This window comes from Perissodus microlepis, chromosome 11 (genome assembly GCF_051167445.1).
Source record: "Perissodus microlepis isolate ML-2025 ecotype Zambia chromosome 11, ASM5116744v1, whole genome shotgun sequence".
Lineage (NCBI taxonomy): Eukaryota > Metazoa > Chordata > Actinopteri > Cichliformes > Cichlidae > Perissodus > Perissodus microlepis.
In genome coordinates this window covers 6262267-6373061 of record NC_140471.1, presented here as the reverse complement: position 1 = coordinate 6373061, position 110795 = coordinate 6262267, and the positions used below count along the sequence as shown (strand labels likewise).

The 110795-nt window shown below is 40.0% G+C and overlaps 4 protein-coding genes and 1 long non-coding RNA gene across 6 annotated transcripts; 2 read left to right on the top strand and 3 right to left on the bottom strand.

Moving 5' to 3' along the window:
* Window positions 1-5478: 5478 nt before the first annotated feature.
* On the top strand, window positions 5479-19956 carry LOC146377131 (acidic amino acid decarboxylase GADL1-like). The gene is made up of 15 exons (XM_084944374.1): window positions 5479-5586; window positions 9454-9675; window positions 9767-9893; window positions 10980-11070; window positions 11173-11282; window positions 11878-11993; window positions 12352-12431; window positions 12611-12665; window positions 12752-12868; window positions 12963-13027; window positions 13133-13214; window positions 14424-14623; window positions 15402-15453; window positions 19259-19348; window positions 19457-19956. Exons 1-15 carry the CDS (start codon window positions 5479-5481, stop codon window positions 19628-19630), a joined length of 1689 nt encoding a protein of 562 aa, XP_084800500.1. The 3' UTR covers window positions 19631-19956.
* Window positions 19957-22100: 2144 nt separating this feature from the next.
* LOC146377130 (acidic amino acid decarboxylase GADL1-like) lies at window positions 22101-29443 on the bottom strand. The gene is made up of 15 exons (XM_084944751.1): window positions 29394-29443; window positions 27781-27959; window positions 26498-26624; window positions 25680-25770; window positions 25452-25561; window positions 25213-25328; window positions 24542-24621; window positions 24374-24428; window positions 24164-24280; window positions 24005-24069; window positions 23584-23665; window positions 23137-23336; window positions 22832-22883; window positions 22640-22729; window positions 22101-22439 (listed from the first exon to the last, which is right to left on the bottom strand). The coding sequence occupies exons 1-15, from the start codon at window positions 29410-29412 to the stop codon at window positions 22266-22268; spliced, it is 1557 nt and encodes a 518-aa protein (XP_084800877.1). The 5' UTR covers window positions 29413-29443; the 3' UTR covers window positions 22101-22265.
* An 8521-nt stretch (window positions 29444-37964) lies between these two features.
* Window positions 37965-48699, bottom strand: LOC146377128 (uncharacterized). Its single transcript, XR_014801676.1, has 2 exons — window positions 48222-48699; window positions 37965-39079 (listed from the first exon to the last, which is right to left on the bottom strand). It is a non-coding gene; the product is annotated as an uncharacterized LOC146377128 (long non-coding RNA).
* On the top strand, window positions 38813-44330 carry LOC146377129 (voltage-gated potassium channel regulatory subunit KCNG4-like). Its single transcript, XM_084944343.1, has 2 exons — window positions 38813-39541; window positions 42199-44330. The coding sequence occupies exons 1-2, from the start codon at window positions 38813-38815 to the stop codon at window positions 43075-43077; spliced, it is 1608 nt and encodes a 535-aa protein (XP_084800469.1). The 3' UTR covers window positions 43078-44330.
* A 728-nt stretch (window positions 48700-49427) lies between the features above and the next one.
* Window positions 49428-93115, bottom strand: tgfbr2b (transforming growth factor beta receptor 2b). Of its 2 annotated transcripts, XM_084942923.1 has the most exons (11): window positions 92830-93115; window positions 81969-82107; window positions 81658-81848; window positions 81014-81040; window positions 61935-62251; window positions 61610-61858; window positions 61403-61516; window positions 60599-60736; window positions 58586-58727; window positions 52029-52156; window positions 49428-50558 (listed from the first exon to the last, which is right to left on the bottom strand). In XM_084942923.1, the coding sequence occupies exons 1-11, from the start codon at window positions 92912-92914 to the stop codon at window positions 50298-50300; spliced, it is 1791 nt and encodes a 596-aa protein (XP_084799049.1). In that variant the 5' UTR covers window positions 92915-93115; the 3' UTR covers window positions 49428-50297. The 2 variants fall into 2 exon arrangements, with proteins under 2 accessions (XP_084799049.1, XP_084799050.1); XM_084942924.1 differs by lacking the exon at window positions 81014-81040.
* Between the last annotated feature and the right edge of the window lie 17680 nt (window positions 93116-110795).

Genomic DNA, 110795 nt, shown 5'->3' with positions numbered 1-110795 from the left:
AAGTATAAAACCATACTGTATGGGACTGAACTTCTTTCTCCACATTTATTTGTGGATTCTATTTGCCTTTATTTTGTTTATTCAAATTCTGTTGCCCAAATGAGCAAAAATCCAAGAGAGAGATTAACAATATTTCCTCCTTGTTTTAGGCATAGAGGACTGTGACTGACTGTGCTTAGTATGTTGATAATTCCAATGGTTTTAAAATACAGCCCAAAACCATGGCAGAACCTCCACCATGTTTCACAGATGGCTGTAGACACACACTCACTGTCTCTTTGCCATACATATCAACATTGATTTGAACCAAAACAATCCTATTTGGATTCATTACTCCATCAGATCTGTTGCCACTGTTTTTCAGTCCAGTTCTTGTATAGTTTGGTGCATCTCAGCCTTTTTTCCTTCGTTTCCCAGCCATTGAAGAATGGCTTCATGACAGCCACAGAAACCATTTTTCATTGTGCTACCTGCAAAAACAAACGTTACAAATGAATGAATGAATAACCAGTCACAGTGGTATTATATTATTCTGCGGGAGAGGCTCAATATTCAGTTCTGTTCACATTTCTCCTTCAGTCTTGTCTCCACTCTGAAACAAGCCATTTGTCTTGGTGGAGCAGTGAGCCAACAGATCTACAATAGCTGTTTCTCTACCAGGAAACATCTTCACTGGCCTATAAAACAAAGCTGGATCCCTGCAGCAGTTTGGGGAATCTGAGACCATTAAATCCGTGTGTCTTGGATACAAGTTGACAGATAAAGAGATTGTTTTAAAACCAATCCTTACAAAAAGAAAAGCAGAGCAATAGTCCTGAGATGAAAGAGCTGTGCTGCTTTAAGAAGACCTCAAGCTTGATAATTTATCTACTGAGGCAAAGGGAATCTTCCTGAACAAAAAGGCATCTTCGGACCCTGTAATGAGTTTCACCATCACATTTAACAGAGTCAGCTATCTCAAGAAGAATTACGGAAGAGAGAATAAAGACTTAACCCTGAGAGCAGCATGTCTCCCTGTGACAGTCTAGCCATTGTTTCAAGGTTCCTCCACAAATTAACCCTGAGCAGATCTGAGCATTTGTGTTTTATTGTATCTTTTATATTCAGGTATCTGAAATGTAAATTAGTGATAATTCTATTAGTTTTTCACAATGTGGCGACTTTATTTCATTTGGAGAACTGTGAAAGGCTGGCACAACATTTGAGAGGTGAGGGTTCATTTCAGTTTTATTTAAACTAATCTTACTTTAAGACAGCTGATCATAGTATTTGTGTTGAACAGTTATCAACATATTTGCTCAGTCTGGTTCTCAACAGCGTTGCTTTTCTCAAAAGAGAGATTTCCTGTAGATTTTCTGATCCCTGCCTGCTGAGGCCATCCATTAGACCATGAAACATTTCCCCTCTGAGATTGAGAGATACTGGCTAGGTATAGTTGGGCTCACCTCAGTGCATGGCTTGGGCTCCAGAACCAGTACTGGACTTGAAGAAAGCATCAAGCAGATGCTTTGTGAGCATGGGCTGTTACGATGCATTTGTCCTCTGCACAACTGCAATGGGAGCTTAGTCTGCATTGACAACAATAAGTCCTGCCCTTTGCCACTGATTGTGCAGAATTTCCAGGTGAAGCCAGTAGGTGGAAGGCCTCCACCTGAGAGTAGAATCGATCTTTTATAATAAAGTCTCTCACAGAAATTACTTCCCTTTTTTTTTTTTATCAGTTTCACATGCAAATAGTGCACATGCAAATAAGCCGTAGAAGAGATGAGCTAGAAATGTTAATATTGACTTGTACCTTGTATGAGTTTATTCTACTGTGAAGGATTTGTGAGATTAAAATTGTGCTTTGCAGAATTTAAAATGGAGCCTTCTGCAGAATTCAATACAATGCATTAACATGAATGAAATGTACCAGAGAAATGAGGTCGAAAATTCTAGCCCAGTGATTGTAAAGGCCGTGTGGACTGAGAGTGCAACGCAGTGTGTCTTCAATGTGTATAATGTCCTCCATAATGTTTGGGACAAAGACACAAGCTTTGTAGTTTGGCCTCTGTACACCACCACAGTGGATTGTAAATCAAACAATCAATATGCGAGTGCAGACTTGCAGCTTTAATTCAAGGGGTTGACAAAAATGTTTTACATGCAATGATTTAAGAATTACAGCCACATTTCTACACCGTCTCTCAGTTCCAGAGGTTTAAAATTAGTGACAGTTTCATGGCCAGATGAGCACTGCTCTCTTGTTGTTTAATGACAAATGAAGTGGACATTTTATCTGATGTTGATTTAAAGTTACATTTATATTTTATAGCTTTTCACTGTAATTTGATCGTAATTTTAAAGGTGAAACCTAGAAGAGATGTTTGTGTGTATGAGAGAGGCTGTAATTAGACTGAAAGACTCAAATAAACCTATCAGAGAGAAAACTTTAGAAGTGGCCAAATTCACAATCTGGTACATTCTTTAAAAGAATGAATGCACTGACCAGCTCAGCAGAACCAAAGGGCCCAAAAGACCACAGAAGACAATTAATGTGGATGTTGAATGAATTTCATACCATCTAACCAAGTCAAGAACACTCTTGAGGAAGCAGGTATATCACTGCAATAGCCTATAATCAAGAGGTGTCTTTGTCAATGTTAATACAGAGGGTTTATAACAAGGTGCAAACCCTGGTTACACCAAGCCTGGGAGGGTCAGTTTAGACTTTGCCAGAAAAAAAGAGCTGCACAGGTGTGTAAAAAAAGAAATCTTTGAACCAAAATTAACCTGTACCAGAATGATGGGAAGAGAAGGAGTTCATGATCCAAAGCATGCACATCATCTGTCTAACCTGGTGGAGGAAGCATTATAGCATGGGCACCTGTGTCTGCATGTGGCTGCTGATAGAAGTAACAGGAGGAATTGTGAAGCATCAGCCAAATGCTGCAAAACTGATCAGACTGGTCTTTACCAGTTTATACCAATTTATATTAGTCTTTACCATTGATGCTGAACTTCTCAAAATTGAGGACTGCAATTCTTCATGCTAAAGTTTTTGTAAAACCTATTGAATTAAAGCTGGAAGTCTGCACTTCAATCGCATGCTGATTGTTTGATTAATAGTTAATTGTGGTGGTGAACAGGGGGCAAGACTACAAAACTCATGTCTTTGTCTGAAACATTATGGAGGGTAGGGAACGTTTTGTGATCTGGAATATAATGCATGTGGAAAAATACCAAAGATACATCAGGTTCATAAACTTATAGGCAAGAGTAGGCTTTAACCCTCAGCATTTGTTCATTAAATTGTGTCTTGCTTCCACTATCTTTAAGTTTTGCATTTCACTATAACCATAAGATAGCCAGGTCCTAAAATATGATCTAGTGTAGGAACACTGTGAATAGTCTCTCATATGAAACGAGCGATCACATGCTTAAATGAGCATGCCATTATTCATTGTACTAATCCCACATTACATGTTTTAACAGCTATTAGGGTAATTAATGAAGTGATGGAGAGTGACCTTTACAACTAATGAGCCATATTCATTCATTTGCCACATTTGGGCGCTGTGCAGTTGCACTCTGCAGAATCTGTTCAAAACCTTACTATCGAAACACAGGAAGCAGTTTGTGGTGAGCTGCTTCCCTCCTTTCTAGTTCAGTTTCAGGCGCTAAAGATGTACAGTTAAGTGAAGGTGTGATCAGGGTTTTATGGTTTCAGTTGCATGATATCACAAACTATTGACAAACTGGCAGAAACTTGACTCAGAATAAACATGAATATAAAACAGAGGAAATACTTTTTGTCTATGGTGATGTGCTGTTTCTTATTAAACTGGGATGCAAGATTAATTATGGTGAACATGAATCATTAACTAAATTATTCACCATGTAAAATGGTATTATTTTGTTTTCTTTGAAACATGACATGAACAGGTGGTTTAAAAAGTTAATTTTTATTAATGATCTATCCTAATTTCTTTATTTTGAGCGTGGATAAGTCACGTGAACTCAGTAAACTTCACTGAAGTAAGAGCTCTACTAAATTTGAATTGCACTTTATACACTGCTCCAAAAAATGAATAGAAAGCTTTCTAATCAGAGTTCAGCATCAGGTCAGTTAAACCTGTGGGATATTGATGGGGTCAGTGAAGTAGCAGAGGGGGCTGTTAATCAGTTTTAGCTGCTTTGGTGTTAATTAAATTAACAACAGGTCCACTAGAGGGGCAACAACGAGACAACCCTTAAAATAGGAATGCTTTCTGCATTTGGCTAGGGTCAGTGTCACTACTGGCAGCATGAGGCGATACCTGGATCCTACAGAGCTCGCCCAGGCAGTCCAATTCCTGAATAAATAAGTGCCATTGCCAGTGATAGAAGTCATTATGAATGGACTTTATAAATGAAAGTTAGCAGAGCTTGTTTAAGGTATTTACATTATCAGTTAAGAGACAATGAGCTTAGTTTTTGTTAGATTTGCTGCTGTGGGCTCATTGGGCTCATTGTTGTGTTACATGACCCAGTTCTGGGCAAGCTTTATCTGCCAGACAGATGGCCTCACATTTGACTTTGATATACAGAGGAGCTCATGACTGTGGGTGCTCAGGTCACGTGACTGCAAAACAAGCCAAAATCAGCACTCCACTAGCTGCGGAAGTGCTGATAACATTAAAAGAATTAAGTATAACCAAAACTATACTCCTCAGTATGGGACAAAAGATAAATATATATTTCAATATGAGTAAGAAACATAAATTAAGAAAAATAAACTACCTGTTTGTCTTTTACTAATTAAATATTAAAATGATTGCTCATGGGAGGTTTTAGAGTGTGGGGGTGGGGGGTATTGATATGCTTTACAGGGTTAATACAGTGTAGCTATATAGTGCAGTACCACATTTAGCCACTTGACGGGGATCTAAATCTGATTTGTGCCTTTAGGATTCTCCAGACAAGATCATTCCTGAAAAACTTTCATGGCAAGAGTAAAGCTGTACCATAAAACAGCAATTAAAAAATACACAGGTACAAAAAGAGCTTTAAGGATAAAATCCAAAATAAATAAATAAAATAAAAATAAGTAATAATACATGATGTATTGGAATGTATCTGAAATGTAGCCACGACACATGAGCAGAATTAAGATTTGTAGAGCATTTATGGAAAGACAAACCTAAAATAATTTTTTGGTTTAGCTGCCATTTAGATTTAACAGTAGGTTTGTACTTCTTACCTCTAATAAGGATTTTTGTTTTTCTTTTTTAGCATCCAGATCTAAATGTTAAAACAGAAGATCTGTAAGACCAAGTGCAGATTAGAAATTTGATTTAAAAGAAGAACTCTGTTTATTTAGCATATGGCTATATTGATGGTTTGTTGGTGACCTTGTGCTTATTAAAAGATACTGCTACAAAATTTAGATGCTGTTTCCTCCAAAATGTTATCACATCTGTATTTAAATTAAGATCAGGAAACAGCTGTACCAATCAGATGATCAGAGGCCGACTGATACAGTGCGAGTGTGTCACTCTCCTGAACAGACCCACTGACATAGAGAAAGACCTAACTGTCTCCAACTGTGGGGTGGAGCCAGTGCAGGTGAGGTGTAGACAAGGAGGTGGGTGAAAAATAAGCTGCAAAACTAACCTGAGTGACAAACCAGCGAAAGACAGTGTTTCCTGATGCTATTGCGACGACTCTCGTTCAGTTACATTTATCTTGGATCCTTTTTTTTAAAAAAAAAATGTTTGTTATAATTTCATGCTGTGAAATTTTATTTCACTCTGAAGAGCCTAAAATTGTTGCCACTATCAGGAAAAAATCTATCAGCATATCAAGATCCTAACAACACCTCTGTTCACTGTTGTCTTGCCTCTCAGCATCCAGATAAATAAGAAGTCATTTAAAATCATATTAGCGTGCATGATAGGTGAACTGTTGACTCTCACTGTAGCAGTCGGCCTCTCTGATCATCTGATTGGTGCTTTTTTTCATTGTTTCCGTGATCTTAATTTAAATCTAGATGTGACCACATTTTGGAGGAAGCAGCATCTAAATTTTGCAACAACTTTCATTATTTCATAATCTTTTAACATGCACCAAGTAACTGGCAAATCACCATTTTAGCCACATTCTAAATAAACAGAGTTTTAGAAACTAGCAGATGTCTTTCTTTAAATCAAGTTTCTAATCTACAGTTCTTCTGTTTTCACATTTCAATCTGTGTGGTAAAAAAAAGAGAAATTTCCATATGATATGATGTTTTTAGGGAAAATGTGTGTTTGTGTATGAGTGTCATTTTGTAAAGTAAGGTAATGGTCAGATACTCTGCTAGGCCTCAATCTAAGATGTGTAAATATGGAAGCCTCCTTTCTGTCCAGCGCATGATGCCTGGGCGCTGTACAGTGATGGTCCCACCCACTCACAGCAGCTGGAAAAAATGCAAATGTTGCTTATGCAATAAAAAGACACTGAAAAAAGAGAATTCATGGATGGGCAGCTTTGCTTAAATCCTCCAGTTTCGAAAGAATGGGACTCATGAGGTGACATAATTTAGCAGGAAGTGCAAAGTCAATTCTAATGAATCAGGAGTGATTCCTGTAAAACTGAGTGGATTAATAACGCTTCTGATAAGAATCTTTTGATTGCTTTGTGTAGAACGCATGTTCTCCTTTTTGACAGACAAATGTTTTACTGCTCTGTCAAAACACCCTAAGAAACCATAACATTTGAGATAGCATGTGACAATCAGCATATTCCTGTAAACAACAATGCACAATCTGTCACATAATTTATGGTTAAGAAGTAAATTATGGACATGGTTTAAACAACTGATTTGCATGTTAGTTACACTTTCATTACATAACACTGTGTTTTGTGCTGACATTTGAAGGAATTGCTTTTAACTGTCCTGGATTTTGCGCAGTAGATTTTTCCACAACATGACAATCTCCATATACATTCTGTTCTTCGAGAGGTGAGTCATGTAACCCGAGGCTGCTGAGAAGACAATTACAAAACAGAAATTTGACTCCAGTGCACAAACTGTACAAACTGACTCAGCGCAAGTCTCAATATTACTTCAACACTCCAACTGCTGTATTCATCCGATAGAGCTGAACGTGTAAACAATTAAAAAAAAGAAGTAAAAATAAACTAAAAATACAGTAGAGTAAATCCTTCCATGACTACATTATGCTTAAATATGCTAAATGCATGTCAAAAATCTCCTATCTCCGTTTAAGTTCTCAGTCATCCAGTTGAGTCATAAGAGCTTGAAAAGAAGGAAGAGGCTTCTCCAGTGCTAGAACAGCTGGAGTAGAGTCGCTGCTCTATACTCTGCTTTATCAACGTGGACTACTAAAGCAGTGGGTACTAGCCCACTTTTAGAAACAGTGGCCGACTCCAGTGGATGCTGGTCAGGTGCTCCAACAGGAAAATGCCCCTAACCTCGGGACTGTGGAGCATGAATAACAAAAATGAAAGCATAAAATGGCTAGAAATGTTAGGACACGTTCTGCGGATGTTGCAGGTTTCGCAAGCTTCCTCGAGCACTTGGAGAAAACGAATTGGTGGAATTTTCCTCTCTGAATACAGACCTGTGGAGTCTTAATGGAAACTTACCGGAAGTAATCATCAGACATGGTGCAACCTGTGGGCGCAGCGTCAGTAGGTGGCAGTGAATGATATAAATACGAGGCACGATGCGGTAATTGCACAGCATCACAGTACACCTGTATGAGAACAACATGGAAGGACACCACAAAGGTAAGACTTTAGGAAGTTATTCTTTATTTAGATTGAGAGCTAAATTTCACAACCAGGAAGAGTGTTAAATCACCAAGCACTCTAATAATAATGATGATGATGATGATAATAGCAATGCTTGCAATGTTATAAAATGAACTATTGGTTGCCTACAGTGTTGAATTTTTGCAATGGTGCAAGTGAATCCTAACTGTCCAACTGTGATTTTGTACAGAAATTACTGTATGAAACTCATAGCAGGGTTAATGGGTTGTGGTAGCTTTGTGTTAGTGGTGAGAATCCAGCTATTTGGTTCAAATAGGTGTGCAAAAGGCAATCATGCTTAACTAATGTCTTCCTTAATGAAATTTCATGTCAAATATCATGTTGCTACAGGCAGCTTCTTCAATGTGCTCTGTAGTGTTGGACTCTTTGAGTACTCTGAGGCCAGCTATTACAGTTCTGGGTCTTTGTTGGCATTACAGATTGTAAAATTAAAGTATCAAGCCAGTGCTTTCTGCTCTCTGCTTTCTGTCTCTGATAGTTAACCCTTTAACGCCTGAACTATGAAATAAGTGCCAGGAAAGTTACTTTTTTTGATACTGGACTGTTTATTCTGACAAATGAGAGAAAAAAAGAAAATATATGAGTTTTAATTTGTGTCATATCCACTATAGTTAAGCGATATTCTGCCAATTACTAATCTCACTTTGAGGTGCGATAATGTTCTGATCTGTTTTGGCTTTTAGTTTCCTCTTTGCCGTGTTCCAGAGAGGCTGCTTTGATTCGTCTCCTACTGATGTCAGGGAAACAGGGTTGTTGGGAAACAGGGTTGTTGGGAAACAGGGTTGTTGGGAAACAGGGTTGTTGGGTGACTGTTTAGGGTGTGTTTGAAAGCGGTCAGTCTCAGCACCAGCTGACGTTGGTGACTGTTTTCTGGGACCCTTTTTGGGCTTTGGAGGGCTTTGGAATGGGGTGTGGTTTAAGAACTGGATTTAAAACTTGACTAAAAAATGTGAACACTTAACTCTGGCTGACCGGCAATTGTTGGTGTTTTTCTGTGTTTGAGTAAAGTCTGTCGGCAGAGTTTCTGTTGGGTGTTTACCCCAACAGCCATAGCTGTGATGACTGGGTGGACCCCATCCTTCACTACCCTGCAGAGCAATGGGCATTGAACTCTAACTGGAATTTAGAAATGTAAAAATAAAAATGTTCTCTTAACTGGATTTAGAGCTTTTATAACCTTTCCCTTAGTGTATTCACCATGTTGATGTTATAATTATGCTACTATGGTTATACCAAGGTGTCATACTGTTTTAATGTGGGCTGATACCTGACTCCTCTTTTCTGTGTTTGAAAGATAAAACACTCTTATCCAAATTTCTCTCAGTACTATAACTAAGTCAGTGTTGAAGGTAAAGTGCAGAAGGGAAATCAGCTTTAAGAGAGAAAAAATCTAACAGCAAAGCAGATTACAGAAGAAGGTCTGTGTCAACTGAACGAGGAAGTATTCCACACTAAGAATTAAAAAAATGGGAAATTGGAAGAAAAAGATGAATTGCTAGATCATTCGTTAAGCACTTTCTTTTACTTCAGCCAGCTTTGAGGAAAGCTTTGGAGAGCCTTCTTTATCTTTATCTTCTGTCATGTTTGTACTTAATTTGCATCGGCTGAGCTTTTCAAAATGTATCTAGTTCTTGAGAAAGCCACTGATGTCAGAACTCATATGATTTAATTTGTCTTTATTCAGAGGAGAAAACCAGTGATGTCCTAAGCCCGGCAGATCCATGTCATCCGGTGAAATGTTCTCCAGTCATCATTGACAATATTCCTCTGAATGGACCCACTCTGAATGTACTCGCATCAGAGAACTTCATTCACCAGTCCATGTCCATCATTGTGGAAAATGCAATAAAAAAGGCCACAGATGTCAGAGAAAAGGTAAACAATGAATGTATGGATATGTAACTATACGACAGCAAATTCTGCTCTGTTTGACTTCGACAGTGACATGTTTGTTCCTGCTGATCAGGTTTGTGAGTGGCGCTCTCCCGAGCAGCTGAAAGAGCTGCTGGACCTGGAGCTGAGAGATGGGGGAGAGTCAGAGTCTGAGATCCTGCAGCGCTTCAAAGATGCCATCAGATACAGCGTCAAGACTAGTGAGTGTTTGAAATTTAATGAACTGAGATCCGAACACAGAGACACCACTTTAGGAAAGTGGCTTCCTGAGCTATTCTGGTGTTTCTGTAGCAGTGATGTGGAGGGACATTTAATGAACCCAGGCTACCAGATGTAGATACCAAATACCCTGCAGACAATCATCAGAATTATGGGTAGATCAGGAGATAATGGCCCCTGGGCATAAACAGGCACAAACAACACGTTCCAAAGCGTAATATTTGATGCTAGGTGACAAATCGTCAACATATTACACCTCTGGGCACCCAACACGTCCCTAAATGACAAGATCGGAAAAATAAGGAAACGTGAGTGCTGTTTGAAATCAATCTAAACATGTTCGTTCATTTTACTTAAATTTAAACTTTGGAAAACACTATTTAATGTCATTAAAGTGCTGGTTAAAGTTAGGGAGAAGGTTATGGGTAGGGATAAGGATAGAGTTAGGGCTGGAATACATGGCTGGAACGTGTATTACTGGGGGACCATAATTCTACTGATGTCATCCATAACCCTGCGCGTAGCATAAGAACGCGGAAGTTCACCTTTCACGGTCCTCAGGAAAGCCGCGGGACGTGACAAGTCGTCGGGATGTTACGCCTCAGGCATAAGAAGCTATATGTCGCTTAGTGGTCCCTCATGCCTTTAATGTAATTTAGCACCTCTTTAACTGTTGACACCTCTTTTCTTTTATATTTCTGACATCAGTCTACTGGAGTTTTTAATGTCTCTGTAGCTGTTTTGTGTTGGCCGAGGTTTCGTATTTCACTGGATTTTTTTGTAGTTTCTTTGCTCGTCTTTGTTGTAATTTTGCTTTTTCTTTAGTCTCTTTACAACTCATTTTTTTTTGTAATTTTGTTATTTTTTTTAACTCCCTTTGTGTCTCTTTATACTGTTATTCCATTTTTGAGTCAACTTAAAAAAGATGCAGAGTTGTGTTGAGCTCTTGAAGATGTAAATTCTGAATGAAGAAATGACACTTTGTATTTTACTTACTTACTTCAGGATGTTTGATTAGCCCTCATCTGATTCTTACCTGGCCTGATTCAGCTTTTAATATTTTTTAGCTCATCCTCGTTTCTTCAACCAACTGTATGCTGGGATGGAGCCCTACTCTATGGTGGCAAGCTTCATTATTGAGGCTCTCAAGCCCAGTCTGTGAGTACTGCACTTATTTACAGCTAAATAGTTTGTAGAGAAATCTTACAGGATCATTCAATATTCAGTACTGTTGTAAGATTTGGTTTGGTTTTTAATCAGGTACACATACGAGGTGGCTCCAGTCTTCACGCTGGCGGAGGAGGCTGTGTTGAAGAAGATGATGGAGCTGATTGGCTGGAAGGATGGCGGAGATGGAATCTTCAATGCAGGTATAATCGCCGACAGATAATAACAGCAGGTATACCAGAGTTGGAGAAAGAACGTCAACATATCAAGTCATGCAGCTGATAAAAAAAATGAGTCTATGACATCACCTCTTCTTTTAACAACACCTTGCACATTTTTTAGAAGATAGCCAATTATTGTAGTGATGAAAACCAAATGCTTATACTATACTGGCTGATACAGGAATTTAACTGCTCAACAGCTTAAAAGCTGCATGATAATGCATCCAGTGAGGGTGACAGGTTCGTATTACAGAAAAGCCAGTTTAGCAACTTCTTGTAATGAGTCAATCAGTTGTGTTATATTACGATTCTTTGAGAAATAAGGATAATCTTGGTGGTAGTATATGTCTCTGATTACGCTGCCTCTACAATTGTTAAGGTTGCCCATGCCGTGTACACAAAAGCTTCCACACCGTCACAGATTATGTGTTTTGAACTGTGTGCGCCACATTTCAGTAAAATAAAGGCTTTGAGTTGTGCATCATTGCACTTTGTCACAACCTTTTTGGACACACAGTAGAATGTTAATATCTTTTTCTTAAGAAAAATAAACATCTCCTATGTTTTTTCCTTCCAGGCGGTTCAATGTCCAATACGTATGCTGTGAACTTAGCCAGGTACCGTTGCTGCCCTGACATAAAGGAGAACGGCCTCTCTGCAGCTCCACGCTTGGTCATGTTCACGTCACAGGAGGTACGTTTTCTAAAAAGTCATTACAAAAAAAATTCTTTGACCGTTTTTTTTTTTTTTGGCCACATTTTCTTACTTCCTAAAAGTAAATCTTAAATATAACTTATCTCAGAAGAAGCTCTTCTCTGTCTTTTGTCTAACCCTCTTAATAAGCAAAACATTCTTTTCTGGCCTCTTTAACACAAATGAATGTTGGCATGAATGTTTTACTTGCTTGATTAAGCAGACAAATCTTGCATCTCTTGAGGGGATGCTCGCCTTGCAAATCTACCAGATTCTTTGAACAACGGGTCGCGCGGTGAAATTAGATCTGCTTTGTACGACCGTAATTGTTGCATAATTCTTCCTTTATCTCTTTCAGTGTCATTACTCCATTTCCAAAGCAGCAGCTTTGCTGGGGATTGGCACAAAGAATGTTTACGCGATACCATCTGATGAGAGGTAAAGAGCCACTCGCACACTCCCGTCTGTTTACACCTACAGAGGGACCTGGCATTGCACAGTCCAGAGTTGGTGTGGGAATACCTCATTGTGTTTCAGTGAAAATGACGCTTAGTCTGCTGGGGTAAAAATGAGTTAGTAAGCTGACTGAATGATGAGTTGCTGTGTATGTTTTTCAGAGGGAAGATGATTCCTTCTGCTCTGGAGGAGCAAATACTGTCTGCCAAAAGTGAGGTGAGCGAGCAGTCGCTGGCTGTTGTGATGGGTTTTAATTAAAGTTACAGAATTATTGAACAAAATGTTCCTGTGAATGTGTTCAGGGTGCAGTTCCCTTCATGGTAAACGCCACCGCAGGAACCACAGTGCTCGGAGCGTTTGATCCCATCGATGTAATTGCCGACATCTGTGAGAAGCACAACCTGTGGCTACATGTGGATGTGAGCCCTATGATTAATTAATCAATTTATTTATTTCCTGTAACCATGTCTGACAATCAGCTCTTCTTATTATAATATTCTCTTTTTTCCTCAGGCATGTTGGGGAGGAGCAGCTTTGGTGTCCAGCAAGCATAAACACCTGTTAAAGGGCATCCACAGGTAAACAGGCAGCTGTACGGATGAAGGCATCATTGCCTCTTAGTAAAGTGAAATGCTGATTGTTTCCTGTTGTAACCTCTCCTCCTGCTTTGTGCTTTTGATCAGAGCCGACTCTGTTGCCTGGAACCCTCATAAGATGCTGATGGCATGTCTGCAGTGCTCGGCTTTCATGGTCAGAGACAAAACGGTAAGCATGTATAATCCTCATTAACAGACTCCTCATCTGTGGTCCAGAAACAGCACATGTGACTGTGACTTCTTACATTTTCAGCCTCTTTACGGCTCCATATAGTCAGGCTAAATCTTTGACAGGAAAAAAGTTATAAATTATAGCAAGCTTGTCACTACTTGTGTGTTAGCTACACAAGTTAGAAAGAAAACTTTAAACTACATAAAAGTTATAGTCAAACACAAAAGGTCAGTTGAATGTTAGGTTTGGCTCCCACTCACTTCTCTCAAGGCCTGCAAATTCACACCAAATTCACACCATCGTTAATCTCTCACTGGGCTCTTGTGCTCTTTCTGTTAACAGAAATTCAAACTGGAAATGTAGAGTTTACCATTCTAGACAATAACTGTACTCTTTATGTGTCCGGACCCATCTTCATTTTTACATAAGCCATACACCCTATATACATACATACGTATATATTGGTTGTTGTTGTTGTTGTTTTTTTAACTGAGTTATGTTTGGACATTGCTTCATATGTAATTATATCTATGTGACAAATACCTTAATGAATACTTTAAGGTTAACATAAAGGTGAGGCCTGTTTTATGTCGGTCCATCAGTGGTTGTTGAAATTCTTGCTGAAAAGTTTAGTGTTACAGTCCAGCTCACACAACTCAGCAGACATGACTGGAATATGAATGTACATCAGAGAAATATGACCAGCCACATGTGCTTAATTAACAAGTTGAGGCTAGGACAGATCACCAGTCTATCTGTCTATATAAACAGTGGAGCATTAGACAGCTATGTGCTTCAGCACAGTCATTCAGCAGAGCTTTGGGCCTGGGGTGGACCTGCCAGTACAGTTCACTGCAGACTAGTTCTCTTGTAGTTCCACATTTTGGATTTATATATAATGCTAAATGCTCGCATAAAGGCCTAGTTGCATTATGGTGTCAACATGTGTAGGCTTACACTTTTTCCAAACTGATTAAGAATCACTGAAGGAAAACAACTTTAAACAGAGTAAAAGGTAACATTCAGTACAGTCCGAAATACCCATCATTATCTAGCCTTGTGCAGACTACAAGTCCTGGTTTCCTGTGTTTCTTGTGCTGACATAAATAAAAAAAAGGTCTCCGACTGATATACCAGAGTCTATTACCTCCTGTTAAAATATAAAATCACTCTATATAACTCATCTGTGTCCTTGTGCTTCCTCAGAGTCTACTGCAGCGCTGCCACTCTGCACGGGCCTCTTATCTCTTCCAGCAGGACAAGTTCTACGATGTCAGCTACGACACGGGGGACAAGTCGGTGCAGTGCAGCAGGAAGCCAGATGCTTTCAAAATCTGGCTCATGTGGAAGGCTTTGGGAAGCAGAGAGCTGGAGCAGAGGGTGGACAGAGCCCTCGCTATGGCAAGGTCAGTCTGAGGAACCATGGGCTGCAGATAAATATCACAGTGACCGCATGGCAATATATACTAAGTCAGCTCATCACAGAAATAGGAACCAAAAATTTATGTAGTGGTATTTATTTATGTAGTATTGCTCATTCATGGAATACAGGCTTTGCAGCATAAATTACAGAAGAACAGACCCAGCAGTGCTTCATGCACAGAGACTGAGGACTGCAGTGAACTAACTGCTCTAACTTTAACTGACAATATGAAACTATGTGCACGACTGTGGGGACTAAGCTGGTGCACAGTGCACTCTAGTGGCCAATTTCTGTGAATGACCTCAGTAATAAGCAAAAATGCGGAATGCCATTATTATCATTTATGTTTAATTTCAATAAAATAAAAATAATAAAAATGCAAAATACACAGTAACATTATAATAAATTACCTAATTAATGAAAAATATTACTCTTTTTTAAAATGATTGGCTGGCACACTATACAACCCCTAGGCTATATAGTGCATTCTCAATGCATTTTACAGATATATTTGCTTTAATAAATCAAAAAATATCTAGTTAATTATCGATATGAAAGACTAATGATTGAATTAAAAAAACAGTTACTTTATTATTAACCCCAATTCTGAAAATATTGTGATAAATGCAAAAACTTTCCCTATGACAGCTGGGACAGGCTCCACTCCTAAGACTAAGTGTTATTATGGCTTGTATGTTTAGCGGTGGAAATGATGATATAAATCTGTGCTGTGATCTGAAGCTAAATTTTCTTCATCACAGATATCTGGCAGAAGAGATCAAGAAAAGAGAAGGATTCCGTCTGCTGATGGAAGTAAGTTAATTCACACTAAACCACTAAATTTTATGTCATTACGAACTATGAAAAGAAGCATTTCATTCATGTTTTTATTTAGTGGTGTCCCAGAAACGATGTGGGCTTCATAGATAATTGGCAAACCTTCTGGAGGAAACCTGGTCTTGTTAGGAGAGACGGCATCCATCCCACTTTGGATGGAGCAGCTCTCATTTCTAGAAATATGGACAAATTTATTAAACCCCCCAAAATATGACTATCCAGAGTTGGGACCAGGAAGCAGAGTTGCAGTCTTACACGCCTCTCTGCAGCTTCTCTCCTCCTGCTACCCCCCCAAAAACCCATCTCCATAGAGACTGTGTCAGCTTCCAAAAAGACAAAAAACAAACTAAAAACCAGCAACAAACAACTTAAACATAAACAATTACAAAGAAAGAACAATACAGTATCCACATCTGAACCAAAGAGTAAAACAGTGAAATGTGGATTATTAAATATTAGGTCTCTCTCCTCCAAGTCTCTGTTAGTACATGACTTAATAATTGATCAACAAATTGATTTACTCTGCCTTACAGAAACCTGGTTGCAGCAGGATGATTATGTTAGTTTAAATGAATCAACACCCCCGAGTCATTCTAACTACCAGAAACCTCGAAGCACAGGCCGAGGGGGCGGTGTGGCAGCAATTTTTCACACCAGCCTATTAATTAATGAAAGACCAAGACAGACTTTTAATTCATTTGAAAGCCTGATGCTTAACATTGTCCACCCCAGCTGTGAAACTCAGAAACCAGTCTTACTTGTTATCATCTATCGTCCACCTGGGCCTTACACAGAGTTTCTGTCTGATTTCTCAGACTTTATATCTAATTTAGTTCTGAGCTCAAATAAAATAATTATTGTGGGTGATTTTAACATCCATGTAGATGCTAAAAATGACAGCCTCAACATGGCATTTAGTCTGTTATTAGACTCAATTGGCTTCTCTCAAAATGTAAAAGAACCCACCCACCACTTTAATCACACTCTAGATCTTGTTTTAACATATGGCATAGAAACTGAACATTTAACAGTGTTTCCTGAAAACCCTCTCCTGTCTGATCATTTCCTGATAACATTTACATTTACAATAATTGATTACACAGCGGTGGAGAGTAGATTTTATCAAAGTAGATGTCTTTCTGAAAGCGCTGTAACTAAGTTTAAGAATATAATCCACCCACTGTTATCATCTTCAATGCCCTGTACCAACACAGAGCAGAGCAGCTATCTGAACGCTACCCCAACAGAGGTTGATTATCTTGTTAATAATTTCACCTCCTCACTACGTACGACTCTGGATACTGTAGCTCCAGTGAAAACTAAGGTCTCTAATCAGAAGTACCTGACTCCGTGGTATAATTCTCAAACACGTACCCTAAAGCAGATGACTCGTAATCTGGAGAGGAAATGGCGTGTCACAAATTTAGAGGATCATCATTTAGCCTGGAGAAATAGTTTGCTGCTTTATAAGAAAGCCCTCCGCAAAGCCAGAACATCTTACTATTCATCACTGATTGAAGAAAATAAGAACAACCCCAGGTTTCTCTTCAGCACTGTAGCCAGGCTGACAAAAAGTCAGAGCTCTGTTGAGCCAACCATCCCTTTAACGTTAACTAGTAATGACTTCATGAACTTCTTCACAAATAAAATTTTTATCATTAGAGAAAAAATTACCAGTAATCATCCCACAGATGTAATATTATCTACAGCTACTCTTAGTACCATTGATGTTAAGTTAGACTCTTTTTCTCCAATTGATCTTTCTGAGTTAACTTCAATAATTACTTCCTCCAAACCATCAACGTGTCTTTTAGACCCCATTCCTACAAAACTGCTCAAAGAAGTCCTGCCATTAATTAATTCTTCGATCTTAAATATGATCAACCTATCTCTAATAATCGGCTATGTACCACAGGCCTTCAAGCTGGCTGTGGTTAAACCTTTACTCAAAAAGCCATCTCTAGACCCAGCAGTCTTAGCTAATTATAGGCCAATCTCCAACCTTCCTTTCATATCAAAAATCCTTGAAAGAGTAGTTGTCAAACAGCTAACAGATCATCTGCAGAGGAATGGTTTATTTGAAGAGTTTCAGTCAGGTTTCAGAGCTCATCACAGCACAGAAACAGCTTTAGTGAAGGTTACAAATGATCTTCTTATGGCCTCTGACAGTGGACTCATCTCTGTGCTTGTCCTGCTAGACCTCAGTGCAGCGTTCGATACTGTTGACCATAATATCCTATTAGAGCGATTAGAACATGCTGTAGGTATTACAGGTACTGCACTGCAGTGGTTTGTATCATATCTATCTAATAGACTCCAATTTGTGCATGTAAATGGAGAGTCCTCTTCACACACTGAGGTTAATTATGGAGTTCCACAGGGTTCAGTGCTAGGACCAATTCTGTTTACATTATACATGCTTCCCTTAGGCAGCATCATTAGAAGACATAGCATACATTTTCACTGCTATGCAGATGACACCCAGCTCTATCTGTCCATGAAGCCAGATAACACACACCAATTAGTTAAACTGCAGGAATGTCTTAAAGACATAAAGACCTGGATGGCCGCTAACTTTCTGCTTCTTAATTCAGATAAAACTGAGGTTATTGTACTCGGCCCTGAAAATCTTAGAAATATGGTATCTAACCAGATTCATACTCTGGATGGCATTACCTTGGCCTCCAGTAACGCTGTGAGGAACCTTGGAGTCATTTTTGACCAGGACATGTCCTTCAACGCACATATTAAACAAATATGTAAGACTGCTTTCTTCCATTTGCGCAACATCTCTAAAATTAGAAATATCCTGTCTCAGAGTGACGCTGAAAAACTAGTTCATGCATTTATTACTTCCAGGCTGGACTACTGTAATTCATTATTATCAGGATGTCCAAAAAACTCACTGAAAAGCCTTCAGCTAATCCAAAATGCTGCAGCAAGAGTCCTGACAGGGACTAGAAGGAGAGAGCATATTTCTCCTGTTTTGGCTTCCCTTCATTGGCTTCCTGTTAAATCCAGAATTGAATTCAAAATCCTGCTCCTCACATACGAGGTCTTAAATAATCAGGCCCCATCTTATCTTAATGACCTTGTAGTACCATATCACCCTATTAGAGCACTTCGCTCTCGCTCTGCAGGCCTACTTGTTGTTCCTAGAGTATTTAAAAGTAGAATGGGAGGCAGAGCCTTCAGTTTTCAGGCCCCTCTTCTGTGGAACCAGCTTCCAGTTTGGATTCGGGAGACAGAAACTATCTCTACTTTTAAGATTAGGCTTAAAACTTTCCTTTTTGCTAAAGCATATAGTTAGGGCTGGACCAGGTGACCCTGAATCCTCCCTTAGTTATGCTGCAATAGACGTAGGCTGCCGGGGGATTCCCATGATGCATTTAGTTTTTCCTTTCCAGTCACCTTTCTCACTCACTATGTATTAATAGACCTCTCTGCATTGAATCATATCTGTTATTAACCTCTGTCTCTCTTCCACAGCATGTCTTTTATCCTGTCTTCCTTCTCTCACCCCAACCGGTCGCAGCAGATGGCCGCCCCTCCCTGAGCCTGGTTCTGCCGGAGGTTTCTTCCTGTTAAAAGGGAGTTTTTCCTTCCCACTGTCGCCAAAGTGCTTGCTCATAGGGGGTCATATGATTGTTGGGTTTTTCTCTGTATCTATGAAGCGCCTTGAGGCGACTTTTGTTGTGATTTGGCGCTATATAAATAAAATTGAATTGAATTGAATTATTTATAGAAGTGCATACATCTCAATTTTGTATTTTCTCTACAGCCTGAATATGCAAATATTTGCTTCTGGTACATTCCACCCAGCTTGCAAACCCTTCCAGATGGCCCTGAGCTCTGGGAAAAGCTCCACAAAGTAAGTCGTTAACCACCTAAAAGTGACATTTTAAAATTTGACGATGACCAAATCCTCCGCAGTGTGTTTTGCGCCAGTCATTGCAGTGTTTCCTCCCTCCTCCTGCAGGTGGCACCTGTGATCAAAGAGCGCATGATGAAGAAGGGCAGCATGATGGTGGGCTACCAGCCCCACGGAGAAAAGGCCAACTTCTTCAGGATGATCATCATCAGTCCTCAGGTCAGCAGGCAGGACATGGACTTTGTCCTGGATGAGATCAACAATCTGGGAAAGGACTTGTGATGACTCTCCAGCTTTGCACATCAGGGGCAGGCTTGTTGAGAACAGGGCCGGTTTTACCACCACCATTATGCAGCCCCCTCCACCTTTCAGTTTTCACTTCCTTTTGTTGTTTACAATAAATGTATTTAATCTATTTAAATGTAAGTAAGGCAGGGAAGTGATGTAACGACAGGGGAAGAGATGTATGTTTGTTTACCTGCTACCTGATTTCCTCTTGATTTATTTTTATGCCACAGTTTTTATATGTGAGAGTGACATGCTGTTTGTCTTTTTATTAAAGTCCTAAAACTGATTTCACTCATCAATTTGTGAATGGCTCATTAATCCGCTAGCTTTCACTAAGAGTGCTCACATAATCCAACAAAGATGTGTTAATGTTTTACCAGAACACAGCAGCTGGTCAGCAGAGGCCCCACACAATGACTTAACAGCCACAGCATGCATTCATGTTTATCTCGCTAAGTGAGCATATCTTTGTAGACGCCAGTGACCTAAAATCCTTTGTGACTCTGCAGAAGTTCATAATGGAAGCAGCAGCTGGCAGCAGGGTGTTTAAGTCAACATCAGAGAAATACCCCAGCGAACTTGAAATAAAATATCTTAGCTGGCTTCTTTTCATAAATAAATGAATCTTTATGCAGGGCCCAGAATGAAAGAAAGACAAAAGCAAACAGAGATAGCAGACAAAATATATCTACATCTAGCTATCTGTCTATCTATCTATCTCTCTCTACACACACACACACACACACACACACACACACACACATATATATGTATTGTATGTAGAATTTATGACATGCTGGTGGTGGTGTGTGAAAAATATCCACAAACAAATGCAACCAAAGCCACAAAAACTACAGATAATAGAATAATTATTAAAATAAAACTTCAGTCTCTGTGGTAATGTGCCACTAACAACTGGTCAAGTATCACATCCATGCCTTTTCCAGACTCTTACAGTAAATGCATCACACACAGTGATGTAACCAGATTCTTACTCTGGATGGCATTACCTTGGCCTCCAGTAACACTGCGAGGAACATTGGAGTCATTTTTGACCAGGATATGCTCTTCAATGCACAAATTAAACAAATATGTAGGACTACTTTCTTCCATTTGTGCAACATCTCTAAAGTTAGAAATATTCTGTCTCAGAGTGACGCTGAAAAGCTAGTTCATGCATTTATTACTTCCAGGCTGGACGACTGTAATTCATTATTATCAGGATGTCCTCAAAACTCCCTGAAGCCTTCAGTTGATCCAAAATGCTGCAGCAAGAGTCCTGACAGGGACTAGAATAGAGAGCATATTTCTCCTATACTGGCTTCCCTTCATTGGCTTCCTGTTAAATCCAGAATTGAATTCAAAATCCTGCTCCTCACATACAAGGTCTTGAATAATCAGGCCGCATCTTATCTTGATGGCCTTATAGTACCATATCACCCCATTAGAACACTTCGCTCTCGCACTGCAGGCTTACTTGTTTCCCCCGTCCCCCCTAGAGTATTTAAAAGTAGAATGGGAGGCAGAGCCTTCAGTTTTCAGGCCCCTCTCCTGTGGAACCAGCTTCCAGTTTGAATTCAGGAGACAGACACTATCTCTACTTTAAAGATTAGGCTTAACACTTTCCTTTTTGCTAAAGCATATAGTTAGGGCTGGATCAGGTGACCCTGAATCCTCCCTTAGTTATGCTGCAATAGGTGTGAGCTGCTTGGGGATTCCCATGATGCACTGAGTGTTTCTTCTTCAGTCGCCTTTCTCACTCACTATGACCTCTCTGCAATGAATTACACTTGTTATTAATCTCTGGCTCTCTTCCACAGCATGTCTTTTAGTCTGTCTTCCTTTTTTTCTAACTTAACCCTAACCGGTCGCAGCAGATGGCCCCGCCCCTCCCTGAGCCTGGTTGTCCTGGAGGTTTCTTCCTGTTAAAAGGGAGTTTTTCCTTCCCACTGTTGCCAAAGTGCTTGTTCATAGGGGGTCATAATTATTGTTTTTTTCTCTGTATGCATTATTGTAGGGTCTACCTTACAATATAAAGCACCTTGAGGCAACTGCTGTTGCGATTTGGTGCTATATAAATAAAATTGAATTGAATTAAATTCACATTGACTTTTCACCTTCTAAGAAATATCAGTGTTTCCTCATTTTATCCTACTAAATATTTGTGTGAATAATTACTACATAGGTTGATCTTGTTTTATGACCAAAGCTGCACTTTGTGGGTTTACAGTGACTCTGATGTTTCATGCTAAATTTGAAGAAATTTCCCTCAAAGTATCTTTGACACCATGTCATGTTCACAAGAATGGGATGGAAAACGTGAAGACCGGTTTGGCTGTTACTGGCCTGCATAACAATGCATAACTTAATTATTCAGGGAGAGAAAACACATGGGCATTACTGAAAGACAAATATATATTTAGAAAAAACAAAACAAAACACAAATGTTATACAGCGTGTGGAATTCTGACATTTATTTTAGTTGTCTGGTTGGTATTTACAGATGAAATATTTACAGATAATCAGACATCTTTGTTATTAAGTTACATCACTCGTCTGATAGTGCTGTGAAAATTCCTGACAGATCCATCTGTGCCATAGGAAGGCTCTTTGCATACCTGATCATTAATCACAAGTCCTTTCCCAGATTATGGATCTCATCCAGGACAAAGTCCAGGTCCTGCCTGCTGACCTGAGGACTGATCACAACCATCCTGAAGAAGTTGGCTTTTTCTCCAAGAGGCTGGTAGCCTGTCATCATGCTGCCTGTCTTCATCATTCGCTGTTTCACCACTGGGGCCACCTAGAGGAGCAGGGTAGAAACTGCAGTGACTTTTTACTCCATATTAATGTACCAAAAGCCGGCAGCAGTGTGTGAGAGGGTCACACTTTTCTTGTTTATCACAATAGAATTCATGCATTTGCCAAACTAAAACTGAATAATCTCTTCATGTCAGCATTAGAATACATTAAAATAACCCTCTGCAGTGATAAACTCCTTACAGTGTGGAGCTTTTTCCAGAGCTCAGGACTCTCGGGAAGGTTCCTCAGGCTTGGCGGAAGGTACCAGAAGCAAACGTTTGCAAATTCAGGCTGCAGAGAAAAACAGTTTAAATAATACTGCCTTAAAGATGGAAATGAAGGTTAGCTTTAGGGGTTTAGTTTCAAATCATGAATGAATATGCAAGGACGTACTTCCAGCACAAGACGGAATCCTTCTCTTTTCTTGATCTCCTCTGCAAGATACCTACAATTGCATCATGTCAGGTTTCAGTGTTCAGTTTAAAAAAGAGACAGAAACCAAAATGTCTTCTTGACTGATCTGAAATTTTAATATTACAATGAAACGTGGTTGCACTGCCTAACCTGACTTCTACATTAAGGAAACTGGGAAAACTGTACTTGTTATCAGCAGTCATGGCTGTGAGACAGTAAACATTAAAGTTAAATATAACTTTACTGTGAAGGACAACTGATAATTTCTATTTGCCCACACTGACCTTGCCATGGCGAGGGCTCTGTCCACCCTCTGCTCCAGCTCTCTGCTTCCCAAAGCCTTCCACATGAGCCAGAACTTGAAGGCGTCTGGCTTCCTGCTGCACTGCACTGACTTGTCCCCTGTGTCATAGCTGACATCGTAGAACTTGTCCTGCTGGAAGAGATAGGAGGCCCGAGCAGAGTGGCAGCGCTGCAGGAGACTCTGAGGGAGCAGAGTGAGGAAGACTTAACATGATAAAAGAAATTTCATCTCTTGCGATTATACTGAAATGATAACACAGGATAGAGGATGTGAAGGGCATCTGTCCCAGCTGAACACCTGACTCAATTCTGTTGATGTGGCACATCATTGTGGACCATTGTGACATTGCTGTCACTCTTGCTGGTTTTACTGGTGGTATTCGTTTTTTCATTCAGCAAATATGACTTATCAGACTTATCAGACTCACCGTTTTGTCTCTGACCAGGAAAGCAGAGCACTGCAGAGAGGCCATCAGCATCTTGTGAGGGTTCCAAGCAACAGAGTCAACTCTTTATCAAACAAATGAAAGATGACAGAGCGAGGTTACATTCCACCTCAGTAGGCTGCAGTTCTACAAGTTTACGTTCTTCTTTGAAGCCCAAATTTACCAGTAACAGAAAAGTTGGTTTGCAGATGTATAGATAGTATGTCTTGATCTTTTGATAAAGAATGAAAATCACAAGATAAAATTATAGGGACTACAATAAAAATCTGCACGATTAAATGTCAATGCTTACTTGTAGAAATTAAAATGTATTTCTACATACAGAGAGTTGCAGTTGTGTGTCACGCTGAAAAAAATCAGCTACTACATTGTATGTTTAGGGGGATTTGTACGTAGTGTTTACCTGTGGATGCCCTTTAACAAGTGTTTATGCTTCTTAGACATGATAGCTGCTCCTCCCCAACATGCCTGAGCACAGACAGACAGAAGAGGAAAGTACTGATGAGCAACGCTGAGCGACAGGAGGGATTAAATGAACGACTTGATTAAATAATGAGCTCACATCCACATGTAGCCACAAGTTGTGCTCCTCACAGATGTCAGCAATTTCGTCGATGGGATCGAAGGCTCCGAGCACCGTGGTTCCTGCGGTGGCGTTTACCATGAAGGGAACTGCACCCTGTGCACACAGAATGAGATATTATCCTTTGGCTCATTTCCCATTTCAAGACTCTTTGTATGGTAGCTCAGAAAAATAAGATGGTTGACTAACCTCACTTTTTGCCAACTTTATTTTCTCCTCAAGGGCTGAGGGAATCATCCTTCCTCTGAAAAAGACACGAGACAACCTCAATTCAGTCACTCTACTCTGTCTCTCTGCATCCATAGATTATCAGGAATTTTAAAGAAAAAAGGAAAGTGCGTGAAACAGACAGTGCACCTCTCATCAGTTGAGACAGTATAAACATTCTTCGTGCCGATCCCCATTAAAGCTGCTCCTTTGGAAATGGAGTAATGACACTGAAAGAGATTAAGCAAGAGTTTGTCAGTAAATATGCATGCCTGTGCTGGTTGCCGGCTTCCACAACCACACCAAATACTTCCAGATAACTCATGGGTTTTATTTTAATGTTTCCTAATGAATCACTCTTTAATCTTGAATCAAGCAAGGAAACCGTTTGCTTCAGTTAATATTTGTATGAAACAGGCTACAGTATCACTGCTTTCCAGCATTAAACTTGTGCATTCATCTCAGTTCATTTGTATTTCTAAAGGACCAAATCAAAATAGTTGCTTCAAGGTGCTTTACATGTACATTCTAAGGTAAAGTCCCTACAATATTTCAGAGAAAACCCCAACAATCATATGACCCCCTATGAGCAAGGCAAAGAAAAACTCCCTTTTAACAGGAAGAAACCTCAGAAAGAACCAGGTTCAGGTTAAGGGAGGGGTGGTCATCTATGTGATCTATGTGTTGGAGGTAAGTTATACTGAGTATTATTATATTGCTTGTTTGTAGTGAATCTTATGCAGGCAGTGACATCTTTTCTGGAAAACCAGCTAATAACACCAAATCACTCTAGGCTTACCCTAATTCTTATCCACACTTACCTCCTGGGACGTTAATATGACCAGTCGCGGAGCAGAAAACATGCCAACCTCTTTAAAATCTGGGCAGTAGCGGTACCTGGCCAAGTTCACAGCATATATGTTGGACAATGAGCCACCTGAAAGGTAATTGTCCCAAGATGACTTTACTTGTTAAGATAAAGATCTTTCTTGATTTCAAACATCCCATTTATTGATGTCCAGTTGGACACACAAGTATAAAGGGGCCGTGTTGAGTGTACCTGGGTTAAAGATTCCATCACCTCCTTCTTCCCAGCCAATCACCTTGATCATCTTCCTGAGCACAGCATCCTCCATTAAGGTAAACACTGGAGCCACCTCATATGTGTACCTGACGGAAACCACATGTGTGTATGATTTAATGTGTAGTGTAGTTCCTGACAGAGCAGTGGACAGCATAAATATTTCCATGTGTGACTTACAGGTTTACAGTAAGTTGTATGACTCACAGATTGGTTTTGACTGCTTCAGCAATGAAGCTTGCCACCATAGAGTAGGGCTCCATCCCTGCATACAGCTGATTGAAGAAACGGGGATGACCTACAGAGATGGGACAGAAATACAGTACACAGCTAGCATCATATACTAACTATTAGTGTGGCTTTCCTTTTAATTTGATAACATTTGTGCTGAATCATACACTTCATATTGGTGCAATGAAAATTTGTGTCACAGTCACTCAGTATGCAAGAAAATCGATGAACAATTATGTATCTGGCTGTCAGGAGACTTACTTAGAGGCTCCTCTGATCTTGAAATTTGGGAAGTCGTCAAATTTGTCAGATCTTAACACTTTCTCCTCTTAAATTTTAAATCCAAGAGCATTGCATATAGACAGCTTACATCAAATCTGTCTGTAGAGCCCAGAGATATTCATTTTGTCTTCAGTTACTGACTGATTGTGCTTTTTCATGTCCTGTAAACTGGGGCATTGAACAGATTGCTAGAGCTTCATTGAGCACTGATGCTTATTATCACACAATCAGGTATATACTGCATGGCATATGGCTTGTGGGAAACAGAAGAAGCACCAAAAGTGAAGCTGTCATCATTAGAAATCAGTATGACAAATTGTAAAGGCAAGAAAATGTTTAGTTCAAATTTATGTTCAGTTTAAGTTTACAATAAGAGTTTTGGTTTGTTTCTTTTTGGTTTGGGCACATCATGTTAGTTGTTTTTCCTCCAAAGCAGGTGCTTAAAAATGCACATAACATAAATACACACCGTTATATACTGCAGGCAGTCGCTGAAAGTTATGAACACTCACTGGTCTTGACACTATATCTGATGGCATCTCTGCATCTCTGCAAGATCTCAGACTCCGGCTCTCCTCTGTCTCTCAGCTCGAGGTCCAGCAGCTTCTTCAGCTGCTCGGGGGAGTGCCACTCACAAACCTGGAAAACAGGCACAGAGGTGTCACTGTCACGGTCAACCAATAACCATACTTGAAGCATATTTTACACTATCCACCATCTAAAGAGACAAAACTAAAAAAAAGCATGTTAAATATAAATTAAATATACATATATATACATATAATTTGATTACTTTAGACAGAAACAAATAATATAATTATAACTTTAAGATTCAGTTCTGTTGTTACTGTTTTTTAAATGCTGCTGATTTTTAAATGCAACCACTAACCAGTGCTTTTCCTTATTGTTGGTCATTTGCATACTGTTACAATGATGGATGTTTATATTAAATATAACTACAGTGTCAGCTCACAGCTTTGTCTTTGTTCTGTATGACGGGTCGATGTCTTTAAAATGTGAGAACACCAACCTTTGTTAGGGAGGGCCAGCCAATCACAGGTAAGTTGGTCTATAATATAAATGGTTTAACAAGTAAACAAAAACAAGCTAATACAGCTCAAACTTAAGGGCTGTGCCAAAGCACGGTGTAAGATAAAATAATCAAGGATTTTATAATCCCCTGCAATTAAATGGAATTTGAATGAATATTCTTTGAAATTAAAATGTAATTATATTTTCATACAAATTCACAAATACTTAAATGTAGGTACACTATAATAAATATGTCAGGTTTCTACATGAAACAAAGAATATTTAAACTGTAAGTAAGTGTATGTAGTCTTTAAATAGTCATAATTAATTTTAGGTGGTGCATGTGTAATTTTAAGTCTTGCATAACTTCAGGTGTGTTACAGCAAGTGTAACAAATTATTATAATCGTTTTAAGTACTGCCAAGCTAATTTCTTGGTAATTTTTTGGAAAAACATCATGCATTGTAAGTACGCTGCACTTTCCTGTAAACTCCTTTTGAAATTCAAATGTTTGCTGTGAGGCAACAGTGCTAATCACCACGCCACCGTGCTGCCATCCATCCATGTAAAATTACTTACACTATAACTGTTTCTTGTAAAAAACAAACTTGTTATCCCCTTATTCTAAAGTGCCAACTTTTAAATATTTATAGGTAAACATAATTGCACTGTACTTTCAAAGAAAGTAGTTGGAGTTCCATGTTTTAAATCCATTTTAAATACCCTGGATTTCAAATAATAAATAAATACAACAATGCGTTACCTTCTCTTGGACGTTAGTGGCCTTCTTCACTGCCTCGTCCACAATGATTTCCATTGCTTGTCTGATAAAGGACTCTGCTATTTGTTCATCTGCAGTGGAGCTGTTCACATCAAAGCTGCCAGCTGGAGAACATTTTTCAGGTTGTGCCACAGGGGCCTGGCTTTCGCAGGACTTCACCCCTTAAAAGAAAAAAGAAAAAAATGGGCCTTACTCTGTCTCAGACAACATTTTTTTTGTCCCCTTGTTGCATAAAATAAAAGAAAGGAACAACACATGTCACTTCATTACCCAGTCCTGCTTCTAGTTTCTTAATTTTTCCTCTGATTCCAATGATTTCTTGATTCACTTCAAATTCATTTCGAGGCATTAAGATCATGAATGAAAGAAACAGCTTTCATGTGATGGCAGCTTTATACATTTGTGATTTTGCACAAATGTTACTTCCAGTTTAATGGTGCATAATTATCATAAAAAAATTAAGCAACTGCATAAATGCACATATTTGCCAGGATCCATCTGCTCTGCCCTTCTAAATGCACATGTGGGGAACCAAAAAGGCAGAGAGAGCACAGAAAACATGAAAAGAAGGAACAGTGGAGGGAGGTGGGTTTGCAAAGCAGCATGTCGAGGCAGCAGCGACTCCATGCAGGTTGGAGCAGCATAAATAGCACACACCATATCTAATTTGCCAATAGGATGCACATAACATATCAGCCGAGTCATCAGATAATGTGGGCTGGCACTGAGATGAGCTGATAGGCTGATTGCAGCCCTTCCTGACTCTGCGGATTGCTTGAACTAACCCTGTGCTCAAGCGTCACCTGCCACTTAACTGTACTTTACGTTACCTTTTCCCTGTGTAAGTGTAACTTTAAAATCTCACTGTGCTATGCCCTCTCATGTCTTGTCATATCTTTCTTGCACTCTTCTGGCATGATTGTCCAAGTTGTCACCTGACCTCTGAGCTGACTGACCTCTGGCCTTGTCAGTTATGGCAACAGTCCAAATTGTAGGACTAAATGAACTCAGTCACCCTCAAAACAAACTGCTGCTTATCTTTTGAACTTCATTCCAGGAATTCAATTAAAGACAAATGTTACTTTTCATTTTGAAAAGAACAATTTCAAATTCAGTTTTTTTCCTTTTAGCGTTGTCTCAAGGCCGGGCTATTTCCAGCAGATACAGAGCAGTGCAGAGAGATAACAAATAGAACATTTAAAGGTCTTTAAAGCGACAAGTTTAGATGTGTGGAAGGCTTTCTGAGGAACTGAGTTAAAGAATTCAAAATCCTTTTTTACTTTTTAAAATGTTTTTCCTTCCCTCTGAGTGTTGTTCTAAAATTTGATGAGGTTATCAAGCTCAAAACATCATTTTTAGTTGTTATTCTTGCAGGAATACTGATTGATTTCTACTGTGCATGAATAAAATATAAAGAATAAAAATACAAAATGACTTTAAACATATCAGAGCATTACATTTATGAAAGAATATAATTTATTGCGCCTAAAAAGATGCAGCATGTGATAGTTTGTGCTAAGTGAAGTCCATATAACATAAGTGTTATAAGTGATCTTTTGCAAACTAAACTAAAAGTTCCACTGAAAAAGTCTTACCATTAATGTGTCTCTCCATATTTGATGAAATTTCCCAGCTGTGATGCTGCCTTATTTTGTGCCTCTTCTTTATTGCACATTACCACTAAGCCGTCCTATTTATACACAGAAGGACGGACTCTTCTGATGTCATGGAATTTCCCAGATCTGGGTTTGGATGCACAGCAATCAGTGACATCTGCACCACTACACAAAGTTACCAGCTAATACCACTGATAGTTATGCTGACTTATGTTTTTACTGTACCTTACTGTTCTTTGATTGGAGGTTAAAAAAAGAAACCCTGCACAATGCAGCTGTACAGTTATAGAAATAGACGTGCAAAAGCGCATCAAAGAGAAGTGCAATTGATCTCAAGGTTGTGCAACAAACGTTTAGGTAGCTGCATGCAGCTGAGCACCACCAAACTGCTGGACTGAACATTGTCCTTTTACCCCTGTTGTGGAAAATTACTGAAACTGCCCTTACTGTGGAAAGTTACAGAATCTCTCAATTTCGGTTATGTGGTATATTTTATTGATAGCTAAAAATAAAAAAAAAAGCATAGAGAATACAACCACCTCATCACATACTGACAGTGTACAAGGTGCCACATTTTGACTCACTGGCTTTTACTTTAATTTTTCCACTCACAGGAAGGTCCACGACAGTTCCTTGAGTATCTGGATAAAGCACCAGCTGCACACAAAAAATACTTCACTAGTGTCATCACTGTTGCTGGATGTGTACCTGCGGTAACCGAGGACATGTAACCATGGAAGAAACACTGCACGTGTAAGCCTGAGGACATAATTAAATGCATGTCCTCATTAAATGAGCTTCACCAATTAGCAACAGCAAAAAAAGCAAAATGACGTGCACAAAAGAAGGAGTATTTTTTGTGTGTGTTGGAAAAGGACTCCAAGTAATCTTTAGCTTAAAATATAATGAAAACAGATTTCTGGCCAAGGTGGCGTGTGCATTACAAGGATGCTCAGAAGTGGCAAAAACAGCGATGATTATAACTAGGATGATAATGACAGTTACAGAATGCATTCGCTTCAACTAGGTTGACAAATGAAGCCAAAAACTGCACTTCCTCAAGCTGCCAGTTGAGGATTGCTCCAATGAGTCAGTCCCTGTGGACTCACACAATGGCCAACTTTACAGCATTAAACAGCACGTTTACAGCGTGGTATCCTGTATGGACAACCTCTCCTTCATAGAAACTGTATGGTGGGTGAAAAGAAATCATCACAGGGTTATACTGATAAGGCCTTCAGTTAAGCGTGCGGCTCCTTTCATTGACAGGTCTTCTAGCACAGGCAGTTGTAACCCATGGTGTTTCACTCCTTCTAAATCAAGTCACTGATGTGGACGTCTCAACCATGTCTGTGACGTTAGCGCCTTTTGGATCATTTTTAATGGGAGTTTTGGTGAGCAGCATTCTAGTATTTTATTAGTCTGTTACTTAGCATTATATCCTGCCGGGCATACATGGAGTTGGATCCATGCATAGCAAAAGTCCAGCAGCAGTTTTTTTCCCTTTAACCTCTTGCCTTTATCAGACAGCTGATTTCGGAAAAAAATCATTAAAGAATGATAAAGTTCATACAGTTTGTAACCCTTACCCATTATTGAACCTACATGCAACGTGGAGCAGTTGAGCAATAAAGCCCTGCAGCTTTAGTACAGCACTGTAACAGGTTTATGCTGCTGCAGACCCACAACCATCCTGAATCCTCTGCTACTGATTTATTGCCTTCCTAGAGAGAAGGAGGGGCTTCTTAGAAACTGGAGCCTTCATCTTAGAGATAAGATAAGAAATAAGCGGCATCAATATCCCTTAACGCAATCCAGAGACAAGGTTTTAAATGGAAAAGATTGATTTATCATTAACTATTAATTGTAGTCCTGGGAGCTCATGCAAAAATGTAAAATGCCATTTACTTTTTAACCCTCTCAGGCTCAAATTAAACTTTTTGTTGCTAATGCACAACCAAGTCCTGCAGTGGTACTTCTGAGTAAAAAAAACTCATAAAATATGTACGTGGGGTAATCAGGTTGTTAGTTTTTAACTGTTGCAAATCTGCAACGCCTGCCTTGAGAGGGTTAAAAAATGTTTCCAAACACATTGATCCTGTTAAAAAAGTGTCCACAGCTGTTTTGCCACTTTGTTGGCTGCAGTCTCATCTATTTTTCATCTTTTTTCGTTTTGCACTTCTCTTTGTCTTCATGACTGTTAGGACCTCCAAGCCTGTAGTTATGTCCGGTCTTTAAGTCTGACATCATTAGCCATGTCTGGGCCCAAACTCCGCTGCAGGTCCCTAAGTCAAATGATCATTGCAGCATTACTGAGAGTTGAAAAACTGTCTAAATTCTTTCATCTGTAACAAAATGATCAGTGTGGCTGCTCTACCAGGTGTAACAATTAAATTTAACATCCAGGCATCCATGAAAACGGAATTTATGACATTTAACGGAGTTAGAAGTTAGCAGGGAGTTAGCTCGCCAGCTTCCATCTAAATATAATATACCATGTTCTGACTGAGGGATTTATGAAAAAATTAAAACGTACAGCTCTGCTATCACTTCCAACATAAATGAAGACAGGAAAGTAAACAGCAGCGACGCTGGTAGGGTTACTGAAGTTGGGCTAGCTGGTATATAATGATGTGCTACATGATCGCTAGCGCGACAAAGCTATGTTAGCATAACATAAACAGTAAAGCTGGAGGACAAACACTAACGAACGGAGGACTTTTTTCCACTCGTTAAAAGTTAATGTGAGGGTTCCCAATGGTTAGGGGCAAATGCAGGATGCTGTAAACAGACCAAATGTCAGTCAGGAGAACCACAGAGATAATCCATCCACAATACGAGGTTAGTCATTAATATACTGCTGCATGGGCTGGGTTGTAGTTACATATAAGGGTTTAAAAACTGAGCTTTAAAATGATTAGTGGTAATAAAAACCGAGAGAAGCCAACAGTGATCACTGACTGTTTTTAGGGGCTTGTTGAGATGAAATAGAACAAGATACAAAGCATTAAAACACAACACCCTTATTAAATGCAGACTACTTTGGGCCCGGAAGCAGGATTCATCAGGTCATCACTTAAAGACTGGATTCATTTGTCGTGTCCAAATTCATGGGCTGCATCCTCCTGAGGACCCAGCCTTCGCGGTCTACGTGGGCCGGGTCCTCAGAAGGTCGGGTGGGCCGGAAGTAAACGGCCGTGAAATTGGACGGTCTAGCCTTCTGATTAGCGTCACCGCTGTCTCGGTGGAGTTTAAGAAACTCAGCCGTCTGCTCCTTGCTATCTAAAATATAACAGGACACTGGTGTAAATTCTCGACTGTCTCATACTTCTGTTTAATCAGTTTTCTGTTTGACGTTTAGTCAGCTGTGTAAAAACCAAGGAGGAACCCACCCGGGGGATTAATAAAGTTTTATTTTATCTAATCTAATCTAATAACTTTAATCTCAGCCAAACTGATTTACTCACGAACAAACAAAACACTGAAAAAAGCCCAACAATAACATTTTTAGGTTGTCTAAGTGACTTATATATTACGTTTAACCCGGAAAGCAGCGAAAGTCCGTGGTGATCTGAAAATGATGTGCCGGGAGTTGTGCCGTTCTCGGCCGCATCAGTAACCCTCGAGCTCCCAGCTTGCTATTGAGCTGGTGGGTAGCAGACGTCTCCGAAAACGTCGAAGCACTTTTGCAAATATGCAATATCTTGATAAACCGAGCAGATATTTGATGTTTACACAGCTACTTTCTCGCCTGAAAATATGTTAAAAGTTCATTTTGTGACCCAGAAAGATTAGTATGAGTAATTTTAAAACTTAGTAGCGGCCGCCATTGTTGGAAACTGGAGTTTGGCTGGGCCGCGCTATGAATTCTGGGATATGGTAGGCCACGAAGAACACACCCGACCCATCCTTCAAATTCGGGGAAAAGGAGGACGCATTTGTCGGCTGCATTCGGAGGAGTCTACAAATTTGGACAGCCTTCGGCGCGTCGCTGCGACGTAATCGGTCTACAAATGCGGCCTCAGGAGGATGCAGCCCATGAATTTGGACACGACCATTATCAGTTAGAGCCCCTCCTCATCTTTTCTTCTTCTTCTTCATCTTCTTCTTCTTCTTCGGTGCAACCGTATAAATACAGTGTACCCCTTTGGCCTCTCCCCTTTTCTACAATTCCCCTGTAGGAGAGGTTGGAGTCATTTCTTTCCCAACACTGTAAAATGCTCATATAATGTATATTTATCCACCCTGTTTCTGATTGTGATTTTAGTTCAGTTATTGTCATCATTGTGCCTGTTTTTGTTAGATGCTAGAAATGTGTAGTATGTGTGTGCCACAAATGTGTTTTAGGGGCCATTAATGCTAGCATGAATATATAATTCTGGCTAGCTTGGAAGCTGTGATGGGTTGAGCTAACCCTCTTCCCCACTGTTTGTATTTGGTCGTAGGAGCTGGAGCGAGCAAGTTATTTATTTGGAGGTCTTTCTTTCTTTTACCTTTCTTTGTCAGGTATGTCGGATTTTGTGTTGGTGTTTTTTTTTTTTTATCTTATGTCAAATATGTTCCATGTAAGTTCATCCTTTATGTTTAATGTAAAAATAAATGCAGCCCTTTTCCTGTGGGAGAGGAGCTGGAGCGGCAAGTTATTTACTTGGAGGTCTTTCTTTCTTTTACCTTTCTTTGTCAGACACAACGCAAGAACACACCGGTTACACTTATCCTCTTGTGGTTTCACATGTTATGATTTCTGTGAACATTTTAGTGAAAAGGCAACGACAAACAGGCGCAAACTTTCCACTATTTACTTTAAGGTCCGTGTGACCTTCTTTCTTGTAGTTATACATGCTCTTCACGGTTGATTGTCTATCTTGTTTTTTTTTTATGGGCCTTTTTGGACTTTTTCCGTCATTTTCTCTTTCTGCGTTTCCCTGTATCCCTTTGCACTTCTTCTTCATATCTTTATTAAAGTTGCCTTACATTTGTTTCTGTTTTCTTTGTATCTAAACTGTCTTATGAGTATCTTGTATCCACATTACAATGGTTTACTGCTATGTTTATTGCTACTTTCTGTTATTACTTGCACATCATTAAGGTTATAATACTTCCTTGCTTTTACTTAGAATTATGACTGCAGGTCATATGTGCAGGTCATATGTACTGGTTAAGCTGGCACATATGTGCATATGTGCCAGTCGGGTAAACCAGCTTTCTCACCGAGACAGACTCATGAACTAGCCACTGTGAAGCCACTCTCTAGACTACCACCTTCACAGGGACTCAAGTAAGCTAGGGGCTAAGGCGTCCCACAAGTTCACATTTAAACGTTGTCATTTTTTGTCTAGAAGCTAGTGTTAATAATTATTTGAGTTGTTTTTCTCAGCTTACTCCTACAGGATTATCCTGTGAGCAACCTCTGTGCTGTGTAATGGTATAAATAGGAATTTGAACATGTCTCCTTTAATTGACTCTGGTGGAACGCATTTTAAGGTTTCAGTGTTTGATCACTGCCATGTTGGTATTTAGAGCCACAGGTGACAAGCTTTGACTAAGAGGGTGGAGTTTCATTGGCAATCTTGGATAACGAGGTGTATCCACAGATCTGGGTACATCACAAAAGCACAGCTAGTTGCTAGTTATGCTGAGCAATAGACAGATTAAAGGGTAGAATTTTACTCACTAAAACTGGAGCACAAACCTTTCTATCTGTCACACAATCCATTTGCATCACCATCATCATAAGTGTCTCAAAATAATATAGTTAAAGCCTAGAAGACAACTGCTGGCTATAGCAGGCATCCACCTGTATATCAGCGTGCTTATGTTCCTAAAATTAAGCCTTAATGAAGTTTAAGTAAGTCATTAGATTTCACCCACTGTAAATTTGTTTAAAGAGGAAAATGGCTATTTTTGTATGAGGCTGCAAATACTCTTGGTTCTGCTTGGTTCTGTTGGATATTTAAAGTGTGGGAATCCATGGAGATGACTCTTTCAGAGGTAATGCAGTTCTTGCATTTCTGCTGCAGAGGATGCAGCTTGGATAAACTGTAGCTGCAGGTTTGACTGTTGCAGTGGGATGAAACTATCTATCAAATTGTTGCTTGCGGATCTGCAAGATTTCAACCCATTACGGTGTAGTGTGTTAGCAATGGTGTTCCTACTGACTGTGGCCCCAGATACCTTGATATTAATAACATGCTCCTCCCATTTTGAGCTGACCCACCAGCTTTCTTGTGACTGTCTGCACCTCATTGCTGTAGCGGTGGTTTGATCCCTGTCTGCTCCAGTCTCCATTCCAAACATCCTTGGGCAAGATACTAACCCTAAGTTGCTCTCCAATGGATTAATTGAAATATGAATGTGTGTGACAGAAAGCTGTTTGAGTGCTCCGGAAGTGTAGTAAAGTGCTGTATAAGAACCAGTTCTTTCATCATTTACCCATGAGGCATGGAGTTCTAGACAGACGGCGACTGATATTTCTTCCATTTCTGAATAACTGCCCCAACAGTTGTCACCTTCTCACCAAGCTTCTTGCTGATGCAGCCTTGTGCAGGTCTACAGTTCTGTCCCAGACATGCCACCTTAGGACACAGCCAATCTGTCTGAGCCAGAATTCTGGCTGGGTTGTAAGGGATCAAATACTCAATTCATAACTTTAGTTTTTTTGTGGAATTTTGGTTTATCTCCTCCCATTAAAATGAATCTGTCATAAAAATCAGAGACTGTTCTTTTCTTTGTAACTAAGCAGACTTACAAATTCAACATACTTATTTCTCCAACTGTATGTATCTGTAAATGATGAGTTCTGTTGTGCACATTCATGCCATACACACATGTATACAGCATAAACTCCAACTGCACAATCTGACTACAGTTGGTATTATGATGACACTTAATGCATGTTTGGCTCTTTATTCTCTTTATATCCTCTTGATATATCTCATTAATCCCACTTTCTGTAGATGAGTTGGCATTTCGACATTTAAGCCCAAAGCTTAGAGATGCAGTGTTACAGAAGTTAATGGATGATGTTTGGATCAGACTCAAAGAGTCGTGATTATGTTCAGACTGATTACAGGGTCATGCATTAGTCACCCAAACGGTGGACCATTGAGAGGAGAGAGAGGGAGGAAAAGATAAACAGATGGATCATCTGGGACGGCTTTGTTCATTCTGGGTTTGAGCTTCTCTTACACTTGAGACGTGTAAGAATTAATGACAAATTTCCCTGCAGTAATTGGACATTACTTTTTATGAAATTCAGTGCTAAATGTTTCACACACAGCAGCAATATTTGGAATATTTAGAGGCATTTTGAACGGACTGGTATCACGCAACACAGATTTAAGGTAAGTTACATATCCTATCATGACTAAAGTGGTGGATTTACCAGAAAACGTGTTGTGCTTTTGCTAAGAGATGTTGGTTAAACAAATTGTAGTTATGTGAGAAAAAAACCCAAGTGTTTGAATGATATTTAAGTAGGGAAAATAACTGCAGGCACAGAGCCAAAGAGAGGCCAATAGTGGCCATCCTACATACACCCTTCTTAGAACTGGTTACACCCAGTAAAAGCTATTTTTCTAGCAGATTTTCTAAAAATAATTTCTTTATTATTTAAACAACACAACCACCTATTGGAATTTGTATGGGCTATAACAAAAACTGTCCACATAATTAAATTTGACATTAGTGTATGATCTGAAACACCTTCCTTGTAGTAGACTTCTATAAGGGACGGTTTTCAAGATGTAAAGTTTAAGTGAGTAATGGTCTCAGTCTGGCCACTCCTATGAAAAAAAAATGTCTGACTTTGCTACTTAATGTCTGTCACCATTGTTGTGCGTCTGATGTTAGAATGATTACCAGCTACATCAATAGCTACATCAAACTCAAAGGCAAAAGGAGAAAGAAAATAACAGAAATAAATAGATTTTAAATCTGCATGCATTTATGTTTGTCCAAGATCAAAACAATGAGCTAAAACTGTGACTGTGAAATGGTGACCAAAGTTGAGTTAAAGTGTGGTTTAGTGATTCACAAAAAATCACTTTTCACAGATATAAAAGCCTTGTGCAACAATTAATATCCAGAGACAACCATGTAAAAACAGAATAAAAATAACCCTAAACAAAATAACAGCAGATTAACCTGGTTAACTGGAAAAGATTTGAACAGTTTTTTTCCCAACAACTCCACAGATTCAGCTAAAAGGAGCTAAACTGTTCCAAAGCATTGGAGCCACAGACTGAAAAGCTCCCCTGTCTCCCCTGGTCTTCAGTCTTATGAGGGACAGATAATAGATTTTGAGCTTGTAAGCGAAGACAGTAAACAGTATTGTGTTTAACAAGAAGTTGAGTCATGTAGTCTGGAGGTTGTCCATGCAAGGGTGAGAATATTAAAATTAATTCTAAAATAAACTGGGAGTCAATAAAGAGAATAAAATGTCAGCTTGCCTGCTAGAGTCTGTTAAGAGTCTGACCGTAGCATTTTGTGTTGCTTGGAGACATGGCTGAGATTTATCTGCTATAATCTAGGTGCAGTGACACAAAAGCCTTAACATTTCAGAAGAGTAGACTATAATTCACAATTTTGAAATATTCCTTAAATAAAAGAAACAGAAAAGTGAAAACTCACTGGTTCGGGATAAACAGTCAACTAGGGTGTATAGCCTATGCAGTTGGTGAGGCTTAAAAGACACATACAGTTGAATGTCATTAGCATAGAAATGATAAAAAACGGCAGGCGCAAAGATTAAATGATACCTACTTAAGAAAACATGTAAAATCAGAATAACAGTGGACCCAGGATTGAACCTTGTGGAGGTTAAACAAGCAATCTAAGAGGAGAAGGTGTACGCGCGAACAAAATGTCCTTCTAGAGCAGGGGTGGGGAACTCCAGATGTGTCCTTGATCCAACACAGCTGATTTAAATGGCTAAATTACCTCCTCAACATGTGTTGAAGTTCTCCAGAGCCCTGTCATTTAATTCAGATGTGTTGACCCAGGGTGGTATCTAAAACCTGCAGGACACCAACCCTTGAGGCCTGGAGTTCCCCACCCCTGATCTAGAAGAAAAGGATGATGATGAATTTACTGATTATTCAGAGATAGAAACCAAAATCTTGAATAGTAATCAATAGCATCAAAGACAGCACTAAATTCAAGCAGTATGAGTACAGAACAATTTCCTACATTAGGTGCCATTAGAAGATCATTGTAGACCTTTAAAAGAGCAGTTTCAGTTACATACTGGCATTGAAGTGTATGATGGTTAATATACAGCAAATATAACAGGGTAGGCCACTCATCGATTACCATGTATGAATTTTTAATGTAATCAATCTTTTCAGGCTTTACCATAACTACAGTCCAGCTCTTCAGCCAAATACCCACGTACCACTATGGCTATCATCGGTTCTGGCTTTGATGACCATTCCTTTAGCAGTGATGAGAGTTACAACCACCTCTTCATAGACACAGAGAACACTGTAGTCAAAGGCTTGTACTTCCAGCGTGGTCAGCTGCTCCGTGGACGTGATGCCTCTTGGTTTGTGGATCCTTCCTTGCAGGCCCTCATCAATGTGGGAGGTATCCGGTATGCTTTTCCCTGGAGTACTTTGGAAGATTTCCCCCAGAGTCGCCTGAGTCACCTCCACTCCTGCACCACCCTGAGAGAGATAGCAGAGTTTTGCGATGACTACGACCCCTTGTGTCATGAATTCTTTTTTGATCGAGACCCTTTAGCCTTTCAGGTGATCTTCAACTTCCTGGGCTGTGGGAAGCTCCGCGTGCTGCAGGATGTCTGCAATGTAGCTCTGCATACTGAGCTGCTGTACTGGGGCATCGATGTAGGACAGATGGCACCCTGCTGCCACCACCGCATCATGTGCTCTGTGGATGAGGTGGTGCAGCACCAGCGCAAGGAGGAAGAGTGGAGGGAGAGGACAAGAGTGATGAGAGCAAATGCAGAGCAGGGAAGCTTCTTCCACAAGCTGGGAGAAGCAGTGGAGAACCCCCACTCTGGTTTTGCAGGCAAAGTGTTTGCCTTCATGTCTGTCATGATGGTTGTGGTCACTGTAGTCAGCCTGTGCATCAGCACCATGCCAGACCAGCAGCAGCAAGAATCTATGGTATGTACCAACCAAAGCAATGGTGTGCACGACCATGTATTTTTTTTAACTTCAAATATGAAATGAGAGTTTGCACTGTGGCACAGTTTATGATAAATAAGGGTCATTTTGAACTGTGAATCATGCAAAGCTACTCTTTAAAGTCCCATTTAAAGCTCACAGACTGTCGCTGTACATATTGGTATTATCTGCATTTTACCAGCCCCGGTACACTAGGTATTAAGTTTGAACTGCAATATTCTAGTGTATTGCTTGTATTGCAATACTATAGCTTAATGCTTCAGTCAGAGTGGAAGCATATTTTTTTGTTAGTATTGGCCACTTTGGCCAGTGGGGTCATTTTAAGGGAACATGTCTTAATGTGGAGGCAGCTGTGGCTCAGGACGTAGTCTGAATTGTCTACAAATTGGGATGTTGGTAGTGGTGTGCGGATCGATATTGAAATATCGATTCTTCTGATACTAGTAATTTATGTTCTAGAATCGATTCTCATATTAAAATATCAATATTTTAGTACTTTGGGGTAAATTTGTAGTTTTTCATTAACAGGAACACAGTGTAGTGCCATATCACCCTATTAGAGCACTTTGCTCTCACACTGCAGGTCTACTTGTTGTTCCTAGAGTATTTAAAAGTAGAATGGGAGGCAGAGCCTTCAGTTTTCAGGCCCCTCTTCTGTGGAACCAGCTTCCAGTTTGGATTCAGGAGACAGACACTATCTCTACTTTTAAGATTAGGCTTAAAACTTTCCTTTTTGCTAAAGCATATAGTTAGGGCTGGACCAGGTGACCCTGAATCCTCCCTTAGTTATGCTGCAATAGACATAGGATTGAGTTTTTCCTTTCCAGTCACCTTTCTCACTCACTATGTGTTAATAGACCTCTCTGCATCGAATCATATCTGTTATTAATCTCTGGCTCTCTTCCACAGCATGTCTTTATCCTGTTTTCCTTCTCTCACCCCAACCGGTCGCAGCAGATGGCCCCGCCCCTCCCTGAGCCTGGTTCTGCCAGAGGTTTCTTCCTGTTAAAAGGGAGTTTTTCCTTCCCACTGTCACCAAAGTGCTTGCTCATAGGGGGTCATATGATTGTTGGGGTTTTCTCTGTATCTATTATTGTGCGATCTACTGTACAATATAAAGCGCCTTGAGGCAACTTTTGTTGTGATTTGGCGCTATATAAATAAAATTGAATTGAATTGAATTGGAAAGAAACTATATCATTCGGATCGTCTAAATTGGAAGGAACTACTTCCACTTACGCCTTTCATGGTCATATGCAAAATATGCCTGTATAAATGTGTCGCGGCCCCTGGCGTGCGCACTCACAACAATGGCTGAGTGTAAACGGAGTGGACGTATTTTACCTCCACATACAGCCAAGATGCGGTTTGCCATACATGTGGCAAGACAGTGAGGTGTTGTGGCAACACCATTAACCTTGTCAAACACCTCAGAGTAAATCCTATCACAGAATATGATGAGCTTATGTTGAGGCGAACTGAAGAGGAGGAGAGGGACAGGTGCTGCTGGTGCAAGACAGACATCTCTCGCAGAGTCCTTTAGTGCTGCAGGCAGGCAACGTGTTCACATAGCGCACAACTTCAGGTTTTTTTTATTTCTATGTGATAATTCTGCATTATTAAGCAATAAAAACAAGTAGTCTGATGTCCTGTAATCATTATGAAGCTATATTATTACAATTACATAATACAATTATATATTGTATTATGAAATACTGTACAATGAAACATTAAGTTTTTGTACACAGCATCAGTATCGTCAATACCCTGAATTTTACTTGGTATCTGATCGGAAAGCAAATCAGTGGTATCGCACATCATTAGATGTTGGTGGTTCGCTCTGTCTTCTCCAGCCAGCATGTCAAATTATCCAAGAGCAAAATACTGAACCTACCGCCCCCGGTGCATCCATCAGACTGTGATGGTGCTTAGGTATAAAAAAAATCGCTTACATGAATAGATGTATGATTGTGTGAATGAGGCTTGGAGTAAAAAGTGCTTTGATTGATCAGTCAGAGTAGAAAAGTGCTATTTAACCACCAGTCAATTTAATGTGACTTTAAAATTTGGAACAACCTTTAGAGAGATGGTAAATAAATTCAGTTAGACCTCTTTGATCAGTCAGTACTTAATGTACTTACTGTACTTTCGTTATGTTTCTAAGTTGAACCATGTGTGGAACTTCAGATTTGACCCAATGAATTAGATTCTGTAGTTTCTGACCGTATTTATAAGTTTTTAGTTTTATCCTTGTTTAGTTGCTCATGTATTTATTTGTTGCTACTAGGTAGACATAAAAAGAGTTTAGAGAGCTGCAATCTGCCACATGCATGGCACCACAAAATTGCTTGGCTCACAGTTGGCATCAGCAATTTTGTGGCAATTTTTTACAGATGGAAATTACCTTGACCAACACTATGTAACAGTTAGCTCTCAAACCAGTCAAAATGTGGTCTGGTTTTCAAAGGGAAAACAGGCTACATATTAGCACAACCATCATCATAACCTTGGTGGAAGAAAGGTACTAAACTAGTGTTTTGCACCAATGCTGGTTATCAGCCTACAAGATAATTATTAATATATATTTAGATCAATTAAACTTACCCATGGATTTCTGTCTTTTGTTACTCTTGCAGGGTGAATGCTCTCAGAAGTGCCGAAACATGTTCTTGGTAGAGTCGATTTGCGTGGCTTGGTTCACCTTGGAGTTTCTGGTGCGATTTTTCCATGCACAGAGCAAGCTGGAGTTCATTCAGGGACCACTCAACATCACTGATATAGCCGCCATCTTGCCCTACTATGTTTCCCTGTTTCTTGAGTTTAAGGACGAAACAGTGCACGATATTGTTGCTGGTGCAGGGAAGAGCACTCTAGATAAACTGGGTCTAATCCTGCGCGTGATGAGGGCCTTGCGTATCATGTATGTCATGAAGCTGGCCCGTCACTCTATGGGTCTGCAGACTCTGGGGCTGACCATGCAGAGAAGCGTAACTGACTTTGGCCTGCTGCTGCTCTTCATCTGTGTCGCCGTGGCCCTCTTTTCTCCACTTGTCCACCTTGCTGAAAGTGAGCTGGCTCCAAATGCTGCTAGAACTCCCCAGCTAATGTTCAGCAGCATCCCAGCATCATACTGGTGGTCCATCATCTCCGTGACCACCGTGGGGTATGGAGACATGGTGCCACACAGCATTCCCGGCCAAGTGGGGGCGCTAATCATCATCTTAGCAGGGATCCTCATCCTGTCTTTCCCTTCCACATCTATCTTCCACACTTTTAACCGCACTTACAATGAACTTAAAGAAGAGCACAAGAGGCTGTGGAAGGAAGAGAGGGGTGCTGAGCTTGCCACTGAGGCTGAAGAAAGCATGAAAGAAAGAGAAACATGGCCTGATAATTGGCCTGAAACTGATTTTCTGCCTGATCTAGATGATCATTATTACTTCTTCATGAAAGACATTCAAATGCTGGATAAGAACACAAGCCATCAACCACTTATTGCTCCTGCTACATTTTGATTATATGAAAATACATTCCTGATGGGACTTGGTGTACACTCAGAAAAGCTGTAGGAGGTAGAAAATATGGATATTGACATTATTTTTGTGATGATTGTGATGGCAAACTGGAAACTGCACCTAGAACAGAAACAGCTGCATTATACTGATAACAAAACTTCCGCTCTCAGGAAGCATCTGCACAGACAGATGCTAACACAAAGCTAGCCAAGAACCGAAACTAATGTTAAGGCAGTGATGAGCAGTCAGGGTTGTAGCAATGCAGCCTTTATTTTTTTCTCTTCAAGTTCCTACAGTAGTGTTCATATGTAAATGGTACAAAAAAATCATGTGTCCTAAGTAGGACAGGGATTTGTGTTGGTGTGTGGGACTGTAGCTTAAGGTTTATATTATCAGTGTGTAATACATTACTTTTTGAGTAATCATCCCAACATTGTTCACCTACCTTTGTCATGTCTGCTTAAATGTAAATGTAGTGTATAATTGATTTATTATTTGAGTACTGTGAACATTTATTGTAAAAACATTTATTGATCCACAAATTCATTAGTTTCTTGGTCAAAAAGGGGATAGCCCTACATTTGATAGTGGAAAGTAGAGGCAGACAACTCCTTTAACAATAGTTACTGACAAAATGCTGATGCAACACTGTTTGTTGAAAATCAATGTGTTTTAATGCTTTAATGCTATTAACCAGAAACCACTTTTTGTCCAACAGAGGGCAGACATGTTCACTAAACAAGCCCTGAAGAAAACTACAGCATGTCACTGTGGAAAGGATTTTCTCTGCTGCAGACTGCAGTACAATAATTACATAGTAATTGTTTCAGTGATTATACCCTGAAGGGAGACATAAATCTAAGATATGCCCACATTAGTTTATAGTCTTAATACAAGGTGGACTCTTGAAGCTGTTATCACTAAAGTCTGTGCCACGCAGGTGCATCACGCCTGGAAATGATCTGAAAGCGACTGATCCGGTCTGGTGATTTGAGTGCAACAGGAAGGCAGAGTTGGGCTTCTGGGATATGCACAAAACCCTGGATTACTACAGAGGCCTGTAAAAGAATGGAAAAAAGTTAATTCTGGATGCAGAGTGTTTGCCTCTGATGAGAGACAGGGATGCCAGGAGTTCACCAACAAAGAGTGGCATGAGGTTTAAGATGGAAAGAACAGGAGTGAGCCAGGGAGAAGGAGGGGAAACAGAGGCGGAGGAGGGAATGAAGGCCAGTTGGATTTAAAAGTTTGGCCAACCTTGAACAAATAAAACTAACTTCGCTTTTTTTTTTTTTCTTTCAGAATAGTTTGGCCTGCTTTTACTTAGAAAGTGTCAGAGCATCATTGCATTGAAACAGACAATGAATGGCTACCAAGGACTCTTGATCATTGGGAATGGTTCTGGGGCAGCTGGCTAGTCATAGTACTTCCAGGTCAACATTCGCACCGACTAAAATGTCAGTAATAAATGTCATTAAAAAAAATCATGATCAAAAAGCTTGAAGATCAAACTGCATGTCTGCAAGGTGGAAAAGTATGGCAACCTAACCTGACTGCAGAGGAGCTGCAGGAAGGTGTTGCTGACACTTGAGTAGTTGTCCACTCCAATGAGCAGCAGTTTTGCACAAACAGAAACCACATCTCATTACCAAAAGAGATCAAAAGGACCCCCTTTTTTAATCACAAAGGCCTAAAGTCTGTGGAGCAACATTTGGATGACTCAGATTGCTTTAAAATAAGCCATGATCAGTAAAGGTATGTTGGGTTTAAAATGGGGGTAAAAAAAACAAAAAACAATTAATAACACCTCACCAGCTGTTAAACATGGAAGTTGACCTATTGTCTTCTCAGGTTTCTCAGGTTGTGAATCAATGAGTAGCTTGGAAGCTGTCCAGATAGATATTATATAGTGAGGCAAAAATACACTAAAGCTTCTCGGATGAGCCACTGGAATGTGAATGAAAATCCGAACTCTTTCCTTCATAAAGGTGACATTTGACGATCTCCCCTGTATCCTTAATGATGAGATCTGACACCTCAGTATATATCAGTAGAGATCACCTCCACTAATGTCTGATGCAAATACATGCTTCAAGAGGCAAAGAGTTAAAGATATAGGAACCTGTAAGACAGATTAATGCCATTATTTTATGCAAGTTATAATTTTAAAATATTTAATAACCCCAGGTTACCCGAATTTTTGTAGGCATGTACATGTGTTTCTTTGTACATTTGTCGCTTCAACATGAATCTGTTTACATAGCAATATATTGGGGGCAAAAAGAAAATCGTAAATGACGTAATCTTTGGGGGCTTAGAAGATTTATGTTTAGGTTGGGGTGACGTTTTGGTTAGGTCCTTTGGAGGGACAGAAACATGTAAGCACGTGTGTTTATATGACTACTTGTGATGTGGTACCCTCTGTTCTCTGGTTCATGGGAATCGCAAGCCTGTCATTACTTTTTTTCCTGATATAAAATCACCAGAGGAATGTCTGCACCACACTCACACACTTTGTGTCTGACATCCCACTAAAACCATTTCCACACTGCCCCTAAAAGCCTCTTGCACTAAAAACAGCTTGTCTGCTCAATTGACCCTCAACCCTCGGCTGCTTGGAAGCTGCTGACTGCTCTCAGTCACTGTAACTGTGTATTTAAAGGTAAAGCAGGGCTTGCACTACAAAAAACAAAGTTCCAGTAACAGCAACAGCAGCTGTGCTCCAAATCAGAGTGTGCTATTTAAAATAATCACAAAATAGATCTTAAGCTACAGCTCTGGGGCCTGAATTCAAGTCAAACGTAAAAAAAGAGAACCTGAACCACTACTTATTCTAATTTTATAATAAAAATGGATCAAATGAGTAGTTTAAATGTAAATGAAAGGAAAAGGAAATGATCACACAGCTCTTTAGTTTGAATTAAGTTTGCAGAACTTGATAGCATCTTTCAGTTCATTCATTTTGTGTTCTGGCAAGTATATTTTGCTGTTTTTCCATCCAAAATTCTTTGATTCTTTCACCTGTTTTCAGTGAAAGCCTCTAATAAGCAAACATACAGACATAGTTAGATTCTACTAGATGGATCTAGTCGAGCATTTAGAAGTTAAAGAGTCAAATAAGACGGGGTGAAGATCAAAACTAGAGCTAAAAGTGGATTAACACTGGACCTACTCTGCATTTGCATGTGAAAACTGCTTTTTCTCAGCTCCTGACAAGGTGTCAGGAGCAAGGTGAAGCAGTAGCCACAGCAGCATTACAGCACAAAAAAAATGAAATGTAGTACAGCTACGAATAGTCTGGAAAGGGACATTATAAAGTCTTATGAAGTGAATGGAAAAGAATTCTTAGCGTGCAATTTTAAATTATGCTTGATTTCTTTTCACACAAATTTCTCTCAAGAATAGAAAACAGAGTGACACAAAAACAAGATGTGACTAAGTGACAAAGACAGATTAGGTGATGAAAACTTCTATACAAGACACAATAATTTCTACTGTGAGCTCCAGGATGTTTTCTTTGTATACAAGGCTGACCAGTGTGCTGCTGCTCTTTGTGGATTTAGCAAACCAAATTCAATCGATGTTACAAGAGCTATCGTGGCGATTCTCCAAGCCCTACAGATGACAAAGTGTATATAAAGGTGGAATTTAATGACTCTGTGACACTGACATGAACACCGCTGCTGCTCAGCACTAGTCCAATATATTACATCACTGTTAACATTACCACAGTACTACAAACTAAACACTTTAGCAGTACACTTCCTGGTAATTTGATGTAACCTTTGAATAACACAAAATTGTAAGACATCCGTTTGTTCTGCAGGTTGTTTCACTAAATGAAAACACAACTTCAGAACAATATCATATGTAGGCCCATTGTGTGATTAAAAATCCTGAAATAAATGAGGAAATTTAATATAGCCTGTTAAATTCCTATGGAATTTTTCCCAACAGTGTTTCTATCCTATTCAATTCAATTCAATGTTATTTTTACAGTGTCATATCACAACAACAGTCGCCTCAAAGTGCTTTATATCAGCTAGACCCTACAATAATACAGTGCATACAGAGAAAAACCCAACAATCATATGACCCCCTGTGAGCAAACACTTTGGCGACAGTGGGAAGGAAAAACTCCCTTTTAACAGGATGAAACCTCTGGCAGAACCAGGCTCAGGGAGGGGCGGGCCATCTGCCAGGACCAGCTGGGGAGAGAGAAGGAAGACTGGATAAAATACTCATGCATCATGGGAATCCCCCAGCAGCCTACGCCTATTGCAGCAAATGTTTGCTACCTATAAAGTTTGTATCAAATGAGCAGTCCTTGCCTTTCAAAACCGCTTACCTTTTTCCTCTCCTGTCCTGTAGTTTCCATCTCTGAGTCCAGTTCATCTACCATTCTTTTGTCTCTCTAGTTGTTCATTAGCTTGCAGACACATTATGTAAACGACTCATTATGTAAATGTTCCAGACCATTTCAGCCTCATGTGGAATAAATGTTGCATAAGTCACATATTTTTTGTCTCTTTGTCTCAGATTGGCACATCATAAAAATAAAATGTGTGGAGTAAAAGTAAAAAGTTGTTACCTGAAAATTCTAATAATAATGAAGTATTGAAGTATTTGTACTTTGTTACGTTTATGTCTACATGCTGGTGGAAGCATGGCATTGCATTAAGTGTCTGCAACCCAAACAGGTTTCCCCCATCTAAATCTAGAGCCCTTACCACTGTCAGTGTTGGGAAGGTTACTTTTAAAATGTATTCCACTACAGATTACAGAATACATGCCCCAAAATGTATTTTGTAACGTATTCCGTGTAACGTATGAGAGTAACGTATTCTGAATACTTTGGATTACTTAATATATTATCATGCTTTTTACAACTACATAAATGTACTATTGCTGTGTGATTTATTGCTATTACTGAAGGTCCGCAACTCCGAACCATAGTAAAGGGACCTCTGGCTAATACGTCGGATTCGTGTCGGGCTCGTAGCCGAAAACTAGCTTTACTTTGTTGTCTGGGTCAACTTTGCTAGCGAGAGACAGAGAGAGGTGTTGAAAGGCTGCTCCAACGGGACTTATTGTTTCGGAGGAAAACACGAACACAGTGTACAGTCCAGTCTTAATAGCTTACTTACAACTGGGCTCGTCAGGCACTCTTCTTGGCTGCAGTGGTTATTATTTACATGCTTCCAGCTCTCGTTTCTGCTCGATGACAGCTCGAAGCTCCTTTTTCTCCCTCCCTCGCTCACAGACACATAACGGGTATGGCAGTCCATTCTCCCTGCAGCACGGACTACACTGCCCATCAGGCTACATTCTTTAGCGCTATGCCTGTAGCATTCTGCCTATTAGCTTAGCACAACAACAACAACAACAACAACAACAACAACAAAAAGGCGCTCTCTCACCCAGGAAACACACAGTCATCCTGTAACCATGGTAACCGTAACGCTGCCGCCTGGAACAATAGAACATAGCTGTCAAACAAAACCCAAACAGTCCTGACCTGCGACAATATGAAACAGGAAAATACCGCCGTGTAATCCATTTATTTCAGCAAAGTAATTGTATTCTAAATACCACCTTTTTAAATGGTAACTGTAACGGAATACAGTTACTCATATTTTGTATTTTAAATACGTAACGGCGGTACATGTATTCCGTTACTCCCCAACACTGACCACTGTTAATCCATTTGTTTATACTGATGCATGTGCAGTGGATTAGATTTCTTTATAGTATATGAAAGGGAATCCTTGTATTGTCAATTGCAGAAAACCTCAGCATCTCGGCATTGCATGCATATATAAATGGAATGATTGATAAAGCTTTGCAGCCTTTGCAGTTAGCAACTAAAGAGCAGATATTTCCTCAGTTGTGGAGGACAAAGTCAAGCTGAAAGTGAAACAAACACATAAGTAGCTCTGTATCTAAATAGGTCAGCTGATAACTAATGTAATTACCATAACTTTGTGAGGTGGGGATTGCTCTGCTGCCTCTAACTGGTCAAACATGAATAAATGCAGCTTTCACTTTTAAATCATTTTAGTTTCACTTACCTGATCCAAATACATTAAAGCCTAAACCACTAAAATTACATTTATTGTACTTCTGACCCCAAAAAATTTTAACATAAATTTACATATTTGATTTATAGTTTTTTGCTACATCTGGCATGTTTTGTGTAGTTTATTGCTTACAGCTTTTGATCTTAAGCAAACAAAAACATATAAGTATGTTATGGCTAGAGAAATGACACTGATGATGTAGAAGTCTCATAAACTAATGATACAGTTGGAGTTGGAAGTGATGTTAGATTTGAACAAAACAGTCATAAAAAGGAAACATGACACAGTTTTAATTAACTGCTTTTGAAAAAAAAAAATCAGTGTCAACAGAATCAGCATACAGATATATTTAATTCTTAAAAGATTTACAATATCTTACATATGGTACATATTCTATTGAAAAGCGGGATAAACGATCTTTGGCACACTCAGTTTCCTGGTGATACAGACAGAAAACATACACAGTTGTAAAAAATACATCTTTATATAGTCTTTTGATCTCTGCATAAGCGCTGTAGAAGGAAGACTTTCCCTTTTAGCTTTGATTTGTCATCTGTATTACAGTTTATGTCTCTGTGTACAACGTGCTTGCTTATCTGGAAAACAAAGTTAAGGCATAGCTTGGTAGAAAGAAAAAGAGAACACACACATACATTCACACACCCACAGACACGTATTCCTTTAATTTCCTGCTGGTGAGGATGGAATCTGTAGCATCATTAGTGTTAAGGCGCTGCTGACAGTTTGGCTCAAAGTTGAACACACAAAGGCACTTTCAGGCAAAGGCACGTTAGAGTACATAAAAACATCTGTAATAAGTAGTAGGTGGTAAAGTGCACACTGAATATCTTTGGTATAGGATGTATTGCCCAGTTTGTTTCTCATGGAGAGACCTTGAAGAGAAGCCCGTCAGACTCGCCACGCTCAGCGTATCTCGAGAAGCTTCCAGTTATCTTTTTTGGTTCTGTAGCTATCAGCTGATTATGTCGAGCCACATCTTAGATGTGGCGAAGACCAAAAGCATCCAATGACAGATGACGCTGCGACTCACACTTGGCTTGGCTCAAAGTCCTACAAGAGCTGAGCTCCAGGACACTATTCAGAGTTTAGTCCTCAGTCCCATCCCAGGAAGTGGCATTTTTCTCACTTCTTGTCGCTAATGGAGCAGTCCACAGCTATGATGTTTTGTATTTCTGTAATTTTCACTTCCTCCTCTGGGATCTCCACCTCCACTGGGATCTTTAGTTCCTCTACAATCTTCTCCGCCGAGGAGCTCCGGCTGGACAGCTTGCCCATCTCGTCTTCCAGCTCAGAGATGCGTTCGGCAATGCAGTGTGCAGTGAGGCGGGCCTCGGGATCGTGGTCCCAGCATTCCTTAATGGTGGCGCACATCACTGCCATGCCCTGTAGAGGGAGGCAGAGAGCATGTGTTATCAGATAGAAACCTTTTAAAAGAGAGAGAGTGCTAGGAGAATTCTACAAAAGCAAAGATGAGTGCAGAAATAAAACTATTCTATATATGTAGTTTTTATATCCCAGTGACCACTGAAATAAAAGTCAGATAATTCCAAGATAGTCACGGAATGCTGAGACTTGGTTAGTTTAGTTAAAAATTTCTTACACATGAAATCAAACCAGTTATAGTGGTTCTAAGAGAAGTTATAAATGTACAAGCACTGAAGTTAAAAAGCAAATTAAAAGCAACACTTTCATTATTTAGAAGCAGTGAACTCAGTCGGTTTTAGATGTTACAAATGCATAAGGCAGCTTTCACCTCATTAAACCAAAGTTTAGCTAATTGCCATTTTACAGTGAGCAGAGTAAAGTTGGAGGCACCTCTACTGGGACTAAACTGTTATTAAAACCAAACCTGTCTCCGTATTTAGAAGGTGGCTGACTGTAGCACAGTCAGCAAAGAGGCTGCCTGGAACCGCTAAAAAGGTTGTAGTATTTATTGTACTTCAACTTTAATGCATCACATTTGTTAGAGAGCAATGTTCTTTTTTTCCTGCCTTCCTTCTCTCACCCCAACCGGTCACAGCAGATGGCCGCCCCTCCCTGAGCCTGGTTCTGCCGGAGGGTTCTTCCTGTTAAAAGGGAGTTTTTCCTTCCAACTGTCGCCAAAGTGTTTGCTCACAGGGGATCATATGATTGTTGGGTTTTTCCCTGTATGTATTATTGTAGGGTCTACCTTACAATATAAAGATCCTTGTGGCAACTGTTATTGTGATTTGGCGCTGAATTGAATCTTCCACTTATGTGATTGGCATTTATGTCAGCATTAACATGTCTCTCTGTCTCTGCTGTCTTCACACAAACAAGCAAAGCAATTTATGATTAGGATTTACCAAAAAGATGGATTGAATATAGGGAAAGTGTTAAATGCAAAACTGTTTAAAGAGCAAAGAGACGAGCCACAGCCTATGCTGAAAAATGTTTTCAAGTGTCAAAGGCTGGCTTTTACTCTTTTACTGCAAAAATTAGTTTTTAAAACTTGTTTTCACTCCATTGTGCTGATTAGCTATGAGTCCATCACACAGGTAAAATAATTAAACTAAACCAAAGAAAAATAATAATAAGCATAGAAAAATAAATAAACTACAACAAGTACAATGTACAAAAGGGGATACATTATCGTATAAATTAGTTAAACATACTATTACATTTAAAATGTACACTTGTGTTATATAAAATTATGTGTGCAAAAAATCGTGACAATAGATACATATTTACTAATGTAAAATATGAAACTTATTTGAGTGTTCACACTCAATTGATTGATTGTGTTATTTTAATTTTCATCCTAACTTTTGTTCTACATTGTAGAAAGCTGCATCGAAAATTTTGATTAGTACTGCAGTCTAACGCACTCACCTGGTGCCTGAGCCAGCTGTCGGGGATCTCAGGCCTCCCTCTGTCTCTCAGCACATTATCCTTCATGCTCTCCACACAGGGGTGCTCTCGCACTTTAGAGCCGTACGCCGGCTCGTAATCCTTTACTTCTGCAAAACACAAGCACAACTCACAGATCAGACATGGACTGCAGACCCTAAACTGAGCTGCAAGTAAACCACATCCTTCTTTACAGCCACTTGTATGTACCAGTATTTGTCATTTTCAAAATCTTGAAAGGTGCGTATGATGATATATGAAAATTTTAAGATAAAGAAGAAAAGGAAAGAGAGGGAGACTGAGTGTGACAGGTGGCTGAGTTAACCTTACTAGAAAGTGCAAACGCATCCTGGTATGAGGTCATTACACCCCAAAACCACTGAGCTTGAATTTCCACCCGAGCTTTGAGCCTTGTGCACTGGCACCAATAATGCTGACAGTGGGAAAGAATTGCTTTTATGAAGCCTTGGCGGGAGGAAAAATGCCCACTTTGGCACTCAAATGACGATCGTGTCTAAAAACAAACAAATCAGCTTCCGCTAATAAGCCATTATTTGCAACCTCAGAGCAAAGAACACCAAAATAACAATCTGTTATTTTTTTACTCTTTTATGCTCAAAAAATAGCTGGGGTGCAGGGGGTGGGAGGGCATCATGTTGAAACCATGAAAAATGAAAAACAAGGCTCTGGGATTGGGTCCAGACCTCATGAAACCGAACTCACAACAGCTGCACTCTGCCTCCAACCCCGGAAAGGAAGGCTCCCAGGATCTCACAGTTGCTGTGTAATGAGATACTAATCACTGCAAACTCATTTCTGTTTGCCCATCTGACACCGGAAATGATGTACAAATAATTAGCAAATAATCTATCCCTGGACGTCAGTGTTCTTATGCTTAATAACAAAGTGTTCTTCCCAACCTGTCAAACACTGGGTATTATTCTCTAATAAACTGTCATTTGTGCTACATTTTGCTGCAGTTTGCTTTTCTCTGTTCTGCTGCCTCCAAACCAATGGTCTTTGGAAGTCCATTTGATTCTAAAGGGAACTAAATCCTGACCTGGTGAGTCACACAGGTCACACACAGTCCGGTGTCTGGGTGGATCTCTGGGTGTTTTAGTCAGTTGAGGCTGACCACATTTTAGACCAGGTCTAAATATCCTTGACTCTATTTGGGCTAAGTACTCGGTTTTCCAAAATATTAGTCATGTTTGGTTAAGTTTCACTAGTTTGGTTTGCAATTCTTAAAGGCCTGCTGCTCAATGTTCGTTCGTGAACTTTCAACAGCCTCACAACCATTTAACTGGCACCTCTGAACCTTCAAATCATCTCACATTGTCTGCAACAGCACTTTAAGAACTTGGAAATTTTTCTAAACTTAAAGTGTATTTACCACCTTTGACCAAAGATGCAGTCATTGGTATGTCACTACCTATAGTAAAATCCTAAATTTCCAAACTCAATATCCTTTATAAGATACAGAAGTCATTTCTCAATATTTGCCATCTACATGCATTTTTCTATATTTTCACTACCTAAACATTTTTGGTACAGTATAAATTATGCTATACTATAATTTGCTATTACCGTTAAAACTACAGCTACAAATTTTACTCCCTTGTTTGTTTAAAATGACACTAGAAATGATGGGAGATTACACTGGAAGTCAAGGGCTGCATTATGAAGCACTACTAGAGCAAGCTAGGCTAACACACAGCTGTCACTTAAGCTAACCAGTGTTTTTTTTCTGCATGTATCTTTAATAAAGGACTTATTATCTGATTAAGCTTTACGTGATGAGTGTCAATTCCCCATTTTCAATTTATTTATGTACAGTGAGAGAGTGGAAACACGAATTCAGAAAGACCAGAGTTGAGGAAAGCGGCACCTGTAGCTGTTCAAATTCCCATTTAATCTCAAAGTACTTAGTAAATGTCTACATAGCTATGTATATTTCCATATCAACTAGATGCTTTGATGTAGTGGTTAGCAGAATGATGCGGTGAAATATATGATAAGTGATGCAGTTTCATATAACCACGTGCAGCCCTGCTGCTTATCCTCAAATACAGGAAGTTAGGAGGTTGGGGTAAAATTCCGCAGACAGGAAACTGGAGGGCTAGGATTGGGACTATGTGCAGAAACGCTGACTCTACAGACCCACACTTCCTGTTTTGACATGTGGAAGTTCCCTCAGTTTTAGTATTTTAAAACAGGACCCAGCTGGGCATGGCCCATTCCCTGCAGGGCTATTTATGCCAGGCCTGGTATTGTCCTCTGCTTTCTGCTGTTTAGATCTCCTGCTGTGGAGCTGGTATAAATACCACACATTTTCCTGGACTGCATACAGCTGAAGCACAGAGTTGAAAACAGAAATAAAAAGAGGTGGAGTACCTTCTAAACATCAAGACATCACAGAGTGGAAAAGGTCCTATTTCATGCTCCATTACTGATTTGGCTCTTGTACACTTGTCCTTTTTCTGTGAATGATACATGGGGACTACACGTGCGGTCTACATGAGGTGAGGCCTGTTTTCCTTCTCTGGACCTTTGAAAAGCTATGAGAAGAATTTCATCTGAGAGGAGATTTCAAAAGAGACTGCAACCAGAGCTTCAGTCTCACTTTCCTCTTGCTGTCTGGGGCCCGCAGTTAAAATCCCGGTATATTCAATCTAAGTGCTGGAAAGTGGTTTACGACAGTTTCCTTTTCAGATTATCTGTCTGAAACCTTTGTGGCCTGAAGGTTAGCAGAAACCCCGTGGCTGGCTACGCTGTCTGGGATCTGCTATCTCCAGACAAACATCTCCATGTTTGGCGTTTGAGAGATTTCAGACTCTCGAGAGAAGTATAACATGAAACTGATCCCACACTGATGCAAAACAAACTACATTGCAAGAAATGAACCTGCGTAAACTCTAATGAACCACACTGTCATCGAAACAAAATCTCCTCTCCACAGAAACAAAGAATCCGCCCATCTCTAGAGAAAGTTGTGGGCTGAATTCCTGTGGCAGGTTTGTGGCTAGCACTTGGGGTGCTGTGAAGTTTAATGTCAGTGCTGTTAGTAGTACTTTGATTGGGGGGGGGGGGGGGGGGGGGGGGTTACAAGTTGAAATAGCAGATTCCCTCCAAATGAATACCTGAAACTTAAAAGAAAGAAGCAGTCAGTCCTATCTTCATGTCTGTTCTCATTTGATTGGTTTGTTTGGAATTACTGTATTCTTCAGCTCTTTGTCTGTTTAGTCTTATTTGACTTGTCTTTTACTGTTATTGCTCTTTATCTGCGTTATTTTTATTTTAATGGGTAATTTAGTATCTGACCGGAGATGACACACTTAGTTATCTTGAAACATTTACACTCAGCTGCCAGTTTATGTAAGATACACTTAGCTAAAAATAACTAAAAGCTATTTAGAGAATTTAGAGAAAAAGAAAAGAAAAAAAGCCACCAACAGAGATGTTATAGTAATATAAAATAGTATATTGCACAGCTATGACATCAAAATTATGTGGCGCATGGACCTGGGTCCTTTGAGGGTGTCCTGTGGAAGCCTGTTGGTTGTAAGACTTAAGTGGGTCAAGCTCACTCTCCTGCACCTGGTGCATTTATTGTTCACCCAACCATCCATTTTCTACTGATTATACATCAGTTTAAAATGAGATTCCAATGCAAGGATGCTTCATTGAATTAAACACCTGTTGCTTCAACTCTTCTCTTCTTGTGTGTGTCTCTCTCCCCCTCCTTACTTTGCATCTCTGATAAGAGGGAGTAAGACATGAGAAGAGGATGAGAGGAAAGGGAGGACGTGCAAACTAAGAAATGAGAAAAGGGGTATATCTTAAGAGTTCCACTTCCTGTGAAAATGTTGAAGAAAATATCCTGCTAGGGAACATGGCGTACCCCTGTTGTTGCCAGAGGTACAGCAACAGTTAGAGGGGTGTTAACTGTTAAAGTAAGCAGCACACATGTATCCAAGATTTCCCAGTAGAAAATTGCATTGTAATAAAATTGTAAATATTCTTCACCGTACGTGTAATAATTTTAAAATTAGTCACAAACTAAGTCCTACACACTCAGTGTCGAGAAATTCTTCAATCTAAACATCATCAGGGCAGGATTGTTCTTAAGGGCTAACCACGTTACTTTTAGCTAAACGGGTCGAATGAACTGGCAACTGAGATTACAATAACCCTACAGTAATTACAGAGAGTGGTATCAGTCTTGTCTAAGGTAAAAAGTGAGCGTATTTCCAAAATGTTGATCATTAACTTCTGTGTTCTTTTAGCTTTTTATCAACCCCTCACCAACTGCTGCTAATGGCAGTGTCCCTACGTGGCCCACAAGGCTTTTGCTTGGCATGGTGCAAACCTTTCTCCCTGCTCCATTTACTCTGCATAACCCTCAGCTCAGACTGAACATGCGGGCCCTGCTGCGCCCTGCAGGCTAATTCAGGATAAGTAAATAAAATGCTCAGAGACCCACGGAGAATGTACTATAAGTGACCACAACAACAATGCCAGAGCAGGGTAGTATTTCGATCCACCATTCTGACCCCTGTTGTTGCGGTGGAGACAGAGGAAATACACACACACACACACACACGCTCACACACACACACTCCCAGATTGAGACATGGAAACAGGATGAGATGAGGGCATCTGTCTAAGACCTCCATTTCTGTTACACTGTCTCCAGGTGACTCTCTTTACTCTGAAGAAACACACACACTCTGTGTAGACAGAGGAAATAAACACACACACACACACACACACACACACACACACACACTGTGTAGACAGAGGAAATAAACACACACACACACACACACACACACACACACACACACACTCCCAGATTGAGACATGGAAACAGGATGAGATGAGGGCATCTGTCTAAGACCTCCATTTCTGTTACACTGTCTCCAGGTGACTCTCTTTACTCTGAAGAAACACACACACTCTGTGTAGACAGAGGAAATAAACACACACACACACACACACACACACACTGGAATGTGACTGTCTCATTCTAAATATCTCAGACTGTCTAGAAAAGCCCAAGAGACAGAGGGAACAACATAAACCACAGAGAGTCCCTCTCTACTCTAAGGAGACTGGAATAAAACACACAAAAACAAATTTGTGTGAGCTGTACTTCATTAAAAGGTCCTCTCTGAGATTTAAAGGCTATAGTACAATCTAATTTTGCAAGGTGAGAATTACTGATAGAAAGATTTTTGATCAAAGTGACCTTAATACAGGACTCACACACCCTCATGTGCATAAGAGCGAAATGATTCCCTTCCAGCACTGAAAAAAAAAACTGGTGGTATCAAAACTCCCTTTCCTAATTGTGTGCGTGTTTAGCTACTGTAAGGTAGTAGTGTGTTGTTGTGTTGTTGCCCTACAGATTGTTCCTTGTCCTCGATTCTCGTGATCTTCCACTGACATTTGATTTGGTGGCTTAAGAATTGCCTTTCTGTTCTTTACTGATGATTTGGTACTATTCATTATACAGCATGCAGCCAAATGTGAAACAGCTCGGTTGTGTGTCACTGGTTCCCTGTTTAGGCCACGAATATCTGATTGCTTGGACTGCAGTTCATTGCTTGGTGGATTAGGAGTTTCTATTTCTATTTTTTTCAACTGGCAGAAAAAGCAAGACAAGACCAGAACAAGTTTCAGGGATCTAACTGTAACCCTTACACTAAAACCACATTCTGAGCCTCAAAAATAAATTAAAACACACACACACACACACACACACACACACACACACACACACACACACACACACACACACACACACACAGCTGAAGCAGGTACAGTAACCACTCCAGCTCTCTCCCCCTGATTTCCTGCCCAAAGAAGGGCAACCGCACGGTTCAGATTGTCTCCCTCACACATCAGACATTCCTCAAATTCCTGCTGCTAAAGCTGAAGGTTGAGGTGCAGTGCAACAGATGAGGCCATCAGCCTCCTTGCTGCCCCCATCAAAAACAAAAACGTAACAGGAAACAGTAGTCCTGAAACACACAGTAGCAGTTTCAAGCAGCTTTCAACACATTGGCCTTCGAACGTATTGCATGAAGTCAGCTGATTAAAGTGACTTTTTCCTTTTCTTTTAGTAATTGTGACGTATAGGAAATAGCCAAATACTTCCAGTTGTTTCATGACTGAAGGGACATGACTGGAAAGAAAGGAAGGTAGAAGATAAGCAGTCATTTTTATGACATTGCATTACACACGGCACAAACTGAGTTAGACCTCACACACACCTTCATTATGTGACATGTTAACATCATTCTGCCCAACTGCTTCTCCTGCTGAGCTTGATTTGACAGGCCAAAACTACCAGAGCATGCTGTCACTGTAGAGTCATCTCAGTTGCTGAGACACTTCACCTGAGCAGATTTGTTTTATTCTGAGAGTGAGTGTGCGCTTATGTGTTACATTACATCATACTTCCCACAGCTTGGTAATTACTGAACACGTTTGTGTGTTTACATGTGTGTGCAGTGTGCACTGTGTGCACTGACCTCCAATAGCTTCACACCTTGACGTCATCTCCCACAGGACCAGAGCCATGGAGTAAATGTCAGTCTGCTTGAAAGACTCGATGTTCTCCAGATTTAGTCGGGCCTCCAGCACCTCTGGTGCCATATAGCGCGCAGTGCCCACCTGCCGAACAGAGGTAGCAAACAGGGGTTAACACACAAACAGGCACACCCAAGCATTAAACAGATTATCACCTTATCACTACACTCTCTCTCAAAGCCTGATTAATGGTGCTGGTGCAATAAATCAAAGCACTGGCTCAGTGGCAGAAGACCTGACTCACTCCTCGCTTCATTCAGAAACAGATAAGAAAAAGAAATGACATTTGACATCATAAAACAGAGAGATTCTAGTCTAGCCATTCATCTGTTTGATGTGCGCTGTTAAATTACACATAGTAGCTACTGCACTGTTTGCTCCAGACAACTGCAGTGTTTCTGTGTACTCCAGATGCATTTCTTCACAGCCAGACATGGAACAATATATATTTTTTGCAAGTCTGCAGAGTCCTACATTTAATAGTCAACCTCCAAGCCAAGATCAACAAGTTGTCAAAGTTTTAACTAAAAGCAGATATAGAAAATCAAGTCTCAGCTGAAGACAAACTCAATTCAAGGTCACGTCCAAAATAAAGATCTTTAGCCTCAAGTTAAATCACAAGTCAAGACAATCAATGACTTCCAAGTCAAAATCACAAATTCCTGTCAGGAGAAATCAGTTTGAGTTCAAACCAAACAAGATTAAAGTCCAATGTTGAATTATTTAAGTATTATTTCAAGTCTCAGCTTAAACTCAGTGGCTTAGGTGAATATTTAGAACATACTCTCTCCCAGTTTTTACTGAAAGTAGAGGGATACCATTCTCATCAAGTCGCTGCACGTCAAATCTAATAGTTTGCACATCTTTGCAACTGTATGCTTGCAAATCTTGGGACTCTTTTGATTTTGTAAAGTAGAGTTTGGAGTCATCATGGACTGTAATGGAAACGTATAAGCTGAAAGTGAAAGTGGAACAGTTTTCTGCCTTTAAAAGTGACGTTTGTGCATCAATCAAAGTCAATTAGCATAACTGTTTTGCATTCCATCTACTTTCCCACCAGTAAAATGGTGGCTTGTACTGTTCCACAGTAACCCAAGCAGTAATCCAAATGGCTTTGAGTTTAGATGTGCAAACTGGTCAAACAAGCTAGCTGACTGTATATGCAAATTCATGCTTGCAATGCTAATGCAAGACTTGCGTCCTTTCCACCACAGGTACTCTGTCAGTTCAACAGCTTTGTAGTGCATTTACATGAATTTGTTCCATTATTGCTTACCATGAGCATTTTCCAAATCTGTCTTTTCACTGCTGCTTTAATAACCATAAAACATCTGAGATTTACATAACATCAAATTTCCCATGTGCTGTATATGCAAAAATACTGCTGACATGGTTTTGCGAGTGGTTGCACGAGTTGCATTTTTATGCAAAGAAAAGTTCGACCACACGCACACACATGATTGAAAAGAATTTACACCGAAACCTAAGCTCAGGATGATATCTGACAGAGACACACACACACAGTCACGGAAGTTATAATTACAACCTACTAGCTGGGAATTTCCAACTTTTAATTGTGAGTGGAACCAATAGTGACATTGAACAATCATACTTTGGCCTACGCATGAGCTGAGGTTAAAACCCCCCCAAAAAGGAAGAAAAGATTGAACAGCCAGGATTTTGTTGTGGTTGCACTCACTGCACCTCTTCCTTCATCACTTGATTACTGATCAGTCTGTCAGTTTTCTTTTGTCAGCAAACAATCAAACACATTCACAGGAGAAGTAGGAGGAAGGCAAAACAAACACAACCCGCTCATATCTCATCAGATATGGTGAGATATGACAGCTACAAATCTATTACCGCAGATATTTGCAGGTTATGCTTTTGATATCTCTTGGCGGTTGTGTTTAAAGACCATTTGTTAAAAAGAGGAATCCATAATGATATTTAACCTGTCCACTGTTGGCAAGCTCATCCACTGACAGGCTGCTGTCCAGACAGAGTCCCAGGCCAAAGTCACAAACACAGCACGTCCCGTCGTTTTTCACCAGGATGTTGGAGCTCTTCAGGTCTCGGTGGACTATCGGCACCTAGGAGAATAACAGATACTTGATCGTCCAAATGAATAAAAATAATAAGCATGAAAGCAGAGATCAAAATGGTAAAGAGATAATACGATGTATGTAGGCCTGAGTTACAGGATGTTGATCTGTTGACTTTTCCCCTAGTGTCACCAGGCATTAAGCATTGTGTCCTGTGTCTTTTAGAAAACCTTAATCTAGCTGTGATTTGATGCTGAGAAAGTCCCTCTTGGCTTTACATTTCACATTTTTACTTAATTCTAAGAGTGCTACAGGTTTGGGCTGCTGTGAGGACCTCCCTTCATCTCACTCCCTGCATGTTATTCACTGTTATTTGCTCCCTCCTGTACTTTGTATTTTTTTTCTGTTTGTTTAAAGGGAGTTCTTCCTGTCAGAGATTATGAGTTTTTTTGTACCGTGTAGGATCTGTACTTTCTACACTGCATAAACTAAATTTAACTGAACTGAATTAATGCCATCGTCTCACTATAACAATTCGATGTATCCAGTTAATATTTGCTAAAAACTTGATGGACAGCAGTACTCATAACAGGTGAAGAAAGGCTGAAGTGTTTTTATTGGAACAAGTGTCATCTGAATGCTGCTAACGTGGCTAATAGCAGTCACATGGATGGATTGCTGCCCTACTGCTAAATATGACTTGTGATCTCTAACCTTAGGGCTTCCACAGGGGAGGCGATCACTGTGGAGGTGGGCAACACCCCGTGCCAGAGAGCTGCTGAACACCTGAAGCTCCTGCCAGCTGATCACGTGATGTGTCAGGTACTCCTAGAAGACAGAGATGTGACGGTGTATTAGCATTTTGAGAAGTTACAAACTAAAGTAATACCGCTTTCATATTCCGGACACTTGTGCACTCACCTGTAGGTTTCCTCTGGGGTGGAAGGCCGTGATAAGCCAGTACTGTTTCTCCACCTTCCGCTCCTCAGCTGTCAGGAAGTGGAGGATATTCTCATGTCGGAGGTCTGTGTTGGAGAAAATGTCCTTCTCGTTCTTCCAGGAGGCGTACTCTTCGTAGGGGAAGATCTTTACAGCTACTGTTTCAAACTGATTCCACGTAGTCTGCTTCAATTTAGCCTTGTATACCTGAGCAAAGCGACCCTTTCCCACCTGGGACACAAGCAAAAGTTAAGATTAGAGTTTGAAGCAGCACAGCTCCACATATGTATCAAATATGTTTGCATACCAGCAGATCCAGCTCTATAGGCAGCGGCTCTGTGTTGTGGTTCAGGCTGTTGGCATGAGTCGAGCTGCTGTCGGACTTATCGTCATCTGTCATGATGGCGCAGGCGTCACTGCAGTCCAGCCCACCGGCTATTGGCTTGCGCTTAAAGTTAAAGCTGCTCTCCCATTGGCGGTTGGGACGCCTCTGCCGATGGATTCTGCACCAGTAGAACATTCCAAAAAACGCGATCACCATCACCAGCAGGGGCAGCATGCTCACCAGAACTGCAGACAGCAAAGAGTGGTTGGACTCCAGTGGATCTGGAGTTGGATCCACAGCTGGGGAGAGAAGATGAAAAACATGAAAAAAGTGTGAGCATGAGATGCGTAAGCTCATGAGTCCCAACTGAGAAAGAAGACGCACAACGATAACATAAGGTTGTGTGACATCAGAAATGGAAATGTATCGAGATAGTAGCAGAACGCAAAAATTCCCCATGTAAGAGCTAAACTGCTCGTGGGTGGACTTTGAACTGAATCATGAAAGTCAGCTATGAGGATACGTTAAGAATATTGTTAAAAAATGACTCACCATCATTTGCTGTCATGCTATTAAAACAAAAAAAAAATTCTCCCTGCTGCACAAAACGCCTTCAGGTTTGCTCAGAGTTTTCCTTAGCTATCTGAAGCTAAGGTGGGAAGATGTAGATATTTTTGAAACCGCCAACGTGAGTCAGAGCTCTGTTAAAGAATGAGCATAATAGTCTTCTCGAGACTGTCATGAAGCTATTAATGCAAGGTCAGTTTTTCAGTAGACTGTTTTATGATGCTGATGTGATTCTAGTTGGTATTGTTGATTTGGTGAGATGCATTAACAACCTACAGTGATCAGTGGATTCTGGAAAAGTAACTTTTGCATTTGAACAGCTTGTACTTACAGCTCGTGTTAGTTTCACACAACTTTTTCGGCACCTATTACTAATTAGTAGATCTTTCTTTAAAATGAAGCCGGGGTCAACCTTTGCTGAAAAGGACACGCAGGCTAGTTTCTGTGCTCTGTGCGATGGATGCAACAGCAGCACATGTCAGTTTCCTCCCACTGCCACCACACTGAGGACACCACAGGGAAATCATTCTTAAACCCTGCACTATAAAAACATCATTGTGTTCCCCACTCCAAAGACAGCTCTAAATCTTTTACTGTCCATCATAACAAGAAGTGCAAGTTTGAACCTTTTGGTTTCTGATCTTTTCAGGGACCTAACTGTGCAGTCAGAAGGTTCACAGTTTGAGCAGGCTTTATAGCTTTGTGAGCTATAGCATTAACTCCATCCACTGACTCTGACTGCCAGCTGGGACAGAATGGCAGCCAAGCCTCGGAGCTCCAGCGGCAGTGAAAGAACAGTCAAAAGCTTGTCTGTCTTGCGTTGGCCTGGCCTGATCTGCTCTAGCCGGGCACCTTTTCAAAGAGTGTCTCACTCATAGTCCCAAAGGAACATTACCCTCCTGAGCGAAGCTGCCACATTGGCGAGCTGAAGGAGGTCAGGCCAAGGACTGACCATTGAAGAAAATGCTCCACCCTACATCTACTTTGCAGTAAGATTTTCCACTTACAGTACATGTATTAGTGAGCACTATAGAGCCTCAAAGTATACAAAGCAAACATCAGCATATAGAGCAAAAATAAAAACTTCGAGCTTTGATACTCTGTGAATTCTTCTGTATATCATAGACTGAATGTAATCACTGACTATGTATAAAATGTAGACTCAGCCACACATGACTGAATCTAACTGTTGTGAAGTCTGCTCAGTGTTTTGTCTGACAACCAAGATTTCTAAGATACTGCATGTCCATCTAAGCATAAACTTTATTGCCCTTTTAGGCTCTGCTGGGGACCATCATTTACACACTGAACGTGCTGTTGTGTTCAGTAATACTTGAAACTGGGTAATAAACTTATCAGGAAAGTATGAGGTCATAGAACAAGGGGAGCTGAAACTTCTGTTAAACCAGACACTAACTGACTACCCCTACTGGCCATGAATAAGAATGGTTCCACATCTGGAAAGCAGAGAACTGTTGTCCATTTAAATACAGTTAAATGCACTATGCACTGGTCTTTTTTAGCAAGCTACCTAGCTACAACTATTGTTTATTACAATCCAAATTCCAAAAAAGTTGGGATGCTGTATAAATATAAATAGAAAGAGAATGCAATTATTTGAAAACATTTATTCACATATCAAATGTTCAAAATGAGAAAATTAACCATTTTTTTTTACTAATGTCTCAAAAAAGTTAGGAATTGCCCATGTTGACCACTCTGTAGCATCCCGTCTTGTTTAAACGGTTACAGCAGATGGCTGCACCTCACTGGGCCTGGTTCTGCTGGAAGTTTCTTCAAAGTATGTTTTTTTCCCCCACTGTCGCCAAGTTGTTTGATTCTTGGGGTTTTCTCTATCTCTATAAAGTGCCCTGAAGTGACTGGCATTGTGATTTTGTGACATATAAATAGAAATGTATTGAATTGAACCAGTTGCTGGACTTTTGAGCATTTAGTGATGTCTATGGGTTCTAGACTTTAGGCTCCAAACATTTTCCATTCAAGTTTCTTTAAATTTATGTTATGAATGTTGAAACTCTAAAAATGCTAGCCTGCTGTAATTCTTAAGGAGTTTATGTAATTTTTTGTAATTAACTGAATTAAAGCCAAGTGCACAAAGCCACTTCAATCACACATTAATAGTTTGACCTAAGAGCCACTGTGGTGGTGCACAAAGGCAAAACTATAAAACACTTGTCTTTGTCCCAAGCATTGAAGAGGGAACTTGCCGAAGAAGACAAAGACAATAATAATGCTACAAAAATGCAAGCTTGCCATCTGTGAACCTGTAGTTAGTCTTAACGAGCTCACTTTGTTAGCTACAGATAGCAGATTTAGGACTGGCTACAGCTGTCTGCTGGTATGTCTGGTTCTCTGTGTGTTTGGTTTCAGTTTAACTAGACAGATACTGATCTGATAGCCTACACTTCTGTATTTTGTCAGCTTTAGAGCTGCATAAACACACATATTATTTGTGATGTCACCCAGCAAAAACTAAACCATTACATTAGATAAAAATGTAAGACTGTATTTGTCATGTCAACGCTCGCTCTGATCTTTGTTACTTGTGAACTGCTGGGCCCACATCACAGAGCGTCATTAACTGTCCGATTTAAACTGCCTGATGTGCTTTCTCTTCAGCAAAGTAAAAGAGGAACGAGTATTGTGTTCATTTTTGTGGTTGTGAGCATGTAGGTGTGTATTTGTGTATGTGGGCATACAGCACTAAAACTTTTTGAGATCACTTCGGGCAAAACCGCAGATGCAGTGAATCAAAAATACCCAAGACAAGCTCATGCAGTGGGGTTTTTTTAGGCTTGAGACAACTTCAAAAGACCAGTAGTAAAGTTAGTTGCAAAATAAGCCAGCCAGCCAGTCAGACATGGCATTTCTACTCAAATTCCTAGTGTCTGTACACGTGTGTATGCTTTAAGGGTTTTAAGACTGCTTAGAGGTTTTTGGGGTTTTAAGTTTATTTCCTTGTTGTCTTGCAGCCATGTTTAGAGTGTGTAAGGGTGTGTGTTTCAGGTAGAAACAGCCAATCACGCAGTGCCAAGACAAACTGGCAATTACAATCATGTTGCCTTTTCCAATCAGGATGCCAAAGTGTTCTCAGGCGGCGTTTGAAGAGGTTTGACACATAATTTGGCCAAATGCAGGCATCCCTGCCTCCGGCCTGTAATTACTCACATCATCAGTGTGTATTCGTGTGTCAGGAAGTGAATTCTGGGATTACTGAACCTGCCATCTCTGAATCACACTTTTAATGCTTTGACCAATTGCTAATTACTTACTTGCTTACTACGCTTAGTGAAGTTACGAGCTGGATTTTAAAGAGGAACTATTTTCACTGGAAAAAAGACAGAGCCAGACATGATTTCATGTTTAAAACAGGTGATGGGTGGATAGATGGCAGCCATTATAAACATAGTGTAAGCAGAAGCACACTTCCAACAGGGCTTCCACTGTGCCAGATTGTTTACTGTGCCAGCAAAACACTTTAAATATCAGTATTCATCCTGATTTGTTTGAACATTTCCATTCATAGCCCCTGATTTTGGTAATTATCTGGTCACGTCATGGAAAGCTGAGGGTTCAGATTTAAAAGTAAATGTGGTGTAAATTCTCCTCACCGCTCTCTGAAAGAAAGCTCCCAGCTTTGCCTGTTCCTAATGCATTTGCTGAACCAAGCATAACACAGGTATGGAGCCTATAACAGGCATTGAGTGAGGGATGATGTAATGTTTAACAAGTGATAGCTTTTTTACGATGTCTAGACAAGGGAGTTTTGGCCGGAAACTGATAAGAGAGTGCTCCAGTAGGTTTATGATTGATACTGTAGCACCAGTGTTGGGGAGTAACTGAATACTGTGACGTATTTAAAATACAAAATATGAGTAACCGTATTCCATTACAGTTAATGCTTAAATAGGTGATAATTAGAATACAGTTGCTTTGTTGAAATTAATGGATTACATGGTGGTTTTTTTCATATGTTAGGCCATCCCCTCTCTAATGTTGGCAATTCCACTCATAGCCGGAAACCGTAACAAAACACGAAATAAGAGGCTCTAATGTAAGCGTCCTGTCAAATGTTAGTGGAGTCAGCTACACAATGGACCCGGAGCCAGCACAACAGAACCACCAGTGCACGGAAAGGAATACATTTCTTACTTGGAAATTCTGACACTACTTCTTATTTAAAGAAGTAAGGGATGGACGAAATCTGACCGTGCAATGCAAACCAAGCTGCTCTCAGCGTCAAACAATTCCACCTCCAACCGAAAGAAACATAAGGAAGTAGGTTCTTTTTTAAAATCTAACGTTAGCCTACTGCAACTACCTTGTTTTAGGTGTGGTAGTTACCCACTTAACTGCCAACCATTTTTGCATCTTTTAATTCCAGGACTAGGTTTACAACGCTCAGCGTTGCTGTTTTGCTCTACCTCTTAAGGCAGAGTTTGTCTGGGTCAGCATTAAGCCACAATATCTGTGTTATGTCATTATATCATACAAAAACCTATTTTCATTATTGTTTGGTTGAGTGCTTTGTAACATTAAGTTTTTTGTTATTATTAAAGAGTTGATGCTATTATGTGAATAATGAGTATATTAAAATGTTGTGTTAAAAGGTCAAAAAGTAAGATGCTAGCTACAAATCCTTATGAAATGCTTATTAACAAAGTATTATTCTGTCTTATTTATTAACCCTTTAAAGCCAGTCGGAGCAGGGACGCTCTGTTTTGCGTAACTATTTTTAAATCCCGGTAGCACTGCAACCACATGAGCTAGCACAATAATTTTTTTTGCATATGAAACCAGAGGAGTTGTACTTACATCTTATGCCATTAGCTTGTCCTACGTCATGGTTTCCTTCCACATATAGCTTTGCAAAAATTGCATAAAAAGCGCTTGCAGCAACAAAAACATAATATTCCAGAAACACACTTTGCCGATCTGATCAGCTGTTCGTAACACTTCCTACACGGTCGTTAAGTCTGACGCCACTAGCCGTGTCTGGACCTAAACTCCGCTGCAGGTCCATATATCAAACGATCACTATGGCATTACTGAGAGTTGAAAAACTGTCTAAAGTCTTTCATCTTTAATAAAATGATCAGCGTTCTGCTCTACCAGGTGTAACAATTGAGTTTAACATCCAGGCATCCATAAAAACGGAATTTATGACATTTAACGGAGTTAGAAGTTAGCAGGAAGTTAGCTCGCTAGCTTCTATCTAAATACAATGTAGCATGTCCTGACTGCAGGGTTTTGGAAACAAATTAAAACGTACAGCTCTGTTATCACTTCCAACATAAATGAAGACAGAAAACTAAACAGCAGTGAGGTTTGTAGGGTTACTGAAGTTTGGCTAGCTGGTATATAATGATGTGCTACGTGACCGCTAGCGACACAGCTATGTTAGCATAATATAAACAAGCTAACTTTTTTTTTTTTTTGCCTGTCCCGTTTGGCTCTTTTGCCATCAGAATTATTATCTAAAGGCAAAGAAAGATGCCCAACGGATTTACTTTACCAAACTGACCATCCCAGCCTTGCCGTAATGGTCCATTTGATTCACCTTTTATTGTTTATTTTATTTTCACTTGCTGAATACGGGACAGACTTGACTGGGGGAAAGAAGGGGAGAAAGAAAGAGGGAAAGAGAAACAGCTGAGAAGAGGGACAAGGGCAAAAAACAAAAACCAACAGAATGGGCAGAAAGAAAAAAACTTTTTAACTTTATTCTGCCATGAGTTATTTACAAGTTTCTGACCACTTATAAAATGTGTTCAATGTGCTGCCCATTGTGTTGGATTGTCAGTGCAACCATCTTCTCCCACTCTTCACACAGGAGAAATGCCAGCACAGGCATCCAGTATCCGTAGTTTCAGGTGCTGCACATCTCGTATCTTCACACCATAGACAATTTCCTTCAGATGACCCCAAAGATAAAAGTCTAAGGGGGTCAGATCGGGAGACCTTGGGGGCCATTCAACTGGCCAACGACGACCAATCCACTTTCCAGGAAACTGTTTATCTAGGAATGCTCGGACCTGGCATCCATAATGTGGCGGTGCACCATCTTGCTGGAAAAACTCAGGGAACGTGCCAGCTTCAGTGCATAAAGAGGGAAACACATCATCATGTAGCAATTTCAAATATCCAGTGGCCTTGAGGTTTCCATTGATGAAGAATGGACCCACTATTGTTGTACCGATAGTGGGTCCATTAGTTGTACCGACTAATGCCACTCTCCAGTGACATGCAGCGAGTTCTACGCTGTGGGCTCATGCTGAATGAAGCTAGGACAGCCACTGATGTTTCTTAATTAGTGACAGTTTTCTTGCGTCCACATTTTGGCAAATCCAACACTGAACCAGTTTCACGAAACTTAGCAAGCAGTTTGCTAACTGTAGCATGGGAGATGGGTGGTCTCGTAGGGTGTCTTGCATTGAAATCTGCTGCAATGACCCGGTTACTGCGTTCACCAGATATCAACACAATTTCAATCCGCTCCTCACGTGTTAACCTCTTCGACATGCCAATGGCTGTGAACAAAGAGAAACTTGTAAATAACTCATGACAGAATAAAGTTACGTTGAAACCAAGCACACCATTGTTTTTCTTGTGACATTACCACTAAGTTTGATGTGTCACATGGCCCTCTTCCTATTGAAAAAACAAAAGTTGTATCCAAGATGGCCGACTTCTAAATGGCCACCATGGTCACCACCTATCTTGAGGAGTTTGCCCCCTCACATATGTGTGCCACAAACAGGACTTTAATATCACCAACCATTCCCATTTTATTACGGTGTATCCATATAAATGGCCCACCCTGTATAGTGATAATTTGTCTTTTGATATGGACATCTGCTTCCTCAACAGAATAAAACAAACAAACCAAAAAAAGAAGTAACTGTAGCTTTGGCGTTAGAGTCACATGTCCATTTAATAAATAAATATTCATGTCAGAATATTTGATTTGAGACTTAAACTGTTGGTGGAGTCTGAATCCTCCCAAATGTGTAAAAATAACCTGGCTTTATCCAGGCTGGTATCATATTATGTGTGTGTGTGATTGTGGCCATGCTTCACCAGCCACAGACAGGCTGGTAACACCAACTAAAACTGAGTATCATACTTACTATTTACTTGTTATGGTAACAGCAGGCTCCAAAGCTCAGACTACACCATAAACATGGTTCATATCTCTTTAGCTCCAACATCCCCTTCCTCCAACTTGCTCTGTTTCCATCTCATCTTCCCATCTCAGTGTCTGTTCTGGCTACCATTCTTTTAGTCTCACACTGTCCTTCCCATTTCCTTCTTTTTATGGGTCTAAGAGTTGGCCTGCTTGAGTCATTTCTCTATAAAGCGCTCTGCTGTGTAACTGAATGACTGATGTACTCACTGATGACAAGCCAAGATTCCATAGTTAAGGAGGAAGGATTTAAAAAAGTACATCTTGGAAAAAAGGTCAGTTTTATATGTCGTCTTCTCTTTCCTTTTTTTTCAAGCTGGATAAAGAAGCCATTGTAATTATCATTATTTTTTCCATTTCCCACTTTTATCTATTGTTATTCGTTGTCATCAAAATAGAGACCTCACTGGCACCAAAAATCCCCTCTCCATGTCATGAGGAAATAGCGTTTATCATGAGCGATGCCAAAATAAAGGAAGAGATTACTTGGAAGAGACCAGGCGACATCTGTGCAAAAATATACCGTAAGTAAAAAAATCAATTGATTGTAGCTTCACAAGAACACAGCTGTGAATACAGCATAAAAAAAAAATAGCACGTTATTATGGCAAGGCAGTATTTACTATCCTCCCCTCTCACTCAAAAGAATCCACAAGCGTCAAAACACATGTGCAGCTGATACTGACTGGAAGGCGGTGTTAGTCCGTGCCGAATCATTTTTACAAGGCTCCTAATTAAAAGCAACTGTCACTTCAGATAAAGAAGTTCAGCCTTGTCAGGGTGCAAGGGATCATCTCTGACCACTTTTTATGCTCTTGGCACAGTGACTGAGAAAACGCAGGGAGTCAAAATGAGGATTCAAAAGTGAGATTTGGTACGATTTGCAATAGCTTTGGGCCAATTCCTGAAACAACCGATGCGTTGTTTTTTTTTTTTTGTTGTTGTTTTTTTTACCACGCTACTACAGGTCAATAAAATGCACCAGACATAATTTAATGGTTGTGCAAAAAATCTATGAGGCTATTGTTTTCTGGAAGCCAGTCTTTAATATACACTTATTAATAACCAATTAAACTGAGTGGGTTTGAATAGACTTTCTTTCTGGGCTTTGTTAAAAACAGTCAGACTTATTGGATGGTAGAGTGTGATCAGTCAAGCTAAAACCGCTGTTGCTGTAACACTGAATCTGAGGAGACACTGTCATGTAAATCTGTTTGAAAATTGTGACATCTACGCCACACGTAAATGTTAAAAATGGCGTCATGTGGCTGATTTATTTTTAAAAAATGAGTGGGTGAAATTACAGAAATGTTAATGCGAAGAATAGAAAAGTTGTAAACGTGCTTTAAGATTTACCAAAGAGGACAGTTACCTACTATGTGTCTTTTTTCCCAAGTGCTATTGAATCATAGAAATCAAAGATGGTGGTGGTGTGGTGGTTAGCACTACTGCTTTACAGGAAGAAGATCCTGGATTCAAATCCACCGTCCAGCCAGGGCTTTTGTGTGTGTCGTTTGCATGGTCTCCTCTCACACACACACACACACACACACACACACATATATATATATGTAACTCTTACACTTTTTTATAGATGCCATGTTAGCATGTTATATTTATATTATATTTAAATTCTATATTTCGGGCTGGATCAGGTGACCCTGAATCCTCCCTTATTTATGCTGCAATAGGTGTGAGCTGCTGGGAGATTTCCGTGATGCATTGAGTGTTTCTTTTTCAGTCACCTTTCTCACTCAGTATGTGTTAATAGACCTCTCTGCACCAGTGTTGGTCAAGTTACTTGAAAAAAGTAATCAGTAACTAATTACTGATTACTTCCCCAAAAAAGTAATCCCGTTACTTTACTGATTACTTATTTTCAAAAGTAATTAATTACTTAGTTACTTAGTTACTTTTTAAAAACACGATTTACAACCTGAATAAGTGATAAAGCGATAGATCTTTCAGCCCAATTCTACTTTTTCTACAATCCATCATACAAAATGTAATCAAATGGAAAAGTCCCTTTTTAAAACTTGTTTTATTAGTTTTAATCTTTTAACTTTATGCATCAAGCAAAAATTAAATTATATGCAACATTCTCTGACTGGAAGAAATTTGTTTAATATTTAAACCTATTTTCTGCACATTCCAGCACATATATATATATATTTTTTTTGTGTTTACACTCACTCTTTCAAATAGATGCAAGTAAAACACCGCAGAAAATAAATAAAGTCAAAGACTAGCGGTCCTTTTGCTCTATTTTCACCTGTAAAGCAGGAGTAGGGTAGGCGGAGGTTTACCCTGGTGCAGGTGTGCCGCAGCGGTCAGTGGAAGAATCCGCGAGTTTCTCTGTGAATTTCCCATTACGTCGTAGCGCACTCGGTGCTTGCTCGGAAGTTTAGGGGGGGTTTTCGCTGTAAAAAGAAGTTTTCTTCCCACGCACAACGGACGGACACTAATGTTTTTGTCACTTTTTATGGAATCAAACTTAAAGTAAGGTCAGTACTTCCACGCTTTAAACGCTGCATGCTCATACTCTCTCCCGCACTCGATATATGATCCATTGTTGAGCCGCACACAGCTGTTGTCACGAACGTCGCACTTGCTTAAGTCACTGTCATGAGACATTCTCGCAAAAAAAAATCACGGTTTTAGTAACGCAGTAACGCAGCGTTCCTACGGGAAAGTAATGGTAATCTAATTACCATTTTTGCAATAGTAATCCCTTACTTTACTCGTTACTTGAAAAAAGTAATCGGATTACAGTAACGCGTTACTGCCCATCTCTGCTCTGCACTGAATCATACTTGTTATTAATCTCTGGCTCTCTATCACAGCATGTCTTTATCCTGTTTTCCTTCTCTCACCCCAACTGACATGTTTAGCCGCATGTTCTCCTTAAATTGCTGGCTGTCTGAGTGGTGTCCCAGAAACGATGTGGGCTTCATAGATAATTGGCAAACCTTCTGGAGGAAACCTGGTCTTGTTAGGAGAGACGGCATCCATCCCACTTTGGATGGAGCAGCTCTCATTTCTAGAAATATGGACAAATTTATTAAACCCCCCAAAATATGACTATCCAGAGTTGGGACCAGGAAGCAGAGTTGCAGTCTTACACGCCTCTCTGCAGCTTCTCTCCTCCTGCTACCCCCCCAAAAACCCATCTCCATAGAGACTGTGTCAGCTTCCAAAAAGACAAAAAACAAACTAAAAACCAGCAACAAACAACTTAAACATAAACAATTACAAAGAAAGAACAGTACAATATCCACATCTGAACCAAAGAGTAAAACAGTGAAATGTGGATTATTAAATATTAGGTCTCTCTCCTCCAAGTCTCTGTTAGTACATGACTTAATAATTGATCAACAAATTGATTTACTCTGCCTTACAGAAACCTGGTTGCAGCAGGATGATTATGTTAGTTTAAATGAATCAACACCCCCGAGTCATTCTAACTACCAGAAACCTCGAAGCACAGGCCGAGGGGGCGGTGTGGCAGCAATTTTTTGCACCAGCCTATTAATTAATGAAAGACCAAGACAGACTTTTAATTCATTTGAAAGCCTGATGCTTAACATTGTCCACCCCAGCTGTGAAACTCAGAAACCAGTCTTACTTGTTATCATCTATCGTCCACCTGGGCCTTACACAGAGTTTCTGTCTGATTTCTCAGACTTTATATCTAATTTAGTTCTGAGCTCAAATAAAATAATTATTGTGGGTGATTTTAACATCCATGTAGATGCTAAAAATGACAGCCTCAACATGGCATTTAGTCTGTTATTAGACTCAATTGGCTTCTCTCAAAATGTAAAAGAACCCACCCACCACTTTAATCACACTCTAGATCTTGTTTTAACATATGGCATAGAAACTGAACATTTAACAGTGCTTCCTGAAAACCCTCTCCTGTCTGATCATTTCCTGATAACATTTACATTTACAATAATTGATTCCACAGCGGTGGAGAGTAGATTTTATCAAAGTAGATGTCTTTCTGAAAGCGCTGTAACTAAGTTTAAGAATATAATCCACCCACTGTTATCATCTTCAATGCCCTGTACCAACACAGAGCAGAGCAGCTATCTGAACGCTACCCCAACAGAGGTCGATTATCTTGTTAATAATTTCACCTCCTCACTACGTACGACTCTGGATACTGTAGCTCCAGTGAAAACTAAGGTCTCTAATCAGAAGTACCTGACTCCGTGGTATAATTCTCAAACACGTACCCTAAAGCAGATGACTCGTAATCTGGAGAGGAAATGGCGTGTCACAAATTTAGAGGATCATCATTTAGCCTGGAGAAATAGTTTGCTGCTTTATAAGAAAGCCCTCCGCAAAGCCAGAACATCTTACTATTCATCACTGATTGAAGAAAATAAGAACAACCCCAGGTTTCTCTTCAGCACTGTAGCCAGGCTGACAAAGAGTCAGAGCTCTGTTGAGCCAACCATCCCTTTAACGTTAACTAGTAATGACTTCATGAACTTCTTCACGAATAAAATTTTTATCATTAGAGAAAAAATTACCAGTAATCATCCCACAGATGTAATATTATCTACAGCTACTCTTAGTACCATTGATGTTAAGTTAGACTCTTTTTCTCCAATTGATCTTTCTGAGTTAACTTCAATAATTACTTCCTCCAAACCATCAACGTGTCTTTTAGACCCCATTCCTACAAAACTGCTCAAAGAAATCCTGCCATTAATTAATTCTTCGATCTTAAATATGATCAACCTATCTCTAATGGTCGGCTATGTACCACAGGCCTTCAAGCTGGCTGTGGTTAAACCTTTACTCAAAAAGCCATCTCTAGACCCAGCAGTCTTAGCTAATTATAGGCCAATCTCCAACCTTCCTTTCATATCAAAAATCCTTGAAAGAGTAGTTGTCAAACAGCTAACAGATCATCTGCAGAGGAATGGTTTATTTGAAGAGTTTCAGTCAGGTTTCAGAGCTCATCACAGCACAGAAACAGCTTTAGTGAAGGTTACAAATGATCTTCTTATGGCCTCTGACAGTGGACTCATCTCTGTGCTTGTCCTGCTAGACCTCAGTGCAGCGTTCGATACTGTCGACCATAATATCCTATTAGAGCGATTAGAACATGCTGTAGGTATTACAGGTACTGCACTGCAGTGGTTTGTATCATATCTATCTAATAGACTCCAATTTGTGCATGTAAATGGAGAGTCCTCTTCACACACTGAGGTTAATTATGGAGTTCCACAGGGTTCAGTGCTAGGACCAATTCTGTTTACATTATACATGCTTCCCTTAGGCAGCATCATTAGAAGACATAGCATACATTTTCACTGCTATGCAGATGACACCCAGCTCTATCTGTCCATGAAGCCAGATAACACACACCAATTAGTTAAACTGCAGGAATGTCTTAAAGACATAAAGACCTGGATGGCCGCTAACTTTCTGCTTCTTAATTCAGATAAAACTGAGGTTATTGTACTCGGCCCTGAAAATCTTAGAAATATGGTATCTAACCAGATTCATACTCTGGATGGCATTACCTTGGCCTCCAGTAACGCTGTGAGGAACCTTGGAGTCATTTTTGACCAGGACATGTCCTTCAACGCACATATTAAACAAATATGTAAGACTGCTTTCTTCCATTTGCGCAACATCTCTAAAATTAGAAATATCCTGTCTCAGAGTGACGCTGAAAAACTAGTTCATGCATTTATTACTTCCAGGCTGGACTACTGTAATTCATTATTATTAGGATGTCCAAAAAACTCACTGAAAAGCCTTCAGCTAATCCAAAATGCTGCAGCAAGAGTACTGACAGGGACTAGAAGGAGAGAGCATATTTCTCCTGTTTTGGCTTCCCTTCATTGGCTTCCTGTTAAGTCCAGAATTGAATTCAAAATCCTGCTCCTCACATACAAGGTCTTAAATAATCAGGCCCCATCTTATCTTAATGACCTTGTAGTACCATATCACCCTATTAGAGCACTTCGCTCTCGCTCTGCAGGCCTACTTGTTGTTCCTAGAGTATTTAAAAGTAGAATGGGAGGCAGAGCCTTCAGTTTTCAGGCCCCTCTTCTGTGGAACCAGCTTCCAGTTTGGATTCGGGAGACAGAAACTATCTCTACTTTTAAGATTAGGCTTAAAACTTTCCTTTTTGCTAAAGCATATAGTTAGGGCTGGACCAGGTGACCCTGAATCCTCCCTTAGTTATGCTGCAATAGACGTAGGCTGCCGGGGGATTCCCATGATGCATTGAGTTTTTCCTTTCCAGTCACCTTTCTCACTCACTATGTATTAATAGACCTCTCTGCATTGAATCATATCTGTTATTAACCTCTGTCTCTCTTCCGCAGCATGTCTTTTATCCTGTCTTCCTTCTCTCACCCCAACCGGTCGCAGCAGATGGCCGCCCCTCCCTGAGCCTGGTTCTGCCGGAGGTTTCTTCCTGTTAAAAGGGAGTTTTTCCTTCCCACTGTTGCCAAAGTGCTTGCTCATAGGGGGTCATATGATTGTTGGGTTTTTCTCTGTATCTATGAAGCGCCTTGAGGCGACTTTTGTTGTGATTTGGCGCTATATAAATAAAATTGAATTGAATTGAATTGAACTGGTCGCAGCAGATGGCCCCGCCCCTCCCTGAGCCTGGTTCTGCCGGAGGTTTCTTCCTGTTAAAAGCGAGTTTTTCCTTCCCACTGTCGCCACAGTGCTTGCTCATAAGGGGTTATATTATTGTTTGGTTTTTCTTTGTTGTATTATTGTAGGGTCTACCTTACAATATAAAGCACCTTGAGGCGACTGTTGTTGTGATTTGGCGCTGTATAAATAAAATTGAGTTGAATTGAATTGAATATGTCATGTTTTGTATTTATACTTATAGCTGCCTTAAGGCACTTTATATTGTGAGGTAAATACCCTACAATAATACAGTGTTATGGTTGCATAATGACAATAAGAAGTCTTGAATCTTAAATCCTGGTTGGTGTCCGACCAAAGTGCTACATTTCTGTTTGGTTTGTTGGTTGTACAGTGGGTGGCCAATGACACAGGACACATCAGGGGATATGTCCATTTATCTATATTAGGACTTGTGTCTGGTTTGTCTGAACTTAGGTACTCTAATATCTGCTCTCCTTTTAGTGTTTTGATTCAAGGATTTAAGGGGCTTTATTGTTAGAGCAGGGCGATATGACCAAAAATATTTATCACGATATACATTTGAAAATGTGCGATAACGATATAACTGACGATATAATTGACACTAGACAAAATACTTTACAACTCCACAACTTTATTAGTGCAAAAAACCCCATCAATGTATTTTCACTTAAACAAGCAGCTGTTTTTTATGTGCATTAAAGTTCTATAAAAATGTAACAGTGCAAATTCCTTGCTGACAGTTTAACCAAAAGGCATTTCCAGCGGAAATTGGCCGACATATCCTCAGCATAACCATGTATAATATCCACAAAACTTAAAAAGAGGTTATACACACACAATACGGTAATATTATGTTGAAGCACAGTACGTATCACTCCGCGAGGCGCCTGCCTACGATGCCGTAATGCTCCGACAATCCATCAAGCGGTGCGGCTTCGTAGCTTAGCAAAGTTGCACTAAAACATTTGACAGATTTTCGAGCGCCGTGTAGCACATAAAATCGTTTCGAGGTCAGTAAACACAACCAGAATTCATACATAAGGCACACGGGATTATAAGGGGCACTGTCGATTTTCAGAAAAATCAAAGGATTGATTTTAAGTGTGCCGTATTTTCCAAACAACACGGTAATAATGACGGCCCGCTAGCATGCTCTACCAAAAATAGTGCTTTGTTGTGCATCTGACGGATGAAAGCTAAACCAGTCCCACACCATTGAAGTTGCAGCATTTTTACAAACCAATTCTGGTTCATCCGTTTCATTTAACGATCCACTTTCGCTCTTCTCATTCTGCATCGCCGCCATGTGCGTATGTAAACAAAGGCACTGTGCATGCGCGTTTTACCCATATTCTATCGCGATATGTCATTTTCCTATCGTTGCCCAAAATTACACCGGTATTACCGTGAACGGTATGATATAGCCCAGCCCTATTTATTGTCATTTGCATCACGTTTACATGAAGTGGAACCAAATGACAATAAAGCTCCTTGAATCCTCACCATCAGCAGCAAAATATCTGCCTCTAAATGCTTCCCTTTGTCAGTGTTGGGTAGATTTTGGCATTCACATACATCTTTATGCTGTTTCAGCTGGGTGTTGAATGTGGACACAAGGTTAGCGAGAATGCAGAGAAGTGTAAAAATATGAGCCCCCCCAAAAAAATACAATCATGAGGAATATAAAATTCTGCAGAATCGAGAAATTAAGTAACCTTAGGTGATAATTTTCTGTGGCTTCCTTATTATAGGCAACACCTCTCAGTATAGCTATGTGAGCCATTATTATTATAAAAATAATGATTAGTGGAGCGTTAAAGCTTTATTTAGCCAACATGAAAGATTAGCAGGGCTAATACCCCGTGGCTAAATCTCTAAAGTGGACACAGCTGTGGATCTCGCTGTAAGTGGCTTTGATGAACAGCAGCACTGATCTATTTTGTCATCTTACCACACTGTGTCAGTGACAACACAGCAAACACTTCCCCATCTGATTTACTCCTAACAGGCCTCTCACTGAACACAATGGGCCCTGTTTGCGTTCGCTGCTGTGGGATCACAATGTTCACTCCCTCACTGTGACACAAATACGCTCACTCTCACTCGGGAGAATCCACATGTGTTTCTCTCAAGCAATAAACCAGATGCACAAATGCTGTTGCAAGCATGTCACAAGAATGTAACGCAGGGGCAGAACAATGTGAGGTATTTGGAGGGGAGGAAGCCATGGCAGCGGTCCAGCAAACAAACAAGGACTTCCTGCTGCATGCATCCTCAATGGGAGGAAGGAACCACAACCCTTACCCTATGGGATCTCAGTGTGTGTGTGTATGTGTGCGGGTGTGTTTTGGAAAGATTGATTACGATTTACACAAAGTGCTGTATACATCCTTGACAGAACACTTGAACTTGCCAAAATCAGAAGGAGGAGCTGATGAATTCAGATATCAGACTTCAGACAGCTTTATAACCCACACAGACCACACACAAGAAAACATTCTCACTTACTAAAGAGAAAATGAGGATCTCAGCATGTTTATGAAACGTGTGCAGTGAGTGAAAAATGAGAGCTCATTTTGTCCCCGGGGAATTGCTGTTTGTTGAGGAGGCCGTGCACGTCATGTTTTGCTCGAGTAGAAACAAAAACCCACTAAATCGTGGCAACAAGTATGTTTTTGCTGGATTTGTGAAGCTCATCATCACAGGCCCAGGTAGAAGGTACTTAAGGTTGATGTACTGTAAGGGACCAAAACATAAACTTGCATGTTTTACTGAAATTATCTAACAATCTACATGAGAAAATTCCAGCATAACACTTCCCAGTCATTTCTTTTCCTATCATGAGCCAATCCACCAGGACATTTAATAAACTTTAGTAGAAAGTCTACTTTACCTAGCTGTAGACTGTAGCTAGGTTTACTTTCAAATGCAGCACACATTTTAACTTCTTTTTTCCCCTGTTTTTATCCACTTGTGTTGTTTAAAAATCAATAAATGGTCTAACATGGTTATATAATTAACAGTATACCTGCCAAACCTCAAATGTAGAGATGAAAGTAAAAAACATGGATTGATCAAAGTATCATTGGGCACAAGTTGGTCTCCAACCTTTCCATGAGAGTGTGAATCTCAGATCGAAAGCACTTAGGTACAGATGTTGTATAGCACTTTTCAAGTCTTACCTAATGAAGATGGCATGTGTAGCCTGTCTAAGCTGTGATTTTGAAAGTGACTAGATACAGACACAATGCAACAAAGGTAGACAACTGAATGTCAGGAGGCTGAGACTTGTCAAAGCTCATGAATCCAAAAGCCTCTGCATGGTATTGCTACATGTTAGGGACAAAAATGAAGCGAGAAATTAAAGGAAACAAAGCAGCAGCTCAGGCTTAGCAAATGCAGCTTGCAGGTGTTTTGATGTGTTTCAGTTTGTAACCATCCTGCCCACATTAACTGAAGCATGTGCACAAAGCAACTTAAAGATACGGTTTAGTCAATAAGGTGGGAAGAAGAAGACTGACGCAGGAGAACAGTAAACAGCTGTACTTCATCACAGAGGTGCTTCAAGTCTACGCAGCCTTTCACCATGTGCAAGAGATGTTTCTGATTCGAGTTAAACACAGACAGGAAACCATATGTCTGAGCTCTACAGTGCGGCTGGCCTACACGACAATGCGCGCGCACACACACACACACACACACACACACAACACACACTGAGAAAGACCCACTTTTTCCTCTCAGCACTGTGAGAGGCACACAGAACCCAGCTGTGTTTCTATGACCACACTGAGGATTCCCCAAACATCGTTACGTGTGAGTACTGCGTTTCCACTTCCTGTTTGCGGTGACGGTGGATTCTCAAATCATTCCACAAGACAGTAGCAACCGTAATGAGACCCTAAAAAAAGTAGACCCACAACATTTTGAACTTCGCAAGCAGCTTTACTGTACATGCCAAGGTACGCACAGCAGTTTCCTTGTCAGTGGTTGGAAGCAAGCTTAGCGTAGGAGGAGAAGAAGGTGGGGGTGATAAGATGACAGAATGAACGGGTATCAATAAATGAAAGTACCAGGGATGGGCGAACGACTGAACAAATAATGTGGAGAATCAAAGAGCTACTGACACACTTGAGAAAGGAATACAGATGTGCTGTTCTAACAGCCGGTCTATTTTAGAACTGGCCAAGCATGTCAGCAGGAAGGGCTGTGCAGCCACTATGAAATAATCTATCTGCTAAATGCGTCTTTTTCTCTTAACTGTTTCTTTTGTCACACTTAACTGCATTTAGTTAGCTGAAAGCTGGTGTGGTTAGAGTGGGTTCATTGTTTTTTCCTGTGTAGTCAAATACTGAGACCAGAATATAAAACACCGCATTTTTCAAAGAATGACGCTGCTTGTACTTTTTTGCTGTCCAAAAAAAGAAATCCAAGAGAAGGAACCAAACTTTTTTGTGACAGCACTACACAACAGTTTCCAACAAATTACGAATTGACGGATGATGATGTTATCGAAGGAAATGGAATAAATGAATGAATTGGCAGTGAACATGACATTGCCATGAGCCAATGAGTGATGAGAACAGGACCAGAGGAGACGGTCAGCAGAAAATACCTGAGCCCTACTTACCCTCTCCATCCTCAATGATCCTATCACCTGTTGAGCAACCAGGTAAATAAGGTGAAACCACACCCATTGTAGCAACTAATAGAAACTGATATCACCATCGCGACAAATGTGAGTCAGAACAATAATGAAAAAATACATTTTGGTCCCTACAGCTGCTGAGCCTGCATGTCTGTAAACAGTTTTTGGTGATCTTTTTGCAGGTATAACTGCGCGCGGGGATAAGTGTTACAGACCAGGTAAGGAAGGCATTGCAAGGTTGGATCATTAAGAAGTAGTATCAGACTTGAAAACAGCAGTAATTAGGTTTTGGGCCTCAGGAAAGAGCTGAGGTTCAGAGTTCAGTCCCAATTCTCAACAACAACTGTCTCAAGGCACATGTTGTGAAATTAATGGTGTTAGCAAACCAGAATACCGGAAGCTACAGTCCTTTGGAATTTTCTGATAAATGGAAGTGCAAACCACTACTTTTAACAGTTACTGGCTAGCATTTTGCAAGAAGTAGATGTGAGCACTGAAGCTGGAGTTTGTGAAACCAAAGCAAAGAGCTGAAACATTCTAAACTGTGGAACTCCAGGAATTATTCTCCTTGGCTCCAGGAAAATCTAATTACAGTTTTAAGCTTCTTCAAAATTTTAGGTACTCACTTTGGGAGAATATTAGCTCTTCGTTGCACTCTGCTCCTTTACAGGAGCAGAAATGAGCCAACCCCGTCGTTGTGTTCTTTTCCTTCATCACACAGGTGGTGCTGTTGTAGTCATCCAGGGTAATGCCGTACAATGGCTCTGCTGGGTTGTGGCAGAGAGTTTCGATGGACAAGTTTGTCTCGTTCCTTCTCCTTAAACACACATTGAGGTATAATGTTTAACAGTGTATACCTTAAGAACTATCAGGATACCATCCACTTAGTTAATCACATCTAAGAGATGAAGATTGCTTACTTCTCTTGGATACCTACCAGATAGAAACACAGACCTCAGTTGGTTTTTCACATATGGCTGAGATGCTGCAGTTGGTCTTGCAGATACCTGTGCCATTGCAGGAGGTAAGCTCCACATCACAGAACTTACAAAGTTCATGTAGTTGAAAAACAAGACCTGCAAATAACACACACAACAACACGCATTAGTTTCATGTTTCATCAAGTGCTGCTGTCACATACAGCAAGTCACAATTTTTTTTGCCTGTAAAGGAAACACAAGCACTATCACAAATTTGATATATTGTTTTATATATATTAGAACAAAATCACATTGCGGGCTTTATGTTCAGAGCATTGACATTGTTATGACTGCTGGAGCAAGTTCCTGGAATTGTACTCTCCAAACATTACCAAAGTTCTGCCTAAAAACCTAAAGTTTCAGCCAAACTTTTTTGAAAAATCGATTCACAAAAAAATGTTTGATGTGTTTACAGCACAGTGTAAGGACAATAATGATATACTGAAACAAAATGCACCACATAACCAAGCTACACATGAACCAAAACTAAACAAGAGCTCATGATTAACAAATGAGAAAAGTAGGTATAAAATAAGACTGCAGTTTAAAAAGTCAAGACAAAACAAATTAATATATTAGTAACAAGAAGCACTGAGAGAGTGCAAACCTCTGCCAAGGCAGCTCATTGTCTGAGCAGTATTGAAAAGTACTTTAAGGAGTTTGTAGTTCAGTAAAAACAAGCGCAAAGTGCAGGCTTTTGTTATTTGACCTGTTGAAACCAATTTTGATAAACCTAATATGTATATATTGTACATGTGCAGTTTATCCTGTCTTCCAAAAAATTAATACTTATTTATTAACATTGTACACGTATTCTAATTAGAGTAACAGGTTATAACCTGTTACTCTAATTTACACAGCAAGGTCTTAAAATAAGGTGGTATTGAGAATTCCCCATATCATTCCCCTTATATGCCTGTATGTTGTAATTACAAACAATGGTAGTAAGACACATTGTTTTAAATAGCTCTTTCTAGGATTATTATCACTTTGACCAGATATATCTATTGACATTGAAGTAGAGGTCACAGGTCAAACGTGACACGATTTTAAATCTTTATACAGTACTTTCTATACGTTCACAATACACATGACACCTGTAAGAATAGTTTCTAAGTCTTTTTGTCAGTTTTTGACCAATAATTCATTAAGTCAACCTTGAAGACCTTGGTAGCAAAGTTTACTGTGTTGTTAACAAAGTTTTATGAGAATTCATTCAAAACTTTTTAAGCTATCGTGTTTTTACTAACACCTACGCATACATGCAAGCAAATGCTACGACAAAAATGGAGGTAATGAGTAATAGAGAGTATATTCACTCTCTATCATGGTTGAAATAAGGTAGTTTTGAAGGCAAAGGGGGACCAGTGTGTTCTTGATAAAGTTGAGTGCATTCCCTAGGTTAGCAGGTCTGAGTATAAAGGAAAAACAATATACATAAATGGCACACAGAAGATGTGCTCAGAATCTTTGATACAATCTAAATCAGGGGTAGGGGAACTCCAGGCCTCCTGCAGGTTTTAGATATCACCCTGGGTCAACACGCCTGAGTCAAATGATTAGTTCATTACCAGGCCTCTGGAGAACTTCAACACATGTTGAGGATGTAATTTAGCCATTTAAATCAGCTGTATTGGATCAAGGACACATCGAAAGCCTGTAGGACACCGGCCCTTGAGGCCTGGGGTTCCCCCACCCCTGATCTAAATGAATAACTACAGCTGAAAATTTTGAAATATCATGAGTACTGAAACATAATTCGGTAATATTGTTCTTTAGTAGTATTTGACTAGTAATTTTTCGTCTCAGGCATAAAAAAAGAATAGTTCACATTAGGAAAATGTTAGCAAGCTATTTCATATTATTATTTTTCCTGCTACTTAAACTATTCACTCCTCTTTCATGTTTGTAATGGTCTCTGCACTGCTAATATTGTGGGTTCCTCAATGGAGCTTTTCACATATCAGAGGCTGGTGAATAAACACCTTTACACACTGAATGTTTGTGAAAAAACGACACGCATTTCCAAATTTTTTGAGCATGAACTTGGCATGTAATATATTTACACACTGGTGACTGACCCGGAGCAGCGACTAGTAGTAGTATAGTTTGACAACTTCAGTAGTGGTGGACGTTTTTATTTACATTTGTCCAGTGAAACTAGTACTACATTAAGAATAGGTGAGTCTGAAAAACATTTGTAACGCATAAAATAATTGCACAGATTTTATGCATCTGGTATGTAAGGTCCTTAGTCTTTTTTTTTTTTTTTAAAGTTTAGTTATACAAACAGTAGGGCGGAGCAACATGAAAGCATCATCTGCCTGACCTAAATGAGGTTTGAACCATGAAAAAGTGTCAACATAGACAGCCACTAGCAGGGAAACATCTCCGTCTCACAGCCACACTCTGTACCTGGATCAGCCACCACAAATGAGCTAAATGAGTCCTACAGAAACCAGGAAGCTATACAGAAACAGGTCAAAACCACACTTAAACACCAACACAGACAACCACAACTAAATCAAAAGTCAGGCTTTATCAAGCGACAGCATTTTCTTTCCTCTAGATGCTTCAGATACGTAACCATAAACTTGCATGTGAGCATTTTTGTTGCCAGGTACATGTGACACTGTACACTAAAAGAAAGGCACTCAAAAGTGATAAATCAAAGTCTTTTTTAAATTATAATCCATGAATGAAAAACAGTTTGTACTTTTATGTTGTAAACGATTAAGTTTTATAGGAAGTTAGAGATAAAAGAATCAATTTGTGACTTGTAAAGTAAAAACTGTGCAAGTGACTCACAAGGTTTTCAAAGAATCTGACGCATGATGTAGCGACATTAGAAACAGGGCCACAGACTTTGAAGTGGTAATGACGTCACGTGATGTCGTTTGTCATTTAATAGATGTGTTTTTCATGTTTACAAAGTTTGAGCTGAGATCGGTTTTCATGTTCCGTCTTGACAAACGTCCACAGCAGCCTCTTCTGTCTTCATTTCTTCTTCACAAAAAAACCCAATCAGCTTTCAGATATTGTTTGATCTAATCTCTGGATGATTGTTATCTGAGAAGTATTACATGCGGTACGGTGGCTCGTGTAATCAGCACAGTCTGCCGTTCTCCTTTGCGTGGCTCGACCCGCCTACGCCTCTCTGATCTTTCCCTGCTTCGTGACATGAACAGACCTGTCTGCTCCAAGCTGCCAAACTGCTGGCCTAGGAGAAAATGTAAATAACAAGCTAAGCCACGATGTCATATGACAGTTCCTGAGACGACATAGGGCTTTTTAGGCTTTATGGCTGTATTTTGAAATCTGGGAAGGGCAGGAAGAGGTCTCTGTGTGGCTTCGTGTTCAAATAATCTTTAGATTCTGGGTGGGACAGAAGCTCTGTGTATAGTGTGCAGGTGTTGTGGTACACATGGATGGTTTTAGTGATGTGGAAAGCCTTCCTCTGCTGGGAGGTCTGCTCCTAAGGCTGTCATGGTTCAGCTTCACTGAGCAGAACTTTGAACTTTTAATCTTTTCCTACACCTCAGGTTAAAACCAAGATTTGGGGCTGAAAAATGAACTCATGAGCAGAAGTACCAAAAACTGCAGTGAAGCCGCTTGAATCTGACTCGTAATAAAATACCCAATACCCATTATTTATTTTCTAAAATTCAAAAAAACCCAAGTTACTGCAGTCTGGACCCTTTCTGATGTTTCTAATTTGAATATGTTTTCTTTATCACTAAAAACTTTGTGGCCTTTGGCAAAAGTCTTATGGATTCTCAAAAAAGCTTTACCATGGTAAACAAACAGTGTGCGGAAAATCCAGATCCTGCTTCAGCATGGGGGAACGTAGCAATCGTCAAAAACTGATAATATTTCAAACCTCAGAGGGTTCAGCACAAGATACTTGGTATGCTCCTTGGTAAGCTTTTAGTGGCTCTCCTACACTTGTCCTTATTTTGCCATTTAAACTTATAATGAATCCAAAGCTCTTTTGGTTATCTCAGGTACACAGGTACACAATGCTGCTGAGATTGGCTGCTAATGAGGGGCAACCAATCGGCTTTAAACAAAGGTGCCCTTCTTTTGAATTATCAGTCAATTTTCAATTCAATTCAGTTTTATTTGTTTTTTTTTTATGTGGGGGGGGGGGTTCTTCCCTCTTTTTTCTACCTTTTTTGCTTTATACTCTAACCTCCTAAGACCCGAACTCTTCCACGGCATGCATTTTTAATTTCTCTTTGATATTTGGGCTGATTGGGGCCCGACGAATGTAAAAACAAAGAATTACCAGATTTTTTTTTTTACCTAATTTTTGTTTCTAAGAAAAATGAGAGCCACATATGAGGATATTCATTTAAAATTTCGAGAGAACAGTAGCAGTATAATGTCCTCGTAAGTGGATATCGGGCTCTTGTAGAGTAAAATTGAGTATTTTGGTCTAAATAACCCAAAATGTGATGTCCACATATGTGGACGCCAGGTCCTAGGAGGCTAAGGTAAAGACCCTATAATAATGCATAGAAAATAGAGAAAGCCCCAACAATCATATGACCTCCAATGAGCAAGTGCTTTGGCAACAGTGAGAAAGAAAAACTCTTATGGGAGTGATGCTGAAAAACTAGTTCATGCATTCATTACTTCTAGGCTGGACTAATGTAATTCATTATTATCAGGATCAAGCCTGCAGTTGATCCAAAATGCTGCAGCAAGAGTCCTGACAGGGACTAGAAAGAGAGAGCATATTTCTCCTGTTTTGGCTTCCCTTCATTGGCTTCCTGTTAAATCCAGAATTGAATTCAAAATCCTGCTCCTCACATACAAGGTCTTAAATAATCAGGCCCCATCTTATCTTGATGACCTTATAGTACCATATAACCCCATTAGAGCACTTCACTCTTAGACTGCGGGCTTACTTGTTGAGTATTTGATTAGACATAAATTATCTGAATTTCAGGAGTGGGACCACACCTCCAAACATTCCCCTTCTGGTTCTTGTCTATATATGACACCTGTTCTCGTTTTCGTGCCCCACCGTCCTGAGGTTGTGAGCCCAGCTAGTGAAAAGGGTGGCTGTGGCTCATGTGGTAGAGCAGATCAGCTACTGACTGGAAGGTTGGTGGTTTGATCCTTGGCTTCCCCAGTCTGCATGCCAAGTATCCTTGGGCAAGATACTAACCCCAAATTGCTCTCTGATGCGTCCATTGGAGTTTGACTGTGTGTGAATGCATAGATTGCACTTAAGTATAGAAGAAAGTGCTTGTATGAGTGGGTATGAATGGGTGAATGTGGCATGTTGTATACAGCGCTTTGAGTACTCCGGGAGAGTAGAAAAGCGCTATATAAGAATCAGTCCAATGACCAAAAGTAGAATGGGAGGCAGAGTCTTCATCTTTCAGGTGCTCAGCTTGAGTTTTTCTTCTTCAGTCACCTTTGTAACTCACTATGTCTTTAAACACCTCTCTGCATTTAATTATTTGTTATTATTAATCTCTGTCTCTCTTCCACAGCATGTCTTTGTCCTGTCTTCATCAATTCACCTCCAACTGGTCGCGGCAGATGGCTGCACCTCCCTCAGTCTGGTTCTGCTGGAGGTTTCTTCCTGTTAAAAGGGAGTTTTTCTTTCCCACTGTTGCCAAAGAGCTTGCTTATATGATTGTTGGGGTTTTCTCTGTTTTCTCTCTATTATTGTAGGGTCTGCCTTACAATATAAAGGACCTTGAGGCAACTGTTGTTGTGATTTGGTGCTGTATAAATAAAATTGAATTGAAAATGTAATTGAATTACTGGTGGAAATGGGTTGCTCTCCAGCAGGTCAAAGATGTAAAATATATATCTCAATAGCAGGTTTCAGGGAGGAAGAGCTCGAAAATCTGACCACCAGATGAGGTAGTCAGTCTTCTGAACTCAGTGCAGTGCAGTCTGTTTACCGAGAAACAGACTAAAAGCAGATGGATGCTACAACAGGATGGCACGAGAGTGGTCGCAGTGGGAGAGCATCATGATTTACTTTGACATCATGTGTATTTGTCCAATTACTTCTGAGTCAATCATTCACAATCACTGACTCAGAAGTGCAAATAAAGCAGTTCATGCCGGTCATGAGATTCCACTTAAGCTCTCTACCTGAGCTAATGATCCACACTGCTGTAAAGAATTCCTAGATTACTTCCTTTACTTACTTTTCAGATAAACACATCCTTAAAAGACTCCTTCACAGAGTGAGTAAAGAAAGATGACGACTGATATGATAGATAACCAATTCCATCTGATGAAAGGGGCCCCCAGCTCCAAACAACAACAGCCCTCACAGGCCTGAAATCTCAGGTACAGACAAAACAACTGCAGTCTGCACTATCGTCAGATCAACTCTGCAAAGTCAAAGTGTAAAACCCGACCAGACCAGAGTAGGGATTTGGCTTCCAGAGGCACAGATGCTCGCTACCTTCCCTATGCAGTACCAACTGCAAGGCCTCAACTCGCAGTGTGTGTTCACATGGGTGGGTGACACTCGATCATAGTCTGCACAGACTGGGTTATTCATTTAACAGGAAGCACAGTTAATATATTTTCAAGGCACATTCCATCACACTGAGCCTAGTTTGGAACAGGACAGAGAGCGTGAAATAGCAGAGCGCTCACACCCACACACAACCTCAGAGACAAATAAAAGTGGCTGATTTAGTGCAGCAAAGTGCCACCGAGACTACATCAATCCGAATAAGTAACACAGCTAGAGTTACACGCTGAGCACAAATATTTTACGATGGTGATGGATCTTTATTGTACTCTTGTGCAATACTGACTACACATCAAGAGCTCATTAACAGTGACTTTAGGTCTATTTTTGCACAGTGTATAACAGAATCCTTAACAAAGATTAGGAAAGAAAAATCACTTTAAATTCTGAATTTAGGTTACCAGCACTTCTGATCTTCGATGGGTGGTGTTGGCAGCCTTAGAGCTTTAACTTTGAAGTTTCAGCAGACTGTGCTGGTGCAGCAAGTTAGAGGGTAACTGTGCATGAAGGTCTGCATTGTGATTTGGGTCATTGTTCCAGCTGCTAAAGCTCTTCTAAAGCGTCTTTTTTTTATTACTGCTGCACTCTTTCCCTGCTGCGAGTCCTTGTGCAAGGATTATAGTATGAAAACACAAGTGACCTCAGTGCGTCTCGAGAAAGTGGAGGGGAAAAGTGTGGGCTGTCATTAACTATGCTCTTGATGGCTTCTGAAGGAGCGGTAATTGAAATGTAATATCTCTCTGTGCTGCAGGAGGGAAATCATGCTACTGTGACTGACTTCCATCTGGCAGTCAGACCAATGAATAACCACAATAAATACCTACTCGTTAGTGGCAGAGAAAGTAAAGACTGAGAAGTATCTACTATCCAGATGATAAAGGAGTATGCTTAAGTACACATTTTTTAATAAGAGTGTTATAAAATTCTGGATGCTAAACAGTTTTTCTAGCAGCAACTGTGCTTAATGATTTAGAAGGGCATAAATGATATGGTGTTTAAAATCCATTTCAATCAGCCAACACAATGCGGCCACTAACTGACCTGAGCAACTTCAGTGGCCTAATGGCAAGGACTGGCGTACTACAGCCCCTGAGACGAGCTAACCATCAATTGGTGGCGGAAGGCTCCACCTATAATCTTAGACTGCATTTCCAAAAATGCACTGTTGCTGTCAGTGTCTGCGCTGGTGCTAGTGAGGAGCCACTTCATCACTGTTCACCTTTGGCAAACAATTTGACATGTTAAAGATTTGCATGTTAAATAGTGTTATGTTGCAGAAGAAGATGCTAGCACTAAGAATCAATGAGCTTCATCTGTAAAATTGTTAGTGACTGAGTGACTGAGTCAGTGGTTATTAACTTCTGTTAATAATTGCTATTTGTGTGATGATGTTCGTGTAAGGTTTCATCCAGACTGGCATATACATACAGGATATGTCTTCTTGTGAGTCTTGGCAGGAATACTAACAAGTCATGAACATTTTTAAACGTATTTGTACACTGGACGTAAATCATTTTAACTACTTTATAGTACTGATATTTCTTCTTTGTTTAGAGCAAGAACATCCAGCATCCCATAACATCCAGTGGTCTCTAACATTATCTGGACAACAGTAAATCTGTGTATTCCTCTCTGACTCTCTTGCACAGAGTAACTTTTGTCTTATTTCTTTCTCCCATCACTCCCAATTGCAATAGATGGCTTCCTCTTCTGCTGGACATTTGTTCATGTTGAAAGGGAGTTTTTCCTTCCCACTGTCGCATCCTTGTAACACATGGTGGAGGCTGTGTCATCACACAGAGTAAAACAGAAACTCCTTTAAGAAGTACCACCATGTTCAAGTCCTTGTTCATAGGGGATGGTCTGATTGTTGGGGGGTTTTCTCCATATCATTCTAGGGTCTTTACCCTTAATGTGACTGTTGATGCAATTCGGCACTATATAAATAAAACTGAATTAATTTGAATTGAATATATATAGAAACAGAAATGCTAACTTAAAGGATATAGAGCACATTATCACATCAGCTAAACTGTTTCCTCCCTGCTTCTCTTCCTCTTTCCCCATTTTTCCAAAGCACTGAGGACGTTAGCGAAGTGTGGATAGGAGGACAGGCAGGAAACCTGACTGCAGTTCATCACCGTTATACAGGAAGGACTGCTGGAAAAAGGGAAAAATCTGCAAACCAGGCAAACATTTAATAGGTTTGTATCACTTCAAGGCTCTGAATTAATTTGTTCCAAATTAAATGCATTCTTACTGTGAGTAGAAGTGAAAGATTTCTGTGCTCAAACACTCACTCATGAATGTTTCATGTGTAAAAAATTGTAAAATAATTAATAAAAAACAACATTTTAAGGCATTTAGTATAATGACATTAGAACTATGCTTTCAGGTATGACAGCATTGCTTGGCCTAATGAGCTCACATTTCAATGTGAAGCTACAGCTCTTTCAGAAGTAATCCTATAAAAAAAAACCCTGAAAGAGATTTTACTGCTGACACTTTTCTGGAGCAACACAGGAAATAAAAATGTGAAATAATCTGAGTTGAAACAAGAACCCTTCTTCTTTTCCCTGCAGCGCTGTCACTGAAATGTGCAAAGACAACTGGCAGAAGGCAGCTCGGGGCCACATAACTGCCACAGCAGGCGGCTGGGCTCTCCCCCTTTGCTCCTGAAAGTTATCCTCCCACCTCTTTTAATCCACCCCTCACTCCACTTTGGCCCTAATCCTCTCATTCCTCCCTGTCTTTATCTTCCTCCTGTTTAACTCCCTCTCTCAGCCTCCCCTCTTCCTCCATCCCTCCTTCGTCTCTAAGAACCTGAACGCTCCAGTGAAGCGTGTTGAGAATGAAGACTTGACAAATATGGTTAAAAGGAATCAAAGGAGCATAACTCAGGCAGCTTAAAGTTATATTTTCCATGCTTAAACGTAGTACTGTGCACAAGAAATAGGAAATGCACAGCGACATTTGCCTCAACACAATGAAGATTCCCTGGAAATGAAGGAAAACGAAACCTTGTGAAATCCTGCTGAGCGGATTGTTATTGACATCAGTCGGAAGCAAAAAAAAGTAGGAGAAGATAAAAAACAGTCCAGCTCTGCTGTTTGGATAACCAAAAATGTCAAGCTGGTCCAGTAGTGGAAGAGCAGCGAGGAGCTTCCTGCAGCTCAAGGAGCTCTGGAGGAATGGCATGGAATACGTTTATGTGTGAGCTTGTGTCTTCATGTGGGTACAAGTTTGTATGTCTTCTTGCTCTTGTGTGCGTGTGTGTCTATTTGTGACACGTAATGCAGCAGGACCACACAGTCCTTGTGGTATGCGGGATTTCCAGGTTCAAAATAGGCTCCTGCTGTGGGAGGAGGGCAGGAACAAACAGGAGAGAGGGGGAGAAGTGTAATGAGGACAACAAAATACACGGCTCCAGTTTTCATCTTCTTGTCAACATTGTTACAGTTGAGCCAACCGCTTGTCAACAAGGGGAAGTTTCTGTGGTTTACTGACATGACAGCTGTCATGGTGTCACAGATGGAAAGTGGCCAGATCTATTTAATTGGCATGTTGGGAGGGAAAGAAGCACTACTGCATTGCAAACAGCTAAAGAGAACTCCTAATGGATGAAAACATTTCTTCACTCTGATCAAAGTGAGGAACCGGAACACCTCAGAAGATGCACACATTTCTTTGCCTTTTAGCACTAACAGGTCTCCAGCTGACAGGTTCCATAATGCTATTATAACTATTTAGTGCGTTTTACAAGAAACGTTAAACCTGTTCAGGCTGTATGCAAGCCTAAAATTGGTGGAGTGACCCTTTAAAGTAAAAGCCTTGACGTTATGGATGCGCAAGATCAGAAATGTGATTGTGTACAACGCAGCTTACTTTTGCACCATTATTTTCACACAGACACACAGAGACACACACACACACACACACACACCTTTTATCATTGTTCCGAATCCTGTTTAAAATAATTGTTCGGTCTGCTAAAAACTGTGATCCTCAGCAGTGAAAGGTCTGACAGCGAGAGGGAAAGTTTTCTGAGGCGCTCTGTGGGTACACTTCAGCAGGGCAGCAGAGCTGAGAAGCGTCTCAGCCCGCTCTGAGTCACCTGTTACACCTCGCTGTTCGCGGCTCTGCGGAGAGCCACGCGAACAGCGCCAGAGAGAAAACTTTCCCCCGGCCCCCTTCAGCTCCAGAACTCTGAGTTCGCGTTAAATACATCATATAGTGACATCAGAGCGCGTGACAGAGAACAAGCAGAAAGTTTGTTAAAGTTCGGTGTTTGTGTAACTCACCGGCAGCCCCGGGCTCCAGCAGCACAGATATGAGAAAGGCTGATAAAACTCCGCGGAAAGTTAGAGAGCAGCGCCGTGCCTTCATGATTCTGTGTCCCCCTGCCCGAGATTCTCAGTCACACGAACCGCGGAGTACAAGAGAGTCCAGGGAGTTGACTTTGTGCGTCCGCTACGCTGTGCGCTCCACTCCGCTCAGCAGCTGGAGAGTCACTGCTGAACCATCCACACACACACACACACACACACACTCTCTCACACCGTTTATAAGCAAGCACACTCACTTTGCTCTGACAGGAAACCGGAGGAGGCAGGAGGGGCTCTCTCTCTCTCTCTCTCTCTCTCTGTGCGTGTGTGTGTGTGTGTGTGTGTGTGCGTGTAACCGCCTACCCAAATACTGGAAATCGGAACAGTAAACAAGTCATTATATATTTAAATAGTGTGTGAGCTGTGAAACCTCGCCAGGAAATTTTCTGGAATTATACAGAACTGCCAGAAAGTTTACATTTAAAGATTGCAGGACACAGTAAATTACATATTTTACATTCACAAATAAAAAACTTTTCTTCTTTCTTACAACATACAAAAAATACAGACATCTCTTTTTGGATCGCTATTTTGTAAGGGACACCATCTATATTATATGAGCATAAGAGAATATTTAAATCAGTCACCCTTTATGCCACCTTATGATAAGACTAAAGAAACATATTTCATTTTAAAGTAAGTTACATGGCTTTCCCTGCCTTTCTAGATGGGTTCTATTTTACTAAAAACTATCTAATATCCACATAGTTACGGATTTGTATAATTACAATATTAAAAAATACTCACACTGTATTTTAAAAGAAAATACATTAAGAAACAGATTATAGTAATTTATATTTCAAAAATGACAAAAATGCTCATTTAACAGCAGCAAAATTATTATAGCTCGACAGTTTAAATATTTACTTGGCTTTCTTTCTTACAAAGAGTGGATAGTCAAACAAATTGAATCATCATGAATGCATTATTATATATTTATTGCTTAATTTCTTTTGTCTTTTTTATTATAGCACTAGGAATAAATAATAAAGGAAGGTTTCTGGATCAGCACCATGATGCTGATCTCTATGCACAGAAGTCAGGAGAGAGGCATAACAGTGAGTATCACCTGTAACACATGGTGGAGGCTATGTCATCACACAGAGTGAAACAGAAACTCCTTTAAGAAGTACCACCATGTTCATCGGGAGAGGTCAACACTGCACCAGGAAGGTACATCAGCTATCACATTATCTACACCACTCGTATGTATGCTGTCTAGATTGTATTCTTGCAGATAGAGTGTTCTCTTTTTAGCTAGAAAGTTGTGTTTTGTTTGTTGTTTTGGCTTCAGAGACTCTGACGCTTCCCTGTGTTTTATTTTTGTCCTAATTGGTTGGTTTGCCTTAATCTTAAAATAAATGGCGTTTTACTGACGTTAACTATGTAGTGATTAATAGTTGTTTTTTTTTCACTTTGTGTTACACCCCATCCCAGATTACACCTTTGCATTAGTGGTGTTGAAAATCTTGGAATTATGAACACAGAATAGTATTTCTTATCAGTGTCTGATTTTGATCTCCTGGAAATAATCTGATTAGCATTTTTTTTGCAAGGGATTCAGTAAGAAATTATATAATATACATAACAATTCTGTGTCTTCTGAAGTGAAAAGTGTACCTTACCTTAGATATTTCCTGTCGGCTGAGGTTTTTCACTTCAGTCAGCATTTCAGTGCATTTATGCAGCTATTAAAAGGGACAGCATTGACACTGTTGTGCACTGACTGTTATAAAAAGACTAAACCGACTGTAAGACCCACAGTAGGTAGTAGGTAATAGTTACTAAACAGAGACTTCCTGTTGTAATCTCTGTTGCAGATGTTTATGTTGTCCATTCTCATCAGGGCTGGAGTGTGTATGCATAAGTTCAATAAAAAATAACTTTTTGAAGTCTCTATCTTCTGCTATGGAGCTTCAACAGAATCTAGTCATCAAATAGTGTATCACTCAAACTCTGTATTTCATGTCATCACATAAATCGTGTTCAGCTACTTCAAATGATCTCACCTTTTTGAAACAAGTGACTGTGTAGTTGCCATTTCCAGTAAAGAATGAGATTCTTTTTTGGTGGTTAGGTTTACACTTTGCCTTTCGACCCTTCACTCTAGCCTGTGGAGGAGGTGGTAGCACCTTGCATGGTTTCAGAGCACCAGGTTCTGAAACCATTGCTGAGAGCTGAAACAACTTGTTTCAGACAGTGACAAGTTGAGCAGCTGCAACAAGGCCCAGCATAATACAAACAAGGAGTATTTGGTACTGTGAGTCATGCAGACCTTTTCTAGAGTCCATAAGCAAAACTATGGAACTGTAAATGAGCATTGTAAACTCATTATAAGCACAATATTTGAGAAGATGTTCTGAGATTATTTCACAACTGCATGTCTGTATGTCCAACTCATGCTATTAGATGAAAGATTAACATACACACACACACACACACACACACACACACACACACACACACACACACACACTTCACAATTTTTCAGTTAAGTAACCAAAACTGACTGACTATGAAACTTTAAAATGAATGTATTCATATGGCAATACCGGAACACTGAGCTGTCTGTGCGTGTGTGTGTGTGTGTGTGTGTGAGAGACTGATGAGCTTGCTGACAGACGTGTGGCACTGTTTGCAGCACAAACACTGAGCCCAGTGACAGAGAGGTAATGAAGCTGAGCCCATCTGTTTGCTCAATTGATGCTGCAAGTCTGAACATGCTGCTCTCTACCAACATTGGAACCGAGCCTTACAGTCTCCAGAGTCTCACAGCCCCCCTCTCGACCCCTCTTCTCTACCAGTGCTCCAGAGTATTGCTCCTAAAGCCACAGGTCAGGGCCCAGCGAGCCTTTGGTTTTGAGATCCCACGAGACAGCAATAGTAGAATATGTTTTATAGGCAGAAGGTACAAATACAGTGAGTTTCCCTTAATGTCTAAAAATAGATTTTTTTTCCTCTCTTTTTTGTAGTTAGTGGGAATTTTCTGGGTTTTTAACCAGAATGCTATTTTGGTATGATAATTCTGGCCAGCAGTTGGTTCTCTTGTATTGCTGTTTATTACACTATACTATTGTTTCATGTGTTTTAGACATTGGTATCTACTCCAAAACTGCAGTTGTTTGTGTTTTACGCATTCCTTTGTAAAAAGTCCGAAAATATGTTATATGACCTTTGGACTCAATTTTTCTTTATGACCTCGTTCCAAAAATGTAAATATTTTCCATAGTTTAAGTAATTATAGAAAGGCTTGATGCAGACCCAAACGATATTAAGCAAACTTTCTGGATTGGGGGGGCAGGCAATCTTTTGATTTATACTAACTCTGTATAAATACTAACTCTAGACAAATATCAATTAAGATATCTGATTTTTCATTCTAAAGAATCTACAACAAACACTGAGAACACATAAAGTGCATGTGCAAGTACATGTTTGTCCTGAGCAGAGTCCCAACAGGCCACTGACAGCCACACCGGACATCCCATTCCATTATGCATAAACTGGTAAAGGATTGATGGTGGTGAATTTTATTGATCATTAATTGCTGGCAAGTAGGTGGGCATTATTATGCCACTTTAAATTAATTCACTTCAGCTTCACAACATTTACCTCAAGGTGCTTTACATTGTAAGGTTAAGACTCAATAATATTAGAAAGAGACCATCACTTTCTAGACTTTTAAATGGAAAATCTAGAATAACAATAGTCTAGACTAGAAAGAATAAATGCATGAACTAGCTTTTTAGCATCACTCTGAGACAGGATGTTTTCTAATTTTAGAGATACTGCATAAATACATGAAGATGGTCCTACATTTGTAGGACCTGTACACTGAAGGACATATCCTGGTCAAAAACAACACCAAAATTCCTCTGTGTTTACTGGAGGCTAAGGTAGTGCTATCTAAAGTAAATACTTGTTTAGACACACTATTCTTAAGATTTTTAGGACCAAGTGCAATAACCTAAGTTTGGTCTGAATTTAGAAACAGGACATTAGAGATCATCCAAGCCTTTATGTCTTTGGGGCAAGCTTTTTATTTATACTAACTCTGTATCCTCCTGAGAACCAGACTATTCATTTATATCCTGTGTAATGGACATTTGTTCTTATTTTAGCTACCCTAAATCCTGATGTGCTAAATGGAGGACATCCTGAGCTTTCCATTAATATCTCATGTGTTTGGGTGGCCTCTTTTATCTCAGAAGAGGCAGGAAATCACAAAAAAGTTAAATGGGAAGATTCTTTTTTCCTCTGTTCTCAGCAAGGTGTGTATTTTAGACGCAAATCAATTAATATACCTGACTTTTCATTCTAAAAGATCTACAACTAACACTAAGAACACAAGAGTGGAAAAAAGTCTGATTATGTGCAGACACCTCTTTAAGACATGCCTATAGTTTAACTAGTTGTTTGGTAATAATACTGTCCAAGGTATTGATCCTAGCATGGATGCCTGTAGACCTCTGATTAACCTTTGTCTGCAGGGAAGACTCCCCATTTACATGCACAAATTCAAGTATATTAAGTAGATATGCTTCCAGTTATTGTAGAGCAATTCCTTTAACAACAATGATGTTTACTAATATCTGTAGTAAAATCAGTGGTTGGTGCTATCCAGTCCTTCACTGGGATCTAGCAGAGCAAGAACAGAAATGAGCCCACTGTCAGAGCCAGATCATTTGTAACTTGCAAAAAAAAATCCTAAAACCTGACTGAAATACTTGAAATGAACCATTCCTCTGCAAATGATTAGTTAACTGTTTTAAAAACTACCCCATGTTGTAGACAACGGCAAATTGATGGTTTAGAGGAAAACCTTATTAAAGTTAACTCAGAAAGATTGAAAGAATAAAAGAGTTTAATGGCACATCTGTGGGATGGCTGTGAATATTTTTGTCTCCAGTGGTTAAAATTTAATCTGTCAAGAAATTCATGAAGTCGATGCTAGTTAATGTTAAATGAATACTCTGCTCGACACAGCTCTGAAGAGAAACTTGGGGCTGTTCCTGTTTTTCCTGATTAATGAGAAATAGTCCTAGCTTTACAGGGGGCTTAAAAAAGGCGTAACACACTACTTTTCCAGATCAAACAAAGATCTTTTAAATGAGTCTAAATTACACGTTATCTGCTTTGCCCTCTTTTTTTTAGAGGAACCACAGTAAGACTATTAATGTGATAATTGACGTCTGTGGGAGTAGCGTTGAGTTAGCTGTTCTGCATTGTGTTGGCACATGGCATTGAGAAATCACTTTCTTAAACTTGGTTACAGCACTTCCACAAATACATCTTGTTCTGACCACCACAAGAGAAAGACCCAAATCCAGATGCCAATGTGCAAATAGCGATCAGATTCACAATTCTTTATTCTACACACTATTTTAAACAAGGAATACCACACAATTTTGCGTGGGAAATCACTGGGGTGACATTTGGCTAATCACAGTTTTTACAAAGCAGTGTGGGGAACACTGGGGCTACAGGTGAACACAGGTGACTGGCTTGTCACAGTGCTGGGGCAGAGAGTCACTGAAGTAGTGGGTTTGCACCACAGGAGAAGTAGGTTTAGCAGTGGTGACAGAAGAGTGAGAGAGGTTGTTACTGGCAGAGTACAGAGATTTCTTAAGAAAGAAAACTGAAGATGCTGAAATTAGATTTAAAAGGCATACAAATAAGTTGATGAATATACTAAGATCTGGCAAGAAGGAATACTATTATAAGCAATTAGATAATAATACAAATAATATTAAAAGCACATGGGAAATACTGAACAGTGACATAAAACGGGGGGCTAAACTAAACAACTATCAACTAAACAACTAAGTATTTCATTGATAATGACCATGAAGAATAGAATTTGTAACTGCTGGACCAAATTTAGCAGGAACAATCACTGATCCTGGGAAAGCAGAGGAAAGACGGGATACCTCAATAGACAGAAATCCTTATTTCGTGTTCCTCACAGCAGTTGAAGTTTTTGAAATTATTAAACAAAAAATAAATGTAAAAGTGAGAAATCCTTGGATTGTAAAGATGTTGATATGATAGTGGTTAAAAACATCATTGAGGCTATTTAAAACCATTATACATCTATAATCCGTATCATTTCAAACTGTTCTATTTCCAGGCAGAATGAAAATAGCAAAGGTTGTACCTCCATACAAATCTGGCAACAAACACCATTTCACAAACTACAGGCCTGCTTCTTTGCGACCTCAGTTCTCAAAAATTCTTGAAAAACTGTTTAAGAACCGACTGGAAAAATGTACAGATAAACATAAACTACTCACAGAGAGTCAGTACGGGTTCATATCAAGCAGATCAACATCATTGGCACTACTAGATTCAATAGGATATATCACAAATTCCATAGACAAGCATATCACGGGAAAACATAGCTGCCTCAGAGATACGGCCTCCGCTCACTCGGATCATGACTCTAGTATAATATCTAAAATTCAGTTATCAGTCAGAGAGTCTGAAAACAAGGAAAAATGTATTTCCATGGAAACTAACTGTAGATAAGGCAAACCTGTCCTCTGAGATCACAGGAGTGCATTCAGGCGAAGAGGTTATTTGTGGTAAATTGATTCCCAAGAACTACAGTGATGTGTAGGATGAGTCAGTATGAGTAGGTGTTGGTGTGTTTAATCTCTTCAGTATTAATTCCAACTGTCATGTACAACAGGCCCAAAAAGCTCAATACCAAGCTGTACATGATACTAAATGACAACACATTAAAACCTTATGTGGTTTCCAACAGAACAGATTCATCATGTTTTCCCGGTTTTCTGGACTGGGGAATTTTTGCAACAATGGAAACTTGGATGCAGATGGGACAGACTTTTTGGAGCGCTATTAAAAGAATATTTTGATTCATGTGGTATCTGTTTTGTTTCTTTTCGCCCCAGGAGACTTATAAGCAGATACGCTATGTTCAAGGACCTGGCACTGGGACAAAATCTAGCCCTGTAGTTCATTTGGATCCAGATCTGAATGCTAATTTTGCTTTACTCAGTAAAATTACACAAAAGCAATCAAAAATGTTGAACTCCACACAGTCCGGTATGTACTGTACTGTTTTCTGAAGATCTACATATTTATATGAGTTGACTGGCATAATTACACTATTAATGAAAATATCAGTCTTCCCATGTTTTTGTAATACAGCCATGTTTTAACACTTTCCCTGTTCGAGTTCATGTTTTGACAACCCCGTTCTAATAAAACAAATAAGAAAGACTCTGGTCTTACAGTCAAATAAAATCAAAATACATAGAAAGGGGTTTAAGTGGGCACAAAGAGCAAGGAACTATCAAGAAATTGGTATGTTCCTATGAGCAGGCAAGTACCTTTCAACTTTCACCTTTGGCCATGCTGGAACTGGATTGACTCATGGTGGTACATCTGGTAAGAGGAGTAGAAACCACGTCCCAGTAGTCAAGGTGAAAACAGACAACCTCTTATCAAAGCGTGAAATACACATGCTGGTCCATCATGTCCATTTGACGCTTTGCCTCTCCAAAGCATGCATGCAGGACATGTATGCAGAAGTAGTGTTGAGTTGGAGTAATTTGCAGTAACAGCAGAGGGAGATTAAGGACTCAGTTTAATTACTTGGTAGCAGTAATTAAATTGTTTCTGATGATTAAGCACACTGGAATACAATTCATGTATTTTTTGCTCACTACCAACTTCATGGCTTTAAATATATAATCTCCCCTTGCTGGTAATGCAACTTCTGCATGAGTATTGCAACTTCTGCATATGTATCCAGTTCGTGTTTTGGAGAGACAAAGCATGAAATGGACACAGTTGACCATCGTGTCTATTACATGTTTGGTCGTAACACTGAGTTGAAATAAATCTGGCCTACTGTGTTTCTCTGTATCAGAAACTAAAATGTTTGAAATATCACACCATAATGTGACAGCTTGGTAATCAACAGATTTCAGGAACAAATTGTAAGTTTACCAAAGATGGCCGACTTCTAAATGGCCACCATGGTCACCACTCATCTTGAGGAGTTTGCCCCCTCACATATACTAATGTGCCACAAACAGGACTTTAATATCACCAACCATTCCCATGTTATTACGGTGTATCCATATAAATGGCCCACCCTGTACAGTGTAATAGAGGCCAGAATTGTTGGTCCCAGCTACTCTCCCTTATCAGACTGTTGTGCAACCATAAATGCATGCTTGCCAAGCAAGTTTTCAGAACAATTATGAGCACACTTTTTTATTTATACTAAATGTCAACATTGATTTAGATCCTTGTAACCCAATCCAGCCATTCTTTGCTCACATATGAATGTGTTCGAAATGCTTTCATGGTGACATTATGAGAGGAGGCCTTTTTCTTAAATATGGATTAGGTGAAGTCGACTGGGAAAGGGATTTCCCAGTGAAGGCAGAATAGAAAAACATTGTGTATGTATGTTTCAGCTTATCTGAAAGATTCGGGCTTACATATTTATATTTTTAGGATCTGGTTTGTTTCTGCTTTGTTTTATGCTACATGTTCTGTTGTAGTGCAGACCTTGCAGGAAGTATTCACCCCCTACCTCTCTGCCTGTGTGGGAGTTTGGTTTCTTACCACAGTGAGGGCGTGCAGTGTGTACTTTCACAGGAGAGAACGTGAATATTAAAAGGTTCTTTCCTGGTTAATTAAAATTTGTCTTCTTGTGTTTTCTAGACCTTTGCATATTTGGGAGAGTTTTTCCTTAAACTAGTCAAATCTCTAAGAATAGGGATTGTCACTTGCACTTCAAATTGCACTACATTTTAGCAACTTACATTAAAATATATAATATTTTACTTGATTTGAACTGTACTAAAATCCAGGATTTCCATGCTTTCACAACCAGCTGCTGCCACTTTGAGGCCTCCAATCATGTAAATAAGTGCAAGTTTGACATTTTAACACTGAGCTTTCTTCCAAGCAGTGTCAAATTTCACTGACACAAGACTTGAAAATACTCCTGACATTTGGTTTTGAATGAAGGAGAAAACAATATTGTTGCTTTTCTAGGTTGGTTCCAGTTTGGATTATCAAGAATTTGAAACTTGACCATTTATTAAACAGCTTTTGTGGATATCATCCTATTTGAGCAGCACATCATCAAGACCTGTAATTTGTGAGTACAAGAAAACAATTATTAGAATACAATGTGTTAAATTTGCTTAGAGAAGAGGGTCCAGCAGTAGATGAGAGGAATAGGTAAGGATTTGTCTGCGTGTTTTAGTTTGGCGTGTGTGTGTAATTGTTTAGAGGGAAAGGAATTTTATGGACACTGGGGGTCTGCTGTCATAAAAGGAGACAGGAAGCTACAGTTGGGGATTGCTGATGCTGATGCTTGTACCTTTAACAAAAACTCATAATTGTTATAAACTTAGAAGTAGGTTTGCAGGAGACTTTCCACCTTAAATGTAAATGTAAATGTAAGACAACAAGAGGCCAATGGCCCAGTGGATGCAGAGTGGGGGTCTCAGTGTTTGTAATATGTTAACTCTGTTGTGTAAAGGAATTTGGTGTAGATTGAGTACACAGAGACACACACACAGTGCTTTGACTGTTAGGACGCACCCACACCTACATGCACACTCACTCATGTGCACTCACACATACACACAGGCACGCGCATACAGTCACTCACGTGTACTCACATAGACATACGGGTACGCGCACATACAGGCACTCACGTGCTCGCGCATACACACACAGACATAGAGTTTGCAGCACACCATGGGGGTTTTATGATAGGGTCGCTCGACAAAACTGTGTTTCACAGACAAAGGAGTGAAGATCTGCAGAGGAACACCGGCCTTGCACGTCTCCCCTTCTAGAAGATGCATGCGTAAATGAAGATGAATAAAGATGAATAAAGGTTTTGTGAAAATGACTACTGAGTCCGGTGCCGTCTCTGGATGCCAGAGGAATAAAAAGAACCGGGGTGAAACTGATTTCGTAACAATTTCTAGTAGCTGAAAGCAGGTTGTGCATTATTGATTTAGGTTCAAGTTTGGACAGATGGCAAGTGGACCCAGAGTAGGCAAGAGCCAAGTATGCTCACCCATAACATAGCATTCTAAAGCTTGTCCGTAATGCATCATCAGCCCCTCCAAGTCACACAGTTGTAGCCTAGAGTCACTCCCCAGCAGAGACACCACCAGCAAGACTCTACCCCAACTTACCATCTAACTTTGCTATTCAGCCAAGCACATCATTCACTCTGTTGTTACCTATGGGAGCAAACACAAATCTATCTTTGTATCTTTGGTAGCATTTGCATCATTCTTTCATTCTAAATAAAATAGCTTGAAAAGTTCAGAATGAATTCTCATAAGAAGTTGCCGGGGTCTAGAGTGGGGTTATGCTAACAATCCATTAAAATCTGGCTTACATCCACAAAGGTCTTCAAGGTCGAAAACTTACACAAAGCCTTGTAACTTAGAAACTCTGATTCTTACAGGTGTGGTGTGTATTGTCAACATATTGAAAGGAGAGTATAACGAAATATGTTATTTTGGACCTCTGACCTCTTTTTCAAGGTAAAATATTTGTAGCATGTACTTACATTTTTTCTGCAGTGTTGTCACACCACAAGCATATGATCTGTTTCCACTCTCTTACCAGACATTTACAGAAAATCTAAAAACATTTTTGTTCTCTCCGGTTGAGATCTAGTGATCTTAAACAGGGCAGGTTTCTCTCGGAAGAAATGTTTGGTTCGCTTCACTTACCCAGCCTCTGCTGACAGATGATGTACTCGGGCCGAAGGCTGGCAGCATCTGTTGTTCAGCTGAAGCCAAAACAGGTAGCTTTTCTAACTGACAGTTCTTTGTTTTTCTGTAGGTGGTGTTTGTGGTTTGCTTTGCACAAAAAAGTGATCAAATGATCAGATAACCTAACATGCATGTCTTTGGACTGTGGGAGGAAGCTGGAGTATCTGGAGGCACAAACAGAAAATTTGGACCCTCTTTACTTGTATATGGTAATATAGTAAGCAGCTGTCGTTGTCAAATGTCAAATTCCACAGTTTATCTGTACTTGCTTCATGGCATACCAGTTTGCCTTGGAACACCATTTGCAAACCAGTGATATGACACTATACTATATAATAGATACCTATGGTGATTAACTTGTTTTCAGAGAAGCCAAAAGAGTTTGTAGAGTTGAGTAACATTTCAAAGAAAAACCCGCCCACAGGAAACTGCAGCTTATGTATTCATGTTGCCTAGTATACTAAATGTGAGGTGTGATGTGGGTGCCTTCAAATTGATTTGTAAAGTCCCTATTTGTGCTACTCATTATGCTACAGCCATCACACTTGCACTCACTGACAGTTTCACAGCTACAATCCAATACTCACACACATTTGTTGCTCATAACAGAAGCGACTGCAAATGAGTCAGATCCACCAGCCCCCCTTTGTGTTAGTCTCTATCAACACACTTGCATTCCTTGAGGTCGTTATCGTTTGTCACCTAGGCAACCTACTCAACAAGTAATGCCTTACTGACCCCTGGTTTTGAATAATGTCCTGTATGTGCTAGCTGTGGCTGAAATCCCTCAGAGCATAGGCGCTCAGTGTTTCACTGCTCGCAGAAAAGGCAGCACACACTTACAATAATTCATAGCATTAACACTACTTTAACTAAAGCTATCAAAGAACACAGATGACCTTTGTTCACAGTAGCATGATGTAGAAATGTGTTTGTGTGTATGTGCATGTGAGCTCCAGGAAGTCCACCAGACTCTAGTTTGGAATGTTGAGAACAGCTGTGGACATGATTGAAAAAATTTACATAGAAACCTAAGCTCACAATGGTATCTGACACACACACACACACACACACACACACACAGACAGACAGACAGACTGAAAACAACTGTTTAAATATTTAAAAGGAACAACCATCTGTCTATTTGTTGCTTATCTACGTCTAACATGAAGCAGAAAATTATCTGTCTATAAACTGATGTTGCACCCTGTGCCCTAGAGAGGGAAGAATTATGGACCGAAATACAGACACAAGGAGGCAATTCAATTCATTTTAATTCACTGAGAACCATATCTAAAGGAAGCAGATGAATGATCTTAACATGGGGGGTTGGGAACACAGGAGGACTCCTCGAAGTCCTAGGTTGGTTATCAAACTCATTTTACATGATGATCCAAATATATAAATATATAAATATGAAATCTATGCACCCCTTCAAATTTTCGTAGGTTTCCAGTGGGCCAAATTTTAATCTTTGCTGCTCTAATTCTGGTGCCTGGGCCTTATATTTGACAAACTCTTATGAAGGTAAATAATTTTTGCAAATGATTACTTTGCTGCTTTTCACTCATTTTGTGTTTTATGTGTTTAGCTGACCATTTTCAGATGAATAGTTTGTTATTTTTCAAACCACTTAACATTGACCTATGAATAGGGATGGGTACCGGTATCCGGTGCCATAATGGCACGTACGTTCTGTTAGAGCAGAGCTACAGATTAAAAATGCCCAAGGCAAAGCAGTCAAAAGTCTGGCTGTACTTCACAGCAAAAGATGCAAACTCAGCAGCCTGCAACAAGTGCTTTAAGGTGATACTGTGCAAAGGAGGTAAAAGCTCGAATCTGATGAAACACCTGGTGATGCCTGGTGGTTTTTTTAAAAGCTGAGAAATACACCGTATTTGATAGCTTGCTGCAAGACCGAGCACCGAGCACATCTAATGCGGGTGTGGGGCCTGTTATCGGACCCAGAGTTAGCAACATCCCCCAAGAACCCGAAGAGGAGAGTCCTGGCCTCTAGCCCTGCCAGTGTAGCAGAAATGATGACGGATGATGATGGCAGCAGCAGCCGTTCTTCTCTGCATGAGTAGCTTAATGTTGCTCGTGTTTAATTTACGTTGAGTAGGCTAACCACGTTATTAAATTAATGCATGTAAGGTGAACTAGCAAACACCGTCGTAGTTACATGCGGCTGTCTTCTTGTTTGATAGAGTGATACCATATATGTCCTATAGCTGCAGAAAAGGCTAACACTGTTATCTTTTTACAAAAAAAAACAGCTAAACATGAGAGGTTTTAGGACAAAGTTTGTGTTTTCCATTCTTTAAGCACCGGTTCCAACCAAAGGAGGTATGTTGTATCAACAGAAAAGGCTAACTTGGTTATCATTATGCAGAAAAAAAGAGAGTTCTAAAAATAAGAACATGAGAGGTTTTTGGACAAAGTTTGTGTTCTCCATTCTTTGAGCACTGGTTCGAGCACCGTTTAAGCACCGGCACCGTTTCAAAAGTACCGGTTTGGCACCAGTATCGGATAAAACCTTAAACGATTTCCATCCCTACCTATGAATGATTCAAGAATAATAATACCAAACCATACCAATAACTGGATTCTCAATGAGTCATTGACATACTTGGTATGTTGAGTGTGTCCTTAAAAATTTGAGGAAATGGAAAGTTGGAGAATAAAAGAAATGTCAGCCCTCCCTCAGAAAAACTGTCTGCAAATTAACTTTATCTGAAAGTCATGTCCTTAAGAAACAGAAGAAAATATCTGACAAAGACCTGGCTCAGGAATGTATCTGGTTCTCCATCTGATTCATTTACTGTTCACTGAAGCCTAATAATACAATGGTCTAAGTGGAAGAGTGGTTGACAAAAAGCCGCTCTTAAGGAAGAAAATGGGGATGAAAGGCTGAGGTGCCAATTTATACTAGTGGGAACAGTTCTTGTGGAGTAATGAATCCAAATGTAAAAGTTCTGCTGCAAGCTGTACGAAGGAGATCAGGTGAGAAGTACAGTGTTTACAGCCACCTGTAAAACACAGTGGGGACTGTCATATTTTCAGGCTGCATGCCAGTAAGTGGTGTTGTAATAGAAATATGAATACTGAGGAAAAGTACCGTCAGATTTTGATCTACAATGCAATGCCATCTGGAAAGTGTGTGATTGGCAATGACTTCATTGCCATGACAATGATCCCCAAGACACCGCCAGGACAGTGAAAGTATTACTGGAAAGGAACACACACAGTGGGACACTATCAGCAATGGATTTGCCTCCACAGTGCCCGAAAATCAACATTATTGACGCAGTGTGGGATCGTCCTGACAGAGATTGTAATAAAAGACAGGCAACATCCAAAGAAGAGATTTGAAATGTCTTTTGAGAAGCCTGGAGATCTATTTCTGAAGACTACTTAATGAATTCACAAGAAAGCTGCATCAGAGAGTTCAAACTGTGTGGGATAATCAAATGTTCATCCCAAATATTGACTTTCAGTCTTATTATAATCAGTGTTGCTATTTCACATTTTACTAGCAAAGAGTGGTGGATTGAGATTGTGTTTTACTTTGCAACAACCTCTTCATCTCAGATTGTTTTATTAGCTAAATTATTATCGAAACAACATATGTAGAATGTGCAATGGAAAAAATGCGTTTGTCTGATTATTGGATTCAATATGTTCGCACAAAGAGATTCATCATTTCTAATTACTTTGGGGGCTACTAGCAAATTACCAAAAGCTTCACAGGAAACAGAAATAAAAATACCAAAACAACTTAAAGCACAGCTCTTTCTTACCTAGTTTGACTCTTTGACATGTACATACATGCCATTGTGTCTTGCAGTGCAGTGTCCCATCTCACTCTGAACTGGATTTAGGATAGTTTTGAAGGAATTTAACTATCAGCTTAAAGACATAGAAAATCTCATTACCAAACAGTGAAAAGTGAACACGCTCAGGTTCATTCATGAACGTTCTCCTAACTCAGTGGGATCGTGTAAAAAGGCTCTAGAGCTCTGTTTCCACCAGAATTTCCTACCGCGGCTCTATTACTCATCCAGACACATACACACAAAAACACTCACACACCAATATCCACTACACACACAGACACACACACACACACACTTCTGTCACTCTTTGACGTTTACATCCCGAGCTGATTATTTTGACACAAGATTATGAAAATGGGAGTGTACACAAGTCCTGGTCTGCGTTCGCTTATGCACGCACGCATGCACCCACCAACACAACCACACACACACATAATACTAATTGAAAACAGCTCTTGCAGATAAACGTGCATGTGTGCATGTACACCTGTTCTCTTCTGGACTGAGAGGGAGCTAATGTTTCAGCATATGGCTCTGTGCTGAGATGTTCATTAAATGAACCACAACACAAGGTGCTAAGAAAAGAATGAATGACAGATAAAGTTGTAGACACAGCTCATCCACAGACATATTTTCAACCTTTTAACCCTTTCTGCTGACTTTAAGGAACGATGTTATGAAGGAGAACACCATAATCGAAGGTCATTACCATCCAATTACATTCAGCTGACACTGGCCATCACAGGCTTGCTGCTCTGTTCCCCCATGTTTTGCTTCTCTATCCATTGTTTATACCAGTGTTTTGAGTCCAGAAAGGAGTCATTCTCCATAAGGATATAGAGGTCATTCACTTCACATTGGCCTCAGTGGAAACTCAAGACCCTTTCATTATACCCTCATTCAGCAGCTCTTAGTGCTTTGGGAAGTACCCTTCACCCCCACACCCAAATCCTCTCCTATCCAGCAGTATTCTCCAGCTAGCAGGGTTGAGGACGAAGCATTGTACAAGTTAAATGACTCTTCTTATAAGGCACCCCACACCCCACAAGAGCTGCAGTTTGGAAGATGCTCTGACCCAGTCATCTAGCCATCACAGTTTGGCCTGTTTTCAAACTTGCTTAAATCCTTACACTTGCCCATTTGAGGACAAAATGTTCTTTATTTCTTTATTAATTAATTTATTGTTATTAACATGATGAATGCAGGTAGATGATCTGTCTGTGGCAGTAACATGACAAATCCCGTTGGTCTAATCTCTTGGAGCGAATTAAGGTCAGTCATAACACTAAGTCCTATTTTTGCTCCAAAACGCCATTGTCTTCTTTGGGGAGGTGGTGCTTGGACAAAGGCCAGGAGAGCAAGCACATGCCGATACACAACGTTTCAGAATGAGAAAATGGCATAGGTCAAAGGTCAAGGATGTCCCCTCTGACTTTACCTCTTTCATTTCAGAAAAACTGCAAGCTAGCTATGCTATTCCTACCATCATGTTTTGGTACAATTCCATGTTCACACACATTCTCTTGCTTTATTTCCATTCAGAGGGGAAAAACAGATTTTTGTTTGTAATCTGACCCCATTTTGCTGGCAGTGTTTGTCTAGGGAAGAAAGTTGTTTCTCTTTACAGCAACCATAATATGGAGGAGGAATACTCAGTATGAAATTCTGCTGGGAAGGGCAAGACCTAGAGCAAAGAAACAAAAGACTGAAGAGGAAGAAGGTAAAGAGGAAAAGAAATAAGGAAAATATTAACAGTCAGAGAATACTTTCTCTGATTTAGTTTGTTTATAGAAAAACCTATCTACAACTTATTTAGTCCCGTAAAGGAAAAAAGATGGTTTAATCCCATTTGTGGGGAATTAAATTTTCTAGTTCTGGGTAAAACATGGTGAACTGTTACACTGCAGCTGTCTCCACAGAAGCCCTGAAAAGTAATCCAGGGATCGTCTTTCCTTCCTCTGTTGCTTTTTTGATGGGATTAGAGCACCATAGTAATTACCAGAAAACAGGAACTCGTGAGCATTTGTCAGGATGTGTTTTTGTTCTTTCTCAGACACACAGACAAACCTGCAGTTCTGTTAATCAACCAAAAAAATAATACTTGCTCGAAGGACCATTCCTAGGATTGCATGTGTTTAAGCCAAATAATTGCCATGGCCTTGCATAATTTCCCAAAACATGCAGCAATAGTTTGGTTTTTTAACTTGATGCATCCACTTTCAAATATGTTAAGAACATATTTAAAAATTGCAGTAATTTAAATTAAACTTATAAAACTGCATTTTGGTCTGGGCCTTCCTCAGCCTCTTCCTGTTGTGCTGTTCAGTGTTGGATCAGTAAGATGGGCAGATGTCCAGGCCACCCTCCAGAGACAGAATAAAAATAGTTCTTTTAGCGTACTGAGTCACTAGAATTGGTCTAGTTCAATATATATTTCATGTCACAAGCACATATTTTTTGTAGAAAAAGTGGGGAAATGTCACCATGGCAACCAGAAAAGCAAAGTTTTAAAAGAGTAGACCCTAATATATTTCTCCAAACCTAATCAAGAAGTTTTTCATGGCCAAATAATGACTTTGACTCTCCACTTGACTTTGTGGTGTGAAAGTCAACGTCAGTTACTCCTCCACCACACACAAGGTGCTAAGACACAAGGTGCCCACACATGGGCCAGCACAAGGCCAGTTCCAGACACACTGGTGGTCCTGTGCTGGCCCATGTGTGGACTACGTCTGGCAAACCTGATCTCGGCCACCAAAGGGACGTCATTCTTTGTGGTATGTGGGCCATGTGTAATTTGTGTGCAGCCACGGACCAGTTGTAGACACACTGCTGGCCCTGTGCTGGCCCAGAACAGTTTCAGCTCTGGCCCCAGATGTCAGCCTAATGTGTACCTTAATCAAGCCATGTAATAACAACATGTGCCAGAACATCAAAAGTAACATGACGACACTATTCAGACAGTGAAAGGACTGACTCTTACATAATGCTTTTCTAGTCTCCCGGATTATTCAAAGTGCTCTATAGAACATGCCACATTCACCCAATCACAGACTTTCTCTAAACTGAGTGCCTCCTAGCGACATTCATACTTTTGACGTGCAGACTGGAGGAGCCAGGGATCAAACCACTAATCTTCCGATCAGTAAGTGACCTGCTCTACCTCCTGAGCTACAGCCACTCACTGGCAAAGACGAGTAACCCGTCTTTAGGTTTTGGATAAAGTGTGCACTCACAAACCTGTCAAACCTGC

Excerpts from the sequence above, each read along its gene's own strand:
- LOC146377131 (XM_084944374.1), top strand. The coding sequence starts at position 5,479 with ATGATCAGAGGCCGACTGATACAGTGCGAGTGTGTCACTCTCCTGAAC. Across the intron at positions 9,676-9,766 it reads CCACAGATGTCAGAGAAAAG|GTTTGTGAGTGGCGCTCTCC; the intron begins GTAAACAATGAA and ends CCTGCTGATCAG. Across the intron at positions 13,215-14,423 it reads TCATGGTCAGAGACAAAACG|AGTCTACTGCAGCGCTGCCA; the intron begins GTAAGCATGTAT and ends GTGCTTCCTCAG.
- LOC146377130 (XM_084944751.1), bottom strand. Across the intron at positions 24,429-24,541 it reads ACTGTCTCAACTGATGAGAG|AGGAAGGATGATTCCCTCAG; the intron begins GTGCACTGTCTG and ends TGTCTTTTTCAG. Across the intron at positions 22,440-22,639 it reads TCTGGAAAAAGCTCCACACT|GTGGCCCCAGTGGTGAAACA; the intron begins GTAAGGAGTTTA and ends CTGCTCCTCTAG.
- LOC146377129 (XM_084944343.1), top strand. The coding sequence starts at position 38,813 with ATGGCTATCATCGGTTCTGGCTTTGATGACCATTCCTTTAGCAGTGAT. Across the intron at positions 39,542-42,198 it reads AGCAGCAGCAAGAATCTATG|GGTGAATGCTCTCAGAAGTG; the intron begins GTATGTACCAAC and ends TTACTCTTGCAG.
- tgfbr2b (XM_084942923.1), bottom strand. The coding sequence starts at position 92,914 with ATGAAGGCACGGCGCTGCTCTCTAACTTTCCGCGGAGTTTTATCAGCC. Across the intron at positions 81,041-81,657 it reads AGAGCTAATATTCTCCCAAA|GTGATAGGATCATTGAGGAT; the intron begins GTGAGTACCTAA and ends GTTGCTCAACAG. Across the intron at positions 52,157-58,585 it reads AAGGTGTGAAGCTATTGGAG|AAGTAAAGGATTACGAGCCG; the intron begins GTCAGTGCACAC and ends TGTGTTTTGCAG.